Here is a 144,179-nt window from a genome sequence, read left to right on the forward strand (position 1 = left end):
GAGGATGTAGCGGTTGAGGATGTTATCCTAGAAGGGATTGTTGCTGAGAAGGATCCCGTGGAGGATCCTGACAAGAATGAATAAAGGACCATTGAGGAATTGATGACCATGGTTAGGGCGACTACCAGAGGTAGGATTGGCCGTTTACTACCGGAGGTTCGTTTAAGTTTGTAAAGATAGTAGCCCCTTTAACGCGGCTTACTCGTAAGACTGAGAAGTTCGAATGGACAGAGAAATGCGAGAACAACTTTTTAGAACTGAAGCAAAGATTGGTGACGGCCCCTATGTTGGCGTTGCTGGATGGAAAGGGAGATGTTGTGATGTGTAGTGACGCTTCGCATAAGGAATTAGGGTGCATCTTATACAGCACAGCAAGGTAATCGCGTACGCGTCAAGACAATTAAGGGAATATAAAATTTGATGTCCCCACCCATGAGCTTGGGCTCGTGGCAATAGTTTTTCCTTAAAGATTGGAGGCACTACTTTTATGGAGAGAAGTGCGAGATTTACACAAGCCATAAGTGCTCTAGTGCATTTTCACGCAGAAAGAGCTCAACATGCGCCAGAGGAGGTGGTTAGAGCTAATCAAGGATTACGAATATGAGATTCTTTATCATCCAGGGAAAGCCAAAATGTTGGCTAATGCTCTTAGTATAAAAGAGAGACTCAAGATGAAAATGTCTTTGGGAGAGTTGATAAGAGATTTTGAGAAAATGGAAATAGAAGTGAAGGTAACCGGAGCCGGTACCGAAAAGCTGTTTGAGATTGCAATACAACCCGAATTATTGGAAAAGATCATATTGTGCCAAGAAAAAGTGATGAATGAAGGCAGAGAGCCAACAAATAGAGAAGAGATTAATACCGAGAAAGATGATAAGGGAATAATGAGGTATTCCTACAGAATTTGGGTTCCAAACGTTCAAGAGCTTAAGGACGAGATCTTAGATAAAAGCCATAGTTCGAGGAATAAGATTTAGGGCAAACCCTGAATGTGATAGTCAGGGAGGTCGCCATCAAGAAAGAAAGAACCCATAACATAATGAAATGGAAAACAAGGATTTTAACGTATAAGATACCCTAATTATGGGAGAACGATGAAACATTTCATACTGAGAAAACAGAAGTCGAGCAAGATAGGGAGAACCGGGATGGTACTCTTATGGGGCAATTCATGGAACTGCCTAAACAAAAATTATACTTTTATTCCCAAACACCACCCTGAGGAAACAATACGGTGGGAAATTCTTTCAGGACCTTTAAGTCACTAAGCTCTCAGAGTTCCAAGGAACAAGCTGACCTAGCCGAGGCAAGATCCTGGCTAAAGGAAATAGAGGAATGATTTTATATTCTAAATGATTGATGAAGCGCAAAAGACTGTTCTTGTCACTTACCTTCCTAAGAGAGAGGCCACCCGCTAGTGAAAGGCGAAGAAAGACACGGGGCCAGAGGTTATAATAAACCGATTAAAGTTCAGTCAATTGTTTTCGGAAAAGTACTTCCCAAGGTTATAGAGATAGTGTAAAAGCTTTAGAGCCAGAACAAAGGCGGACAAGTATGATGAATCATGAATCTAGGTTGTGAAAGTCGTCAAGGTTCGTCTGAAGGACACGAATCCAGAATGAAGGGATGTTTGAAATCAATGCTTATGTGGTGTTGATTCATGAAATGGTTGTAATAGAAACGAAAATAAAAGACTGAAAGAGGGAAGGAGTATAAAGGGATATAAAGGAAATAGAGTTGAGAAGTGATAAGGGAGTTAGGTATGGGAAATCCTAAGAAACCCATGCAATAAATATAGAGAAGTGTGTCATCATCAGCGTGATGGTGACTGATCATGAGATAAATTCAAGGTTGAAGGCGTAAGCGATACGTATAATTAATCCCCTTTAAGTTGAGAGTATTCGATGAAACTTTGAGATAGACCGATGGATTAATAAGGAAACATAGATGAGCTGAGGAGACTGGATAACAAGATATTAGGAAAATGGGATGAAGGAAGTGACCTTCAAGAATGGGAAGTGTATGTAAGACCTGTGACTTGATGCCCGAAAAGGGAGACACCAAGTATAGAAGATATCTCAACATTGAGATGACTGTTGAGATAAACAACAAAAGTAAATGAGGATTTAGTAAAAAGAAGTTCACGTTGAACACGACCAATATCTTCCAGAACATCCCTGTTATCATTACCAAATCAGGCAAGAAAAGTGGATAACCGTTGTTATCTTTTGGAGGCCATATGGATTGACCTCATTTTGGATAAGGATATTATTATGAAATTAGGAATAAACTATCGAGGTGAGAATGGTTGAATAAGATACTCTATCAAAGATATATGACTTGATTTATCCATGGAAGAGTGTAAGTATCTTTTAAAGGTGGAATTAAGGATAAAACCCCGATAACTTGAGATGAACCCTAGGGAATGTATAAAGGTTGTCATTTCACCCTTAATAGGGACATTATGAGTTTGGGTAGTACGGAATGAAGGACTAAGGCAACAACAACCTTTAAAGATCATTGGAAAAATTTTTCAGAACTATATAGACAATGATTCTGGTATTAGTAAATGGTATCTTGATATGCCCTATACCTAGGGTGTACTTGATGAAGGATTTAAGGATAACCTTAGAGGTTTTACAAGGAGAAAGGTAGTATTCAAAGTTCCCAAGCATAGAAATTTTGATAAAGGAAATATGACGTAATTATAATAATGTCAGGTGGGGCATGTGTTGAACCATAAGAAAGTATAGATCGATCCAATGAGGGTCGATATTGGTGAAACCAAGAAGGACCCAAGATAAGAGACGTCCTAAGTATGATCGAGAGTCAGTCGTGGCAATGTTCACATCTAAAGACTAAGGCAATGACTTATGGAAAAATGGTGATTTTTTTTCTCACCAGCACTTAAGAAAAACATTTTCACATAAGCAGTGACTGAAATGAGGTAGAAAAATTTTGTTGGAGGTGGTTAAAATGACATTGATTGTAAGAAAATTTTACTATCAGGAAAGGCCAAAGAGGTGGCCGACACTTTAAGTGTAAGACGACAATTATACGTGCTCGTGCCAGAGGAATACAGTGATGATGGTTAAAGCCGTGAAGGTTGTATTATGGTGTGAAAGATTGACATTCCTTCTGATGATTGTGCGATACTCAACCGTAATAGTATTTTGGTAAAGATTTAATTCATATAATTGTCGTGAGCGGGCTATCTATCTTAGAAGGTCCTATCTTGAGAATAAGCCAGGACCATGTTTCAAAAAGGACTAAACAAACCTTTGAGTTAAGTCTTCTATTGAAGGCATATGATTAAGAATGGTATTAACCTGCTATTATTGCTTTGATTGAAACTCTTCTGCAATTTTATCCGCTTCATGTTATGTATGTACGTCAGGATCAGGAGTGTTCTTCATGAATCATGAATGGTGATTATGTTACCTCCTTAGAAGGATTCGATACGATATGTATGGACTCCGTATGGTTAGCTATTAAGACTTCATGGAAAATGAATGACTACAGTAGGTCAACGGTGGACCATAGTAATGCAGGAATGATTCTGCAAGTAATGAGCCGATTAATTACAACCGTGAGAGTTGTATTGGAATGGATGTTGAGATTGAGTACCACTAATCGGGTTGTGGTGATGTATAAGTTATCATTGATAGACTAATTAAGTCGATTATCTACCTATTGAATATTTATTCCTTCTTATGAATAGAGAACTGTATTACTATACGAGGAAGGTTACAGTGCAAGCATAGAATTCTAGTAACGATGATGTCTAGACTGAAATCCCAGATTCGATTTTGGATGTCGAGGGAGTTTCAAAGGTGATTGTGTATAAGCTCGAGCAAGAGCATGGGTCCATAGAATGATGGACGGAATAGCAAAAATATTTAGGCATGTAAAATATGATGCTATAATACTTGATGTTGATATATATACGTATATGTTTTGTTCTCCTATGACAAACCTCTATAGTTCAGAGGTAGATTCCAATCCAGATATTTTGCGGCAGTATATTTTATATATATACAATTCTCTTCAATTCGTTCTTTTCTCTCCTTTTCATTTCATATAAGCTGAAAAGAACAACCCCTCCGGAAGGGGAGGTATTTCCGAATGACTATCTATCTGTGTGATAGAAGTCTAGTTGGATTCCATCTATTGTTTAATTGCTTGTCAAGTACTAAAGGTTGGCCACCTTCTGTACTAACTATGCGATGTAACAAGTGTTCATGATCATAGTGATCTCTCAATAAATTCTTTTACTTCTATATGATGGATCAAGCTTTCGAAGATAGAAGCAGCTAGAAATGAAGTAGTATCAGTATGGTGGTATTCTGATTCTAACACGTTCGTGATACTAAGGTTGACGCAATTATTAAAAGGTTATAGAACGCTAGCGAGTAAAAGTATAGCCAAAATAGTATTATGAACGGAAGATAGTAACGCTTACGAACAAGAAAAGAAGGAGTATTGAGAAGCAAAAGCTGTAGAGCTAGATGATATAATGAGAGTCTGTGCAATAGACTTGAAAGAAATTGGAATGATCATTTATCGCGGATTGAGTTTTCATACGACAATAGATCATATGTCACTATCGAGATGTCACCTTATGAGATCCTTGAGGGAAGACAATGTCGATCTCCCTTATGTTAGGATGAAGTTGTAGAGCGCAAGATGCTCGAAGCAGTAGTAGTCCAAAGGACCAAGGATATAATAGATCTAATCAGAGGACGGCTGGTAGTAGCCCAAGATGGACATAAGAAGTATGCTGATTTGATAATGAAAGGAAAAGGAGTATGAAGTAGGGGACCTAGTGTTGTGAAAAGTATCCCTTTGGAAAGCCTTGGAAAGGATTGATGAGGTTCGGAAAGAAAGGAAAGCTAAGTCCACGATTTGTTGGACCCTTGGAGATAATAAGACGTATTGGGAAGTTAGCATATGAGCTACCCGTACCCCCGAACCTGTAGCAAGTTTATAACGTGTTCCACATATCAATGTTAAGGAAGAGTAATCCGGATGCTAGACAAATAGGGGCATATGAGCGCATAGACATGCAACCAAACGTAACCTATATGGAGCAACCGGGAAGGGTTATAGATCGGAAAGGAACAAGTGCTTAGGAGAAGGGTTATCAAACTAGTCAGAGTTTGGTGGTAGAATCACAATGTGGGAAAATTTAATTGAGAGTTAGAAAGTGCAATGCTAAGAGAGCATCCCTATTCATTTTCTATCAAATTCCGGGACAGAATCCTTTTAAAGAGGGGAGACTATAATAACCCCAATTTTTGAAATTTTTTGAAACCCTGATGAATAGTAACTTGTGTTGTCAATGCTGATTAAGAAAAATTATCAGACCACGATATATAGGAGTACTATTATGGAAAATCTAAGATCGTATTAGTATTCCATAGAGTAAATAAGTGTATGTAAAGATCGTCAGAATCCAAATCCGAACACTTTGATTTTTCCCGAAAATCCACCAGATACCGAAAGAATTAAAAGATTATAAAAGGATTATAAGAGAGGATCATAAAAGGAATATAAAATATTATAAAAGGTTTAGGGGAACCCAAGTAATGAGATCCCGGATATGATCCCTCAAACGGATAACGAGAATGAGAGTTAAGCGAACCGTAAAATAAATAAACGACCAAGGGACAAGCACATACAAGTAGAATGGGAAGGAAGCTTCCAAGAGAAGCTAAAACATGTGGTTTAAAGAGAAGGTGACATCATCACACCATGAGGATTGGACAAATGGCAAGATGATGAGGTAGGCAAGATGATACAAGCAATTTGCAAGTTATTTAACCAAGGATTGATATCAACCAAGAATTTTTATGCACAAAGATCAATAAAACAAAGCAAGCTTCTCCCCCCCCCCCATTTCATCTTCTTCACTTCGAATTTTTCATCAAAATAGTGGATTAGAAATTCAAAACACAAGCTATACTCCATGGAAAATTATAAGGTTTATTTCTTTGGATCCTATATTTCATAACTAAGAAGAGAAAGTAGTTTGAGTGCTTAAATTAAAGGTTTTCTATCTCAAACAAATCATTTTAGTGGAGGGTGAATAGTAACCAAGTTAGTTGTGTTTTGGTTTTCTTAGGTTCCATTGAAGATCCAAGCTTCCTAAGGCCATATAAGCACCCCTTGAAGCTTCTAAGTGAATCCCCACTCTCCAAGGAAGGTATAAAACCCTTGAACCCTTATAAATCAGTGGGTTTAATATGTTTTTAAGAATATTATGATAGTTGTGGGAGTATGCTAAGAATTGGTATGATTAGTGATATGATTTGGATGAGTTTATGCTTGGTCATTGCCATTAGTTAGTCAAGTTTATGCTTAATGATTAAAGTTATGGATCTTGAATGTTTGACCTAGAAATTGGTGTATTAGGTTAGGGTAAAATGTTGTTGGTTGAATGATCTTGTATTGGGGTTGAATGGTGGTGTAATGGTGTTGATTGGTGGTGGTTTGGTATTGAATTGATTCGGTAAAATTTGGGAATCGCTAATTTATAGTCGTCGTAATGCCCAATTTTCCTTAGACTGTTTTGTGCATGACGTTTGCACCCGAACACTCAATTCCATGAACTGACCATTACCATGCTTAGATAGTTTATGATTCAAACTTCATTTTGACATGTGGTTCTCTTGGTTCTGATGTACGGTTTAGGAGAAACGACCGTTCTAAGTAACGGCATTTCGCGAACGAACCTTTACCCCTCGCTTTACTTTGAGACCTTGTTTAAGGCCCTTAAAAGACTAATTGGATTACGAAACAATTATGTAAGGTGGGTTAGGCAGTTGGTAGAGTATTTGCGAAAGAGTTGCCTTAAAATTCATAACGGTTAATTTATTAAAATTACTGGAGCCGAGGGGATGCAAGCGATTAACGCAAATTGTTAAGTGTATAAGCGACCAAAAGTGACCGTAACGACCGTTAGGGTTTGAGTGAGTTTTGACTAGTTTCTTAAGCGACCGTGGTCTAATTCCGGATTATATTGTTGTTCATAGGTTACCGGATCCACTCTAAGCTTAAGTCTACCCCGGAACGCTCAGACAAGTTTTCTGCCCGTTATACTGTTGTTGTGATGTAAATATATTGATGCATTATCTTGAGATAAGTGCATGATTGTTATTAGCAAATCTTGCGATATATTGGAGCATGTTGATATGGTATATATGCATGCCTGTGTCATAATCTTGATATCTAATTGGTGATTCAAATGCTTATAAACTGCATAATACCTATGCTAGAGATAAGCAGTAGTTGCGTATACCCTTAGTATAGGGGACCCGAAGGTGAACATTTTCTAAATCAGGAGGCGATGTTCCCGAGTATATCATATATATATATTAATAGTTTTCAAAACTATAAATCGAATAATGTTTATTCGATAGTTTTATATTATAAATGAATATTATTTTGAATATTCATTCGAGGACTTATGACTCCGCTTATTTTATTTAATGAATATTATTTCGAATATTCATTCGAGGACTTATGACTCCGCTTATTTTATTAAATAATATTCTTTATTTTATTAAAGAATAATGTTTCGATATTTCAAATTTATTTTTGATTATTCAAATAAAGATCGTACTTTCGTATAAGTATATCTTTGGTTATTTATTATTCACTTCAAGTATGAGTTTTAAAACTTCTACTTCAATTATTTTATAAAGATTATCCTTTATATGAATATTATTTAAATAATAATATTCAGATAATTTCTAATATATCGGGACTGATTTATTTTATTAAATCAGCATTACTCCAAACATTCTTAAAAATGTTTTCGAGTCTTCAAAATAATTTTAAAAGTTAGAGCGGATCACAAAACTCGTTTTCAAATTTAAGATCTTCCTTTCAAAGGGGATTTAAATACTCGCTCAAAACCTAAGGGATCCGGCTCGGTGGTCTATTTTATACTCACAACGTGGTTGCTGTTTTGATAAAAGAATTGATTACTTACCCAACGTTCGGGAAGTAAGTCCATCTAATTGAGTCGGCATAAGCAACAGGCCGGGGTACGGTCTATCAAATTGTAAGTGGCTGGGTGGCAGTCCATCAATGCGTAAGAGGCCGGGTGGCGGTCCAGCACAAGATCCTAATACGGCCAGGGTGATGACCGGTGGGGGATTCATCCATCTACTAGTAGAAAAGGTTACTTAATTGGTATCTTTGCCTGATCAGCAAGATATCAGGTTTATGCCAAAGCTTTATTCTGTCCAAATTCATTGGATATAAAAACGCTGTTTATAATTTTCATAATAGAGGTTTTCAAAGAGTGTATGAGAGATATATATATAGGTGAATATATATCGGGACTTAATGAAGTATCTCGTAACTTCATTTCTTTCAAATGATATTTCAAAGATTGAATCTATTCAAGTCTTATCTTGTAGTCTCATCTATGTGATGAACTTTTGAAACTGATTATACCTTGAACGGCGGTAGTTCAAGTAGTATTCGGAAAAGATATAAGTATATTGGAGTATCTCGTAACTTCATCTTTTCAACTTATATCTTGTTAATGATTATCTTATGCATGACAAAGATTTTCAGAAAAACGTTGAGACAAGGTTAGATATATGAGATCACCTTGCAATGATATTTTTATACAGTTATGAACTGGAACCCTATACATATTATGCATGGAAGAGGATTTCCAAGATTTTGAAAAGTATATATACATATATACTGATTATTTTGCGACTTGGTAGCGTTAAGATATCAAACTTGGTTCATTTCTTCTTGACCAAGACTTTCATGAGTACTATGAGAATGCTCATATATTGTAAATTATTATACATATTATTTCGGTGGGCTTGTTGCTCACCCTTGATTTCTTCTTTTATCACACAACAACAGATAGACAAGATGAATAGGACCAAGCTCCCAATTTGTGAGCGGATAGGAAACGTTCCGCAGTTTCCTGTAGGCATTGATGTCGTTGCGGCTAAGGTAGGAACTACCAATAGGCTAGGATTTCAACTTTTGATGTATCAAACTTATGTATATTTATGAATTGTAATAATGGCAAAGAATATGTAAATTTATTCAGAAACCCCTTTTGAGGTGTAATGGCTTATAATTGTGGAATAAGATGACTTGTGTTATTTTTGGTATTCATCTCTGAGACTATAACTTGTGGTGTGTGTGTGTGTGTATATTGTGGGGTCACGGTACGTAGTAGTTGGTTGATTATTAATATTAAGTATCATTAAGGGAAATGGAACTCATGACAACCCGGATCCCCGACCCCGGTTTTAGGGGTGTTACAATGCCAATATTGGAATACCTCCCTATGAAGCTCTTAATGGACGCAAATGTCGATCACCAGTATATTGGGACGAAATCGGAGAACGTAATATACTTGGACCCGAGTTGGTACAACAGACCAAGGAAGTTGTTGAGGTTATTAAGAAAAAGCTAATTATATCACAAGATCGTCAAAGGAAATATGCAGACCATTCCAAAAAGGATATGGAATTCGAAGAAGGAAATTTAGTGTTACTGAAAGTGTCACCGTGGAAAGGATTATCGAGATTTGGAAAGAAAGGGAAGTTGAGCCCTAGATACGTCGGACCTTTTGAAATCTTAAAGCGTGTCGGCAAGGTAGCATACGAATTGGCGTTACCCCCGCACATGGAGCATATTCATAATGTTTTTCACGTATCGATGCTTAAGGGATATAATCCAGACTTTAGGCATGTAATTGAGTATGAGCCGATAGAACTTTAGGCAGATTTATCGTATGTAGAGAATCCAATAGAGATTTTAGATTAGAGAGAAAAGTGTTAGATATATTTGATAATGTCATGTCCAATGTGATTTGTGTTTAGTTTTCAGATCTTACCTAAACAGGACAAATCAGTACTTAACTGGAAATCAGTACTTATACTGAAGTCAGAACTTAAGTGGTCAGAACTTAAGTTATCAGGAGATATTTATCAGGAGATAATATCAGGACTTAAAGGAGACTTTCTGATAAGGAAGGTGACTGATTGAAAGGAAAGAAGATCAAGACAAACGCAAGAAGAGATATGCATGAAGAAGGAATTCTATGAAGAATAGAATACATGGAAAAAAAGATATCTGATTGATATATTTTAGGAAGCAGAATTATATTCCATATCAATTAGCGATTATCTTGTAACTGTGTAGTATATAAACACAGACATAGGGTTTACACTATAAGTGTTATCATTATCAAGAATAATATTCATTGTAACCCTAGCAGCTCTCGTGATATTTGTTCATCACTGAGAGAGGACAATTCCATATTGTAACAGAGTTTATTATATTGAATAAAGTTTATTTTCTGTTACTTGAGTTCTTTAATTCCATTTGATTTTTGATAAACACTGTATTCAACCCCCTTCTACAGTGTGTGTGACCTAACAAAAAGGTATTGAGAAATAAGGTTGTGAATCTAGTACGAGTATTGTGGAGAAACCCTAAGGTTGAAGAATCAACCTGGGAGTTAGAAAGTGATATGCAAGAAAAGTACCCTCAATTGTTTACTTAGGAGATTCTGAGGACAGAATCCTTTTAAGGGGGGAGGATGTAATATCCGGGACATGACGTGTAATTATCTTCATCAATAAATAATTTTTATGTGATTTTATGTGATTTTTGGTGAATTATTTGATGATTGGTGTGGTTATGTGGATGTTTATATGTGGTAAAGTCTAGGCATGTTAATTTTATTATGTCCAGAATAAAATATAGATAATTAAGGTATTTTTTTTGGTAATTTTTGAAGTATTATATGATTTTATATTGATTTATGAATTTATTAATTATTTTCTGATAATTATAGAATTATTTTATAAAGCCGGGAATCGTCCAACCCCAACAGTTTTTACGTTTTTACAACCCGAAACTCTTCTGAAAACTTATTCCTAACCTAATCTGGTAATTCTGGACATTTTCCATGTTTTGACTTTTTCGATCCGGATTACGGTTTGACCCGTGCGCGGCCTGACGCAATATTTTCGATACGCTAACCCTTTTCGATAACATTATCTTCGTACAAATCGTTTTATAAAAACTCGGTTTTGATAATTATCTGAAATAGGATAATGCTTATCCAAAACATGATAGTGCTTATCCAAAACAGGATAGTGCTTATCCAAAACAGGATAATGTTTATCCAAAACGATCGTATCTATAGTTACTTAGCGGAAAAGCAACATATTTATCAATCCAACACGATTCAGAACATACTAATATTCCATAAATATAAATAGCCCTTTTTTTAGTTCATTTCACTTGTATAATCATAATCAGACAGTACAAACCACTGAAAATCAGAGAAAACCCTAATAAAATACCGTGTTCTTGAAAATCAATCGCACAAACGAAGGTGTTATCGAACTCCGATTCGGGCGTGCAATATATCAAAACGAAGCTATCGAAAACCTCTTTCTGAATCCACCATCTATTTCTATGCAAGAATAAAGGTATTTTTCGTATTTTATTGTTTTATTTTGAATTTATTAAATATTAAATTATGAATTTTTGTTCTTGATATTTTTGATACGATTTGATGTTTCCATCGTGTAGATCTTTTCTTCCTGGTAATTTTGGTATAATATATGTCAAATTTGGAGTTCAATAACATGTTCAAATTGTTGTTTGATTCTCGAATTGAAGAACTAGGGTTTATGTGTTTGAATGTTCTTGATTGAAAATTAGGCATTTTTTGTTAGGGGTCATTAGATGAAATTGATTGCATGGTTGTGTAGATCGTGGAAAAATAAATCGATTGGTGTATTTGAAATTAACAAACGATTCCTAAGTTGTCTTAATCGAGCCTCGCCGGAAAATAAACCCAGGCGGCGGCGTGATTTTCCGGTTGCTTTTCTGGCTTGCTCGTTGATTTTATGGTGAATCCACTTGCATAATCATGTTCCTGGATGAAGGAACTTCATTCCCTATTACTTTGGTGCATTTATGGGCGGATAACAGGTCGCCCGAAAAGCTCATGGCCGGCGACGGAGGGGGAGATGACTGTAAAATTACAGTTTGATCCCCGGAACTTTTGCATATTCGCATATTTAGTATTTCAGTTGCAAAATCTTTCAAATGCCGGATTTCTGTTTAGTATATTTAAAAAATGATATTTTTATCATTTTAAAAATTAGAAAATTGTTTATTTAATTATTTTAAATTCAGAAAAATTATTTTAATTATTTATTTATTCAAAAGTAAATATGATTTATTTTATTAATTAATTTTAATTAGTTTTTATTTATTTTAATTAATCGATTAATTTAATATTAATTGATTGATTTATTTAATTAATTATTAATTAATTTAATAATTGGATTTAATTATTTAAAATTGATTTAAAAATCCTGAAAAATAGTTTCGAGCTTTAAAATATTATTTTAAATTATTTTCTAGCTTGATAATTATTATAAAATTATTTTAAATTCAAATTTGGTTGTTCGAAACCTATTATTTAATTATAAAATGATTCAGAGTCCAATTTTAATTCCGAAAAATGTTCAAAAATTCGTATTAAATACTTGGAAAATTATTTTGACCCTGAATCTTCTTTGAAAAATTACTTCGATCAAATATCTTACGTGCTATGTGCCCTATGTGACCTGATTGCTGTATAAAATGATTGTTTTTGCATTGTTTGATTATTTTTGCTGTAACTTTTAATCCGCACGTCGGATTTGGGTGAAACGAAGGGTAGATTGAAGCTTGTATCGAATAGAATGGGATGAGAAGTTGTGTTGATGAGTATATGTGATGTCTAACAGAGGAAGCAAGATATGGAGAGGGAAAGCAAGTGGTTAGTGAGTGGGAACCAATTGACAAGTGTTAGTAAAGTGAAAGTGAATTGATAAGGCAATTGTCCCTAAACTTTCTTGTAGTATAATTGAGAGTACTTTTGAACTCTTTTCATTATGTTACAATTATTTCCAATAGTTCTTATTCTATATTGTAGGTACTTTGAAGTACTTCACCCTAAACCCTGATTCTTATTGATCTTGAGCCGTGAGCCTGATTTCTTGGAAACATTGATTATTCAATTCTTGGATATGAACCCCACATATCCGATACTACTCCACAAATACAAATCTACCACATACTGATCCTTGATATGAGATTACTTATCAGATGAACCTTTATGCCTTGTATAACAGAAGGCCATTCCTTATAACCGTTACACCCTTGGTCTTCTACACTCTGATTCTTTCCCTGAATTGAAAGTCAATCTTCTTATTTTCCTTGTTATACCTTCAAGGTATTGTGAATCACCTTATGCTTCAAAATAAATGTTGTTTATGATTCAGTTTATTGAATTATATTGTTTATCATGTTATTATTATAGAATTGGATTTTTTTAAATATGGACCAGATTCGTGGTCATAATAGGCCAATGTGTGCCTTGGATCCAATATATAGAGCAAAGCTGGGAGCATTGCTCGGGGTTAGTGCGTGACTAATCAGCAACCTAACCTTGGTTTTTAAAATAAAAGTGAATATCCAATTCTAATCATTGCTTATCAGGAAACTTGATTCCCTATATCATTTCAATTGATCATTATTTAATTCTCAGTGTTGTCATTATGACTTGCTGAGCTACTTAGCTCACTCTTGTGAATCTGTTTATGTTCTTTTCCAGTTAAAAAGGAAATTGGTGATGGCGAGGATCCCCATTCGAGTGTGCCAGCTAGGTTTACAGGTTAAATTGGTATAAGCTAGTGGAAGTTGTGTGACTTGGTGTGTGCTAAAATTTGTAATAAAGTTTAATTTCAGATGTAAGATAAATAAATTTGGGATTTGGTACATTTGTAATAAATAAGATGGTGGCTTGTGGACATACTTTAAACTGTTGCGATCCGTGGATATGGTAACTAGGGTCATTGCATATATATAATTATATACATACACAGATTTAAATATGTTGTGTGTATGTGTTATGGACCCCAAACTTTTGACCCGGGTTTGGAGGGCGTCACAGGAATCTGGCTCCGTGATGTATTTTTATATTCGCAACAAGGTTGCTGTTTTGATAAAAGAGTTTTTGATTACTTGCCCAACACTCGGGAAGTAAAATTCTTGTTATAAATTTTAATTCATTAACAGGCATCTCCTTGGAAATATCAGTTAGTTTTCCTTTCCAACTAGATACAGCTTCTTGGCAGAGCCGTATCAACAAGTTTCTACATATGAAAAGGGGGAACGAGCATTACATTTCAGAGTCATGGATTTCATCTGAACTAGGAGTGGTGTAAGTGGTCGAGTGGCTCCGACCCATCCTTATTTATTAGCCCAAATGGCCCGGAAGTTCCGCTAAGACGGTCCATTCCTTAGGGGTCCAGTGTTCGATCGATAAGTAAATCCGACTGTTCTCCTCTACATGGAGAAAATTGTGGGGTTATACTACTGTGACTGATCATCGTAAGTGGTCTTCCTGGTGCGGCAAACTCCAATAATGAGTTCATCATCCAGTTTGGATATTTCTGTAGCACTACCTAGAGCACTATGATAGAAAGGCTATGGCTAAGCGACTGTTGAGTGTTGGCAGGGTTGAGTGTTCAAAATGATGTTTCCATCAATTAAAGTATCTCGTAACTTCATATTTTGTTAATGATGAAAGATTTAAGTTTCCTTGAGCGGATAAAAGGCCTCAAGAGTATTTGCGAAAATGAGTTATATACAAGTCTTAACTTGTAACTTCATCGATATATGATGAACTTTTGAAACTGATTATACCTTGAACGATGGTAGTTTAAGCAGTATTCGAAAAAGATATAAGTATATTGGAGTATCTTGTAACCTCATATTTTTAACTTATATCTTGTTAGATATATTTGTGATGTCATGTCTAATAATGATTTGTGTTTAGTTTTCATATCTTAACTAACAGGACAAATTAGGACATAACTAGAAATCAGTACTTATACTGAAGTCAGAACTTAAGATATCAGAACTCTAGTTACCAGAACTTAAGAAGATATTTATCAGGATATAATATCAGAAGTTAAGAAGACATTCAGATGAGGAAGACGACTGATTGAAGGAAAGAAGATTAAGGCAAACACAAGAAGAGATATGCATGGAGAAGAATTCTATGAAGAATAGAATACTTGGAAGAAAAGATAACTAGTTGATATATTTTAGGATGCAGACTTATGTTCGATATCAATTAAAAGTTTATCTTGTAACTGTGTGTCTATGTAAACACAGCATAGGGTTTACACTATAAGTGTTATCTTAATCAAGAATATTATTCATCATAACCCTAGAAGCTCTCGTGATATTTATTCATCACTGAGAGAGTACGGTTCCATTGTAATACTGTTTCATTAATAAGATTATTCTGTGTTTCATACTTGTGTTCTTAATTCGATTTGATTGTACTAAACAATGTATTCAACCCCCTTCTACAATGTGTGTGACCCAATATATCTAGTAAATGATTATCTTATGTATGACAAAGATTTTCAGAAAAATATTGAGACAAGGTTAGATATATGAGATTACCTTGCAAAGATATTTTTATACAGTTATAAACTGGAATTCTGTGTATATTATGAATGGCAGAGGATTTCAAATATTTTGAAAAGTATATATATATATACTGAATATTTTTCGACTTTGTTGCATTAAGATATCAAACTTGGTTCTTGTTTGCTTGACCAAGACTTTCATGAGTACTATGAGAATGCTCATACATTGTTAATTACTATACATTTTATTTTGGTGGGCTTGTAGCTCACCTTGCTTTCTTCTTTCATCATACAACAACAGCTAGACAAGATGAACAAGACCAAACTCCAAATTCATGAGCGGATAGGAAATGTTCCGCAGTTTCCTGTAGGTGTTAATACCGTTGTAGCTGAGGTATGAACTACTAATAGAATAGGCTTTCAACTTTTGATGTATCAGACTTATGTATATTTATGAATTGTAATAATGGAAAAGAATATGTAAATTTATTCAGAAACCCTTTGAGGTGTTATGAGCTATAATTGTGGAATAAAATGACTTGTGTTATTTTTGGTATTCATCTCTGAGACTATAACTTGTGGTGTGTGTGTATTGTGGGGTCACAGTACGCAGTAATTGGTTGTTTATTAAGATTAAGTGTTATAAGAGAAATGGAACTCGTGACACCCGGATCCCCGACCCCAGATTTGGGGGTATTACAATGGTACCTAGAGCTATCATGAAATTTTTAATGGAGCATGATAAACAGTATATCTATTATTAGCATGGTAATTAACATAAGCATCTCTATTAAAAGGTTGTTTCCTTCTAAATGCATTACCATTTATGTTATATTGTGTGTTTCTATTTTAAAACATAGTAGGTTGATGAGACCTTGATTGCCTTGGATTTTTATTCTCCATATTTTTATAAGGCATATGTTTATCATCTTTCTTGTATGATTCCTTGCGAATCCATACATGCTTCCCCTTAATTTTACCATTCTTGAATTTTCAATATTGAATGGTATGTCCCATTTTTTTGTAATAAGAACATTTATAAGATGGTAATTCGGGTGAAGTCTTAATTGGTGATACAAATCTCTGAGAATTTCTTTTAGGAGGAGAATTCTTATCATATCCTAAACCTTCATGATTATATGACGTTTTTGTATACACCATTTGATCCAACATCTTATTGGCTTTTCTAAATCTTTGAATGACTACTTCAAGATTTTCATTTTCTCTTTTTAAGGCATCAATCTTGTTGTTAAGGATTCTTTCTTGATCCTTAACTTGAGCTATTAGTTTCTAATTTTCTTCTTTTAACCTTAGAGCTTCAATTTTAAGCTCATTGGTTTCTAATAGCCCATTTTCTTTATCAAGATTGTCTTTATAAGATGCTTCTTTATCTTGAATATTTGATTCATTTAGAATCTTTAAGTTCAATAGATCAACGTGGAGTTTACAAATATTTTCATTCAATTGTATCTTTTCACGTTCCATCTCTTCGTCTTTGAGAATTAGTGAAATATTCATTATTTCAAGATTGAGTATATTTTCTTGAAGTTTATTTACCTCAATCTTGATGAGATGGTTTTGATCTTTTAGAGATATAATCTCATCCTCATCTTGAACTTTTGAGTCCATCATCTGGGTGTATTCTTTATTTTGAGTATGATGAATTTCCTCAATCTTCATCTTCTCGGACCATAGCAAGTGAAGCCTTTGTTCAATATCTTTATATCTATTTTTATAATTTACTAGCAGTTCAATTATGTCATGCTTATTCATATCTATGAGGGATAAGTTAGATTCATCTAATAAAGATTTAATTGAGATATAGTTAGATGTTAACTCTTGATTTGAAGTGGAGATTTCCGTTGCAGTTGTTTTATCTCCGAGAGCCATTAAGCATAAATTGACCACTTCTTCACTAGCTTCCGAAGTTTCTTCATCTTCACTTAGATCCCAACCATTTTCGTCCACAAGACTTCGTCCCTTTGAAAGTTTAGGATATTCTCTTTTATATTGATCGGGTTGTTAACACTCGAAACACACATCAATCTTATACTCATTTAAGTTGTGCATCTCTTTTATAGTTGTAACTTTAATTTTCCAACTAGGAGGTAAAGATTTGAACACTCTTCTATTCTTTTCATTTTGAGTATAATTCTTTCCAAGTTAAGATAGCTCATCGATAATACGAGTAAATCTTGTTTCCATATCAATGATATTTTCTCCTTCTTGGAGTTTAAAGTTCTCATATTCTTGGATCAATGTTTCCATCTAAGAATCCTTTATATTAGTGGTTCATTCGTTCTTTCATAGGTTACCACTAATTTGTTCCACATTTCTTGTGCCGACTTGCAATTATTTACTCTTTTGTATTCTTTTTCTACGAGTCCACTTGTGAGAACCATTTCCGCCTTGGTGGCTATATTTAGTTTGGATTATTCCTCTAGATTGTATTCACTAACCTTCTTTTCAATGATGATGTCATCGACGGTTTTGGTAGGAACGCGAACACCGTATTCGATAGCCATCCAAAATTTGATTCCTTCAGATCTAGCATAAATGCAAAACCTAGTTTTCCATGTTGCAAAGTTAGTGCCATCATATAGAGGAGGTCGTGAGCTTGATAGACCTTCACCACAACCAATGGGATTAATATACGCCATTCCGGATCACTTCTTATTGTGCATGTAAATCTGTAAATCACTTAACAAACACGTTAAAAAGCATCGCTCTGATACCAATTGTAAGGTCCCGTAAGAGGGCTATATTAAGCTCTAAGAGGGGGTTGAATAGCTTAATTATCAATTTCAAAAATATTATGGCATTTTAAAATAATTTATCCCTTTTAAAACTTTACCGAGTGGTTATGCAATTTATATGTGCGGAAAAATAAAGTGCAAGGAAAGAAAATACCACACGGTGATTTTATCCTGGTTCGTGATGGCGCAACCTCTAATAGATTCGCTCACCCCTACGTCCAGTCCCCGAGCTCCTCTCCTGGAATCATGATTTTACCTTATAATAAACTCGCTCCTTTAGTAGGCGGAGAAGCCTTTACATCCTAACAAGTATTTGTCTTGGTGCGTAACACCAGGGTTACCACCTCAAAATAAATATAATACCTACACAACTTATCTTAGTCAATAACTCCCTGATATTTCTTTAAAGTTAATGTAGAATCCTTTGTGTAGACTTGGCTTCCTTAGCCTTTGTCGGTCTTGGACCTTAGTGATCCGGTCTTGGGTCTTTCCTCTTCTTCACGATGCGAAGACTACTAACTCCCCGTCACCTCACGTCACTACACCTCACTAAAAAAATAATAAGATAATCCATAAAACAACAAGTATAAAGAAAGGTTTTTTTTGAACTAGTATGTTACAGTACTAGCCCACAAAATAGTATAATATTAAAATAAGAATATTAAAACTAAATAAGAATACTTGACTTAAGATAATAAATAGTAGTCCAAGTATATTTATAATTACTCCTTTATAGATTAAATGAATTTGTGGAGTAATATGAGAAGTCTTTTATATAAAGCACATATAGCTTATGACTTCTTGTGTATTCTTTTTATTTTGATTAAGTATTTATAGATCGAAGAATAGTTTAGTTACAATATCGGAATTGTAACTATCCTTTAAGCTCGTAGGCTGAAATATTTTAGTATACTTATGTTTTGACAATTATGTAATCAAAGTATACTTTTAAATTCAAGCACGCTTTATAAGATTTATGAGTCTTAGCCAAGATCCAAATAAATGAAGTGCAAATAATTGGCTTAAGATTGTGCTTTTGAAGTTTAGATGAATAATTACGAGTAGTCTACATATATATCAAATAATAACCCCACAGAATACTAAATATGTTAGAAGGATTTTATACGATATGTCTCGTAATTGTTTATATACATGATATGTGTTAGCCAAGATCCAGTTAAAGAGAGTGAAATTAATTGGCTAACTCGTGGATTCCATTCATCTTTAAAAATAACGGATAATTACGAAGTGTTTATAGATCGAGTTATAATCCCCCGAAACACTAAAGATGTTAGAATGGATTAAACTATACTTCATAATATTTTATGTGCATGATATTTGTTAGCCAAGATCCAATAAACAACGTGAAAGTAATTGGCTAACTCGTGAACTTAATCCGTTTTGATATTTGATAAATTACGAAGTGTTTATAAATCGATTTATAATCCCACGGAACAATAAAGATGTTAGAAGGGATTAAACGATACTTTGTAATATTTTATGTACACGAATAATTGTTAGCCAAGATCTAATTAAATAGCGTGAAATTAATTGGATAACTCATGAACTTGTGTCAAATATATCTCACCCTTGGAGATTAAGTAATTTTGTTTATAGATCTTCTTTTTGAAATGATTTTTTTGAAGATCAGGTACTTATTCGAATTCCGAGTTCGAATCTTAGTTATCTCTTCGCTTGAGAACTTTCTTTATAAGAGATCTCGTATTAGAGCTTAAGATGAAGTAGATAAGTTAAGTACAAAGCTCAAATAAAAAGAACTCAAATAAGAAGCTAAAATTTACCACTTTTGAGAAATGGTCGGAAAAGTTCGTCGGAAACATTCGTTGGAGGTTCGGCCGGATTTTGGAAATTTTGTCGAACTTGGGCAGCCCTTCGGGAGTCCGGGAAGTGGTAGTGGATGAGCTCACTTGGTGGGATGAAGCTTGGTTAGGTGAACCTAAGCTTTGGTTTCAAAAGCCTTGTATATATGTATATATATCTAAGAGATAGAAAGTTTTTGAGAAGAAGTATGTGTTTAAAATTTGAAATAGATGAAGAGAGATAATTCTTGGAAAAATCCCAGCAACTTTGTGGCTCTTTAGCTTGAATAAAATATGTTGGGGTGGGGGTTTATTTATAGGAGAAGTTGGGTGGATTGAATGGTGGAGATTTGAGGAAATGGATGGTGGATGATGTAAGTCATATGGATTGATGACATCGAAAGCAAAGTGTGTTGGTTGTGTTTCTTTTCAACTTGACATATGAGAGAAACAAGTTTATGCAGTTCAAAACTCAGCTGATGTTTGAATATAATAATATATTTTCCTTTTTCTCTTAATCTTTCTTTAGTCACTTAATTAAACATTAAACACCAATAATTATGACAACCTTAAAAACTCCTAAGTAAATACCATAAAAAATATGATAAATATCTAAATATTATAAAATGATGTATTGCAAGTTTTGGTCAATTTTGGTCAATGGTAACTAGGTCAAATGTGGTACTGCCTCGATTTTTGTACCTGGACAGAAATTCTCAAAATGTTGCGATAAATTTTATCATGCATAGAAAATACCATTTAAATTATCCATAACAAATTTTAAGTAATTCTAGTATGTGGAAGCATTTTATCTAAAATTAAAACTTTTATATCAACCTTTTCTTCCGAGTAAAAATACAGTTGGTCTTGAAATTAATTATATGGATATTTTGACCAAATTGTTTACATGTATACATACTCGAAATATATTTTTTGGATGATAGGAAATGTTTTTGAGTATTTTTGAATAATTTTCTCCGTAAAATGCTGATTTTACGAAACGAGAGAAAATTACTATAAGTATACATGAAATGGGTTATAAAATTGGATATTAATATTCCAACCATGAATATTAATAAACATTGAATAAGAACTCTTTTTATTGATGTGAGAATATACTTTAGAGCATAGAGTGAAATATTTTTGATATAGCATGAGACCTCTGAAGCATATTTCTGATATATTCCTTATTCGAGCTTGTTGCCATATTCTTGTTGCAACACAGATCTAAGAAATGTCATATCTTGATATTTCTTTATTGATAATATTTCAGTAGAGATATATTCCATAATAGATATAATTTTGGAAAACTGGAATATTTCTTTTATATTTATATATGTGATATGTTTGAAAGAAATGATTTTGCTAGTTTGACTTGTTGACTTTGGTTTTGATCAATTAAATTCATGTCCTAATGGAGAGGATCTACGTGTAATGAAATTTTATATTTAATCGTACAAATACCAAAATAAATAACATATCGAAGATATCCTTTCAACTAGGCTATCCTTAGACCGGCTTCAATGCTTGGGTCTTTCGACTGGAACCTACATAATCGAAATACCCTAATTTAGACAATCGATTATGATTCACATATGCTCACTATCAGATCTACCCATTCGATAACATAACATGACTCATACTTATATGCACTAACTCAATACATAAAACACATATGACTCATATACTTGAAATTTGGTTCGGTAGTTATTTTCAGAAAATATGAATAACCGTCATTTTGGGAAAATAGGGTCACCGAACTCTTTTGTAAAATATTTCACCATGATACGAAAATAGTTTTTGTAAAATATTTATAAATATTCAATTATATATCCGCTTGGTATTTCCGATAAATATAGAATGCGTTCCCTTATTTCCGAAATTAATTTCTCAGAAATCGGGTAACGTTTCCTCTATTTATCGGAATACTAGTCGATAACATACTCAGGTACAATTCGGGCCAATTCCGTAAACTTGGCCTCATATTCTGCTACGCTCCTTTCACCTTTCTTTAATTCTAAGAATTTAACCTCCACTGGTTCTGTAACCGGTCTAGAAAATACCTTCTTCACAATTCCTACTTTTCTCTTTTTACTTCATTTTCCCATGACAGTCAACTTTTATTCACTTTCTTTAAATAGGACTATCTAGCTACATAGGTTATTGATGAGATTCATTTCCATGGAATATCAGATGGAATTTTGAAATCAATGAATCAATTATAAAGGAAGGAAGGTGAAGAATAAGTAGATATGACTGAGAACAACCATATAAGTACATAAGATGGCAGTCTTAGTACCATATAGTTTACAACACATAATTACGTGGCTCCCACCTGACCTTTTGGAACAAATACAAATAGTCAAATCATATGCATTGTCTGCCTCAATTAACCGATAGAATTAATGAGGAAAAAATGGTGTTAAAATAGAGAGTTAGTGGGTAGAGAGGAGAATCTGAGTTATAATAAAATTAACGCAACCTTGGGCTTACTTACTTCGAGTTTCAATATTCTTACGGGAAAATAAGCAACTTATTAGGAAATATGCTAACTCTCAGAGAAACAAAATATAACTTAAAAAACCTTAATTTGCCTACAAGGGTTTAGGATACAACAACAGTACTAATCCACATACACAAAAAAACTTGGCGGTCGTAATAGCCGCCAACTAAACATCATAACATACTTACTAAATATAAACTACAAAGCTCTGAACTCTATAGGACACACACGTACGAGTTTCAACAACTAACAATCTCTGGGGACATTTTATAGCCACTGCCCCGATCACCCCGAGCTACCAAAGTCGGGTACTGCATCGCCCTGGCATCCGGACTGATAAAAGGTCCAAACAATCTAGCTCTGTGAATAGCTGACTGCGCATGGGCTCTCACCCTAGCCTGAATATTTGGGAAAGGTACAGTTATTCCATGAAAAGGACCAATAGGCACATGGTCTAAATGCACAGCTAATTCAGGACTCTGGTCCCTGATCAACTCCATGTTAACTTCCTGGTGTACATGAGAAGGAATAGGGAGGAAGTGCCCAAAACAGGAGCAGGGGGCACTGGAGGTCGGGGAAAAGTAGCCCTAGGTCCACAACCTGGTGGATAGTCTTGGACTGCAGATACTGGTCTATGGACCCACCGAGGTCACACAATCGGTCCAACAACATCACTAGGCATGAAATAAGTAGTAGGTGGGGGTGGCACTAGTGCCTCCTCAGCTATAATATCTAGATTCTGCTCAGAATCTGAGCTCTCGCGGTCAGACTCATCATCTCGGAAGGGAGAACTAGAAATCTCTATTGGACGCTGCCAATAATATATAGACAGGGAGACACAATAAAAGGTTAGGGTTGTTCTATCAAAACATCATTAGATTCCAGGGTCATCGCCTTCGAAACCCCCGGTTAGACTCTTAAACTCGCTCCTCTATAAGAGTTGTTTGACTCACACTTCTAAAAGCTTTTCTAAAGGTTTTGACTCTAGGCCTAACCTAATTTAGGGACTTAAACCTGTAGCTCTGATACCAACTGTGACGGCCTCAACCCCGGGGTTAACAGATGATGTCACGAACAACAATGAACCAATAATATAATACAACTAAACTCATAATATTACATATCACGACCCCCTTACCAAGATCTTTTCCAGTTTTAAGTATGAATTAGGCTACTCAACTATTACATCACCATTTATTTGAATAAGTCTGATACACATACATTTATAGCAACTCAACAGACCTAGCATATGGTCTGACATAACTACCTCATAGGATCCTGATAGAGGAGGAGCTGATGCTTTGCCTTGGCTACAGTTAATAATAGGTCTTCTAGCAGGCACTCGATCTCTAGGCATCTGAAATAGAGTGATACAAAGATATACAAAACAATGAGCCAACGAATGCCCGACAGTACACGATATACTCAAAAGTACTGAACCATGACAGATATGGTCTGTTAGATATATTTGAGATGTCATGTCTAATGTGTTTCATGTTTAGTTTTCAGATCTTAACAAACAGGAAATAAAAGTACATACTGGAATCAGTACTTATTGGAAGTCAGAACTTAAGGATATTAGAACTTAGGTTATCAGAAGATACATATCAGAAGATAGATATCAGAACTTAAGTACGGGAGGACTTACAGTTATGGAAGGAAGCTGATTTACAGGAAAGAAGATCGAGACTAAAACAAAAGAAGATATGCATGGAAAAAGTTAGAGGACTGAAAGACTTGTATAAGATATCTGATTGATATATTTTAGGAGAAAAAAATTTATTCCATATCAATTAGAAGTTATCTTGTAACTGTGTACTATATAAAAACAGACATAGGTTTACACTATATGTGTTATCATTATCGAGAAGATCGTACATTGTAACCTAGCAACTCTCGTGATATTTGTTCATCACTGATAGAGAACAGTTCTATTGTAACAGAGTTTATTATATTGAATATATCTGTTTACTGTTACTTGTGTTCGAAATCGATTTGATTGTATTAAACTATATTCAACCCCCTTTTACAGTGTTGTATGACCTAACAATTGGTATCGTAGTTAATTTGTTAACATACATACAGTAAAGATGCAAACAATCATGTCTGAAGAAGCAGAAAATCCAACCAAGCCCACCAAAACTGAAGAATAAAGCTTTCCTTAATGGCACCCTTACAAACGAGGTTTACATGATACAGCCACCTGGATTTGTGGATTCTCGATACCCAAATCATATATGTCATCTCATAAAGTCCATATATGGCCTTAGACAAGCCTCACAGACTTGGAATCAAGAGCTTCGCCAGTTTCTAACTAATTTTGGGTTTATAAATTCTATTGCAGATGCTTCACTGTTTGTTTATAATTATGCAGGCATTGTCATACATTTTCTGGTTTACGTGGATGACACACTCATTACTGGAAATAATCGTTCAGCCATCGCTGATTTTATACGGGTTCTCAACAACCATTTCTCTCTCAAAGATTTAGGAATACTAGAACTTTTTTTGGGTGTTGAATCATCCACACTCCTGATGGTCTTTTTCTGAGCCAACATAGACACATCTTTGATGTCTTATTAGCATACAAAATGGATGGTACAAAATCTATTTCTACCCCTCTAAGCACAACTGATAGCTTAGTCTTGTACGATGGATCACCTCCTGCAGATGCTACTTGCTTCTGAAAGATAGTAGGTGCCTTAAAATATTTGTTAGTTACAAGATCTGATGTATTATTTGCGGTTAATCGGCTTTCACAGTTTATGCATCGATCTTCCATTAAACACCTTCAAGCTCTAAAACTTGTTCTTCGTTATCTATAACAAACTATTCATCATGGTCTCTATCTTCTTCACAACCAACCTCTCACATTGATAGCCTTCAGTGACTCTGACTGGGGAGGTTGCAAAGAACTTGACAGATCAACCACAGGATATGCTTAGTATATTGGACCCAACATTATTTTATGGAAGTCAACCCGTCAAAAATCTGTGTCTCGCTCTTCTACCCAAGAGGAATATAAGGCTTTAGCTAATGCATCATCATATATTATGTGGGTACAACAACTTCTGCTTAAGCTTGGCGTCAAATCTTCTTCAATTCCTCACCTATTTTGTGACAATACAGGTGCTATATATCTTAGTGCCAACCCTGTGTTCCACTCAAGAATGAAGCACATTGCTCTGGACTATCACTTTGTCCGCGAACAAGTGCAGAACAATGCTCTTCGAGTTCATCATATCAACACCAAGGAGCAGACAACTGATATTATTACTAAACCCATCAGTAGACAACAACTTGAGTTTCTCAGGTCCAAGATTAGAGTTACAAATGGTACCTCCATTTTGCGGGGGCGTGTTAAGACAAGCATGAATTCAGACAATGTTACTGGCACCAGATAAATATCTCCAACAAATAGAAGTCCAGCTGAATACATACTCTCGGATAGTTGTATAAGATAACTATTGTTTAGTTCTAGAAGGTAAGTTTGAATGAATAGATAAATGATAGAAGTAGTTAACCGTTGAGTTAGGAAACAGACTATATCATAAACAAGATGAAGAGGTATATATATATGATATAAATATCTGATTTATAGAAGAAATTAAGCATCAAACTCCATTGTTTTTATATAAACAAGCACTTAACATTTGGGTTAAAAAAATATTCTTATAACAGTAGTGCTAATATTACTAAATGCAATGAATTTATTATAACAAGTCAAGAAAATTATAACCCTGAATAAAATATCAAGCCATCATAATAAATAAATTATAATACTACTCCCCTGGTTCGTGTTTTTTCTTTTACTTATTTTTTTGTATGTTGACAATGCACTACCGAATGTATTTATATACTTCTTGCAACTCATTCATCTTAAACTAAAATAGTTTATACATCTTGATATATACAAATGAAATATGCATAACATGTGATATTACTCCTTAGAACAAGTACATAAAACACAAATTGGATTTGATGATATATTTTTTTAATATAAAATAAAAAAACATAACATGCTCAAAAAATAATAACACCACCAAAAACATAAAATATCGAATCCAAATTAGCTTAAGTTAACTATATGGTAGGTTATATAAATCCTATTAAATATATTGATACTGAACGAACGTATAACCGATAACCAGATCTTCGGTAAGAATAGGAAGACAAGTAAAAGGATTTGATTCTGATGAAAAATTTTTTAATACTCGGAATCAATGAAAGAGAAAAGATAGACAAAGGTCAAATGTAGTTAAGTAACATAGAAATCCCACACCTAAAATGGTTCCATAATATCAAATATAAATACGAATGGAGTTCACAAGTAAGAGATGAGCAAAAGTAGTATAGACATACGTTGAATACGTATCAAACTAAAGTTACTTAATGAAATTTTAAATATAATACTATCCTAAGTTCTACCCAAACTCACAGGCCAACCTAAATAGATTTCCTACAAGAAAAAACCTAAGCTCTGATATATTTCTACAAACAGAGCACTAATATATTTCTAAAAAATAATAAAAAAGTCTAAAAATCTCCTAAATAATACCAAATCTCTAAACTGTCTAAACCAATAATATACATGATGAAACCTCTAAATAAATATTTAAGTCTAGATAATGATAAAGTCTAAATCCTAATAAATGAAATGGGGTAGCTTTCCATCACACAGTCCCATACCCCTTAAGCACCTGCTAGAAAAATAATATGACATGAGCCAAACGCCCAGTACAGATTTGGAATACAGCTTATAAAACATGAGATCAGAAATAAATAATTTGCAGTTTATAATAAGAAAATAATTTTAAAAATAAGTAAGGCAGAAGCAACGAGGGGTTAGGATATTTCATACCGAGATCAGAACATATACAAATACACGCATCATAGGGTACCTAATGTATGCAACAAAATGGATAACGTCTACGGCATATACAATGTCACCATAAATCAAATCACAAATCAAACTCTGGGTGCACCCACGTATCCTAAACAAATATAAAATGCGCAAAAGCACCTCCCAAGAGCTAATAGAAGGATACGCCGTGACCAATCACATTGTCACGGAAGTGTCATGTCACTGGTGCCGTAATGACATGGTTGTAGTACCCCTATATCACTCTATTGGTAAAATAAAAATCTTCTCACAAAATTTTAAAATCACATGAGACAAATAATTCAGATTTCTAAAACAGAGGGTGTCATAAATAATTCGCATAAACGGAATTTTAAAAATTGTCTTAAATAAATGAGCTGAGCCGAAATTTTTGTGTGTTGGGCGTGGACTCGACTCGTTTACTTCGTGCTCGGCTCGGACTCGGCTCAAACTCGGTAACTTGACTCCGCTCCTATAAAAATTATACGTATTATAAATAATAAAATTATTAACGATCACTTAAATGGTTTAATTGATACATTTTTTCATTATTTATTATTAATTTATTATTAATTGTTTATTTTTCTAAATTTAAGACTTAGTTTTCTCGTAAGTAAACTATCAAACTGTTATCATGATATATTCATCTTCGGTTCTTTATATTTCATAAATACTATTAAATAACCTATAATTTACATAAACCAAATTTAAGTCAAATGGAAAAATATAATTTTTTTTGACATTGTTATTACTAAAAGTAATGTACAATTTATAAAGTTACGAGTGTCTCAATGATTAAAAAAATTATTGAATATATTTTTAAAAATTATCTTGAAAAATAAAATGATATAGATTATGATATGGATGAAAAGTAATCTGGAATGACATAATTAATGTTGAATTAATTATGTCATAAAGTTGACTGGTCACACCCGTGACGTAACGGCCCAAAGTAGCTCGTTATGGTCACCACCCAATATGAATTTTGATAGTCCGAGCAGACTATGACGACCATGACCCAAAATAGGTCGTGTAACCCACTGTCTGAAATCAGCTACGTGATAGGCTCGCCAAGCAAGCCTGAGAATGAGGTCCATGATGACACCAACATCATATCCAATATAGAAATGGACTCCTCCTGGGAAGGATCTAGAATCCACCGTCCAGGAGAGTCCTACTTACCATCTAAGTAGGAGACTTATCTACCAAGTCTCTCTAGCCTAGTCTAACCCTGGACTCAACACCTCTATAAAGAGCTCTACCCCTCAACCTAGAACTATATTTTTGGATTCATTCTCTTTAACACAGAGATATGTAGGCATCTTGCGAGGACAACTAGTCCACCCCGCGAGAACAACCATTAAAGCTCGAAACTCAATAACCCTAGCATTAATTATAATCAAAACCCTAGTTTTTATTTTACAACTTTTGGCACCGTCTGTGGGAAGACAACAACAACCATGGTACTTACACGAAGCAAAAATAATAGTGGAACTGATGATCCCATCTCATCATAAATGGTCTCATCCTTGGTGGCGATACCCCCACACTCGACCTGGCACCACCATGAGATGAACTCCTATAGGGGCATCTAAGACTCAACCTCGAGGGACGAACCTTCCAATCCATGATCCGCCTCTAGGGACAAATCCCCCAGCTCCTCAAGAGACGAATCCTTAATTTCAACAACTACAGGCAATGATAAATCCTCAACCCATTGGGTAAGAGTACTCAACGATAGTGATTCCAGGGACTACCAACCTAACTTCCGGGATGTCTCTATACCTAGAGGTTGGAGGAAGTGGTCTCTACAATCAAGGTGAAGGACAAGGGACGACACCCCAATACATTCGTGGCTTGGTTCCTATCCCTGAGAATTGAGAATTCTATAGACCCTACTCTGCTAGAGACTCCGACTCATCGGATGAGGAAGTTTCTCCAATGAGGAGATGTTCTGGTAAGGAACCAATGTCGAGTGTCTATCAACAACCCAAGAGCACCCAAGGGATGATTCCCCAAGATGTATAAGAGAGGATTAGGGCTCTTGAGGTTGAGATCCAATGGTTGATGCGTGATCTGGAGATGCATCAGACACCGAGACCCCAACAAACAACAAGACCAAGGGATTTTCCTCCTGTCATAGACCTGGAGGGTCCAACACGAAGACAAAGGATTGCGACCCCAAGGGATGATCAAAGTGATTTGATGCCCCTAGGATATCCTGATGATCCAAATCCGCCATTCACTGAGGAGATAATGAATGCCCACATATCAAGGAAGTTTAAGATGATGACCATTAACGCATATGATGGTACTGGAGATCCAGCAAATCATGTCAGGACGTTCTCCAACGCCCTGTTACTATAGCCCCTGAACCAGTTTTGTAGGTTCCATAAGGATGTTGGTCAAGATACCAACGATTGCAGACAGTTGAAGGACGAGATTGAGTATCTCATCTAATGAGAAAAATGTGGAAGATTCGTCAAGGGGGATGAAGGCGGAGGCCAGAAAAGAGATGATGACCAAGGGGTAAAAATAGAGGTCAAAACTCCCAGCTCAGAGGGCCACTGATAAACATGATCTCCGGAGGGCCAACGACCGCTAAGTCAACAAAGAAATTTTGAAAGGCTTGTGCTAAATGGGTGATGAGTATAGTCGAAGACGCACACAAATGTGCGAAGACTGGGATGACACTTGGATTCGGCGACCCCGACCTTGACGGTTGAAATTCCCTCAGGATGAACCCCTGGTAATTACCTCGATAATTGAGATTTTTCCTGTGAAAAGGGTCCTGATTGACAATGGAGCTTCCATACACATTCTGTTTCATGACACGTTTCTAAGGATGAGGTACACTGACTCCCAACTGACCCTCAATGATGCATCCATCTACGGGTTTAATAAAGTAGAGTGTCAAGTAGAAGGAGTGACTTGACTTCCCGTGCCTATTGGAGAAGATCCCAGAAATGTAAAATCCGGGATATATCGTGTAATTATTTTTGCTAATAAATAATTATTATAGGTGTTCAGTATCTATTCTGTGAATTATTTGTTAAGTGTTAAATGTGTTGGGATGTTTAAAAATATTATTAATTGAGTATTTTAATTTTTATATGTCCAAAATAAAATATAGATAATTGTCATATCTTCCTAATTATTTTTATGTTGATTTATAAATTTATAAGAATCATATGAATTTCATAAAATCTTTTTCCGGGTATTTAAAATCTATTTTATAAAAACGGGAACCAACCGACGTCATCCGTGGTTACGTTTTTGGAACCCGAAACTCTTCCGAGAACTCCTTCTTAACCTAATGGTAATATTTTCGATCATATTCCATGTTTCGACTTTTTCGATCCGGTGTACGGTTTGTCCTGCGCGGGTCCCGGCGCAACATTTTCGATACAGTATTCGTCTCGGTAAATCAATAAAACTTATATTTTCGATAAATGGGAGCTTTTTATTAAAATATCCCAATTATCACCTCGTAGTACGTGTAACCAGGCGCTGAGACCAAGACCGCAGTACAAATTGTACTGATTCGGATAATTATCCCGAAAACCGATACCGTTTGGATCAGTTTTTACAAATAAATGTACCGTTTTATATCTGGAATGATCCAACGGGATACTAATTTTCCGTAATTATAAATAGCCTTTACCGTATTCTATTTCGTATCAAAAATCATTTGCAGTCAGTAATTATATAAATTTCCAGAGAAAATTCATATATTCATAAACCTTTATGAGAATCAAACCAACAATCGGAGGTGTTACCGGAGTCCGTTTGAAAAGCTCGAGTACTCAAAATGAAGGTCTTGAGGTGGTCTATCAGATTCTGTGTTCCAAATCACTGCAGAAATCAAGGTTTAATTTCTGAAAAATTATTTATTTTCGAATTAATTTTATTAAAGGTATGAATTTTTGTTCGGATGATTGTTTGTATGATTTGAGGCTTGCATGTTGTAGAACTTGTTTTCCTGATGATTTTCATATGTCATACGTCTGATTTGGAGTTCAATAACATGCTCAAAAGTTGGTTTAATTCTCGAATTTTAAAATTAGGGTTTATAACCCGTATGAATGTTTTCAATTGAAATTTGGGGATTTTTTATTTAGGGGTTATTAGTTGTTGATTTATAGTGGATTATCTTCCTTATAAAATTTGCAATCGATTGGTATATAGCTCGTTAACAGAGGATTAGTGAATCGAAGGGAGTTGTGTTTTGTAGATTTTCGATGTTCGCCGGAAACCGACAATGTTCTTGGTCATTTTCCAGCAAGAACATGGATGATTGATGTGTTTTGATTGCATGAATAAGTTCCTGGTGATGTGTAGATCGTATCTGGAGGTGTTGGTGGGGTGAGGACGCCGGGATCGTCTTCTCCGACGAGACAAAACTTTTCCGGCGACCCCCCCTGTATAATTACAGTTTAATACCTTATCTTTTGGGGAAGAAACAGTTAGGTCACTGAGGTTTCCAGAACTTGCAAATTTTGGATTCCTGTTTTAAAAATATTCAAAAATCATATTTCCTATTTATTTTTATTATAAAAATTCGATTTTAATTTCCGAAAATTCCAAAAATTATTAATTTAATTCCAAAAATTATATTTAATTCAAAAATAAATCTGAATTAATAAGTTAATTAATTTTAGTTAATTTTTAATTGATTAATTAGTCAATTAATTCAAAAATTAATTGATTAATTTATCTAATTAATTATTAATTGATTTTAATTAATTATTTAATTAGATTTAATTATTTAAAAAATGATTTAAAAATTCCGAAAAATAGTTTCGAGCTTTAAAATATTATTTTAAATTATTTTCAAGGCTCGATAATTATTATAAAATTGTTTTGAAGCCAGAATTGGCCAACCGGACCCTGTTTACTACTTCGAAATTGATTCAACGATCTGCTTTAGTTCCGAAAAATGTTTTAAAAATCATCTTAAATATCCAAAAGCTTGTTTATGACCCGAGACTTCTTTATAAATATTATATCATTGATTATGTGATGTGTTATGTGCTATATGTGACATGATTGGTTAACTATCGGTCTATGTATTCGATGTTACTTGTTTATTGCGTAACTTTCAATCCGTTAATCAGATTTGGGTGAAACGAAGGGTAGATAGAAGTATGTATCGAATAGAATTGTGCGAGTTGAATATTGATAGATGTTTATGATATATGAGCAGAAGAGGCAAGGCGTAGGAAAGGGAAACAGGTAGTCGAGGAGTAAGATAGTGGTGATTGAAAGCGAGTGCAGTATAGTAAGCTAGTACCAGGCAAATGTTCTGAACTTTCTCGAGATATTGTAGTAATTGATAGTCCTGTTTTATATTGCAAGTGCTTTAAAGCACTGAACCCTAAACCCTGGTTCCAGTTATTGATCTTGAGCCATAAACCTTATTCTTTCTAAACCATTGATTGTTGTGCACCCAGATACGATACTGCTCCACAAATACATACAAACTAAATATCAAACACTGAATCAGATTGCTTACACACTCAAACCATTGTATCCTATACTTTTTAAGGCCAAATCCTTGAAACATTATTTCCTTTGCTATCCAATTCTTTCATTACCTAGCATCCATGCTTTGAAACTGCCATATTGATCCCTATGCAGATTGAAACCATTTTCATTATTGAACATCCAGTGTTGTTAATGATGTTGTTTATTGTTTATTACTGCTTATTTTGTTATTATGTTAGAATTGGATTGTTTTTATAAAATTGTGGACCAGATTCGTGGTCAGACCATATAATGGTCAAGTTAGGCCAATGTGTGTCTTGGATCCAGTAGTTAGAGCAGTGCTGTGTGCTTTGCTCGGGGTTAGTGCGTGACTGATCAGCAGCCTAACCTTGGTTTTTAAAATGAAAGTATAATATCCAATTCTAAATCATAATTCATTGTTCACTTGATACGTAACCATTTTCACCTGATTATCATTATTCTCAGTTTTGTCATTGTGACTTGCTGAGGTAGTTAGCTCATTTGTGCGATGTTGTTTATGTTCTTTTCCAGTTAAGAAGGAACAGGTTGGTAATGAGGATCCCTAGTCCAACGCGAGAGCTAGGGGTTCAGGTTGATCGAGCTAAGCTAGTAGGCTTCTTTTGGGATAATTTGAGTTTGTAAAAGTTTGTAATAATGTTTAATACTCAATGTTGAGTTGGAATAGTTGGGCTTTGAACGGTTTGTAATATAAGAGTGTGTTTGGATTGTGTGCATACTTTAACCTGTTGCGGTTCGTGGTAGTTGGTAAAGTAGGGTCACTGCATATTATTATTATCTTTCTCATTATTATAAGCAGGTTATTAATAAGGTGTGTGTGTGTGGACCCCAAACTTCTGACCCGGGTTTGGAGGGTGCCACAGGTTTGGTATCAGAGCTACAGGTTATAAGTCACTGACACAAGCCTAGATTGACGGGAATGGGTAGAGGGTTAGGATTAGAAGTAAGGAATAGAAAGATAGAACGTCGAGAGGTTGAGTGCTAGGTATAACAGCTATTAGTATGATTCACGTCGTGGATCAAGATTCTTATATTGCGATATGATTTCAGATAGCAGCGATGGCCGACTCTTTTATCCCCGTATCAGCGGATCACTCAGAGCCTTCAGTTGGAGTACCATCTTCAGATCCACGTCCCGTTGTTCCACCAGTGTTGGCTATTTTACCTCCACCCGTGTTGCAGCCCATACCACTGTAGGCTATTCCACCCCCAGGCATGAGGCCACCTATCAGAGGACCCCCACCTGCTGATTCAGGGTTTACTGGTCATTCAGTTACAGGAGTACCTTTCTAGTTCTCTTCTTATCCTGTCCCATATCATCAGTTTGAGGCCTGCCTTATGGAGCAGCGATTCCTACAGGGTCAGATTCAGGAGTTACTACATATCATGCGTACTAGAGAGGTTGGGAGTGGTGAGAGGCGACTTAGAGAGAGGGTTCAAGTGTTTCGTAGAGCAGCTGTTGTGAGGATTGATGAGGCTACACATGAGGACATCACCCCTGATTTCCTAGTGGAGGGGTTCTAGAGGAGCTTGAAAAGATTGGAGGTCCAGATTTGCCATGAGTCAGAGATCCAGAGACAGAGATGCTGAGCAGTGTTATTATGGCTATGTATTATGTACAGTAGTGTGTAGTGTGTATCAGTAGACTTTTGGGTTGTATTTATAGACTAGCTATGCAGACTAGTGAGTAGATTGTTGTACCCTTTTGCTTTCACTTCCGAAGCGTCTTTACGCTTGTACTACCCAAAACTTTTGATCTATATATATATATCAGTACCTTTTTCCGTTCCAGCACTGTCATTTACTTTACTGCACCGGTTTTATTTTACCTTATTTATTGCACCAGTTATACCCCTATGATACCATGTACCCTGTTTTCCATAACTGTTTATATTCTGTAAAGAAGAATGCAATTTACTTAGTTCAACTGTTACAACCATTTTCAAAAAGAGATATTTCTGTTTTACAAAACTTTTCTTTTATGCAAAGAATTTGATTTAAAAGCTAAATAAGTTGTTTGATTCTTTACAGAAATATGCCTCCCAGAAGAAATACCCGCACCAACACCCAGAATGAAGAAACCAACACCAACAATAATAACAACCAAGATGATACAAACCAGAATGCAAACCCAGGACCTATAGACCCCGCAATAGCCCAGATTCTTCAAATCTTTGCCCAACAAACAGTTCACCTTGCACAACAACAACAAAGACAGACCAATCCCCAGGTAACTTTCAAAACTTTTCAGGCAGTACACCCACCAGAATTCAAGGGTTCCTTAGAACCGATCGAAGCAAATGTTTGGTTAAAGAAGATTGAGAAGGCATTTGCCTGAGTAAAAGTAAAGGACGAACATAAGGTTGAGTTTGCAAGTTACTATTTGAAGAATGAGGCCACCTATTGGTGGGAGATGGTGAAGACATTGGAAGGTACAAATGTTATTACTTGGGAGAGGTTTAAAGAATTGTTTTTAGAAAAGTATTTTCCTCAGTTTGTCCAAGATCAGATGGAGTTGAAGTTTTTAGAACGAAAGCAAGGAAATATGTCGGTGACAGATTATGAGAGTAAGTTTGAGGAATTGTCAAGGTATGTGCCGTCGTATGTGGATACTGATAGGAAGAAGGTTAAAAGATTTCAACAAGGTTTGAAACCATGGATCGGAGGGAAGGTAGCCATTTTTGAATTGGATACATATGCAGGAATTGTACAGAAGACTATGATCGCAGAGACAGAGAGTGAGATGTCACAAAAGGACAAAGAAAGCAAGAAAAGAAAATTTGAAGGGAATGAAGGTCAGTCACAACCGGGGAAGTTTCCAAATTTTAAGAAGGGCAAGTTTCAGCCAGGATGAAATTTTAATTTCAAGAGAGAAAATGCAGGCGACGGAAGCCAGGGCAACCGTCCAGTTAATGCGAATCAACCGAATCAGTTGAGGTTAACTTTTCCAGATTGTCAGGTATGTGGAAAGAAACATGGAGGAGTTTGTAATAAGTTGAATGTAGTTTGTTTTAAGTGCAATCAGAAAGGGCACTATTCAAGGGAGTGCCGAAATCAGCCAGCAAGAGAGCCGCAAATAAGGAACAGCCTATCCGGAATCCAGCAGTGAAGGTTCCAGCCATTGGATTTACATGCTTTAAATATGGGAAGCCAGGACATATAGCCAGGAATTGCAAGACACCAGCCCCAGTCAGTAATGCATTAAGGATCATGGGATCTACTCCAGCAGTGAATGAGACTCCAAGGGCTAGAGTTTTTGACATGTTTGTGAAGGATGCTATCCAGGATATGGATGTCGTGGCAGGTACGCTTAATGTGAATTCTTTATGTGCCAAAGTGTTAATAGATTCGGGAGCAACTCGATCGTTTGTTTCACAAGACCTTGTTAGTAAGTTAAATTGTTCAATTAAGTATTTAAATGAAATAATGACTGTGGAATTAGCAAATCAGGAACGTGTATCTCTTAATCAAGTTTGTGGGAATTGTGAGATTGAGATTTCTGGTATTAAGTTTTTTGTAGATTTGATACCATTTAAGTTAGGAGAATTTGACGTTATCTTAGGAATGGATTGGTTATCTAAGCACGATGCCCAAATAGATTGTCGAAATAAGAAGGTAATGGTGAAGACGCCAGATGAAAGAATAGTAACGTTCAAGGGCCAGAAGCAGGTAAAGAAATTCTTAATGATGATTCAAGCCAAGAAGTTACTACGGAAAGGATGTGAGCATTTCGTGGCATATGTGATTGACAGAAGTCAGGAGCCAGCAAGACTTGAAGATATTCCAGTAGTGAATGAATTTCCAGACGTGTTTCCCGATGAGTTACCAGGACTTTCTCCAGATAGAGAAATTGAGTTTGTAATCGACTTGGCACCTGGAACAGAACCAGTATCCAAGGCCCCGTATAGAATGACGCCCGTTGAGATGAAAGAACTAGCGAAGAAATTGCAAGAGCTGTTAGAAAAAGGAGTAATCAGACCTAGTGTATCCCTGTGGGGAGCCCCGGTTTTATTTGTCAAGAAGAAAGATGGAAGCATAAGACTGTGCATCGACTATAGAAAGCTCAACAAGCTTATAATCAAGAACAAGTATCTGTTACCCAGAATTGATGATCTATTTGACCAATTGAAGGGAGCCAAGTTTTTCTCCAAGATTGACTTAAGATCGAGATATCATCAACTGAAGATTAAGCCAGAAGATATACCGAAGACAGCTTTCAGAACAAGGTATGGATATTACAAATTTTTAGTGATGTCTTTTTGATTGACCAATGCCCCGACAGCGTTCATGGACCTGATGAATAGAATCTTCAAGGAATACTTGGACAAGTTCGTTATTGTATTTATAGAGATATTTTGATTTATTCAAGGACGGGGGAGGATCATGCGGAACATTTGAAAATAGCTTTGGAGATTTTAAGGAAAAAGAAGTTATATGCTAAATTCTCGAAGTGTGAGTTTTGGTTACAGGAGGTTCAGTTCTTAGGAAATATAGTCAGTAATGAAGGGATCAAAGTGGACCAAGCAAAGATTGAGGCCATTACAAATTAGGAAAGACCGAGAACACCCACCGAGGTAAGAAGTTTCTTGGGATTAGCAGGATATTATCGTCGATTCGTTTAAAAATTTTCAAGGATTGCAACACCATTGACAAAGCTTACACGAAAGAATGAAAAGTTTATATGGAACGACAAGTGCGAAGGAAGTTTTCAGGAATTGAAGCAACGATTAATCACGGCACTTGTTTTATCACTTCCAGACGATCAAGGGAATTTCGTAATTTATAGCAATACTTCTCATAAGGGACTAGGATGTGTTCTGATACAACACGATAAAGTGATTACGTATGCGTCAAGGCAATTGAAACCACACAAATAAAAATATCCTACTCATGATTTGGAGCTAGCAGCCATAGTTTTTGCTTCGAAGATTTGGAGACATTATCTGTATGGAGAAAAGTGTGAGATTTACACGGATCACAAAAGTTTGAAGTACATATTTACACAGAAGGAGCTTAATATGAGGCAAAGGAGATGGTTAGAATTGATCAAGGATTACGACTGCTCGATTAATTATCATCCCGGTAAAGCAAACATTGTAGCAGACGCGTTGAGTCGGAAAGAAAAGTTAAATGTATTATCAATACCCGAAGAGATATATAAGGAATTTCAGAAATTGAAATTGGAGATTAAAGTTTACAAGTCTGATGAAGCAAAAGTGTACAATAAGACTTTTCAGCCGGAGTTGCTAAGGAAAATAAAAAAGTGTCAGGAAGATGAATTTCCAGACGTGTTTCCCGATGAGTTACCAGGACTTTCTCCAGATAGAGAAATTGAGTTTGTAATCGACTTGGCACCTGGAACAGAACCAGTATCCAAGGCCCCGTATAGAATGACGCCCGTTGAGATGAAAGAACTAGCGAAGAAATTGCAAGAGCTGTTAGAAAAAGGAGTAATCAGACCTAGTGTATCCCTGTGGGGAGCCCCGGTTTTATTTGTCAAGAAGAAAGATGGAAGCATAAGACTGTGCATCGACTATAGAAAGCTCAACAAGCTTATAATCAAGAACAAGTATCTGTTACCCAGAATTGATGATCTATTTGACCAATTGAAGGGAGCCAAGTTTTTCTCCAAGATTGACTTAAGATCGGGATATCATCAACTGAAGATTAAGCCAGAAGATATACCGAAGACAGCTTTCAGAACAAGGTATGGATATTACGAATTTTTAGTGATGTCTTTTTGATTGACCAATGCCCCGACAGCGTTCATGGACCTGATGAATATAATCTTCAAGGAATACTTGGACAAGTTCGTTATTGTATTTATAGAGATATTTTGATTTATTCAAGGACGGGGGAGGATCATGCGGAACATTTGAAAATAGCTTTGGAGATTTTAAGGAAAAAGAAGTTATATGCTAAATTCTCGAAGTGTGAGTTTTGGTTACAGGAGGTTCAGTTCTTAGGAAATATAGTCAGTAATGAAGGGATCAAAGTGGACCAAGCAAAGATTGAGGCCATTACAAATTAGGAAAGACCGAGAACACCCACCGAGGTAAGAAGTTTCTTGGGATTAGCAGGATATTATCGTCGATTCGTTTAAAAATTTTCAAGGATTGCAACACCATTGACAAAGCTTACACGAAAGAATGAAAAGTTTATATGGAACGACAAGTGCGAAGGAAGTTTTCAGGAATTGAAGCAACGATTAATCACGGCACTTGTTTTATCACTTCCAGACGATCAAGGGAATTTCGTAATTTATAGCAATACTTCTCATAAGGGACTAGGATGTGTTCTGATACAACACGATAAAGTGATTACGTATGCGTCAAGGCAATTGAAACCACACAAATAAAAATATCCTACTCATGATTTGGAGCTAGCAGCCATAGTTTTTGCTTCGAAGATTTGGAGACATTATCTGTATGGAGAAAAGTGTGAGATTTACACGGATCACAAAAGTTTGAAGTACATATTTACACAGAAGGAGCTTAATATGAGGCAAAGGAGATGGTTAGAATTGATCAAGGATTACGACTGCTCGATTAATTATCATCCCGGTAAAGCAAACATTGTAGCAGACGCGTTGAGTCGGAAAGAAAAGTTAAATGTATTATCAATACCCGAAGAGATATATAAGGAATTTCAGAAATTGAAATTGGAGATTAAAGTTTACAAGTCTGATGAAGCAAAAGTGTACAATATGACTTTTCAGCCGGAGTTGCTAAGGAAAATAAAAAAGTGTCAGGAAGATGTAATGGATCAAGATATAAATCATTTGGTAGGTGAGGAATTGTGCACGCAGAAGGATGATCAAGGTATTCTTAGGTTTTTTTCAAGAATTTGGATTCCCCGGGTGACGGAACTGAAAAATGAAATTTTACAGGAAGCACATAATTCAAGGTATTCAATCCATCCAGGAAGTACCAAAATGTACAGAGATTTAAAGGAGAATTATTGGTGGCCAGACATGAAGAGGGAAATTGCGGAATGGGTTAGCAGATGTTATACATGTCAGAGAGTTAAAGCAGAGCATCAGAGACCAAGTGGATTACTACAGCCATTGGAGATTCCAGAGTGGAAGTGGGAACATATTGCCATGGATTTCATCGTTGAATTACCAAGGACAAGGGCTAATCATGATACCATTTGGGTTATAGTGGATAGACTTACCAATTTAGCTCATTTTCTGCCTATAAATGAAAGATTTTCGCTCGACAAGTTGGTCCATATGTACCCGAAGGAAATTGTAGTTCGTCACGGAGTCCCGGTGTCTATCATATCTGATCGAGATCCAAGATTTAATTCAAGATTTTGGAAAAGTTTTCAAGAATGTTTGGGAACAAGACTGAATATGAGTACAGCTTACCACCCACAGACGGACGACCAAAGTGAAAGAACGATCCAGACAATCGAGGACATGTTACGTGTTTGTGCTATTGATTTCAAAGGAAGTTGGGACGAGCATTTACCTCTGGTAGAGCTTGCTTATAACAACAGTTATCACGCCAGTATTGGGATGCCACCCTATGAAGCCCTTTATGGACGCAAATGCAGATCTCCAGTATATTGGGATAAAATAGGAGAACGCAAAATACTTGGACCTGAACTAGTACAGCAGACAAATGAAGTGGTTGGAATTATCCAGAAGAGATTGATAGCCGCACAGGACCGTCAAAGGAAATATGCAGACCAGTCAAGGAAAGACATGGAATTCAAAGAAAGAAGCTTGGTATTACTGAAAGTATCACCGTGGAAGGGATTAACGAGATTTGGAAAGAAAGGAAAGTTGAGCCCAAGATATGTCGGACCTTTTGAGATTCTAAAGCGTGTTGGCAAAGTAGCTTACAAATTGGCGTTACCTCCGCACATGGAGCATATTCAAAATGTTTTTCACGTATAAATGCTTAAGAAGTATAATCCGGATTCCAGGCATGTAATTGAATATGAGCCAATAGAGCTTCAGGCAGATTTGTCATATGTAGAGAGTCCGATAGAGATTCTAGAGGAAAGAGAGAAGGTACTGAGGAATAAAGTGGTAAAGCTAGTAAGAGTGTTATGGAGAAACCCAAAGGTTGAAGAGTCAACCTAGGAGTTAGAAAGTGATTTGAGAGAAAAGTATCCTCGTTTGTTTTCTTAGGAGATTCTGAGGATAGAATCCTTTTAAGGAGGGAAGGATGTAATATCTGGGATATCGTGTAATTATTTTTGCTAATAAATAATTACTATAGGTGTTCAGTATCTATTCTGTGAATTATTTGTTAAGTGTTAAATATGTTGGGATGTTTAAAAATATTATTAATTAAGTATTTTAATTTTTATATGTCCAAAATAAAATATAGATAATTGTCATATCTTCCTAATTATTTTTCTGTTGATTTATAAATTTATAAGAATCATATGAATTTCATAAAATCTTTTTCCGGGTATTTAAAATCTATTTTATAAAAACGGGAACCAACCAACGTCATCCGTGGTTACGTTTTTGGAACCCGAAACTCTTCCGAGAACTCCTTCTTAACCTAATTGTAATATTCCGATCATATTCCATGTTTCGACTTTTTCGATCCGGCGTACTGTTTGTCCTGTGCGGGTACCGACGCAACATTTTCGATACAATATTCGTCTCGGTAAATTAATAAAACTCATATTTTCGATAAATGGGAGCTTTTTATTAAACTATCCCAATTATCACCTCGTAGTACGTGTAACCAGGTGCTGAGACCAAGACCGCAGTACAAATTGTACTGATTTGGATAATTATCCCGAAAACCGATACCGTTTGGATCAGTTTTTACAAATAAACGTATCGTTTTATATCCGCAATGATCCAACGGGATACTAATTTTCCGTAATTATAAATAGCCTTTACCGTATTCTATTTCGTATCAAAAATCATTTGCAGTCAGCAATTATATAAATTTCCAGAGAAAATTCATATATTCATAAACCTTTCTGAGAATCAAACCAACAATCGGAGGTGTTACCGGAGTCCGTTTGAAAAGCTCGAGTACTCAAAACGAAGGTCTTGAGGTGTTCTATCAGATCCTGTTTTCCAAATCACTGCAAAAATCAAGGTTTAATTTCTGAAAAATTATTTATTTTTGAATTAATTTTATTAAAGGTATGAATTTTTGTTCGGATGATTGTTTGTATGATTTGATGCTTGCATGTTGTAGAGCTTGTTTTCCTGATGATTTTCATATGTCATACGTCTGATTTGGAGTTCAATAACATGCTCAAAAGTGGGTTTAATTCTGGAATTTTAAAATTAGGGTTTATAACGCGTATGAATGTTTTCAATTGAAATTTGGGGGTTTTTAATTTAGGGGTTATTAGCTGTTGATTTATAGTGGATTATATTCCTTATAAAATTTGCAATTGATTGGTATATAGCTCGTTAACAGAGGATTAGTGAATCGAAGGGAGTTGTGTTTTGAAGATTTCGATGTTCGCCAGAAACCGGCAATGTTCTTGGTCATTTTCCGGCCAGAACAGGGATGATTGATGTGTTTTGATTGCATGAATAAGTTCCTGGTGATGTGTAGATCGTATCTGGAGATGTTGGTGGGGTGAGGACGCCGGGATCGTCTTCTCCGGCGAGACAGAACTTTTCCGGCAACCCCCCCTTAAAATTACAGTTTAATACCTTATTTCTGTTTTAAAAATATTCAAAAATCATATTTCCTATTTATTTTAAATTATTTTCAAGGCTCGATAATTATTATAAAATTGTTTTGAAGCCAGAATTGGCCAACCGAACCTTGTTTACTACTTCGAAATTGATTCAACGATCTGTTTTAGTTCCGAAAAATGTTTTAAAAATCATCTTAAATATCCAAAAGCTTGTTTATGACCCGAGACTTCTTTATAAACATTATATCATTGATTATGTGATGTGTTATGTGCTATATGTGACATGATTGGTTAACTGTCGGTCTATGTATTCGATGTTACTTGTTTATTGCGTAACTTTCAATCCGTTAATCGGATTTGGGTGAAATGAAGGGTAGATAGAAGTATGTATCGAATAGAATTGTGCGAGTTGAATATTGATAGATTCTTATGATATGTGAGCAGAAGAGGCAAGGCGTAGGAAAGGGAAACAGGTAGTCGAGGAGTAAGACAGTGGTGATTGAAAGCGAGTGCAGTATAGTAAGCTAGTACCAGGCAAGTGTTCTGAACTTTCTCGAGATATTGTAGTAATTGATAGTCCTATTTTATATTGCAAGTGCTTTAAAGCACTGAACCCTAAACCCTGGTTCCAGTTATTGATCTTGAGCCATAAACCTTATTCTTTCTAAACCATTGATTGTTGTGCACCCGGATACGATACTGCTCCACAAATACATACAAACTAAATATCAAACACTGAATCAGATTGCTTACACACTCAAACCATTGTATCCTATACTTTGAAAGGCCAAATCTTTGAAACATTATTTCCTTTGCTATCCAATTCTTTCATTACCTAGCATCAATGCTTTGAAACTGCCATATTGATCCCTGTGCAGATTGAAACCATTTTTATTATTGAACGTCCAATATTGTTAATGATGTTGTTTATTGTTTATTACTGCTTATTCTGTTATTATGTTAGAATTGGATTGTTTTTATAAAATTGTGGACCAAATTCGTGGTCAGACCATATAATGGTCAATTTAGGCCAATGTGTGTCTTGGATCCAGTAGTTAGAGCAGTGCTGTGTGCTTTGCTCGGGGTTAGTGCGTGACTGATCAGCAGCCTAACCTTGGTTTTTAAAATGAAAGTATAATATCCAATTCTAAATCATAATTCATTGTTCACTTGATATCATAACCATTTTCACCTGGTGATCATTATTCTCAGTTTTGTCATTGTGACTTGCTGAGCTAGTTAGCTCATTTGTGCGATGTTGTTTATGTTCTTTTCCAGTTAAGAAGGAACATATTGGTAACGAGGATCCCCAGTCCAGCGCGAGAGCTAGGGGTTCAGGTTGATCGAGCTAAGCTAGTAGGCTTCTTTTTGGATAATTTGAGTTTGTAAAAGTTTGTAATAATGTTTAATACTCAATTTTGAGTTGGAATAGTTGGGATTTGAACGGTTTGTAATATAAGTGTGTGTTTGGCTTGTGTCCATACTTTAACCTGTTGCGGTCCGTGGTAGTTGGTAAAGTAGGGTCACTGCATATTATTATTATCTTTATCATTGTTATAAGCAGGTTATTAATAAGGTGTGTGTGTTTTAGACTTTGATAAGGTCACCTATATTATAGCATCATTGAGGAAACTCTCGAGGGACCAGTTGATAAAGTTCCTACAAGAGAACAATAATGTGTTCTCTTGGACAATGGTCGACATGCCTTGGATCGACCTCAACCTTATAACTCACAACCTGAATATCGATCTGACTCGAAAGTATGTGCAACAGAAGAAGAGAACCTATGCCTAGATAGGATGGAAGCCATTAAGTAGGAGGTAGAGAAACTCCTTGAAGCTAGATTTATCGAGGAAGTATAATTCCCCCGAATGGTTGGCTAACTTGTAATGGTCAAGAAAGCCAATGGAAAGTGGAGGATGTGCATCAACTTTACTGACCTCAAAGATACATGTCCTAAGGACATTCTACCCTCTACCGAGGATTGACACCCTAATCGATACTTCTGTTGGGCACGAGATGCTAAGCTTCATGAATGGCTTCAGCGGTTACAATAAAATTCAAATGCACAAGGATGACATCTTCAAGGTATATTTCATTACTGACTTTGGTGTCTTTTTCTATCTTGTTATGGATTTTGGACTAAAGAATGCAGGAACCACCTATCAAAGACTGATGAATAAAGATATTCGCTCATATGATCAGAAAAATCTTGGAGGTCTATGTCGATGACATGTTAGTCAAAAGTATAGACAAGGCCGATCATATTAATCACCTTAGAGAGGCATTCGAAGTGCTGAGGCCCCATAAGATGATGTTAAACCCTGCTAACTGTGCCTTCGGCGTTGGTTCTGGAAAGTTTTTGGGTCACATGGTCTCGAAGAGAGGAATAGAGGCAAACCTAAACAAAATTAAAAGCCATTCTAGACATGGAGTCACCTCATTCCATAAAAGACATTCAAAAATTGACGGGGAGAATTGCGGCCTTGGGGAGGTTCATCTCGACGTCAGGAGACAAATGTCTACCCTTTTTCAAAACTTTGAAGAAGCTGAAGAATTTTGAGTGGACTACTGAAAGCCAAGAGGCCTTTGAACAACTGAAGAAGTACATGAGTAAAGCTCCGTTGTTGGCCAAACCAAGTCCAGAGGACATCCTTTACCTGTACCTTGCGGTCTCTAAGCACGCTATGAGTGTCGTTTTGTTAAAGGATGTTAGGTCACACAACACTGTAGAAGGGGGTTGAATACAATGTTTATATAATCAAATCGATTTAACGCAAGTATGTAACAAAGATCAAGTATATTGAATAAACTCTGTTACAATAAGAACTGTTGTTCTCTCTCAGTGATGAACAAATATCACTAAGAGCTGCTAGGTTACAATGCATAATCTTCTCGATAATGATAACACATATAGTGTAAACCCTAAGTCTGTGTTTATATAGTACACAGTTACAAGATAACTTCTAATTGATATGGAATATAATTATGTCTCCTAAAATATATCAGTCAGATATCTTCTACAAGTCTTCCAGTCTTCTAACTCTTTCCATGCATATTTTCTTTTGTTTTAGTCTCGATCTTCTACTATAAATCAGCTTCCTTCCTTAACTATAAGTCTTCCCACACTTAAGTTCTGATATAACCTTAAGTTCTGATATTAAGTTCTGACTTCCAGTAAGTCCTGATTTCAGTAAGTCCTGATATGTCCTATTTGTTAAGATCTGAAAACTAAACATGAATCATATTAGACATGACATCTCAAATATATCTAACAGTCTCCCCTAACCTGTAAATTATGCAAAATATACAAGTTATTAGATTTGATGATGTCAAAAACATTTAAGTACAAATACAATAAGAGTTTAACTAGATAACTAACTACAACTTACAGTCCTTATAGCTTTTACCAATCTCACTGAGTCAATCTGAATCCATAATGATTCTTGACAAAGCTTGATATCCGTTTTTCTTCCTTACTCCTCAGGACTTGAGACATTGTAGCTTTAACTTGCTTCATCTCTTCATCTTGAATCCCAATCTGGTAGATTGTAGTCCTTAAAGCTGAGATATGGTTTCTTTCTAAACCGTCATTCAGTCTTATTACCCTAGGATGAGAAGAATCTTCATTGTAGCATAGACATTTCCCTTTCAGAATCACTTCAAGCTTAGCACAATTCTTGTTCATTGGAATCTCACTTCCATCATCTTCAACAATACTAGGAATGAATTCTATAACTCTTGAACCAGAAATTCTTGTTTATCTCTGATGGTCTTCAATATGAAGTTTGACCATCTCCTGGTAATATCAGACTTTACCTCTAAAAGGTAATGAAACAATTGAAGTTCTTTCAGTGATTTGTTCAGCACATCTGATTCTGACATCTGATATGTCCTTCCATCTTCAAGAAATAGAATACGATTTTCATTGACATTGTGCTTGTCATGAGCATCCAGTACCACTTGAATAGGGATAACCTTATCAAGGTGTTTCTATGTAACATCTTCAAGAGGTCTGTCAGTCAATAGAAATGGATCTTTAGTAGCAACTTCAACTCCTGTCTTGATCTTTGCTGTATCGAAACCTAGTCCATCCCTGTCTCTTGGTTCTCTAGCATTTAACCCAATAGTCATGAAGGTAGACATCAATTGGCTTTCCTTTGGATCTGATGGTTTGACATTTTTCCACAAAAGTTTCTTTTTATCAGCTACTTCCATTTTGTCTAAATCAACTTGAGTACTGTCAGAGGTTGATGTCTTGATGATTTTATCAGAACTTGCTGTTTCTGTTATAGCTTGCCGTTCTTCACTCTTCTAAAAAACTTGAGCCTTGTCATAGGTTGTCTTCCATTCTTTATAAATCTTCCTTCTCTTCAGAGTTTGAACATCTACATCTTCAGCAAGAGTATCATCAGTAACTTGAACCATTTTACACACTGGTTTCATCAGAATTTGAGGAATTTTCATCTCTAGTGGCATGATTGGTTCATCAACTTTTCCTTTCCCTTTGTCTTTGGGATTAATATCATATTGTGATCTTGTTTTGTGCTTTGATGCCTCAGTATTTGACTTCCCCTTGAACACAATGCCTTTTACCTTAGGCCTTGGAGGTTTCTTTGCAACGGAAACTTTTGGCTTTAGATTTATCTTTTCAGCTTTAAATCTAGCTTCTTCCTCCTTGAGATTTTCTAAATCCATTCCTGGATTATGCTTCAGAAATAATCTTCTAGCAATTTCCTCATCAAGTGTCTGAATCTTGGGATCTTTGTAGTATACAGTACTCTTCTTTCCCTCGAGCTTCAGAGTTTGCATAAACTTTTGAGAATCTTGACTTCCACCTTGTATCAAAGCATCAGGCTTTGTAATTAGACTTTGCTCATCAGAACTTGGTATCAGATTCTGAGTTTCAGTATTTGCTATCAGATTTTGAGTTTGAGCAGCTTCAGAACTTGTCTTCTTTGAATAGAAGATTTGCTTACATCATTAATTACTTTCCTTGAAGTATGTAACCAAGATCAAGTATATTGAATAAACTCTGTTACAATAAGAACTGTTGTTCTCTCTCAATGATGAACAAATATCACTAAGAGTTTCTAGGTTACAATGTATAATTTTCTCGATAATGATAACACATATAGTGTAAACCCTAAGTCTGTGTTTATATGGTACACAGTTACAAGATAACTTCTAATTGATATGGAATATAATTATGTCTCCTAAAATATATCAATCAGATATCTTCTACAAGTCTTCCAGTCTTCTAACTCTTTCCATGCATATCTTCTTTTGTTTTAGTCTCGATCCTTTACTTTGAACTTGACCTCTACACTTTCTAGGGTTTCCCTGGTTATCAGCTTCATCATCTTTCTTCCTCTGTATTTGATCATTAGAGCATTTGGACTTAACTATCTTCTCCCCTTTTTTTGCATCATCTGATAGTAGGAGTGAGAGAAGAAGTTCCACTGAAGATTGTATCTCATTTAATTAAGCCTGTTGAGAAGCTTGATTAGCCAGGACATCAGAGAATTGGGCCTGTTGCTTCTCTTGAGCTTTCTCAATTGCTTCTACTTTCTCAAGTGTAGGTCTGATAATCCTTGTCTTGTCAAGCTTGATTTGCATATCTAGCTTGTTAAATGATTCTTGTAGTGTATCAGCCTTTACTTGAGTTTGAGAGTGAAGACCTTGAAGGTTCTTGGTAGATAGAGCAGTGATCTTGATTTATGTCTTTATATCAGAATTTATCACAAGCTCATCAGCTTTAGCAATGTACTCTGTCAGAACTTTAGAGCTTGTAATGAAATCAGAATCATTCCACTTCTTGGTCCACTCTATTCCTCTATGAGTTTCATCCCAAGGTACAGGAGCATCATGTTCAACAAATTTCTTGACCAATGCTTCCTTTCCAAGCACAGGAGATGGAGTATGTACAGAAACACTGTCTCCAGAGCTTGAAGAAGACTCATTATCCTCTGATAACACAACAGTGTGTGAGGCTATAGGAGTTTCTGATTCAACTTCATCTAAAGGTTCTTGATCCAGAATTGGTGTAGATGGTATCTCAGCATCAACATTTAAGATTAGAGAATTATCAGTAGATGGCTGAGCTGCTGTAGGAGCTTCCAAATAAAGAATAGTAGGAATGTGCAGCCTATTGATGTCAATTTCAGGACTTAATCTTGAAGCCTCAACTGTAACATCTTCATGAAGAGGAGATACAGGAGGTGTAACCACTATATCATTAGCACTGTCTTTGGCTTTAGCTGGAGGTGGCAGAGATTCAATCACAATTAGATTGGAGATTAGAGATTCCTGATCCCCTTCCTCAGCTTCCTCAATAGTATCTTCTAATGGAGGCTTATCCATGTGCCTTTTAGCTCTCATTTTCTTTAATCTTCTTGCTAGTGAAGGAGTTGCCTTATCATCAGAACTTAAAGTTCTTTTACTTTTTAAAGTATCAGAACTTTAAGCTTCATTAGTCACAGGTTCTGATGCTTTAACACGTGCTTACTCTTCACTATCAGATTCATCCCTGAGAATGATCTTCCTTCTCTTTTGTGGAGGTTGAGGAACAGACTTTGTCGTTTTGGGCCTGACAGGTGAAGGTCTGATGGTAGGTGATGATGGTTGTTGTTGTGAAGGTTGTGTTGGTTTGAAGTATGTTCTGATGGTAGGTTGTGGTTTTGGTTCAGAAGTTTGAGGTGATTGTGTAGTGGTGGTAGGTACTGATGGTTGAGGATGAAATGGTTGAATATCAGGATATAGAGTAGTGTATGTGGCTGGGTCAGAGTTTACTAAAAACTATTTTACAGATGTAGGAATTTGGAGGGGTCCCAAAATAGTTTTCTTATTATCAGTAGATAATAAGTCAGTAAAGGATCTCTTAGAAAGTTTAAATGGGGAAATCAACTCACTTGCTAATTGGGGTGCATCAGGGTTACAAAAGCTGTAAATAATTGACAGAATCTAGCAAAATATACAGTATTTCTATCTTCAGTCATCCTATTCCCTATGATTCCTAGTACAGCAGTAGCAAAATCAAAATGAGATTGAGTAATCAGAGCATACCCAATTTGCTGACTGAGGATAGGTATTGCATCAAAGTTTGAACACTTGTTTGCAAAGGTTCTTGTGATGCAATCAAAGAAGAAACTCCACTCCCTCCTGATGTGGGGTCTCTTTAGTTGTCCAAGATTTACCAAAGTTTGCTCATAGCCCAGATTGGCCATTAGCTGTTGAAGAGCTGGCTCCTCAACTATTGAAAAAATGCAGTTGTCTGGCAGATGAAGTGTTGTTGAACTGTGGCCAAAGTCACCACATGGGCATCCTCCCCTGTTGTAAATACAATACTTGGAGACCCATTGGCACCACCATCATCATACACTCCTGACCTCTAGAACTCCAGCACTTGAGTTCCTGGGAATGAGTCTGGTTGGGTCAGTGCATAGCCTATTTCACTTCGAGATAAAAAGTCTTGGATGAAGTGAAGTTCTGATGGAGCTTCATCCTTAGAGAGAATCGCAGGATAGTTGTTAGGAAAAAACTTAGCTCCATTGAAAATAATATCCTTTGGTGCCATTTCTATTAAAAATCAAGTGAGAAAAAAAGTGTTAACAAGGTGTTTGATAAAATGCCTGTATGAAAAAAGCTGTTATTCCTAATGATCTAATAATGAGATTTACAGAAGGGGGGTTGAATGTAAATCTCAAAACTTTTTCAAGTTTTGAGCAGTTTCAAAGGCTATGTGTTCAAGATAAACAAGTGTGTGAATTGCTTTAAGCTAATACAGACAGATATATATTCAAGCGCTAATGTAAAGAACACAACAGACCTTAAAAACTTTTCTGGTGGATTGTTGTTCCACCAGAGATGGTATTTCAGAAAATCTATGATTCAAGAAGTTGATCACAGCTGCGTCCTAGTACAAACTAGATAATTTTTCTCTCAAGATTTTTCTAAACAGCTCTGGAAAAATTCTTATCTAATTAGTAGCTGCTACTTGGTTTATATATCACCAAGTGTACAAGTGAAGACAAAGATAAAAAGTACAATAATAAAATAAGTTCTCCACTTGTTTCTTCTCCATTTTTACTCCAGTGCATTGTTGACTATTGCCTCTTTATACTAGAGTAGAACGGCTGCTTTTTCTGATGTTCCTGAAATAGGCTACCACATCTCAGTTGTCTCTGTCAACCCATGTGCCTCTGTTTGTAGGTACAACTACCACTTATCAACTGCTATTTAACAGAACATCTGTTGAAGCCTTCATCCGTTGATGGCTTTATCCGTTGATGTGTTAACAGTTGAAGCTCTATCCGTTGATGCACTCATCCGTTGAAAGATGTTATCCGTTGAAGCTTTAGAGACATCCGTTGAAGCTTTGTTTCTCATCCGTTGAAGGTCTTTAAGTTATCCGTTGACACCATTTCATTTATACAAAATTACAAGGCATGAAATACTTACAATTGGCCTTCCTATCTGGCATATCCTCTAGTAGTCAACATGACTTATAATTTCCCTCAACATTTAAGAATTTATATCTCAAATTCAGAGACTGAAATGTGCTACAACACTAGACTTATTTCTAAGTAAAGCTACACCATCAACGGATAGCCAAAATGGTCTTATCCGTTGAGGCTACAAACACTAGATTTGTACTTAAGTGTTTTGTTAAACATATCATCAAACTAATGCACATATATTCCTAACAATCTCCCCCTATTTATGTCTATAAGAATTGTAGACATAAATTCAAGGTTAACTTGATGATAACAAAACACTTAACAAATATATGAACTGAAACTAAGTAGAAATTCAAAAGTGCTGCAAAAGTGTATGTACTAGAAGGTAATTGAAGATTTGCAGTATTTCCAAGGATGCTCCTCTAGCCTGAGCAAATCATCTTTTTCTTCTTTGATCCCTGGTTTTCTTTCCTAGCCCTTTGTCATTTTCCTCAATTTGGAGTTGGAGTTGTCTGAAGAATTCAGCTTCATCTTCATCACTGATATCCAACTTAGATTGCATTTCTTTGAGAGATTCATTGCTGGCAATCTTGAGTTGGTCTTCAAGTCTGAAAAATCTTCTGACTCCTTTATCATCTCTGAATTCCATCAACCAATGAGGTGATTTGTGAATTATAGTTCCCCTTTCTTGAATGAGTAAGGTTCTGGGCAAGGCATTGGGCTCCCTCCAAGTTTTCCTTATGTTGGCAATCTTGTTGAGAATTTCAGTCTTGGCAATCCTGGTAAAGCCATAATACTTTTGTATGGCTGAAAAGACTCTGATCAAGGTAGAGTAGCCTTCATTCAGAATCCTGTAGAGAGGCCATGTTCTTTCCCCAGCTCCTCTGTATCTGAACACCAATCTCTCTGGTAGCTGTCTGTAAGCAGCAATTCCCCTTACATCCTCCAGCTCATCCAGATAGAGTTCAATGTCTGAAATTTCTTTTATGTCACAGATGTGAACATAATCATCTTTAGAAATGGGTGGCTTAGGGTTAGGTTTATGTTTTCGAGTGAATTTCTTAGAGTTTAGGGGAGGTGTAGATTTGGATTTTCTTTTCTGTTTCTTTGGTAGTGGAAGAGTGGTTAAAAAGGTAGGCAAATTGATGGTGTCCCAATCAATAGGTTCCTCTTTTGGGATGATTGGTTCACCATGGATGTTTATAGTGGGATCAGTAACAAAGGGTTCAGGTATGGAAGGTAGAGATTTAGTTTCTTCAGTGTTGCCTTCACTCCTTCTATGTGCCTTGGCCTTTCTTCTGTTTCCCTTCTGCCATTCCTCTTTTTCCTCCATACTTTCACCAAATATACTCCCAAAAACCTCATCTAAGTTTGCAATCTTGTCTTCACCCCTGACTTCAATTCCTTTCTCATTTTCAACTAGACTTGACTTTAGCTTTTGTTCAAGCTTTGCTTGTGCTCTTTTGTCAGCCTTGAGTTTTTCAGCTTCTTTCTTTAACCTTTTGGTTTCTTCCCTCTTGGCTATTGAGAATTTGGGATGTCCTTGCATCACACATATGCTCTTTCCTTCTCTAAAGATAATAGCCATGTTTCTCCTTACTGCCTCATCCATGATCTCCTTGTGTTTTATGATGCTAGTACCCAAAACTTTGTCTTCATCAGGCTTTGGAAGAGGAAAGTCCACTTCTTTCATCTGAGCAAAGTCTAGAGGGTTCTTTGTGGAGTCCTTGCTGGATCTAGTGTTGGGCTTGAGAACCATAGGTTTTAGATTCTTGAAAGAAGTCTCTCCAACCTTATTTCTCCTTTCTGGCTTGTGCTCCATATTGATTGGTTCAACCTTTGTGCTATATTTCACAGATATTGATTTATCTTGTGTAGAACCAAACAGCTGTTGCATCCTTTCATCAATTCTCCTTCTTTGCTCTTTCACTTGAATTTCAGCTGCTGCTAGCTGGATTAAATCAATTCCATCAGGCTTTCCTTTGATTTGAATGATTGGAGAAGTAGTGATGGCAGGAACTAGCACTTTAGATATTTGGATTTTTGTAGATGGCTCTCCTCCCCTTCCCTTTTACTCTCCCCCTTTTTGTTATCATCAAGGAGAGGGGTCAAGCCCTGTGCTTTTGCCAGCTGCATAAGTAGATTTGTTTGAGATTGTTGGTTGTAAAGAATGGTGGCCACAGAATCTTCAATAACTTGAACTCTGTCTTCCAATTTGGCCAGCCTCTTTGCAGTATGTGATTCCTTTTTCAATCTCAACAAAATGTCCTGCATTGTACCATAGGGCATGACTGAATCCAATTTTTCAGAATTGTAGGATTTGAAGTCAGCAATATCCTTTCTGAGTTCATCCACACTCAGATTCTGTCTTACTTGCTGCAACTTCATGAGATGCAGTGAGTCCAAGGGAGCTGTAAGGATAGCCTTTGTACCAGCATGAGAAGTTTTCTGAATGGCCTGTTTGATAGTACTGATTTGTTTGACTAAGGAGACATTGAATTGCCCTGTTGTAGACTCCTTTGTGAAGGCCCATTCAGGTAGATTTGGAATAGAACTAGGGCCTTCATCTCCCCCTAAGTTCATGCTTCCATCAGAAGAAACAAAGTCATCATCATCAGAATTTACTCCAAATTCTTCAAATGACTCACCAGCTGTTGAAGGCATCTTGTTAATAGCAGCTTTGTCCCTTTGAAGAGATGCTGTTGTATGTACTAGATGTAGTGTCTTTTCTGCCTCCACATTGCCCTGTGCAGCCAATAATTGATAGGCTGAAACAGGATGAGTAAAAGTGTCAGCATCCAAGGAAATGTTATCAATAACAGCTTTGTAATGTTGCTAAAATTGTCTTTCCTTTTCAGCATCATTCACAATCATTGACTCACTAGCAATGGCTGGATCCATCCTTATTTCTGCTGTACCTGCCTTTCTCTCATTTTCTCTATGTTCTTGCATCAGGGGCTCCCCCTGGCTCACACAACTCACTCCCTCACCTTCACCTACTAAGGTGGTACTCCTCTCACTTACTTTTGCCATGCTGGAAAAAATAGCATGCATGTTTGAGCTCTCAATCTCTCCTTTTGCCTGGGAGCAACCCAGCCTCTCACTCAAATTGTCACTCCCTTCCCTCAGTCCTAGAAGTGATTGTACAGTAATCAAGTCTTCTACACTTGGAATTGTTTCAGTTGTGTGTGTAGAGACTATCAACGGATGAGGAATAGTCGTTGAAGGTGAAACTGATGGTATCAACGGATAACTGCTGTTAAGCTTATCCGTTGAAGAACAACCACTTGTCAACAAATGAGTGATATCCGTTGAAGAAGGAAAAGAAGTAGAAATTGAAAGTGATATAACTGTTGAATCTGTGTGGATTAATTTGAGTTTTGGTGACACAGATCCTTCAATTACATCTGAAAGAATTTGCGGGTGATCCAACAAATCATCTAAAAGATGATGATCACCTGTATTTGAGTGGGGCTCCTCCCTTAGTTGTAAAGAGGGAGAATCAGGAATTGATGGGAATAACATATCCACATCCAGAGATGGTGAAGAAGTGTGTGGTGATTGATGTGTGTTAATTGTGAGAGAATGGGGCTGTGACTCCACATTTGTTGGAGCCACATCAAACTGAGTTTGAGAAGGCATAGATACAGATGGATGTATCTGTGCAGTGTGTGCACCCTGTGTAGAAGATTGGGTTCTTGCTCTCTTTCTTCTAATAAAGGCTTTTGTTGGTGAGTGTTTGGCTTTAGTGTCCCTCCCTCGTTTGTTCTGTGTTCCTGGTTGGGAACTATTTTCAATAGTTACATCCTTTTGGGAGGATGCAGCTAGGGATATGCTAGTAACCCTTTCAACCACCACAGCTTTTTGAGAAACTGTGGCTTGGCTAGCTTGGGAAGCACTTAACTCTCCTTCCTTATCCTGGGGGTTTCTTTGATGTTCACCCCTCCCCTCACCACTCACACCCTGTTCACTCCCTTCAAGGTTAATGGTAGATGTTACAACTGTTGTCTTTTAAGAAACAACAGAGGTAGTTTTCTTTGTCTTTGATTTTGAAAGTTTAGTTTTGGTGACCTTGGTAGGAATCTGTTGGGGCATTGTCACAGATTCCATGGCCACACTAGAAGATAAAGAAATAGAGGGGTTGGAAGAAGTAGGAGTTGGAGAAGCAATTACCTCACTTACCTGAGGTGCATTCATGATTGGTAAATATACCAATGGCACACTGCTGTTGAGATCCATTCTCAATAAATCTGTAAGAACTCTTTTCTCTTGTGCCCAACACTTGAGTTTATTATTCTCATTGGTTATGACCAAACCTTCAGCAACATGGTTAGCCAATAACATAAAGAATCTAGCATAATAGATGTTATTAGATCTATTAGCTTTGTTACCTAATCTAGTACCCAATTCTAGCATAACATAGTTGCTAAAATTAAAATACCTATCAGAAACAAGCATATAGAGCATATTAACAAGAGATGAAGTTATGGCATCAAAATTGCTAATTTTCCCAGAGAAAACCTTGATAAAGGCATCCCCAAGAAAACTCCATTCTTTCCTAAGGCCTTTTCTTTTAATACTCCCTAAACTAGCAGAGTTAAGAGAATAACCTATGGAATCTAACATGCTGGATACATCATTTTCAGTGTGTGGTGTCATGGCATTGTTATCAGGTAATTTAAAACATGCTAGTAAATCATCATAGTTAACACAGTGATTTTTACCTTTGAGAGTGAAGGAGATAGTCATATCTATTGAGTTGAACTCAGCAGTTGTCCAAATCTCCTCAACTACTTCACAGTAAATCGTTGGGGCTTCCAGCATTGCATAGCTAAGTTTACAGTTTTTGATGAAGTCCATCATTTTGTGATAATCGGAGTGGGCTTCATTCTTTTCTACCAAAGCTATGAAATTGTTCTTCTCATAGATGAATCCGGATTGAGACATAATCTTTACTACTGGTGCCATTGTTGTGAGTAGAATTTGCAGAGAATAACTTGAAGGTTTTGCAGAGAGAAAATGGTAAAAGCTTTGAAATTTCAAGAAAGCGTAAAGTAAAAAAAAATGAAAAATCAGAAGGGCTTATATACTTTCTCAAATTAAAAAGCATAAATAAGAGATTAAACAATAAATATATGTAAGTGAATTTCATCCGTTTAAGAATAAACTGTAAGTATTCTAAAAACTACCTTTAAAACAAATACATACATCTATATGTATGAGTATCAACGGTTAAGACAATAGAATCAACGACTGTGAAACACCTGAATCGACTGATGTGATATTTCAACGGATAAGGTAAACTGTCATCCGTTGAAGAGCACTTCAGTTTTATCCGTTGACGGATAAAAATTCTAGAAATGTATCTGACTTTCAACGGATAATGATCATGCGTTGACAGAACAATTTTGACTTTCAACGGATAGGGAATATCCGTTGATGGAATAATCTGTGTTAAAAATCAAATTTGTTCTTTTAGCTAATACATTTCAGGCTTCAACTCAAATTGCAATAAGGATATGAATTTTAAGAGTAATTAAGCATACCTAGCTCACTTACCAATCTTGTGAATGTTGATTCATCAAGTGGCTTGGTAAATATGTCTGCAATTTGTTGTTCACTTGGAACAAAATGAAGTTCCACTGTACCTTTCATCACATGTTCCCTAATGAAGTGGTACTTGATATCAATGTGCTTGGTTCTTGAGTGCTGCACTGGATTTTCAGTAATGGCAATGGCACTTGTGTTGTCACAAAATATTGGAATTTTGTCAACAGTCATACCATAGTCAAATAAGTGGTTCCTCATCCATAGTATTTGTGCACAACAACTACCAGCTGCAATGTACTCAGCTTCAGCTGTTGATGTGGAAACAGAATTCTGCTTCTTGCAGAACCATGATACAAGCTTGTGCCCTAGAAATTGACAGGTGCCTGTTGTGCTTTTCCTGTCTATTTTGCAACCTGCATAATCTGCATCTGAGTAGCCAATTAGATCAAAACCAGACTCTCTAGGGTACCAAATTCCTAGATTTGGAGTCCCCTTGAGATATCTGAAAATTCTTTTAATGGCCACTAAGTGAGATTCTTTAGGGTCAGCTTGAAATCTAGCACAGAGACATGTAGAAAACATTATATCAGGTCTACTTGCAGTTAAATATAAAAGTGAGCCAACCATGCCTCTATAACTTGTAATATCCACAGACTTTTCAGCCTTGTTTAATTCAAGCTTAGTGGCAGTGGCCATGGGAGTTTTTACAGGTGAACAATCCATTAAGTCAAACTTCTTTAAAAGATCATAAATATATTTAGTTTGACTAATGAAAATTCCACTACTAACTTGTTTTACTTGTAACCCAAGAAAGTAAGTTAGCTCTCCCATCATGCTCATTTCATATTTACTTTGCATTAATTTAGCAAACTTTTTACAAAGCTTATCATCTGTAGATCCAAATATAATATCATCTACATAAATTTGTACAAGTATCTTAGAGCCATTAACATTTCTAAAGAAGAGAGTTTTGTCAACAGTACCTCTTGTGAAATGATTATCTAGAAGGAACTTTGACAAAGTCTCATACCAGGCTCTAGGTGCTTGCTTTAGTCCATAGAGTGCTTTCAACAGATAATACACATGGTCTGGAAAATTTTGATCTTCAAAACCTGGAGGTTGGCTTACATAAACTTCTTCCTCCAATTCCCCATTTAGAAATGCACTCTTGACATCCATCTGATAGACTTTGAAATTGGCATTAGCTGCATAGGCTAGAAAGATTCTGATGGCTTCAAGTCTTGCAACTAGAGCAAATGTTTCATCAAAATCTATTCCCTCTTGTTGAGAATAGCCTTTAGCAACCAATCTGGCTTTATTCCTTATGACAATGCCATTTTCATCCATCTTGTTTCTGAATACCCATTTTGTGTCAATGGAACTCTTGTTCTTTGGCTTGGGTACCAGCTTCCAAACTTTGTTTCTCTCAAATTGGTTCAGCTCTTCCTGCATAGCTAATATCCAATCTGGATCCATTAAGGCTTCTTCCACTTTCTTAGGTTCCTCCTGAGATAGAAAACTACTATACAGACATTCATTTTGAGTAGCTTTTCTTGTTTGCACTTTAGATGATGCATCACCAATGATCAGTTCAAAGGGATGATTCTTGGTCCATTTCCTTTGAGGTGGAGGATGTTCTCTAGATGAGGTGGCCTCTGTATTGTCGTGATGTGAGACAGAGTGTTGATCAGTTGAAACTCCCCCTGAGTTGTTGGTCCTTTGCAGGAAACTTGGAGTTCTATCAACTGATGATGTAAATCGATTATCCGTTGATGAACTATGATCAACGGATGCTTCATCATGTACTTAACGGATGATGCACTATGTCTTTCAACGGATACTGCATTGCCTCTTTCAACGGATGCAGAATTCTGTGCATTATCCAAGGGCATATCTTGAATCCCTTTTGAAGTGTCATCTCCATCAATCTCCTCTTCACTATCATCATAATATATCTCAATGTTGTCAAATTTGAGTCTTTCATGGTGTCCCTCATCTGTTAGTCCATCAATCTTTTTATCATCAAACACAATATGCACAGATTCCATAACAATGTTGGTTCTTAGATTGTAGACCCTATAAGATTTTCCAGCTGAGTAACCAACAAATATCCCTTCATCAGCCTTGGCATCAAACTTCCCTTTATGGTCAGATTGATTTCTCAGTATAAAGCATTTACATCCAAAGACATGAAGAAAGTTTAGAGTTGGTTTTCTTCTCTTGAACAACTGATAAGGAGTCATGCCTTTAGCTTGATTGATCAAAGAAATATTCTGAGTGTAGCAGGCACAATTAACAGCTTCAGCCCAGAAATATGTTGGTAACTTTGATTCTTCAAGCATTGTTCTAGCAGCCTCAATTAAAGATCTGTTCTTTCTTTCAACTACCCCATTTTTCTGAGGTGTTCTTGGAGCTGAGAACTCATGCATGATTCCATTTTCTTCACAGAACAGCCTCATTGTCAAATTCTTGAACTCAGTTCCATTGTCACTCCTGATATTTCTAACCTTCAAGTCAGGATGATTATTGACTTGCCTGATGTGATTGATAATGATTTCACTTGCTTCATCCTTTGATCCAAGAAAATAGACCCATGAAAACTTTGAGAAATCATCTACAATCTCCAAGCAATATCTTTTTCTCGCAATTGACAATACATTGACTGGTCCAAACAAATCCATATGTAGCAGCTGTAATGGTTCATCAATTGTTGTTTCAAGCTTCTTTTTGAATGATGCTTTCCTTTGTTTGCCTTTCTGACAAGCATCACACAAACCATCCCTTGAGAATTCAACAAGAGGAATTCCTCTACCTAAGTCCTTTTTGACTAGATCATTCATTGTCTTGAAATTCAAATGAGATAGCTTCTTGTGCCATAGCCAACTTTCAGCTGAACTTGCTTTGCTGAAGAGACAAGTAATAGATTCTGCATCTGTAGAGTTGAAGTCAGCTAAGTACACATTTCCTTTTCTAACTCCAGTTAGAACCACTTTGTTGTCTTTCTTACTGGTGACAACACAGGCTTCTGAATTGAAGGAAATTGTATTCCCTCTATCACATAGTTGACTGATGCTCAGTAAGTTGTGCTTGAGACCATCAACTAATGCAACTTCATCAATTATGACATTCCTTGTTGAAATCAAGCCATATCCCATAGTAAACCCTTTGCTGTCATCTCCAAAGGTTATGCTAGGGCCAGCTCTCTCGTTAAACTCTGTGAGCAGGGAGAAATCTCCTGTCATGTGTCTTGAACAGCCACTGTCCAAGTACCATAGATTTCTTCTTTTTCCCTGCATACCATAAAATCAATTAAGTTGATTTTGGTACCCAAGTTTCCTTGGGTCCATTCTTGTTAGCCTTTCTCCTAGACTTCATTCCTCCTGCATCTTTAGACTTAGGTAACTTTGAGTCAACCTTGATCTTAGATGTAGTTGGTTGAGGTGTAGGGTTAGTCACAGAATCATTTAGCACGTTTGGAATTTGATAAGGCATGGATTGTGCAAGCATGTTATTCTATATTGGCATATTGTATGGCAATTGAGGCATACTAAATGCAGCAAGATAAGGATTGTTAAAATATGGCATGTTTGCAAAATGTGCATAAGGATTCTGTTGAGACATAACAGGCATAGCATGCAGAGGTGATGCAGACATATTAGGCATGGAAGAGGGCACATGTATGGGAGTTTTCTTAATAGATTTGCAATTAGCAGATAGATGATTAACACTACTACAATGCACACAGCTTTTTCTAGGAGCATACTTATCAGGTGTGTAATTGTTATGTTTGTTAACCCCTACCTTCCCATTTCTATTAGATTTCCTTTTAGTTTCCTTTTTATCCTCAACCACTTTGAGCCTATTCTTTAACTGTTATAAGGTCATGTGTCCTATATTCACCTTACTGAAATCTTTGGATGTGCTTGCTTCTTCTTTGACAAAGTTCTTGGAAGTTGAACCAAACTTTTTGTTGAGTTTCTTTAGATTTTCACTTTTAGAAACATCTGCCTGTTTTAATTGATGAACCTTCAACGAATGCTCCTTTTCTTCCTTCAATGGATAATTTTCATCATCCGTTGATTCCACATCCGTTGACAGCCCATCAATTAATTCCATTTTCTTTTTGTTTTTATCCCAGGCAGTCTCACAAAATGATTCAATTTCTTGGACCTTGACAATTTGAGCACTAACATCCCTAGATGTCTTCCAGGCTTTAATCACCTCTTGCTCTCTCTCTAATTGATTAGAAAGTATTTCTACTTTCTTAACAGATTCAGCTAGTTCATTTTCAACAGATATACAATGTAGCTTAGTTTTCTCTAGGTCAATCAACTTATCTTCTAACACAGCATTTCTATTACTTAAAAACAGATTTTTCTCTTTAATCCTACTATTTTCTTTAGCAAGAGATTTAAGAGACACACGGAAATGATACAATTCAGTAGACATGTCATTAAAAGCATCATTGCACTCTTCTTTAGTAAGCTGTGTTAAATCAGTAGTGATTACCTGGTTGCTTGATGAACTAACTTCATTTTCCTCAGAATCAGCCATGAGAGCCAAGTTGACATATTCCACATCTTCATCCTCTTCTTCTCCATCAGCTGCCCAGTCTTTTTCTTGAGTAATGAAAGCCCTCTCCTTTCGCTTGAGCAGATCAAAATATTTCTTTTTGTAATCTACTTGGTCAAATTTCTTCTTTTCAGAAGTTGGCTTTCTGCACTCACTTGCAAAGTGTCCACTTATACCACAATTGAAACACTTGAACTTGGATTTGTCCACCATGTTCTTATGAGGTTTAGTGGCTCTAGTGTTTTTCCTAAATTTCATCTTTGCAAATCTCCTGGACAGAAATGCAAGATGCTCATCAATACCATCAGAGTCATCTTGGCTGGAGTTGTCTTCATTCTTAGCAACTTGCTCCTTACCCTTGCTTGATTCTGATTTGCTTGTGCCATCTTTGGAGTTTGATGTAGATCTCACAGTTTCTTGTTTGCATTCTTTCTCATTTTCAGCTACCAAGGAAACTGAACCTCCTTTCTTTCTTCCCTTCTCCAATACCTCATCCTGTTCCAGCTCTAGTTCATAAGTCTTCAAGATTCCATATAATCTTTCAAGAGTGAAGTCCTTATAATCTTGAGAGTTTCTCAAGGAGACAGTCATGGGTTTCCATTCCTTTGGCAAGGATCTTAAAAATTTAAGATTTGAATCCTTCACCTGGTACACTCTACCATACAGCTTCAGTCCATTCAACAGCTTTTGGAATCTATTGAATGTGTCATTTAAAGATTCATTTTCTTCAAAATGAAAATACTCATACTGTTGAATGAGAAGCTGCATTTTGTTTTCTTTTACTTCTTCTGTACCTTCACACAGTAGCTGAACTGTGTCCCAAACCTCTTTGGCAGTTGTGCAATTTATCACATTATCAAACATATCCTCGTCAAGACTATTAAACAAAATGTTCATAGCCTTCTTATCCTTGTGGACTTCTTCTGTGTCTTCCATTGTCCATTCTGCTCTAGGTTTTGGAATGGATTGACCAACAGCAATTGTGGCCGTAGCAACTGTGGCTACTTTGTGGGGAATGTGAGGACCATTCTCAATGCAGTTTACATAACCTTCATCTTGGGAGAGTAGATGAAGGTGCATTTTCACCTTCCAATGGTGATAACTGTCTTTGTCAAGAACTGGGATTTTTACTCCAATATCCTTCTTACTCATCTTTGTTAGTTTCCAAGATCTTTAAACTCTTTGTGTGTCAAGAGCTTGCTCTGATACCAATTGTTATTCCTAATGAACTAACAATGAGATTTACAGAAGGGGGGTTGAATGTAAATCTCAAATTTTTTTCAAGTTTTGAGCAGTTTCAAAGGCTATGTGTTCAAGATAAACAAGTGTGTGAATTGCTTTAAGCTAATACAGACAGATATATATTCAAGCACTAATGTAAAGAACACAACAGACCTTAAAAACTTTTCTGGTGGATTGTTGTTCCACCAGAGATGGTATTTCAGAAAATCTGTGATTCAAGAAGTTGATCACAGCTGCGTCCTAGTACAAACTAGATAATTTTTCTCTCAAGATTTTTCTAAACAGCTCTGGAAAAATTCTTATCTAATTACTAGCTGCTACTTGGTTTATATATCACCAAGTGTACAAGTGAAGACAAAGATAAAAAGTACAATAATAAAATAAGTTCTCCACTTGTTTCTTCTCCATTTTTACTCCAGTGCATTGTTGACTATTGCCTCTTTATACTAGAGTAGAACGGCTGCTTTTTCTGATGTTCCTGAAATAGGCTACCACATCTCAGTTGTCTCTGTCAACCCATGTGCCTCTGTTTGTAGGTACAACTACCACTTGTCAACTGCTATTTAACAGAACATCCGGTGAAGCCTTCATCCGTTGATGGCTTTATCCGTTGATGTGTTAGCAGTTGAAGCTCTATCCGTTGATGCACTCATCCGTTGAAGGATGTTATCCGTTGAAGCTTTAGAGACATCCGTTGAAGCTTTGTTTCTCATCCGTTGAAGGTCTTTAAGTTATCCGTTGACACCATTTCATTTATACAAAATTACAAGGCATGAAATACTTACAATTGGCCTTCCTATCTGCATATCCTCTAGTAGTCAACATGACTTATAATTTCCCTCAACATTTAAGAATTTATATCTCAAATTCAGAGACTGAAATGTGCTACAACACTAGACTTATTTCTAAGTAAAGCTACACCATCAACGGATAGCCAAAATGGTCTTATCCGTTGAGGCTACAAACACTAGATTTCTACTTAAGTGTTTTGTTAAACATATCATCAAACTAATGCACATATATTCCTAACAAAAGCTTAAGAGAATATTAGTGGGTGAGAAAAAATAAGAGAGATAAGAGAATGAGAGAAGTAGGTAAAAGATTGTAAGATCTTTTAACTTTCTTATTTATATAACCCACGTGAAGTATGGAAGACAGTTTACACCTAACAATATGTGAACAATTAATAGTTAAAGCAGGAGTTAGTGGGCACGGGAAATAAGTAATAATTACTGTGCACATGCAGTTTTTCAAGACAAACACATTTACCACTAACCCAAATGATAATGACTGTTTTTATCTCACCTAATTATATTCTGATAAAATATGATCGTTTCAGTATTTTCAACAAATAAGTTAAGTAAATAAATAAGGCCACGTAAGCATCAGAGTTTCCATCAGGATTTAATATCAGAACTTAACTTCTATTAGATTTTAACAGTCATTAGAACATGGCTTCTTTACTCAAAAATTGAATGTCTGTTGTTGTGATTCTTCATACAAATACTGACTTGTTTCTTTAGAGTTTAATCATGAGAACTTCCATCAGAACTTGTCCTCAGAATTTATGCATATGACACTTAACTGTTTATCTGAAACAACTTGATCACCACAGTAATTTTCATCATTCATATGGAGTGATAGTGTATGTATTAGCAAAATATCAGATAAAGATTAAAGTCTGATAAACTTCAGAACATCTTAGAAATAAGCCATAACTAAGAAAAGTGCTTAAAATCTGTCATTAACAATGAAGTCTACTATTAGAATGAATTTATGCAAAAGTTCAACTCAACTGTTTGTGCTCATTTTATGCATCTTTTGTCATTCTTTTTCACAGTGGCTTCTCAGTGTAAGTGAGTCACAACTTCTATCAGAATTTATGCTATTATCAGTGTATTTCTCCAGTAATCAGAGAATGTGAAAAGTCACCAAGAAATATTTATTTGCTTTTCTAATGCATATAACTTAATACCAGCAATGCATTTGGGTCTTCCCTTCCACATATTTACTCTAGATCTCAAAGGAGTACCTGACTTCAATTTCTTTTCTTTTCTTTTCTTTTGATAAGTGAGGCTTATCAAGCATGTGGTTCATCCTTAAGATTTACTGACATAAGAATTTGACAGATAAGAAGCAAGAATCTAGTTTGTGACTTAGTAATAAGATACACAAAGTAAAGTTGACTAAGCTCTAAATCAAAAATTTGCTTGTGTTAATAAATTTCCACATAAACAACTAATTTAAATATGGGATTTCCAGTATGTTAAAGACTACTAGGTCAGCATCTAGCACAGTTATCCTCATTGGATTGAATAGTCACAGAACATTCAAAACACTATCAGAGTTTATAGAATCACATCAGATAACAATCAGTATTTAATATATTAACAGTTTAAGCATAGATTACATGAAGATAAGACAATCTGTAAACACTGATCATAAAGTCTGATGCATGAGAACAAAAACTAAGCAGATTTAGAGAGAGAACCCGAAACCATTCCAAGTTTATTTACCCGTTTTGTAAAAGTAGCTTCACATAGTGGTTTTGTGAAGATATCTGCTAGTTGTTGATCTGTTTGAACAAAATGTAATTCCACTGTACCTTCCACCACATGTTCCCTTATGAAATGGTACTTAATACTGATGTGTAATTTCATTGAGTGTTTAACTGGATTACCTGTCATAGAAATAGCACTTTGATTATCACAGTAAATAGGTATTTTATAAAATTCTAACCCATAGTCCAGTAACTAATTCTTCATCCAAAGAATCTGTGCACAACAGCTTTCTGCAGCAATATATTATGCTTCTGCAGTTGATATGGGAATTGATTTTTGTTTCTTGCTAAACCAAGAAACTAATCTGCCTCCAAGAAATTGGTAGCTTCCACTAGTGCTTTTCCAGTCTATTTTGCATCCTGCAAAATCTGCATCTCAGTAACCTATTAGCTTAAAATCTGATTCTTTAGGATACCACAATCCTAGATCAGCTGCACCCTTGAGGTATTTGAAAATTCTTTTCACAACTATTATATGAGGTTCTCTTGGATAAGCTTGAAATCTTGCGCAAAGACAGGTAACATACATGATATCAGGTCTACTTGTAATTAAATATAGCAAAGAGCCAATCATACCTCTGTAGTTAGTAATATCTACTGGTGAACCAGTATCATTATCTAACTTGGTTACAGTGGCCATGAGAGTGGATGCAGTTGAACAGTCTTGCATTCCAAATTTCTTCAGTAAATTTCTGGTGTACTTGGATTGACAGATAAAAGTACCTTCTTCATTTTGCTTGACTTGAAGTCCCAGAAAATAACTAAGTTCTCCCATCATACTCATTTGATATCTTGACTACATTAGCTTTGCAAATCTTTCTCAGAGCTTGGCATTTGTAGAACCAAATATGATATCGTCAACATATATCTGTACCAAAAGTAAGTCCTTTCCATGGTTGAGGTAGAACAGTGTTTTATCAATTGTACCTCTGTGAAATCCACTTTCTAGAAGGAATTGAGCTAAAGTCTCATACCATGCTCTTGGAGCCTGCTTAAGGCCATAAAGTGCTTTTTCTAATCTGTAGACATGATTTGGAAATTTTGAGTCTTCAAATCCTGGAGGTTGTTCAACATATACCTCTTCTTCCAATTCTCCATTGAGAAAATCACTTTTCACATCCATTTGAAAGACTTTAAACTTTTTGCGAGCAGCATAAGCCAAAAAGATTCTTATGGCTTCCAATCTAGCAACTGGTGCAAATGTTTCATCATAATCAATACCCTCCTATTGAGAGTAGCCTTTAGCAACCAACCTTGCTTTGTTCCTTGTTATTATGCCATCACTGTCAGTTTTGTTTCTGAAAACCCATTTTGTACCAACAATTGATCTGTTCTTTGGTCTTGGCACTAGGGTCCAGACTTTATTTCTTTCAAATTCATATAACTCTTCCTGCATTGCTTGCACCCAATCAGCATCTTGAAGAGCTTTTTCCACTTTCTTTGGTTCAGTCTGAGATAGAAAAGAATGATAGAGACATTCATTTGATGTTGCAGTTCTAGTTCTGACACATGCTTCAGGATCTCCAATAATTAAGTCAGGTGTATGTGATTTTGTCCACTTCCTTACAGATGGAAGTTGTTCTCTAGAACTGGTTCCTTCCCCATGATCCATGATATCTCCATCAGCATTTTATGATGCCCCCCCTGTAGTTATGCTCTCTGAAACTTCAGAATTTGAGTTGGATCCATCAGGATTTGAAGTATCAGAGTTTCCAGAATTATCATAACTTGGCTCATCAGAACTTGATCAATCAGAACTAGAAGAGCCATTGACAAGTTCCGATGCTTCTTGAGAGTCTTGAGTTGTGGTAGTATCTTCATCTTGCTCCCCCTGTACAGGTGCATCTTCCCTTGGAGTTGTTACCATAGTTTCAATGACATTAGAACTTAACCCATCAGAACTTACAAGATCAGAGTTTAAGTCATCAGAATTTACAGAATCAGAATATAAATCTTCATTTTCAAATCTCAGCTGATCATGATCATTGAAATCTTCAACTCCAGTAATCTTCTTATCATGAAAAGATACATTGATAGATTCCATGACAACCCCTGTTCTTAAATTGTAGACTCTGAAGGCTTTTATGGAAAGTGGATATCCAACAAAAATTCCTTCATCAGCTTTTAGATCAAAATTTTGACATCTGTTCAGGATGAGTCTTAAGAACAAAACATTAACAACCAAATACATGAAAGTATTTCAGATTTAGCTTTTTTTTCACCATCTCATATGGTATTTTTCCATGTTTGTTTATGAGTGTAGCATTCTGTGCAAAACAAGCAGTCTGCACAACTTCAGCCCAAAAGTAGGTTGTTAGCTTTGTTTCATCATGCATAGTTTGTGCAGCTTCAATGAGAGTCTTGTCTTTCTATCTACAACTCCATTTTGCTGTGGAGTTCTAGGTGCAGAAAATTCCTGTTTGATTCCATGCTCTTTGCAGAACTCTTCCATGATTGAATTCTTGAACTCAGTGCCATTATCACTTCTTATAATTTTAACAGAATCTTTGACCAATTTATCCAGCTGTTTGACATGATCAGTTAGAGTAGATGCAGTTTCATTCTTCTTATGCAGGAAATACACCCAAGTATATCTTGTGAACTCATCCACTATAACCATAGCATATTTCTTCTTTACAATAGACATGACATTGACTGGACCAAATAGATCAACATGCAGTAGATGATAAGACTCAAGAATTGAGAATTCAGTTTTGCTCTTGAATGAAGATTTTCTTTGTTTTGCCTTTTGACATGAATCACAAAGGCCATCAGGAGCAAATACTGATTTTGGCAGTCCTCTCACAAGATCTTTCTTTACTAGCTCATTTATGTTGTTGAAGTTTAAGTGAGAGAGTCTTTTATGCCGATCCAGCTTTCTTCAATTGATGCTCTACTCAACAGATAGATTACAGAACCATCAGAACTTGTTGAAAGTCTGGCTTCATAAATATTACCATGCCTGTAACCTTTCAGAACCACTTTTCCTATAGAATTGCTTACAAATTCACAGTGTTCTTCAAAGAAATCCACATGATAACCTCTGTCACAGATTTGACTCACACTTAGAAAATTGTGTTTAAGTCCTGAGACAAGAGCTACTAATTCAATGATGACATTCCTAAGATTCATATTTCCATATCCCAGAGTTTTTACCATGTTGCCATCTCCATAAGAAACTCCTGGGCCAGCTTTCTCCACAAAGTCTGATAGCAGGGCTTTATTTCCAGTCATATGTCCTGAACATCCACTGTCCAAAACTAGGATGTTTTTCCTGTTGCCCTGCAATCACAAAGACCACTATTGGTTAGTTTTAAGGACCCAGACTTGCTTGGATCCTTTGGCCTTTTTAGGTTGATTATCATTTGCAGCGGATTTAATTTCAGAGTTTATGCTAACATGCTTTTTATCAGAATTTATATCAGACTTTGCATCAGACTTTACACTAGAAGGAATAATACTAACTTTATTCAAAGAAGGTTTTATATGATAATAATCATAGTACAAACTATGATATTCCTTACAAGTATAAATGGAATGCCATAAACTACCACAATGAAAACAAGGATTTTGTGGTTTAAACCTAACAGACTGACTCTTAATTCCTGATCTAGGAGGTAAAGAGTTTATATCTTTATTTTTTCTACAAAAAGAAGCAAGATGGTTAGAGTTCCACAGTTATAACATTTCTTTCTAGGAGCATTAGGAACATGCATATAATTATTGCTTTTATTCACACCTTCCTTTCCATTCCTATTTTTCCTAGCTTTCTTTACCTTGTTGACATTCCTAAGCTCTTTCAGCTTATGCTTAAGCTGCTTCTTTGTCATTAAGCCTATGTTTACTTCAGCTGTCTTTTCCTGTTTTATTTTGTCAGAAGTTAATTCCTCTTTAACTTCTGATTTCTCATTATCAGACTTTACAGTTACAAATTTAACAGGTTTTAACTTTGGCTTTTGCTTAACAACAGGCTTAATTTCTACAGTTCCTTTATCATTCTTATCCTCTCCATAACCTAAGCCTTCTTTCCAATTTTCACTACTTAGCAAATTTTGAGTTGTTCTGCCAGAGTTAGTCCAAGTTCTGATAATCTCTCTTTCCTTTTCTAAGTCAGCTTTTACAGATTCATTCAATTTTAACACTTCATCTCTAACATATAAAGCATCATCTTTTTCTTTCTTAATTTGATGAAGAAAAACTAACTCCTTTTCTAAATAATCATTTCTCTTTTTATAAGCTAGATTTTCAGATGTTAATCTTTCACATGTTATAGTCTAATCTCTATAACTAATGAACATGGTTTTAAGATACAATCTTAACTCAGTAATATCATCAGTATGAAAGGCATAAGTTGTTTGAGGTACCTTCAATTCAGCAGTTTCAGGGCTGCTGTCAGCATTTGCCATCAGGGAATAGTTCACCTCATGTTCAGAATCTGAAGTGTCTGTCCAGCTTTTCTTCTTTGTGACAAGTGTCTTGCCTTTGTCACTTTTTCCTTTCTTGCAGTCAGGAGATATGTGGCCTCTTTCACCACAATTATAGAATTTGACATTTGAGTTATCTCCTCTTTCAGACTTTCCTTTACCTTCAGACTTTTTGAATCCTTTCTTATCAGAATTTCCACTTTTCCTGGAAAACTTCTTGCCTTTTCTTAATTTCCTGTAGGCTATCTTTGTGATACCCTTCACCATAAGAGCATACAATTTCATCATCTCTTCATCAGCATCTATTTCAGGTAAACTTTCAGTTTTTGAATCATCATCATCAGAATATGATGACTCTGAATCAGACTTTATGATAAGAGCCTTTCCTTTGCCCCTCTTTGAGGTAACAACTCTAGGAGATTCCTCCTCAGCTTTAAGAGCAACTGTCCTTGACTTTCTTCCATGCCTATTGCTCCTTTGATCCATCTCAAGTTCATGAGTCTTGAGCATACCATAAATTTCATAAAGAGTAGTTTCACTTAAGGTCATAGTTGCCTCTTATGGTAGTAGACTTCAAATCCCAATTTTCAGGAAGAGCTAAAAGGAATTTTTAATTTGAATCTTCAAGATCATATTCCTTGTCCACCAGTGATAGATCATTCAAGAGTTTGGCAAACCTGTCTTATAAATCAGTTAATGACTCATCAGCTTTTGAGTCAAAGTGCACATACTCTTGAGTGAGTATAGTCCTCCTTTTCTTCTTGATTGTATCAGTTCCCTGGAATCTTGTCTCCAAAGCATCCCATATCTCCTTTGTATTTTTGTAATTAATTACCCTGTTTGACATGACATTATCAATGGCACTATGCATCAAATGCCTTACCCTTGCATCCTTGGAAACAGATGAGGTACAGCTGTGTACTCACCTTTCTCCATTGGTATGGTCTTTGCTGGTTGATCAGCAACTACAACAGAGGGCTTGGTAGGCTTATGTGGTCCTTCATTAATTTTGTCAAGGTATTCAGGATCTGTAGCTTCCAGAAACATAGCCATCTTCAATTTCCATATGGGATACTCAGAAGGTCTCAGTATGGGAACCCTAATAGTCTCATATCGACTGTGGGTTTGAGTCTTTTGAGTTTCTTCAGTTTTGGTGGGCTTGGTTGGAGTTTGTGCTTCTTCAGACATGATTGTTTGGATCTTAACTGTATGTGTGTTAACATATAAGCTCTGATACCAATTGTTAGGTCACACAACACTGTAGAAGGGGGTTGAATACAGTGTTTATACAATCAAATCGATTTAACACAAGTATATAACAAAGATCAAGTATATTCAATAAACTCTGTGATAATAAGAACTGTTGTTCTCTCTCAGTGATGAACAAATATCACGAAGAGCTGCTAGGTTACATTGTATAATCTTCTCGATAATGATAACACATATAGTGTAAACCCTAAGTCTGTGTTTATATAGTACACAGTTACAAGATAACTTCTAATTGATATGGAATATAATTTTGTCTCTTAAAATATATCAATCAGATATCTTCTACAAGTCTTCCAGTCTTCTAACTCTTTCCATGCATATCTTATTTTGTTTTAGTCTCGATCTTCTATTGTAAATCAGCTTCCTTCCTTAACTGTAAGTCTTCCCGCACTTAAGTTCTGATATTAAGTTCTGACTTCCAGTAAGTCCAGATTTCAGTAAGTCCTGAAATGTCCTGTTTGTTAAGATCTGAAAACTAAACATGAATCATATTAGACATGACATCTCAAATATATCTAAAAAAGGAAGAACAAAAGGTTCAAAAGCATGTCTACTATGTAAGCAAAGTGCTCCACGGAGCCGAGTTGAACTACTACACCACTAAAAAGTTTGCACTCGCCCTCATAACAGCCTCTGAGAAGCTATGACCATACTTCCAGGCACACAAAGTAGAAGTCCTGACGGACCAACCCTTGAGAAGCATCCTTCACAGCCCTAAAATGAGTGGAAGGCTCATCAAATAAGTAATTGAGTTGGCACAATTTAATATCAAGTACAAGACTCAGACAACCATCAAGGTTTAGGCATTAGCAGACTTTGTGGTCGAATACACCATTAACGACTAAGAAGTCGGGGGACAAGAGATAGTAACCCCAGAAGGAGAAAAGGATATTGGGTTCTCCATTGTGACAGAGCGTCTAAAACAAAATCTAGTGGTGCAGGCCTAGTCTTTCTAAGCATTGAAGGGTTCATGATCAAATATGTTTTGAAATTGGACATCCCAACTACAAACAACGAAGCAGAGTATGAGGCTTTGTGTAATAACCCAAATTTTCGGGACTTTGTAAAATGATGAATGAATAGTAATCTCGATGCTCAAGGAAAAACTTTTAAGCCCACACTATATTAGGGTATGTAAATTAAGTTTCCGAGTTGATATTATGGTTATACGTACCAAATGAGTGTATGTAAAAGTCGTTGGTTCTCAAAGAAAACAAATATTTTAAAACGACCTTAATTTATGAACTATCGAGGAATACGAGAATCATATTGCGATCAAGGATTTAAAATCCGACGACTAAAACCCAAGTACAAGATTACAGAACATATTTATCTATTGGTGAAAAATTAACCAAAACATCAAAGTAGCAAGCAAGCACCCAAGCATTCCCCCCCCCCCCCCCCAAGAACCTCCCATTCTGATATTTTAAGATTAAAGAAGAAACCAAAATTCAAAGTTCATGTTCAAGCCATGGAAAAATCCTACAGTTAATTCTCAAGCTTCCATATTATCAAAATAAGGTAAGATAAATCTTTCACCCCATTCCTTTGAGTTTTTTCTAGGTAAATAAAATGATAAAGATGATGATGAATAGTTCCAAATAGTAACTTCAAGTTATTTTGTTGATTTCTTGGTTGGTTAAGGATATTTAAACTCATCCAAGGAATTATCAAGGATCATACATTCAAGAGAGACCTTCCAAGAACCCAAAAAAGATATAAAACCTTCTTTCAAACTTCGTTTATTAATGAAATTTTCAAGAAAACAATGGATCTTGTATATAGGATAAAGTTGTAGATTTATTATGTTGGTTTGGTTGTTGTGGATGAATTGGTCGATAAGGATGATGTTGATGAACACAAAACCTTGAGGTCTTGAGATGAATACGTAGTAAATCGATTAATTATTGAGTATCAAGTTATTGGTAATGTAGTAATGTTAAAATGAAACCATGGATCGTAGCGTTACGAAATTGTAATGTCCGATTCGCGATGACTTAGTTTTCTGCAGAATTATAGAATATGTAAACCATATTTTCTTGAAAAATAAGACTTTTAAATGATAGATCTCATCGTAAGGATCGTTTAGGCATCTTGATTTGACTTACGGTTCAAAAGTTAGGTCCGTTTTAGTAAATGCGATTTACGCGATAAAAACTAATACAAATTATTAACTTTGGAGAGTATAAATGACCAAATTAAAATTATTCATATGTCATGAAAATTTAACAGAGATTGGGATATGGAGTAAATAAACTGCCATAAAGTTGAAGTGAAAATGATAATTTTTTTATTTTATAAAAATGTCGGAGCAGAGGTCGCGCGAGTAGAATTCCCTAGTAGTCGTGAGGGGAGCTGACTTATAAAATGAATAAGTAAAATGAATGATAAAGATTGAGAATCTAAATTGAGGTTAATGACTATTCATGCTTTAATAAAATGACAAGAGTAGTATAACTTACAAAACGTTACATATTTAACAAACGACGCTATGTACGATTAAGAACTAACGGAACGATAATGTTTTATTTATAGATTACTGGACAGACTCGAGAGCACCCTCCACCTCGAAACCCCCAGACAAGTTTACAAACTCTACTTAAGATTTCTATTGTGATGTGATCTTGAATTACTATATTTAGGCATGATGCCATGATTATCATGAATTTCAATTATGAAGTATTATAAGATGATATTGATTGTGATAAAGTATGTATCGTATTATATGTTAACCCTACCGAGTAGCGTGGTATATATATTGTAGACCGAGAGTCCGTTAGTATAAATTGTTGAAAAACACGGAAGTATCCCGGAGATGTTTGGGAAGAATAAAGTATGTATCTATTTATTGTTAAAGTAAATACTCCAAGGGACACGATGCCCTTATGATTTATTAAATACCTAAAACTTCTATTAAAACGGTTTCCAAAGATCATATTCCCTCAACTTATATTATTTATTTGACCTTTTCATATTATTTCAAATATTCATTTAAAATAAGAAGAATTCTTAGATGATTACTTATTAGTAATTTTAAACATTAATATTTATTAAAGAATTAATTAATTTATTTAAACATAAATCAATTGAGTAATATTATTTCAAATATTCATTTAATGATGAATTATTCAAGAATTAATTATTTATTAATTAGTATTTAATTATTAAATATTTATTTAAGGATTTTATCTGATTAAAAATCATAAAACATATTTTGCAATATTTTCTGAATTTCAGAATATTGTCGTAATACTTTTAAATCGTCGAAAAATATTATCTCAATATATTTTAAATGATTTTACGACAATGTTAGAAGAAACTCCCCCTTAAATAATATCTGTTGACAACGGTCAACTCACATTTATTACAGTTGTTTTCCAAAATTCTCGGAAGTACATATATATAAATATCTAAGATGAGTTGTGCCTATCAACAAGAAAAATGCAATGGGAACTCCAATATAGTTCGAGTTCCAAGTATCTAATATGATTCTTTAAAAGGACTGGGAGGGGTAGAATCTAGTACTTCAGGTACTAGGGACATTACCCAAGGTACCACAGGCGAAGGTACTATGTGTACTCAAGAACTTGTGAAGTGTGTGTATACCCAAAATGAGACACATAGCTCGAATGCGGCCAGGGTGATAATCAGGATAGAAAGGTGTCGTCCTTCTAATAGTAGAAAAGAATTACAAATTTTCTGATATATGAATGATCATCGTATAACGGTGACTCCAATGAATGTCCTATTCTTCCAATTGGAATTGATATACAATACCGTAATCCAAGCCTAGGTGTCAGGTTTACTAGGAAGGTATTCGCAGAATAAATGAGTCAATAAAAGGCATTGTTTCGAAAAAAACTGTGTATCACCTGGAAAACTACTTTTGAACAAATATATATCCTTACAAGGGATAATATAATTTCTTTAACAGTCTTTTCATACTTTTGATTATTATGCTGGGAAATACAGCTCATCTTTGATTTCTTTAAAATATTACAACGCAATATTTAACCGGGATGCCGAACAGAAATTTGACAGCCAAGAAGCGCGTTGGAAATGCGCAGCTTTTCCGTAGGTTGTTTGGGGCGATGCCACATGTAGAATATATGAGCTGGTTCAGTTTTCAGTTATTTTTAGTTCGACTCATATATAAGTATGACTTATGTAAGATATAATGAACAAACGTATATTTAGCCACTGATCTAACCTTAAATAAAGGTTACATCTGTGGCATGACTTAATTACTTCTGGGTTGTATTAACTATCACTTTGTGGATCTAAAAACTCTAGTAATGCTATTGTTTTCATTTCCAAGATAGTAGCCTGTGATTGTGTTTATAGTAATTGTGGGGTCGAAAATGCGTGAGTTAATTATATTATTGTAAAAGATAAGTGTTGAAACAAGATTCAAGATGGCGTGACTTCTAAATTTCTGACCCTGAATTTGGGGGCGTCACACTTTGATAGCCTGGTTAGGCTTAGCTAGAGCTGTGAAGGCCAAGAGTCTTAAAATTTGTGGAGACTCAAGGCTCGTTGTCGCCGAAGTCAATGGGGAGTTTGAAGCCAAAGATGATTCCATGGATAAATACCTAAGGGTCATGAAAGGAATACTAACTCAGTTTGATGAATGGTATGCAGAACATGTTCCGAGAGAGGAGAACACTACTGCCGACGCCCTTTCTAAGTTCTCCTCATCTAAAATCGAGAACTATCCAAGAAGTATCTACTTCCAAGTCCTGAGGACCCCAAAAATTCATGTCATAAACTTGATAGAACCAGTTGGCCTAACTAGCTGCTGGATTGATCCCATCAAGAACCACCTTGAGACAGGTTAGCTCCATGACGATGCCCAAGAGGCATGCAAGTTGTCAGTGAGAGCGTTGAGGTACTCTGTGTTAGAAGGCCTTCTGTACAAAAGGTCTTTCGTGAACCTGGGCTTTCTCTTTGGCTTTATCACAAACAGGCGCTTTCCCTCTAGAGCCAGAATGGATTGAGCTAGAGTCGGAGTGTGGAGGAGCCATGATTGACCCTGAGTCAGTTATCTGAGCGACCATAGTTGTGTCAGATGATGCCCAAGGACTAGGGAAGTCTTTTGGATGAAAACGTTGGGATAAACACCATGGACCTTAGTAATGGCCGAATTTCAACCAAGTGATATGTTCACCACATACATCTCATCATCATGCTGATCCATCAGCTAAAGGAAATCATCTGTCTGATTTTAGAGATTAACCATCATATCCCACTCCATCTTCTTCCTCCTCGCGAGGCTATCATACTGCTTTTGGAGCTCATCAATTCTCAGCCACCACAACTCTTAACTCCCACTTATTGGAATCTTTCTCCCACTTGTTTTTCGCTTTATCTAAGGCAATGTTATGTCCCATCAGATTGTGCCCTTGAGGAGATAAGGCGTTGAAGTAAGCATTGGCCTGAAAGGGAGTAGGCAAGCACCAAGGAGTTAGTGAAGCCGACCAAACCAATCAGAGTAAGCTTAAGAAGAACCCAAAAATAGACTAGAAAACTTTAAATGTGCTAAAAGAATTTAGCATACCTAATACAAGGCATGAGCCCCCAACATGTCCGCCACCAGAAGCTTGTCAAGGGTGTGACCTCGATCAGGTCGGGAGTAGTGATAGCACATCTAGACCAGTCTAGGATGAGCTGTGGACTCCCGATCACAGAGTCTTGGCCCCACCAACTGGGCTCAATAGGAGTCTTACAGTTCCCATCAGAACTCTTGACCCTCTTCTTTCCTCTAGAGGGCTCCTTTAAGAAAGCGGGAACCTTAGGAGGAAGATGGCTTATTTTTTTAGCAGCTTGATTGATCATTCTCTGTGTGGGCTTGATCCCCTTTTTGGCAGCCTCTGCGTCCAAGGCATCTGTAGCTAATACAAAATAAGAAAAACATTGGTATGAGAACAAACTTCTTCAAGATTGAAGAATTAATAATTCAAATACTCTCAAGTAAAAGACCGCCACGTCCAGCTTCGACTAGTGCTCTCTTGGTCACAACGTGTCAAAGGTGAGCCCGACCCTTGTCACTAATAAGAGCATCTTGGGCATAACACTCGGGAATAGTAAGTTTTAAAATATGATCGGGATGATCAACTACCTTGACAAAGCTAGGCACAAAGATATCTCCCCAGTCATCGTCTTCTAGTTCAATAATAGAAATTTCTTGTTCTAACCATGATAAGAGTCAGGAATGGAAAGTGAGTTAACAATGTTGTCTACTTCGGTTCTATGATTGATTTGAACCTACCCATCCCTCACCAAGGGAGAGTTCTTGAGCAAGAAAATACTCCTAAAGATTGTGGTGCTTAAGGGAATTGTCAACTAATGGCATCTCACTATAAACACAATAATCAAAGCCCATGCACTTAGGTAGAGTTGGCAAGGATGAGCTCTTATCACTGAAAGCATCTCTATGATAAAGGATGAAAGAGAAACCTTAGTCCCGCAAGGATAGAGCTCTTGAATACACATAATTGAGTAGGACTCCTATTACAAGTTTGGTCGTTATCACGAGCCATACGAACTTTCATCACTCAAGGGAACCTATATGTTTGTTTGATGTGCCTGAACTACTTCTTCTTGAAATCACTAAAATGGCTAAAAGCATCAAAATGGACACTGGCTGGGAACTCCTCGGCCGAGTCTTGGAATATATTTTATGAACTAGCAGCTGATGAACAAGGTTTCAATAACATAGAATAGTTTAGTAGCATACCTTTGTGTAACTTTGCTTTTTCTCGACGAGCGAGCATGTCAAACACAGAGGTAGAAGGATCATTGTTCCCACTGTCATTCCCGCCGTTGCCATTATAAGAAGGGCTGCTGTGTCCCTCAGACATCTTCACGAAGAGCTTGAGTAAATCTTGAAAAACATGAAGAAGATAGAACTAGAGAGAATTTGAGAAATTAGGAAATGAGAAGTGAATAAAAATAAATTCTTCTCCCTCCTTTTATAAGAAAAAGGGCACCTGTTAAAGCAGGTCACCACTTAGGCTGGTTCGCGTTTGTAGGTTGTTTTCAGGTTAAATGCCTACAAACGACTAAAACTACACGAAGAAAATAGGAAAAATGTTCAACTAATGAATAAAAGCTTCGTCAGGGCAGAATATAAGGGAGCAATAGCTGAATCCACATGGTGTTATGGATTAAAAACTTAGAGTGTATTTATTTCTAGGGTTCGTGAGTTTGAGGCTCAATTTGACTACTCTTGTGTTTTGTGACTCGATCTGCCTTAAAAAGATGGCTATGTACCTTGTTGTATGCCAAGGATCAAGTCAAAAACGTAATTCTGATTTGTGGGGTGAGACCCCTTATATAGGCATGGAATGCCTTGGAATTAGATTAGGGATATGAGACTTGGTGCAGGTTTAGAGTGGATTTGGAGTCCTATAATGCAGGAAATTGAATCCTTATCCTATGAGATTCCTTGGAGGCCAATCTCCAAAGAATTGTGTCCTTATTTGGACTTTACCTATCGGCTGATTTTTCCCAGAATAATTAATTACAAGCTTTATAATGGGCTTTATTGTTGGTCCAACCTGGGTATAGTTAATGTGATATTAATTGTGCAACAAGGATGTATTTCCCCCCTATCATTTGCCCCCCAACTTCGGGGAAATTTTCAGAGATTTCGCGGAAGTTATGTTCATTTAATCCCTTACAGGGTATCATTTTCTGCGTAAAATGTGGAGCGACCTATATATTTATAATGATTTTCCTTGTACGTGGCTTCAGAGTACTTTTGGAACTTCCCTATTATTTTCCTTACCTTATTCCTATTTTTAGGAATTTTCAGGTATTTTTCCTTAATTTCTAGAATTTTCCTTAATTTACAGGAATTTTGCTCTAATTTCTAGAATTTTCCTTAATATACAGGAACTTTCCCTTAAATTTTGGGATTTTCCCTTATTTTCGAAAATACTTACAATTTTTCTGAAATTTTCTTGAATTTTTCTGGAATTTTTTTATGAATTTCTTATTTTTATGAATTTTCCAAAAAAAATTCCTTTTTTCCTTTTCTCTCTTTTTTAGACCTTCGACCAGAAATCCCCTTCGACCAGTTGTTCCTTTTAGACCTTCGACCAGAAATCCCCAGAAATTCCTTTTACAGACCAATTGTTTTCTGATCGTGACCATTTTAGTAAGGACGCATTTCGGTAAGAATCCCGACTGAATTCAGTCAGGATCTTGGCTTGACTTGCAATCCTGATCGAATTATGCCTCATAAAATCCTGGCCGTGGTTATTTCGATCAAAAACATTTTCGGTCAGAATCCTGACCGAATTTCGGCCAGGATCTTGGCTGGACTTTCAATCATGATCGAATTACCCTCTATAAAATCCTGGTCATGACCATTTTGATTAGAAAAATTTTCGATCCTGACCGAATTTCGGTCAGGATTTTTGTGTGACTACTGATCTTGACCGAACTATGTCCCTATATTTCCTGGTCGTGATGTTTTGGAGCAGAAGCTTTTTCGGTCAGGATCCTGACCGAATTAGTTTAGGATTTATTTAAATTCTATTTCAATCCTAATTTGGGCTTTTCTAATTTCTAGTAGGACCTATTTGGGCCAGTCAAATTGGTCCTTTGGAATAAACCTTTCCCAACTGGGCCTGTTGATTTGGGCCTTTCCCAACTGGGCCTATTGATTTTAGCCTTTTATAGATTGGGCCTTCCAGTCTGGGCTTTTTTGGACTGAGCCACTAGATTTGGGCCTTCATGCATTATCCAGCTGTATCTAGGAACATCCAGGATGTTCTGGACTGTAATTTTATAATTACTTGCTATTTATTTTAATTCCTTTGGAACACTATGGAATCTCGTGAAATTTTGGCCCAAGAGTTTGGGCTGGGCTTTTGACCGGTTATAACCGGTTTATATCCTTTTTCACCGGCCCATTTACTGGCTGGGAGTGTTATATATATGTGGGAGGGAGTGTGATCATTTCATACTTCACTTCTCACTCTCCACATTCTACACTCCTCACTCTCCTCTCTACATCTTAAAATTCTGATGGTGATAAACTTTTCCGTCCAAGTTTCAAGGCAAGGCCCCCTTCTTTTTCTCCCATTCCAGTTTAAAGCTTTACTCCAACCTATATTAATGGCATACAAGAGCTCAGAAAGGGCACTAAAGATTGCTTCAGGGGAGATGAATACCCGTCTAATGCTCACTTAGATTCTTTTGATTATTATAATAAATGGTATAATACAGCTAGTATCGACCTCCTTAACACTACTTATAACATTCGTCCCCCCTAAAAATAATTCATGTTGAAGGTGGTGATCGTACATGCCACTGAAATTGAGATACCCTCTTTGTTTATAAGGATGCCCTTTATGCTGGGCTTAGGTTTCCCTTCCATGAATTTATTCCTAGATTATTAGATTATTTGGAAATTAATCCTTGCCAACTTCCCCCAAATGCCTGGATGAACATCCTTTGTTTCATGGTCTTATGCCTTAGGCATGGTTTCCCTCTTTCGGTAGCTATTTTTAGGAAAATATTTCAATGCTATAACAGTGCCCAATCCACTTGTGGCTGGGTTTACATTAAGAAGAGGCCCAAATTCCCATATATTTTCAACAGTGCCTCTATCCCCGATAACAACCAGAACTGAGAAGTAGTTTTGTTGGTTTAAAATGGGAGAATGGTGATTAGGGCACTCTTTTTCGATCTTCCTTCGGCAAAGTTAACGATGAAAGCCCCAAAACCATTCGCCAAACAGAGGAGGAGGATATTATATATAAAGAGATTATTAAAGATGAGGGTCAGACTACCAGTTGGACTCTACTGGAGGAGTTCTCCCTGATTCATGTGGGACTTTCTTCGGTCACTCAGAAGGGTATTTCTCACTCTCTTCAAAGCTCCTTTTTTTGACGTTATTAACATAACTTATTTTTGTTTCCATTTCTTTTTCAGCGGCTTAGGAGATTAATAATGTTGTCGTGCCGGTTGTTAAAGAAACTGCCAGGATGAAGAATGCTCGGCTTGTAGGTTTTGACACTCATGGTAAAATCACAAAACCCAGCTTTTTGAAGAAGTATTAAGAGCCCATGATGGAGGTCTCTTCAGGGGATACTGAAACCCCTGCCACTCCTGCTCCTATTCCTACGGGTGCATTTCAGCCTCTATGGGGTTTTTGCCATGGGGATACCGTGGTTGGGTCCATGAAGCATGCTTGAGATTGGTCCTATCATTCCATTACTCCTAAGGACTTCACTGATGTTGTGGCTGGTCAGGACTTGGAGTGTGTGAAACTTATGGGAGCCCAGTTCATTGCCTAAGTATGTTCTTGGCTTTCTAATTTACATCTCCTTTTTCCTTCTTTAAAACATAAAGCTTGTTGTGCCTTCACTTATGTTTTCTTTTCTTATTTTAGACCAACGGTCACTTCCAAGTGGCCATGAGGCATGCCGAGTCTTGGAAGAAGGCTTCGGAGAAATCCGACAGAGCCTTGAGGAGGCAGAAGGTCAAATATACAGCCTTAGAGATGAAGATGAAGCACAAAGAGGAGGAACTTTCTGAGGCCAGTGCTGAGTTGGTGAAACTTAAAGCTGAGAAGGACATGATTATTGATGCTTATTTGGACACGAATGAGTTTAATCAGAGCATGAGGATTCAGGATGATTCCTTTTTTCCATGGTTTTTTAAGACTGGTTGGGACAAGGCCCTTGAGACCGTTAATGAGGCTTGTCTTGACATTACCTGATGGACTACGTGTGCCCTGATGATGAGACCTTACTACAGAGGTTCCATACCTGTGTAGTTGTCTCAGATGATATTCCTTAGGATCAACTCCTTCTTCCTCCATAATCATCTTCTAGACGTGCTATAGCGGACCTTAGCACTTCTTCCTCCAAGATCGGTACTACTGAGACATCGAGTGAGAGTGGAGAGGATGATATGGATGCAGAGGACACTTCTATCCCTTAGAGTTCTTATTGGCCCTGCGTGGCTTTGTTATTTATGATCAAGACATGTAATAGTCTCTTTATTTATCAAACTCTATGTTTTTATATTGGGATTCATGAACTTAGTTTATTTATTACAACTTTGTTTGTTGTGTAAACTTAATACCGTATATCGGAAACTTTATAAATTATAAGAACTCTTGGGATTCATCCCTTACATAAGTCTTGGTAAAACTAAAATTTGAAAATAATAGTCTTATAAAACATAAAATCCTAAGCAAGCAAAGCTTCAAGGTGCTTTTCAACCTATTTTCCACATTGACAAATGAACATCTTTCCCATCAGACTTATACATAATAGACTTTTAGGTTTTGAGTGTGCCAAGTCCTTGGGACTTCAAAACCGTCCATAGTTTCCAGCTTGTAGGATCCTCTTCCTTGAACACTCTTGATCTTGTATTGTCCTTCCCAATTTGGGGCGAGTTTTCCCTTCTGCCCTACACCAGAAGCTTCCACCTTCCTTAGAACCAAATCACCTTATTTGAAGAACCTCTCTTTCAATCTTAAGTTGTAGTAGAAAGAATCTTTTTTTGATGTTCCATTATTTTTGCATGTGCCTTATCTCGTACTTCATCAATCAAATCCATAGATAGCCTTTGCCCTTCCTAATTTTCTTCAGCATTGTATGCTTGGATTCTGGAAGACGAGTGCGATATTTCTATAGGAACGACTGCCTCTGCCCCATATGCTAACATGAAGGGAGTTGCTCCTGTAGTGACTCTACAAGTAGTCTTGTAATCCCAAAGTATTGGAAGTATTTCATCCACCCAATTATTTTTGGATTTTTCAACCCTCTTCTTCAGCCCATCTAGAATAATGCGATTCGCCACTTCTGCTTGTACATTGGCTTGTGGATGATCCATGGAGGTAAATCTTAACTCAATCTCGTTTTCATCATAGTATTTTTTGAACTCTTCATTATTGAATTGTGTTCCATTATCGGTGAATAGAATACGAGGGATTCCATATCTGCACATGATGTTTTCCCACATGAATTGCGCAACTTGCTTGGTTGTGATCTTAGCTAGAGGTTTAGCTTCAATCTACTTAGTGAAATAGTCTATAGCTACAATCAGAAACTTCCTTTGTGTTGTAGCCAAGGGAAAAGGTCCAAGTATATCCATTCCCCACATAGCGAAGGGAATTGAAGAATTAATGGAAGTTAACATTTTGGGGGGTTGTCGAATGACCAGTGCATGTTTCTGAAAATGATCACACTTTTTCACATATTCTTTGGCATCAGCCATCATTTCCGGCCAATAAAAGTCTAGACGGGTTATCCTGTGTGCCAGAGCCCTACCCTCCAAGTGTTGCCCATAAATACCTTCGTGTACTTCTTCGAGAGCCAAACGCGCCTCATCAAGCCTGAGACATCTTAAGTAAGGAACCACATCAGATCTTTTGTACAAAATTCTATCAATCAAGTAATACCTTAGTGCTCACACGGCTAGATTTTGTGCTTCAATCACATCATTCGGGAACCAACTAGTTTGAATATAGGCCTTAATCAGATCTATCCATGATGTCCCCAGCCCTGTAGGGGCAACAAGCTTAACATCAATGTTTCGAAACCAAAGTTTCATGTTCGGTTTTGAATTAGAGACGTTCAAAATGCTGAATCGACATCTATTTTCAAATTACGGAAGTACACACTTCCTGAACTTTTTTCTATCTCTGATGAGGCGAACTTAGATAATGCATTTACCTTAGCATTTTCCTCTCTTGGAATGTGTTAAATATGGTATTCATCGAACTGAGTCATCATGGCCCATCACTAGGGGCATATACCTTGCCATGGTTTCATCCCTTGCTTCAAACTCCCTTTTGATGTGGGGTATAATAAGCTTCGAATCCCCACATACTTTCAAGTTCTTGACCTTCAATGTCCCTGCTAGGCCAAGGCCAGCTATCAGAGCTTCATACTCAGCTTCATTATCTGTGGTTGGGAAGTCTAACTTCATAGCATATTCAATCAAGAATCCATCTGGGCTTTGTAAAACTACCCCTACTCCACTTCAATTTGTTTTTGATGCTCCATCAAAATAGAGAACCCAAAATTTCTTTTCCTTATTCTGTCTTCCTTCATTATCCTCTCTAAACTGAGGCTCAATATCTTTCTGCCCCCTGACTTCTTGGTTAGGGATGGTACATTCAACCATGAAGTCATCCAAGGCCTGGGCTTTTATTTCCTTTTGAGGCTTATACTTTATGTCAAATTCTCCCAGCTCAATGGCCCATTTAGTTAACCTTCCACCGGGTTTAGGACTGTGAATGATGCCTCTCAAGGGCTGATTCATTAGTACATCAATCTTATGAGCTTGGAACTAAGGACGCAACTTTTTTGAGGCCATCACCAGGGCTAAAACAAACTTTTCAATAGTCGAATATTTGAACTCAGCTCCATGCTAAATTTTACTGACATAATATATAGGTTTCTGGACTTTAAGTTTCTCCTTAACTAATACGGCGCTGAAGGAAATTTTTGAAACGGCCAGATATAAGTACAAAGTTTCATTCAGGACTGGTTTGGCCAACAACGAAGCTTGAACCATGTACTTCCTTAATCCTTCGAATGCCTCTTGACTTTCCTCGGTCCATATGAAATCTTTTACTTTCTTCAAATCTTTAAAGAATGGAAAACATTTGTCTTCAAATTTGGAGATAAATCATCCTAAGGCAGCAACCCTTTCAGTGAGCTATTTGAACATCTTTGACAGTCTTTGGAGCCTCCATTTACAAAATGGCCTTTATCTTATCGGGATTCGCCGCGATTCCCCTCTTGGAGATTATCAATCCCAAGAATTTTCCTGATCCCACTCCGAAAGCACACTTTGCAAGATTTTACATCATTTTTTGGTACCTCGGGATCTCAAAGGCTTCCCTAAAATGGGTTATGTGGCCAGTCTTCACAAGACTCTTGAATAACATGTCATCTATATATACTTCCATTATTTTCCCAATAAGTTCTTTAAAAATTTTATTTACCAACCTTTGATAAGTAGCTCCTACATTCTTGAGACCAAACGTCATGATAAGATAACAAAAAACACCAAAGTCAGTGATGAATGATACCTTGGGGATGTCATCCTTATGCACCTTGATCTAATTGTATCCACTGAATCCATTCATAAAGCTCAGCATTTTGTAACCAGCGGTCGCATCTATCAATGTATCTATCCTTGGAAATGGGAAATAATCCTTCGGGCATGCATCATTTAGATCAGTGAATTCCATGCACATTCTCCACTTCCCACTAGCCTTCCTCACCATTACAGGATTTTCTAACTATTCCGGAAACTGTATCTCTTCAATGAAACCAGCCTCTATGAGCTTCTCCACTTCTTGCTTGATTGCCTCCTGCCTCTTAGGGGAAAAACTCCTTTTCTTTTGCTTCATGGTCTTTCGATTTAGATCTACGTTCAGTTTTTGTGTGATCAATTACGGGTCTATTCCAGGCATATCATCTGCTGACCATGCAAATATATCACCATTTTCTTGTAAAAACCTCACCAACTTCCCTCTAAGAGGTTCCTTCAGTGATGCTCCAATGACTGTATCCTCTAAGGGGATCGAAATCAAGTCTTCTCATCATTCTCATGAATATCCAGATCTTCAATAGGCAAAACCTGCCCCGAACACTATCTTCCCTAACACAAGCCACGTAACAACTCCTTGCCATCTTCTGATCTCCTCTCTCTTCCCTAATCCCATTTCTGGTAGGAAACTTCATTACCAAATGGTAAAAGGAAGGGACAAATTTAAAAGCATGTATTCCTGTTCTTCCTATTATTGCATTGTAAGTTGACCCAGCCTTTACCACTCCAAAGTCCAATATCTGTGTTGCTTGTCTTGGTTCCTGACCTCTAGTCTGAGGTAACTTAATAATCCCTTCCACGGGGCACTCGAACCCTGCAAAACCATATATTGGCATATCAGTTGGGGTTAATTGAGAATTATTATAAGCCATCCTTATAAAGGCATCATGGAGTAAGATGTCCACCGAGGCTCCATTATCTACAAGGACCCTCTTCACTGGGCTGTTCCCTATTATCGGTATTATAACCAAGGGATCATCATGAGGAAATTTGACACCCTCTAAGTCAAAATCATCAAATGTCATCGTTGCTCATGTCCTAGCCCTCTTTGAGGCTTCTTCAACAATATGCATGACTTCTCTAGTATAAGCTTTCCTGGAGTTTTTAGATGAACCAGCAGCACTTGGTCCTCCAAAAATTTTATTTATTATTTGCCCTTGAGGTAGAGGTCCCCCAAAGATTGTGTTTATCACTGGCCCTCGGGGTTCTAGGTTTCTCCTTTGATCATCTTGATCCTTTCTACGATCATCAAAGTTCCTTCTTCCATTATTATTCCTATCTCCTCCATCTCCAATATATTTTCCCAGCCTTTCTTTCCGAATAAGGATTTCAATTTCATCCTTCAGTTGTCGGTACTCATCAGTGTCATGACCAACATCCTTATGGAATCTACAATATTTGCTTTTATCTAGCTTAGCAGGATCAACCTTCAAGGGTTTGGGCCAATGAACATCCCTATATTTCTCGATTTCCATTAAGATATGGCTTCTAGGGTCGTTCAACTCAGCACATTCAGTGAACTTTAGTCCAGGTCCTCCCTTTTTTTGGAGTTGAATCAGCGTCTTTCTCAGTTCGAGGATACTTGTACTTGGCATTGTATTCTAGTCCAGTATTCCGCTTCTTGCCACCAGCCGGCTCGTTATTCACCACCATCTTCCTCATCTTTCCACCACTTTAATATACTTCCCGACCCCATCTTGAAGTTGTAACATGCTTTCAGGGGGCGCTTGGCTAAGGACATGTTGAAAAACTCATCTATGGTTCCTTGTTGCAGCGCTATCATAGCTACCTTGTCATCGAGGTACGGAACTTTCAAAGCTTCCTTTATTAAATTGTTCATATAGTCTCTCAATGACTCCTTTGCTCCTTGCACAATGCTTATGAGAGATGCTGAACTTTTCTCATGGACTCTTCCACTAGAACTTCTTGATAAAATCTTGACTTAGATCTCTAAAGGACCTAATTGAATTTGAAGGCATATGAATGTACCACCTTTGAGCCATTCCCGATAGGGTTTGAGGGAAGGCCCGACACTTAATGGCATCGTTCACAGGCTACAACAACAGTGCGATAAAGAATGTCCTGACATGATTAGCGGGATCTCCATTACCATCATATGCTTTGATGATGGGAATTTTAAACTTCCTTGAGATGTGGGCATTCATTATTTCTTCAGTGGATGGTGGAGTGGGATCATTAGGATCTCCTAGGGGAAGAAGATCACTTGGATCAGCCCTTGGGACAACAGCTCTTCTTGGTATTGGACCATCCAAGTCTATGTTTGGAGGAGGATCTCTCCGCCTAGGAGGAAGTGGGGGTCTTGTGGTCAGGTGCGCCTTCAGGTCGTGCTTCAGCCTTTGGATCTCAGCTTCATGAGCCCTGATACTCTCCTGCACTTCTTTTGAATTCATCCCTCGGGTGCTCCTGGGATGCTGATTATCATAAGACATTAGTTATTTACCAGCACGCCTCTTTCCTGGAGCCACATCATTGTTATGGATTAAAAACTAATATATATAATTGCTGTATTTATTACTAAGGAACGTGAGCTTCGAGGCTCGATTTGACTGCTCTTGAGCTTCGTGACTCGATCCGCCTTACAAGATGCCTACGTACCTTGCTGTATGTCAAGGATCAAGTCAAAAAACGTAGTTCTGATCTCTGGGGTGAGGCCACTTATATAGATGCGGGAGTCCTTGAATTGGACTTGGTATAGGAGACTTGGAGGTCAGGTCTCTGAATTAGGATAGACTTAGGAGTCCTAGGAAGTAGGAAGCTGATCCCTTATCCTATGAGGTTCCTTGGAGGCCAATCTACAAGGATTTACATCCCAACTAGGACTTATCTTAATAGCTGTTTTTCTCCCTTATTAAATAATTACGAAATTAATTAATAATCAGGGTTTTGGGCCTTCTTTGTTCCATCAGGCCTGATCTGGTCCATCAGGCCTGATCAATGTCGTAACCTTTCTGGTCTGAATATCATACATCTTCTTATTGGGCCTAGCAGCCCACATCTTGTACAATCAATGTAATATTTAATTATACAATCAGGATTTATCTATCCCTATCATTTGCCCCCCAACTTTTGGGAAACATTGATTAGGTTTCGCCGAAGTTAAGTCAATTCATTCCCTTACATGGTTTCGTTTTTGTGTAAAGTGTGGAGCGACCTACACGTTTACAATGATTTTTCCTTTATTCCTTTTATTCATGAATTATCTTAATTTCCAGGAATTTTTCCTTTAATTCTGGGATTTTTCCCTAATTTTCTGGATTTTTCCCTTAATTTTCTGGATTTTTCCCTTAATTTCTGGGATTTATCCTTAATTTTCTGGATTTTCCCCTTATTTCTGAAAACACCAACATTTTTTAGAAAATATTTTAAGGAATTTCCTTATTTTTCTGTAATTTTCCGCAATTTTCTGGCTTAAAATCAATCAGGATGTATACCAAATCGATCAGGATTCCTGATCAATTTCGATCAGGATCCTGATCGCACTATCTCAGAAAGTAACACTCTGGTCGATTGAATCTTCGATCAGGATCTATGCAGAATCGATCAGGATTCCTGATCGATTTTGGTCAGGAATCTGATTGAACCAGCCCTCAAAGTAACATTCTAGTCGATGGTATTTTCGACCAGGATCCATGCAGAATCGATCAGGATTCCTGATCGATTTCGATCAGGATTCTGATCGAACTATCATTCAAAGTGACACTCTAGTCGATTGAATCTTTGACCAGGATCTGTGCAGAATCGATCAGGATTCCTGATCGATTTCGACCAGGATTCTGATCGAACTAAATGAACTTCAACCCTCCTGATCGAATAAAATATCGATCAGGATTTTCTCTTTTGTCGATCAGGATTCTGATCGAACTGAGTGGATTTCTACCCTTTTGATCGAATGAAATATCGATCAGGATTTTTCCTTTTGTCAATCAGGACTCTGATCGAACTAAGTGGATTTCTACCCTTTTGATCGAATGAAATATGATCAGGATCTTCTCTTTTGTCGATCAGGACTCTGATCGAACTAAGTGGATTTCTACCCTTTTGATCGACTGAAATATCGATCAGGATTCCTTTTTTGTGTCGATCAGGACTCTGGTCGAATCATTTTAAGATTCTGGTCAATTTTTGACCCTTCATTTTCCATTGGAGCTTCTAGATTATTCCTGACACTTCTTGTAAATGGGCTTTTTAAGTTGGGCCTGGCTACATGGGCCTAAAAATGCCTCGTTTTCCGAGGTTTTCGCTTATATAAGTGAAGTGTGAAGTGAGAATGCTCACTTCACTCCTCATTTCTCAAACTTCCTCTCAAAATTCTCTCTAGAGTTCTCTATTTAAGAAGGCGATTTCCGTCGACTTCAGCCACCGCAGCCCCACCTTTCTCAAGTTTTTTCTAGGTTTCAAGCATTCAACCGAAGCATATCAATGGCGGATCGTGACTTGGCTCGTTTGGGGAAGATAAATGTTTCTAAGAGAGGTAGAAACATTCAAATTCAATCTCTGTATACTTCCTTAATTGATATGATTAACTCTAGAGGTGATGAATATCCCTCTTTATTTGAGTTAGATTCGTATAACCACGGTAACACCTTTCATGAGTTAGATGGTAGAATCGAGTACATGAACACCATGTATAGACTTCCACCCTACCTTAGGATTACTCCAGCCGCCCCTGGGGATATGACATGTAACTGGGAGGGGGATACCCTATTTATTTATCGAGGAGCCCTGACCGCGGGTCTTAGGTTCCCATTCCATGAATTTATTCCTCGTTTACTTGCTGATGTACAAATCAACCCTTGTCAACTCCCTCATAACGCCTGGAGGAACATTATCTGTTTTATGGTCCTTTGTCTTAGAAACAATTTTCCTCTTTCCGTAGCTGTCTTTAGGAAAGTTTTCCAATTCTATAATAGCTCCATGAGTCAACCGGGCTGGGTTTTAATTCGTCAACGGCCCAAAATCCCCCATATATTTGATAGTAATTCTATAGTTGAGAACAACCCCAAATGGACGGATGAGTTTGTTAGGCTGACCTGGGCTGGGGGTGATTGGGCCACACTCTTTCGTAGGCCCTTTTGCAAAGTGTCATATGGGAGTCCAGGTAGCATCAGGTTAACTGATGAGGAGGAGGTGGCCTATCAAGCCTTAATTTCAGATGATGGGAAAACAGACACGTGGACCCTTTTAGAAGAGTTTTCCTTGAAGAAAGTTGGTCTCTCTCAGGCCAGTGATAAGGGTAAATTTATAACTGCGTAGCTATTTTTCCTTCCCTTTAATTGTAACTTTTTTATCTTCTGCAATTTAATATTCCTTCTATTTTCTTTTTCAGCTTGTGAGGCTATTAATAACGTCAACAGGCCCAAGGAAGGGGAATCTGGCCGCCAGAAGAGGGCCAAGCTAAACAGGGACCCAAGGAGCAAGCCTGATGCTCCTGCTTTCCTTAAGCCCCATGTCCTGGTGGTCGAGCTGGGGGACAATATGGATCCTCCATTTAAGGCACATTCCTTCATGCCTAACTGGGGCTTCAGGAGGAGTAATACGGTGGTTGGATCCACCAAACATGCTAAGGATTGGTCGTACCATTCCATCACTCCCCGTGATTTCACTGACATTGTTACGGGGAGTGATATCGAGACTATTGAGCTTCTGGGTTCTCAGGCCCAAGCTGCGGTAACTTTCTACTTTTTTTTCTTTGAATTCCAACTTTCTCGTATTTCAATGAACTTGTGTTAACTCATGTTTTTTTTTTGCAGAGTAACACCTATTTCCAGGAGGCCCTCCATTAGGCTAGGTCCTGGAAGGGTAACTCTGATGAGTTTGAGAAGGAGATGAAGAAATGGGAGGAGGGAGCCAATGTCCTGGAGAAGAAGCTGGACACGAAGAAAGAGGAGCTGGCTAAGGCTCATTCCGAGCTGGTGAAACTTAGGAGCGATAAGGAAAAGCTCATCGATGACTACATGGATTCTGAAAAGTTTAAGAATCTCATGGAGATTCATGATGAGGGTCTTTATTCCCTACAGTTTACTCAGGGATGGGATGCGGCCGTAAAGGTGGTTTCTGAGAGGCATCCGGGCTTAGTCGACCCTAAGGACTTTATAAGTCCTGAGCAGGCTGAGACGGAGGACAGCATAGATGCCCTCTTCAACTCCCCTCATCCAGATGATCGCATCTTGGATCCTAACACTACTTCTCCTCCCGCTTCTCCTGCGAAGGATGCCGAGGGTGCTGATAAGGAGCAAGGGAATAAAGGCTCCCGCATGGAGGAGTAGTTTTTTATTTTGTATTTTTATCCTTAACTTATGTTTGAACTTCGTTTATATCAGAACTTGTTACCCTTCGGGGTTATTTCATATGCTGCTTTTCTTATTCGCATCTTTCTCCTTTATCTTTCCAATACTTAATATGCATTTAACCTTGAACTAATTGAACCTTTGAATTGTGCAACGTGCACTCTTACAAAAGAATCCTTGAAGTCTTCCTTTTTTCAATGATCAAAGCATGATTTTTTGTTAAAACCATACAAGGTATTATCACAACTTAAACATCCATAGGTTGAAATAATTTCAAACTTATTAATATGAAGTCTAGTTTTCCAAAACTTTACATAGTATGGGTTCGACCATTATCAATAATGACTCGACAATGTAAATTCTACCGGAATATAAAATCCTACGCAAGCAAAGCTTCAAGGTGCTTTTCAACCTACTCGTCATCCTGACAAGTGAGAATCGTATTCAGTTACCCTACACATAGTAAACCTTCAGGTTTTGTGCATGCCAAGTTCTTGGGACTTCAAAACCATCCATTGTCTCCAGCTTGTAGGTTCCTCTACCTTGAACACTCTTGACTTTGTACGGCCCTTCCCAATTCGGGGAAAGCTTCCCTTTCTGTCCTACACCAGAAGCTTCTATCTTCCTCAAGACTAGGTCACCTTGTTTGAAAAACCTTTCTTTAACCCTTAGGTTGTAGTAGAATGAAGCCTTTTTCTGATATTCTACTATCTTTGCATACGCCTCATCTCGCACTTCATCAATTAAGTCCAGAGCCAACCTTTGTCCTTCCTCATTTTCCTCAGTATTGAAAGCTTGAATCCTCGGGGAGGAATGTGATATCTCCACGGGAACAACTGCTTCTGCCCCATATGCCAACATGAAGGGAGTTGCTCCAGTCGTGACTCTACAGGTAGTCCGATAGGCCCATAATATTGGAAGTATCTCATCCACCCAATTATACCTTGATTTCTCGATCCTCTTCTTTAGTCCATCCAGGATTATTCGATTTGCTACCTCCGCTTGCCCATTGGCTTGCGGGTGAGCCACAGAGGTGAACCGTAACTCAATTTCATTTTATTCACAGTACTTCTTGAATTCTTCGTTATTGAATTGTGTTCCGTTGTCGGTGACTAGGATACGGGGAATTCTATACCGGCACATAATATTTTCCCACAGGAATTGTGCAACCTGCTTAGTTGTGATCTTGGCCAAGGGTTTGGCTTCAATCCACTTGGTGAAATAATCAATGGCTACAATCAGAAACTTCCTTTGTGCCGTGGCCATGGGGAAAGGCCCCAGAATGTCCATTCCCCACATAGCAAAGGAAATGGGTGAGTTACTAGAGATCAGCATCTCGGGGGGTTGTCTAACAATAGGTGCATGCTTCTGACAGCGATCACACTTTTTCACATATTCTTTGGCATCAACCATCATTTCTGGCCAATAGAAGCCTAAACGAGTTATCTTATGAGCCAAGGCCCTGCCCCCCAAGTGTTGCCCACAAATACCTTCATGCACTTCTTCAAGAGCCAAGCGTGCCTCATCGGGCCTGAGACACCTTAAGTAAGGAACCACGAAAGATCTTTTGTACAGAATCCCATCTATCAAAGAGTACCTTAGTGCCCAAACAGTTAACTTCTGTGCTTTAGTCGCATCGTTTGGCAACCAACCGGTTTGAATGTGGGCCATAATAGGATCTATCCATGACGTCCTCAGGCCTATAGGAGCTACAAGCTTAACATCTATGCTTCGTGTCTTCAAAACACGGAAGTACACACTTCCTGAACTTTCTTCTATCTCGGATGAAGCAAACTTCGATAATGTATCTGCCTTAGCATTTTCCTCCCTTGGAATGTGCTCAACATGACACTCATCGAATTGGGTCATCACAACCCTTACTAGACGGACATACTTAGCCATCGTATCATCCCTTGCCTCAAATTTTCCCTTTACCTGGGATATGATCAGCTTCGAGTCTCCATGGACCTTTAAGTTTTTGACTCTAATCGTTCCACCTAGGCCGAGACCAGCTATCAGAGCTTCATATTCTGCCTCATTATTTATGGTTGGGAAGTCTAGCTTCATGGCATACTCAATTAAGAACCCATCAGGGCTTTGTAAACCAATCCTGCTCCACTGGAGTTTGTTTTTGATGCTCCATCAAAATAGAGAACCCAATATTCTTTCTCCTTATCATCCTTCTCTTTGTTCCCATTATCGACTTCCTTGTCTTGAGGTATGGTATCTTCCTGCCCCCGGACTTCCTGGTTGGCTATGGTACATTCTACCACGAAGTCAGCTAATGCCTGGGCTTTTATCGCTGTCCGTGGCTTGTACTTAGTGTCAAATTCTCCCAGCTCTATTTCCCACTTAATCAATCTCCCACTTGCCTTGGGACTGTGAATGATATTTCTCAGGGGCTGATTTGTTAGCACCTCAATCTAATGAGCCTGAAAGTAAGGACGCAGCTTTCTCGAAGCCATTACCAAGGCTAGAGCAAATTTCTCAATAGTTGAATAATTCAACTCAGCACCATGCAGAATTTTGCTGACATAGTATACGGGTTTTTGGATTTTCAATTCCTCCTTAACCAACACAGCGCTCAAAGCACTTTCTAAAACGGCTAAGTACAAGAATAAAACTTCATTCCAAGCTGGCTTGGCCAACAACGGGGCCTGGGCCATATACTTCTTTAACTCTTCGAATGCCTTCTGGTTTTCCTCATTCCATACAAAGTCCTTAATGTTCTTTAGTGACTTGAAGAATGACAAGCACTTGTCTCCTGACTTGGAGATGAATCGTCCTAGCGCAGCAACCCTTCCTGTGAGTTTCTGAACATCCTTGATGGTTTTTGGTGGTTCCATGTCCATGATTGCCTTTATTTTATCGGGGTTAGCCTCTATCCTGCTCTTGGAGACCATCAATCCCAAAAAATTTCCAGATCCTACTCCGAAAGCACATTTTGTTGGATTTAACATCATCTTGTGGTACCTCAGGACCTCAAAAGCTTTCTTCAAATGGGTTATATGATCCTTAAAAATTTTATTTACCAACCTTTGATAGGTGGCTCCTGTATTCTTGAGACCAAATGCCATAACAAGATAACAATAAACACCAAAGTCAGTGATGAATGATACCTTTGGAATGTCATCCTTATGCATCTTAATCTGATTGTATCTGCTAAATCCATCCATGAAGCTCAGCATCTCATGCCCAGCAGTGGCATCAATCAAAGTATCAATTCTTGGCAATGGAAAACAGTCTTTAGGGCACATATCATTCAGATCAGTGAAGTCTATACACATCCTCTATTTTCTATTGGCCTTCTTCACCATTACAGGGTTTTCTAACCATTTCGGAAATTGAATCTCCTCAATGAACCCAGCCTCTAAGAGCTTTTCTACTTCTTGTTTTATAGCCTCTTGTTTTTCCGGGGCAAAGTTTCTTTTCTTTTGTTTTACTGTCTTCCGACTTGGGTCCACGTTTAACTTTTGAGTAATCAGCTCCGGTCTATGCCTGGCATATCAGCTCCTGACAATGCAAACACGTCACTATTTTCTTGCAAAAATCTCACCAACTTCCCTCTAAGGGGCTCCTCTAATGTGGCTCCAATGAATTTCATCCTCTCACGATTCTCGGGGTCTAAAGGAATCGAAACCAAGTCTTCTACTGGCTTTCCTCTCTTCTCATCATTTTCTCGGACATCCATATCTTCAATAGGAAGAACCTGCCCCCCAACTCCATCTACCCTTAAAGAGGCCACATAACAGCTTCTAGCCATTTTTTGATCTCCTCTCTCTTCTCCAATCCCGTTCCGGGTGGGAAACTTCATGACTGAATGGTAGGAAGAAGGGACTGCCTTTAAGGCATGTATCCCTGTTCTTCCCATGATAGAATTATAGGTTGAACTAGCTTTTACCACCACAAAGTCCAACATCTGCGTTGCTTGCCTTGGTTCCGTACCTATGATGGTTGGCAACTTGATTATCTCTTCCACAGGACATTCTACTCCTGCAAATCCGTATATCGGCATGTCGGTTCGTGTCAACTGGGAGTCGTTATACCCCATACTTAGAAAGGTGTCATGGAGCAAGATATCCACTGAAGCACCATTATCCATAAGGACCCTTTTGACCGGGCTATTTCCTATTACCGGTGTTATGACCAGCGGGTCGTCATGAGGAAACTTCACACCCTCTAGGTCAGAATCATCAAAAGCCAATGTTACTTCTGTCCTGGCCCTCTTCGGGGCTTCTCCAACAATATGCATAACCTCTCTAGTATATGTTTTTCTGGAGTTTTTGGATAATCCAGCAGCAGTTGGACCCCCAAAGATCGGTTTATCATAGGCCCTCGAGGTCACGACCCTCCATAAATTGTGTTTATAACTGGTCCTCTAGGCTGGGGGTTTTGCCTCTGATCGTCTTGGTTCCTCCTACGATCTTCAAAGTTCTTCCTTCCATTACTATTCCTGTCCCCTCCTTCTCCAGTGTATTTGTTCAATCTTTATTTTCGAACGAGGAACTCAATTTCATCTTTCAGCTGCCTACACTCATCGGTGTTGTGACCAACATCTTTATGAAATCTGCAATACTTGCTCTTGTCTAGCTTGGCAGGATCAGCCTTCAGGGGCTTAGGCCAACGAATATCTCGATCTTTCTCGATTTCCAACAAGATCTGGCTTCTAGGAGCATTCAGCTTAGCATATTCGGTGAACTTTTGCCCAGGTCCTCCCTTCTTGGAGGTTGAATCAGGGTTTTGCTTGGTTCTAGGATACTTGTCCTTAGCGATATACTCCAGATCAGTCTTCCGCTTCTTGCCTACAGCGGGCTCATTACTCACTACGGTCTTCCTCATACTTTCTTCGACTTTGATATACTTCCCTGCCCTCTCCTGGAGCTGCAACATGCTTTCAGGGGGGCGTTTGGCCAAGGACATCTTAAAGAACTCATCCCTAGTTCCTTGTTGCAGTGCTATCATGGCTACCTTATCATCAAGGTCTGGGACTTTTAAAGCCTCCTTTGTGAAATGATTCAGGTAATCTCTCAATGATTCCTTTGTTCCCTGCACAATGCTCATAAGAGATGCGAAACTTTTCTCATGAACTCTCCCACTGATGAATTGCTTAATAAAAGCCTGACTTAACTCTCTGAACGACCCAATAGAGTTTGGGGGCAAGCGACTATACCACCTTTGAGCAATACCCGACAGGGTTTGAGGGAAAGCCTGACACTTTATAGCATCATTCACGGGTTGCAAAACCATTGCATTAGAGAATGTTCTAACATGATTAGCGGGATCTCCCGTGCCATCATAAGATTTGATAGTTGGCATCTTGAACTTCCTTGAGATATGGGTATTCATTATTCCTTCAGTGAAGGGTGGAGTAGGATCATCAGGATCTCCAAGGGGAAGAAGATTGCTTGGATCAGCCCTTGGGACAACAACCCTTCTCTGCACCGGACCGTCCAGGTCTATGATGGGAGGAGGATTTCTCCCTCTAGGAGGTGCTTGTGGTTTGGTGGCCTGGTGCGCATCCAAGTCGCGCCTCAGCCTTTGAATCTCAGCCTCATGAGCCCTGATCCTTTACTGCACTTTTTGGGGATTCGCCCCTTGGGTGCTTTGAGGGCGTCGGCTTCCATCAGCCATCGGCTCTTTGCCAGCACGCCTCCTTCTTGGGGCTACTTCATCATCCAAAGATTCGGAGTCTCTCTCAGTGTAAGGACCAGAAAATTCCCGATCCTCGGGGATAGGAGCCAAACCTCGTATGTAGGGGGTGATTGCCCTCGTGCTTCACTTCGCCCAGCATGTCCGCTTCCTCCAACTTCGGGGTAAAGGGGCAGCCCATAAGGGGGGTTAGTAGTAACAACAATTAAATATTCATACCCGACGGGTCAAGAATTCATAGGTACATGTACTCGTTGAACTTGAGGATTCGTACCTTGAATAGCCGGGGGAATCATCCCTTGTGGTTGAGTTGCCCCTATCTGGGCTTCCCCTTGAGCAGATGCATAAGTTGAGTGAGGGGGTATCTCCACGGTTGACGAAATCACCTGGGTTGTTCCTGACGGTGTTCCTTCCTCCAGAGCTCTAATTGTTCTCCATGTTCTTGACATGGTTGTTGTTGTGCTTTCCCACAGACGGCGCCAAATGTTATGGATTAAAAACTAATATATATAATTGTTATATTTATTACTAAGGAACGTGAGCTTCGAGGCTCGATTTGACTGCTCTTGTATTTCATGACTCGATCTGCCTTACAAGATGCCTACGTACCTTGCTGTATGTCAAGGATCAAGTCAAAAAACGTAGTTCTGATCTATGGGGTGAGGCCCCTTATATAGATGCGGGAGTCCTTGAATCGGACTTGGTATAGGAGACTTGGTGGTCAGGTCTCTGAATTAGGATAGACTTGGCATTGTATTCTAGTCCAGTATTCCGCTTCTTGCCACCAGCGGGCTCGTTATTCACCACCATCTTCCTCATACTTTCCACCACCTTAATATACTTCCCGACCCTATCTTGAAGCTGTAACATGCTTTCAGGGGGCGCTTGGCTAAGGACATGTTGAAAAACTCATCTATGGTTCCTTGTTGTAGCGCTATCATAGCTACTTTGTCATCGAGGTACGGAACTTTCAAAGCTTCCTTTATTAAATTGTTCCGATAGTCTCTCAATGACTCCTTTGCTCCTTGCACAATGCTTATGAGAGATGCTGAACTTTTCTCATGGACTCTTCCACTAGAACTTCTTGATAAAATCTTGACTTAGATCTCTAAAGGACCTAATTGAATTTGAAGGCATATGAATGTACCACCTTTGAGCCATTCCCGATAGGGTTTGAGGGAAGGCCCGACACTTAATGGCATCGTTCACAGGCTACAACAACAGTGCGTTAGAGAATGTCCTGACATGATTAGCGGGATCTCCATTACCATCATATGCTTTGATGGTGGGAATTTTAAACTTCCTTGAGATGTGGGCATTCATTATTTCTTCAGTGGATGGTGGAGTGGGATCATTAGGATCTCCTAGGGGAAGAAGATCACTTGGATCAGCCCTTGGGACAACAACTCTTCTTGGTATTGGACCATCCAAGTCTATGTTTGGAGGAGGATCTCTCTGCCTAGGAGGAAGTGGGGGTCTTGTGGTCAGGTGCGCCTTCAGGTCGTGCTTCAGCCTTTGGATCTCAGCTTCATGAGCCCTGATACTCTCCTACACTTCTTTTGAATTCATCCCTCGGGTGCTCCTGGGATGCTGATTATCATAAGACAATAGTTATTTACCAGCACGTCTCTTTCCTGGAGCCACATCATTGTTATGGATTAAAAACTAATATATATAATTGCTGTATTTATTACTAAGGAACGTGAGCTTCAAGGCTCGATTTGACTGCTCTTGAGCTTCGTGACTCGATCCGCCTTACAAGATGCCTACGTACCTTGCTGTATGTCAAGGACCAAGTCAAAAAACGTAGTTCTGATCTCTAGGGTGAGGCCCCTTATATAGATGCGGGAGTCCTTGAATTGGACTTGGTATAGGAGACTTGGAGGTTAGGTCTCTGAATTAGGATAGACTTAGGAGTCCTAGGAAGTAGGAAGCTGATCCCTTATCCTATGAGGTTCCTTGGAGGCCAATCTACAAGGATTTACATCCCCACTAGGACTTATCTTAATAGCTATTTTTCTCCCTTATTAATTAATTATGAAATTAGTTAATAATCAGGGTTTTGGGCCTTCTTTGTTCCATCAGGCCTGATCTGGTCCATCAGGCCTGATCAATGTGGTAACCTTTCCGGTCTGAATATCATACATCTTCTTATTGGGCCTAGCAGCCCACACCTTGTATAATCAATGTAATATTTAATTATACAATCAGGATTTATTTATCCCTATCAATCATCATTCGAAGATTAAGAGTCTCTTTCAGTATAAGGTCGAGAGAATTCTTGATCCTCCAGAATAGGATCCAAAACACATATATAGTGGGGCGTCTGCCCTTGTGCTTCACTCCGGTTGGAGTGCCCACTCCCTCCAAACTTAGGGTATAAGGGAATCCCTTAAGGGGGTTGGTGGTCACAATTATTAAATACTCATACCCAACGGGTCGAGTATCTAAAGGTGCTTGTAACTGCTGAAATTGGGGTTTGTCCCTTGAAGAGTCAGGGTATTCGTCCCTTGAGGCTGTGCCTCGGTTGCTCCCACCAGAGTTCCTCCTTGGATGGAGGCATAGGTTGAATGCGGGGATATCTCCACCACTGACGAAATTGGTTGAGTTGTCCCAGCCAGTGTTCCTTCACGGGCATTGCTTCTGCTCCTTGTGTTTACCATGGTTGTTGTTATGTTTTCCCCACAGACGATGCCAAATGTTATGGATTAAAAACTTAGGATGTATTTATTGCTAGGTTTCAATACTTCGAGCCTCGATTTGACTGCTCTTGTGTTTCATGACTCGATCTGCTTTAACAAGATGCCTATATACCTTGCTATATGCCAAGGATCAAGTCAAAAACGTAGTTCTAATTTGTGGAGTGAGACCCCTTATATACGCATGGAATACCTTAGAATTAGATTAGGGTTAGCAGACTTGGTGGACAAGTCTCAGGTTTAGAGTGGACTTTTGGATCCTATAATGCAGGAAATTGAATCCTTATCCTATGAGATTCTTTGGAGGCCAATCTCCTAGGAATTGTACCCTTATTTGGACTTTACCTATCTCCTGATTTATTGTTGGTCCAACCCGGGTATAATTGATGTGTTATTAATTGCGGAACCAAGGTTTATTTTTCCCCTATGACACAGAGACAGTCTTGAGCACGCTTAATTAAATTTAAGATCAAAGGTTATTCTCTAATTAGGAATAACAACGCCAATCTCCCTAATAAAGCAAATGAATTAGGAAACATGGAAATGAATTTCCATGAAAACTAACTTTAAACATTTGAAGGCTTTTGTGGCGCCCCAAAATCCGGGGTCGGGAATCTCGGAAGCCACACCATCTAAACCACTATAAACCATATACGTCACACCATAATATATAAATACTCACACTTTATGACCCCACACTTATCTCATACACACACACACACTTACAGGTTATTATCTTGGAAACGAACCATTTATTACTGGAGTAGATTAAACCACAAAGTAATAATTATTACAACCCAAAAGTAATTACGTCTTACCGGGGAATAACCTTTAAGTAAGGCTAGTCCGTCGGCCAAATATGTGTTTCTTATTTATTACCTTACATAAGTCATACTTATAAATAAGTCGAACTAGAAACAACTGAAAACCAACCCAGCTTATTCGGACTACCTACGGTACAACACGAAATAATCTACAGAACAGCTAGCCATTTCCTACCCATTTCCTGACTGTGGTTCTCATGGTAGGCTTCTTGATTCACTGTTGTGTTGTGTTATTTAAAAGAAAGCAAGAGTGAGCTATAATGCCCAACATAATAATGTACAGTATGAAAATGACTGTATGATAAACTTATGTAAAACATCATATATGATAATTACATTTTATTCAAAAATAGTTTCCCTTTGTGATACATACCTTTTACAAAAAAAATCATTTAGTGGATTTTATTAACCTACGAGGACCTTAATAGCAAACCCATCACCTAGGCTTGGGTTACGGTATTGCATCACAATTCCAATTGGAAGAATAGGACAATCCTTGGAGCCACCACATATGATGATCAGTCATACTACGATAAAAGTAAGCTTTTCTACTAGTAGAAGGATGACACCTTCGTATCCCCGTTATCACCCTTGCCGTATACGGGCTATGTGACCTCATTTCAGGTATACACACACTTCACAGGTCCTTAGGTACATGTTGTACCGTCTTCTATGGTACCAGTATTCTATCCAATACATGATGTACTTGGATCCTACCCCTCCCTTATCCTTCAGGAGATCCTATCCTATCCCGAGAACTCGAACCACATCGAAGTTCCCCCAAGTGTTTTGCTTGTTGATAGGCGTAGCTTTACTTCATATATATATATACGTACTTCCGAAAGTTTTTGGAGGAAGTACTAAGGATGTGAGTTGACCGTTGTCAACAGATAATTAAATAAGGGGGAGTTTCTCTTCGAAACTATATCCAAAATATAAAAATAAGTCGAGATAATATTCTTCGACGATCTGAAATTATTCGAATGATTTTCCGAAAATCAGAAAGTATTTTAAATCAGGTTCTCTGATTTTAAATCATAAATAAACCCTTTAATAAATAATAATTAATTAAATGATAATTGATAAATAATTAAACCTCGAATGAGTTTACTCTTTAAAAGAATATTTAAAATAATATTCCTCAACTAGTTTATGTCTACGCAATTAATAATATTTAATGTTTAATTGGGTTTGAAATAAATAATCGTTGGAGTATACTTCTCCCATAATAAAGAAATAGGTATATGATATTTATTATTCGAATAATAAAATATAGTTGAGGGCATATGATCATTAGGAAATCTTTTTAATAAAAGTTCGAGGTATTTTAATATTTCGTAAGTGGACGTTGAGTCCCTTTAAAACGTACTATTATGGACTTGTAATTGTCCTATAATATCACCGGAATGATTCCCGGGTTTTCATCTTAAAATCCCGACCGACTCTCTGTCTTATAATTATACATCACGCTTAAGCGGAATTAAATATTTTACGATATATACTTATCGTACAACATCGCTACATTATGCGAAAAATTCAATTATTGTGTATCATGGCAAGCATGGTATTTATGAAATTATAATAAAACAATCCTTTCACAACACAACAGTAAAATAGAGTTGGGTTCGTAAACTTTCCTGGGTATCTCGAGGTGGAGGATGCTCTAGGTTCCGCTCGGAAATCTATAATCATGAACACAATTCATTTTGTTAGGTCCCGTTCTAATTTACGGCTACCCGCACTCATGCAGTAATTATTATGCACCCTCTAAATATACATTACCCTTATTATTCCTTTAAGTCCTTATTCACATCATGGTTGCTTCCTTTTTCAAAATATCTTAAGTTCATTTTCATTTTCGTCGTCGGCTCCGCTTATGGATTCTACGGTTTCTAATTGCGCGGTCTCGGCTCCGATATTTTTATAAAATTGAAAAATCATTATTCTTACTTGAAATTTTTATGGTAGTTAGAAAACTCAATATGATACTCTCTATAAAAATTTCATGATTTATGAACTTTCTTAAGTCGATCCTTTATATTTTCAAAGTTCGTAATTCGTAAATAAAGTCGGATCAAAGATTTTTACCTTTCTTGAAAGCTTGAGATGTGTTCTTGATGATGGTGAAGTCTTGGGAGTGCTTTGTATGGTTTTTAGAACCTAAAACCACCATTGAAATCAAGAAACCAAAGAAGAGTTAATATTCATACTATTCATTAGCAACTTTCTTGATTTTATTTCACCCATCAAACCTTAATAAAAAGAGATCAAAGATTTATCTTACCTTAGTTTGGTTGTTAGGAAGCTTGATAATTAATGGAAGGATTTAACCATGGCTAGAACTTGAGGTTTTGATTTTGAATTCCTTGGTTTGATGAAGAAGGCCGAATGGGGCTTAAAGAGAGAGGGAGTGTTTTTATGCTTGTTCCTTGGTTGCTTCTAGGAAATGATGTTGGTGATATCTTATATTGATTTGATATTCTCCTAGTTTAGAATCCTAGGTTTATTCCTGTTGACAAATCCATGGACGAATCTACCAGCTTGTGATAGATTACAAGCTAGGCCACTTGCTTAGCTTCCTTAGCTTACTATTCCATTAGCCTTGGTTGTTCATCCTATCTCTAGATCACTATTTGATAAAGTAACCATGGTTACTTTCTTACCATGGTTAGTTAGTGCATCGCATTTATTTAATTGTTTACGCGTTCGCTCGGTCGCTTAAACGTTTTCGTTAATACTTACTCGTAAATGGTTCGCGACGTAATTCCTTTCGTATTTATTCCTTATGTTTTGAATTATCATACTTGGGTATAAATCCGTAGGGTTTTATATTCGTAATTATATTATGATTCCCTTAATCCTCGATGATTCGTAAATATGGTCGTTTTTCAAAGTTCGTTTTCTTCGAAAACTAATAGCGTTTACATACACTTATTTGGTACGTATAATCATAATATCAACTACGAAACTCATTTTCTCATGCACTACAGAGTGTGGGCTCAAAATTTTTTCCCGTCCGTCAGGGTTACTATTCATTAAACGTTTTACAAGGTCTCAAAAATTCGTGTTATTACAGTCTTCCCCTCTAAGAAGGATTCCGTCCCGGAATAAATTAGAAAATAAGTGGGGGTATCTATTCCTCATTGCATTTTCAAGTTCCCAAGTTGACTCTTTGACATTTTGGTTCCTCCATAAGATTCTAACCAGCTTCACAGTCTTGTTCCTCAACACTTGTTCTTTTTGGTCCATTATCCTTATTGGCTGCTCGATGTAGGTAAGGTCTGGTTGTAAATCTACCTGCTCATATTCTATTACATGTCGTGCATCTACATGGTACTTCCTTAACATGGACACATGGAACACATTGTGCACTTGTTGTAGATTAGGAGGCAAGGCGAGCTCGTAAGCTAGAGGTTCTATTCTCCTCAAAATTTCAAAAGGTCCTATTATCTTCTGTTCTCCAACTTCATCCCAATATAGGGGAGAGCGACATCTCCATCCATAAAGAGCTTCGTACGGAGGCATTCCTATGCTAGCGTGATAGCCATTATTGTAAGCAATTTCGATCAGGGGTAAGTGATTATTCTAATTTCCTTTAAAATCAATCGCACATACTCGCAGCATATCTTCTAGGGTCTGAATAGTCCTTTCGCTTTGTCCATCAGTCTGGGGGTGGTAAGTGGTACTCATGTTTAGTCTGGTGTCTACACATTCTTGGAAGCTTCTCTAAAATCGGGAATTAAACCTTGGGTCTATATCTGACACTATGGCTACAAGAACGCCGTGTCTCACTACAATTTTTTTCAAGTAAATATCACCAACTTGTCTATGGTGTACCTTTCATTGATTGGTAGGAAGTGTGCGGACTTGGTCAATCTATCTATGATAACCCATATGGTGTCGTGATTGGTCATTATCCTTGGTAGGCCTGTCACAAAATCCATGGCTATATGCTCCCATTTCCATTCCGTAATTTCCAGGGGCCGTAATAGTCCACTAGGTCGCTGATGATCAGCCTTCACTCTCTGGAATGTCAAGCACTTACTGACCCACTCTGCTACTTCTCTCCTCATGTTAGGCCACCAATAGTATTCCTTAAGGTCACGGTACATTTCCGTACTTCCCCGGTGGATTGAATATCTGGAGTTATGCCCTTCGTGCATCAGCTCATCCTTTAACTCTTGCACATTTGGAATCCAAATTCGGGACGCATACCTCATGATCCCTTTCTCATCTTTCTCGCATCTCACTTCCTCTCTGGTCAATTTCCCTCTTTCTTCGCTCATCTTCTTTTCCTGACATACTCGTATCTTTTCAGTCAGTTCCGGCACTAGCTTAATCTCAACTAATCCTTCCGTTCCTTTACCCGGATGATACAAAATTTCACAGTGTCATAGTCCTTAATCAACTCTAACCATCTCCTCTGTCTCATGTTCAGTTCCTTCTAGGTGAAAAATACATTTGAGGCTTTTATGGTCCGTGAAGATCTCGCATTTCTCACTGTATAGGTAGTGTGTCCAAATCTTCAGGGCAAACACTATGGCTGCTAATTCTAGATCATGCGTCGGGTATCTGCTCTCATACTCCTTCAATTGTCGAGAGGCATACGCTATAAATTTGCCGTGCTGCATAAGCACACATCCTAATCCCTTAAGCGATGCGCCGTTGTATATCATAAACTCTCCCTTTCTATCGGGAAGAGCGAGCACTGGTGCTGACACCAGTTTCCTTGTCAGTTCTTGAAAACTTTCCTCACATTTCTCTGTCTATACAAACTTTTCTATCTTCCGGGTAAGTCTAGTCAGTGGACCAGCTATCTTAGCAAAGTCTTGCACGAATCTTCGGTAATATCCTGCTAAACCTACAAAACTCCTAATCTCTGTTGGGGTAGTTGGTCTTTCCCAGTTGGATACCGCCTCTATTTTGGCGGGGTCAACTAAGATTCCTTTGCTACTCACCACATGTCCTAAGACCTGAACTTCCCTTAACCAAAACTCGCACTTCGAGAACTTGGCATATAATTTCTTGTTCCTCAAGATTTCTAAGACTATCCTTAAATGTTCTGCATGTTCTTGCTCTATCTTTGTGTAGATTAGAATATCATCTATAAAAACTATCACACATATATTTAGGTACTTTTTGAACACTCTGTTCATCAAATCCATAAAGGCTGCGGGTGCATTGGTTAGCCCAAACGACATGACTAAGAACTCATAGTATCCATACCTAGTACGAAAAGTAGTCTTCGGTATATCCTCAGGTTTGATTTTTAACTGGTGATATCCTGTCCACAAATTTATTTTGGAAAAATGTACAGCTCTCTTGAGTTGGTCGAACAGGTCATCAATCCTGGGGAGAGAGTACCTATTCTTAATAGTCAGCTTATTCAGCTCTCGATAGTCTATGCATAATCTCATACTGCCGTCTTTTTTCTTTAGAACATTACTGGCGCTCCCCATAGCGACATACTGGGTCTTATCAGTCCATTATCTAATAACTCTTGTAGTTGAGAAGTTAGTTCCTTCATCTCAACTGGGGCTAGCCTATATGGGGCCTTGGATACTGGTGTCGTTCCTGGTGTTATGTCTATAGCAAATTCTATTTCCCTATTAGGTGGCAACCCTGGTAAGTTCTCTGGAAACACACCCTCGAATTCGTTCACTTCGGGTATGTCCTGTATATTAGGGACTTCCTTCTTGGTATCTACCACATAAGCCAAATAGGCCTTGTTACCTTTCCTTAATAATCTTTTTGCCTGTAGCATGGTCAGAAATTTCTGCATTTGTCGTTGACCTTTAGACACTACTTCTTTTCCATTTTGCACTCTTATCTTTACCCTCTTTCATTCACAATTTATTTGCGCTCCATTACTAGATAACCAATCCATTCCTAAGATTACATCAAATTCTCCTAACGCAAATTGGATTAGGTAAACCTCGAAGACCTTCCCTTCTAATTTCAACTTGCACTTAGGGTGTACTTGATTCACTTGTAATATCTCACGTAAGGGTATGGCGTTAAGTTTTAACATTTTAGCAAAATCTTGAGATATAAATGACTTGGTTGCTCCAGAATCAAATAGGACATTTGCATGTTCGAAATTTAACAAAAGGGTACCTGCTATCATGTCAATATTTCGGACAACATCCTCAATGGTCATGTTGAAGGTCCCAGCAGCTGGGGGTCGGGTGGATGCAACTCTGCTCATCCCTCATGTACCCTACATTCCTACATTAGAAACATATCTTTGTTGTATTGGGGACAGTTGTTGGCAAGGTGTCCGGGTTGGTAGCACATGTAACATTTCAGAGGGACTCTCGCCTGGGTGCACACTCCAAGGTGTCTTTTTCCACATGTCTGACATTTTGGTATTGGGGCATGGGGTTGGCTATAAAATGTTGCCCTGGATTGTCCGCCGCCCTGCCCAACACTCTCACTTGTGGCATTTCTGAATCCGGGGCCTCGCGTAGGTTGGGACACCACTCCCCTGACGAACCTGCTTGGAAGGCTCCTATTCTCGATTCCTACTCCTCCTCATCCGCCTTGGTTTCCTATCTTTCTCTTCCTATTTTCCTTTTCCTTCACAATCTGCTCACTGCCAGCTTCAACAATCAAGGCTTTCTGCACTAAGGTGGCATCATCTGTCAGCTCTAGTACCGCCACTCGGTTTTGGATCCACTGTTTCAGACCAAGCTGAAACCTTCGCGCTTTCTTCTCTTCGGTATTCAGAAATTCAGGCACAAATCGTGATAGCTCAGTAAACTTGGCCTCATACTCTGCCACAGTCATCCTATCCTGTTTCAACTCCAGAAACTTAATCTCCATATGGGTTTCCATAAACCTAGGGAAATACTTGTCTAAGAACAGTCGGGTAAACCTATCCCACTGAATCACAACATCAGTCTCTAGGTTTCATTTGGACTCCCACTGGTGATTAGCTTCTCCTTTCAGCATGTAAGAAGCGAAAATGGTCTTGTGCCATTCCTCTACACCTAGTATCTCGAAGGACTTTTCTATCTCTTTGAGCTAGGCCCATGCCTCAACGGGTCGGCAGATCCTAGAAACTCTGGGGGTTTGAGAGATTTGAAGGCCCTAAAGGCAGTCGCTGCAGTATGTTGGGCAGCATGTGGCTGTGGTGGAATAGGTTATTGGTTCAGATTTTCTCTTAACAGTTCCATAAATTCCTTCATGGGGTTCCCTCCCTGATGGGTATCCTCAACCTCTTCTTCTACATATTCTTCCTCATCATATTCATTATAGTCTAGGTCCTCTTCATTTTCTTCATTCACTATAGGGTCAGGTTCATTCCGTTGTTGGTTAACAGATTCTGCGGGCTGTGCCCGGGTTCCTCTTCTACGGGGTGGCATTGTTCTGATAAGGAAAATTTGTCAATATAGTTGCAATGTTTTACAATTGGATTAATTTATTCATATGCGAGCATTTATTTACTATTTATCATGTTTTTAATAGGTGGAATAATATGGAAATCCATTTCTAAATAACTTCTAGATATATATACATAGGGTCTCCCACTTATATATAGGGAACAAAACGACTAGCCGAGTTCATACATGCCTGATTATAATACATTATTACTTATCCTGAAAATCTGAAATGCAAATACATAAGCCGTATATCCTAAAGGGCTAGGAACGCTATCTACTACTAGCCATCCTATCAAAATTGGTGACAAGTCACCCAGCCTTCTTTAAGGTCCATAAATAGTCACTAGTTCCTCAGTCACTATCACTATGCGTGAGGTCACTCACCCTCCTCATCGCTCCTGCCAACATCAGCTCTGCATCAACTACCGGGACGTATCCTCCAATCGCCGTCATCCTCATCTGAACCCGGGTACGGAGCTCGATCCCTTCAATCTCCCTACGGGCTATGGCTGGGGAAGCAGCTCTGAAATCCCCTGGGTATCCTAGTCGGATGGTTCTCTCAGCTGTCAGTGCCTGACGTAACTCCGCAATGCGGGCAGATACCGCAGTGATCTCAGCGTTAAGCTGAGCCACCATCCAGTCGTGTACAACTATATGTATGGTCGCCGGGGGTGGTAGAGGTGAGTCTGGGTCGCTAGAGGATATGTCATAAGCCTCGTAGACCTGTGCATATATCCCATCCTCCTTATCATCATCAGTATAGAGCGAAGGGCTCTACATCCCTGGGGGTGGTGTAGGAGAGCCAATAGTCGGGTGAGGGTACATCTCTACATCCTTCCAGCCTACGCCATCTCCCTGGGTCATCTCAACGTCATTAGCTATGGGGATAGGAAGGTCAGTCTCCTCCTCTGGGACATCCTCAGTAGGGTCATCATCTGAGTTATCAATGAGTGGGTCATCTGGCTCGGGAGTAGGGTCATGCTCAGGAACCATAACATCATCAACAGGGTCAATCTCCCTCATAGGCTCCACTGGTACCTGACACAATAGACAAGGTGTTACTAACTTAGAGTCAGAATTCCCTTGAGGGTAAAACTGTCAAGACTACCCGTGTAGCCCGACGACGAACTCGACTTGAGCTCTAATTGATTATTTTATTATTCCTATATCTATGTATTTTATATCCTATCGTTTCCAAGATTTGATTGTTACAACCGACATTTTCGTGTAATACAATTTGTAAATTTGGTGCAATTTTAAAACCGAATGCCAATATATTCAACTATTGTATGCTTGTGTGAATGAGAATTTCTGCTATTTTTGATTTATAAGAAATATTTTAAACCTTGAATAAATTTCTTTTTTAAAAGTTATTTTGTTCACAAATTTCAAAAGTGGTTTTATAAAATTTCTAAAAATCCAAGTTATTTTATGGTATAAATTTTATAATTTTTGAACTTGTATTTTATTTAATAAAAATAATTCTTTATAAATTTTAGTTGTCATAATTAGAAAATTACATGGTTGCCCTTGCATGCAAATCCTTTTCTATTCAATTTAAAGGGCTAAAGAGACAATTCCAACCCCACTAACTCTTATTTTACTAGCCAAATTCCTTTTTTGCCCTTGCATGCAAAATGACCAAGTATAATTGGAAGGTTAGTCTTGTCAATTCTCATTCTCACTCACATTTTGTCAAATCAGAAACCATAAAACAAACAAATGGCATGATCATTCACTCCACTCACACCACACTTTCTCCTCCCTCCCTCCTCCCTCTCTCACTCTCGGCCCTTCTCTCTCTCACTCTCGGGTTTTAGCCGAGAATTTCACCTTCCCCATTTTCTTCATTTCTCATTAAGCTCTCACCTTCTATACAAGTAAATAGTACTTCCCATATCATGATCACATATATTTCAACGAGTTTTGAGTAAAAAGTTTAAGTTTTAAGGTTGCATGTCAAGGTTTTAGTTGAAACTCAAAGTACAACCTTGATTCTTATGGATTTAAGGTTGTTTTTTAGAGGACTAAAAGGAATGGTGAAGTGCCAAGTCTTGAGAAGGAAACTCTTGATGTTGAATATCCATTTCCCTTCCATTTCATTCGGCCATGACCTTAAGGGAGCCGAATGAATGGTCTTTGAGATCATTCTTGTTGCTTTGTTCAATCTTTGTATATTTAAGTGATAATGGCATGAATCTTGTAGTAAAAATTTGATGAAACTCTTTGCATGCTAAGTGATCATCTAGATATATCTTATTCTAGGCGTGCATGTCAATTTCATGGTGAAATATATTTAGAAAATATGTTGCTTTGGTTGGTAAAACTCGAAGACATGCATGCATGTAGATTTCTCTTAGAATGTTATAAGATTTTGATCATTTGGAAAGATTTTATTAGTAAGCTTTAATTTCAGTAGGAATAAGGTGTTAATATTGATTAGTGTTCCTTGATGCATGGTAATAATTCAGGTATATTTTATAAAAAAAACATAACTTGTTATTTTCAAAAACTTGATGATTTGTGAGTTGTGAAATGTGGTTTCTTTTGTTTTGTCATGATTGCACCTTAGGTAAGGATGATCTCCATCAAGATTATTTTGAGTATAAGAGAGTTAGTTCAGTAGATCACCATGTTTAAGTCTTGGTTTGGGTATTGGGGCGTTGGTGGTTGAGTTTGTCAAGTCAAAACCTTGGAGAAAGGAAAGTTATAGTTTTTGCAGAAAATCAGTTTAGTACCCTGAGGTTTAGAGTGAGTTTTGACAAAGTCATTGATGTGCACTTTGAGGCCCAATCCACCAGAAGTTAGTATTGGGAGTATATAAAAGGTTTTAGGTGTTGGTTGGAGGTTTGCATGTCATTTGGTTAGGTGCACAAGTAGAATAACAAAACCTGTCCAGCAGGGGACAGTTTTGTTGCAACTTAGAAATAGGGAGATTTAGCCATGTCTTGGGTAGGCCCTCATTAGGACCTGTTGGGCCTTAGTTAGAGGGAGTGGCAGAGAAGTTTTTCCAACCATAGTTCATAGGATATGAGTTAGAACCATGTGTCACAAGTTAATTGAAGTCAGGGCGTTTTCTGCCCAGAAAAACAGGGGAACCATGGACTTTAAGCTTAGGCCCAAGAAGGCCCAAGCCAGGCCTTTGAGACACATCAAGTTTGGGAGATGCCCTAAGGTCAGGAGAGTATTGTGTAAAAGGTTTGAAGGAAAACCTATAGTTTAAGGGTGTCTAATGCACTCAAGAAATCATAGATGTCATTCTGAAATTTGCACCAGTGAGCACCTTCACTTATCACATAGTTTTAGAACACGTAGGAGTGAGATTTAGGTTGACCATCATAGTTGTAAGATAGTATAAGGTCAGTAGAGAAAAAGGCCCAAGTGAGGGTCAATAGGTCTAGGATAGTTTAGTAAAGACACACCGAGTTAGGAAGCCAAAATTTGAAGACTTTGTCTAGTTTAGCGACCAAGTGACTTAAGTTGTGAGTCGAGATCATCCAAGCCTAGAGTATATTTTGTGCAAGTATATTTTGAAGGTAAATATAAATTAAGTGCATATAGGCCTAAGTGCCATTTGTGTTTAAATTACGGGATGTGAATAGGTTAAGTTGGTGAGAATATATTATAACGAGGATTATTATTATTTATGTAGGATCTCGAGACGAGGGAAAACTTGCCATAAAGGTCGGGTGAAGCTTCCAGTTGCTCCTACCAGTCAGACCAGACTAGCCTTTCTCAAGGCAAGTGATCCAACTTGTCTTTCGTATTCACTATAAATAGTTCATATATATATCGATGCAACTATCCTGAGTCATTTTGATATATTTAAATCAAGCGTATCTTATGTTTATCCTTGAATCATATAAAAATGCCATGAACCCTCGAGTACTTATTGCAAAGTAGTTTAAAAGTCTTATCATGATAGTATATTAAAGTAATTTTGAATGCCATGATAAAAGAAAGGGTAGTTATAACTCTTGGTTGATTCTCTTGATTAACATGTTGATGATTCCTAAGTATTGATATCTCATCCTGATACTTGAACCCCTATAGAACCTTACCTAGAACCCTGAAAGCCAGATATTTATCAAAGTGATTCCTCATTGATTGATATCCCTCTTTCTTATCTTAAAGCTTGAAAATTCTGATATAACCCGAGTTAAAGATCATTTCTTCATACCTTAACACCCTTAGTATTCATGAAGCTTATCTTCTTGAGGATCCAGCACTTGTGCCTTGACGAGAAACCATTGCTTTAAGCCCAGTTTGGCATTACCCCTACATAATATCCAATAGCCTCACTAAATTTTCTTGTCCAAGTTTTATATATGAAAACCTTTCCGTTACCCTAATGGAGTAAAGTTTAGTGGATCATGGCCCTGAGATTTAGTACCATATTTCCCGTGTTTCGAGTTGGTCTATAATCCCTTGATAAAAATGCTTACTGTTAAAAGAGATTTTGTTATAATTCGGCATCAGTTTTTGAAATAAATAAAATGTGGGTTTTCAGTCCGAAAGGGGGATAAATGTTTTCTTTGAATAGTGGATCTGGACTGAGACGCGAGTCCTTTCCACACTTATATTAGGCTTAAAAGTTGCCTAGGGATTTCCATTAATGTTCTAGAACCCAGCGAGGTTCGGGATTACTTCGCGGCTGATCACCGGCTGTAATTCGTAGCGTCATAAAATGATTTTGATTAAGATATGGTTTTCAAATTGTTTTGATACAAGCAAAATGATGCCATCACCCAAAGTTTTATCTCTCGTTATCATTGGTTATGTCTTTCCATTGTCATTTTTTAATGTATATCTTGATTTATGTTTTGTATCGTACTGTTTAGCACTTGTTGAGCATTTGGCTCACTCCTTGCTTTACCCTGATATTACAACTAGCAGTTATGGTTAGATTCAAGCAGACCGCCCGTAAGACCTGTGATGCTGATGCTTATGTTCGAGCTCAGGTAGAATAAGAGTTAGTAGTTTCGTGTGAGGACTCGATATTTAAAATCAGCTGTAATAGATGGTAGTGTTGGGCTGTTCCAAACCCTAAACTGTAAGATCTTGGATTTGGTTATGTTAATTTATTTTTAAATAATGTAATAGTTATATTTAATTTTGCTGGTTAAGTTGGGGGTGTGACAGGTTTTGGTATCAGAGCTACGGTTTAGAGTCCCTCGACAGCCCAAATAGGTTATAGGGTATATATATAGGCTATAGATAATACGTGAGAGAGTAGGTTAAGTAAGTTTATTATTAATACTCCTCTTATTGGTTGTCAGCAAAGGGCGTATTCCTCGACACCCTCTGGGTCGGACGACACTATTGCTTTCTCCGTGTATGCTGAGTTGAGGCGCGAGTTTGACATGCTTCAGGGAAAGTACGACCGACTGATAGACCGACTGAAGAACGTGTACCCGGACAGCCGACACTACGAAGGGAAGCCCAAGGAGCAGATGACTGCGAGACTTGAGACCTTGGTTCAGTACGTCAACACTAAGCTTGAGGAGATGCCAGCGCACCGGGACCGCACCAGCCAGTATGTCATTCAGATGGTGGCGGATGAGCTCTAGAGCATTGTGAAGACGCTTCGAGAGGAAAAGACTACCAAGCCCCGTTCAGATGAAGTGGAGCCTTAGTTCTTTCCATTTACCTTTTCATGTTGTTGTACTATCAGACTCTGTAGAATTCCCAGTTGTTTCCGTTATTTCCTTTAAATAAGCCTGTTGTTCCTACAATCAGACTTTGTCCTAATCCTATGTATTGTGACCTTTAAATTTCAATAATCATGCTCTATTGTTCCATTTGCTCTCAACTATTATTTTACGTTTTTATATGCATCGCCATATCTGCTTAACTTGAAACTTGACCTCATAAGTAAACAAGAAGGCCATGCGATACCCTCAAATTATTTTATCATTCATATATGTTTTGACATAACTCTTATTTCAGGATCATGCTTCCCAAAAAGAAGAACCCAACAACCACATCTACTACGAACCCAAATATTCTTCGAATACTGGAAGCTTTGCAACAACAAACCAATGCTATAGCTCAACAACAACTAACTCTTCAACAACGAATTAAAAACCAAGATAACCATGAACCACACTAACCACCTGAACCACCAGTACCACCTAGACAAGTTGTCACTTTCAAGGCTTTTCAAAATGTGAATCCACCTGCATTCCATGATACCACTGATCCAGTAATAGCTAACACATGGATTAAGGAAATGGAAAGGGCTTTTGAGTTCGTATAGTTAGGAGACGATCAGAAGACGTCGTACGCTACTTACTTCTTGAAGGGCGAAGTCATGTATTGGTGGGAATCAGTAAAAGCTATGGAAGAAACCCATCAAGTTTCTTGGGAGAGATTTAAGAAGTTATTTCTGGACAAGTATTACCCTAAGTACATGCAGAATCGGATGGAGCTTAAATTTTTGGAGTTGAAGCAAGGGAACATGATGGTACTGGAGTATGAGAAGAAGTTCACTGAGTTGTCAAGGTTTGTGACAAAGTATACCAGCACCGAAGAGGAAAAAGTGAAGAAGTTTCAACAAGGATTGGAGCCTTGGATCAGAGATAGAGTAGCTATGTTTGAGCTTGAAACTTATGTGGGAGTAGTACAGAAAGCTGCTCTGATTGAGAATAATGGGATGCAGTCAAGGAAGGAAAGGGATAACAAGAAGAGGAAGGTTCCATTGTATGGAGAAAAGTCTGAAGTCGGAAGTTCACAAGATCGGAATGTAAAGAGGATCAGATTCCATAAGGGCGGAAATTTTCAAAAGAAGGGAAATTTGGGCAAAAGGAAAGAATCAAAGGGGAACAACCAGGCAAGCCAAAGCCAAGTTGGAGAAAACAGGTTCCAGAGACCCGAATGCAAGCACTGTAGAAGAAGGCACCCTGGAGTGTGCAATAAACTGAGCATGACCTGCTATAGGTGTAACCAGAAGGGACATTTGGCGAATGAGTGCAAGATGCCGAAGCCAGGAGTTACGTGTTACAAGTGTGGGAAGACTAGACACATAGCTAGGGAGTGCAAGGCAACCGGACCAGTCAAAGCTTTAATGAACGTGGCAAGTACCAGTGCGAGCGTGCCAGCTGAGGTATTGACATTACCTCCACCACCTACATCAACCCTGCAAGCAACATCAAGGACATTTGATCTGAAGATGAAGGATGCTGTTCACAATTCTGAGGTGATAGCAGGTACACTTTTACTCAATAATGTCAAAGCTAATGTATTGATTGATTCGGGAGCAACAAGATCTTTCATATCAGAAACTTTTGTTGATAAGCTTCAATTTGATAAAATGATTATGAGCGGGGTAGTAAATGTGGTAATTGCGAACAAAGAGAAGATTCCTGTGAATCAATTCTGTCCGAAGTGTGAGATTGATATTTCGGGATATAAGTTTTCAGCCGACTTGATACTCTTCAAGTTGGGGGAGTTTGATATAATTTTAGGAATGGATTGGTTAGGAGAGAATAACGCTCAGATTAATTGTAAGACCAAGAAAGTGTATTTAAAGACGAAGAGTGGAGAGAAGGTAGTATTTAAGGGGCAGAGGCAAGAACAACTATTTCTTACAATCGTTCAGGCTAAGAAGCAACTTAGAAAAGGTTGTGAGTCGTTCCTAGCTTATGTAGTGGATTCAGAAAAAGGCAGTCCCAGCATAGAAGATATACCTGTAGTTAACGAGTTTCCCGATGTGTTTCCAGACGAACTACTAGGCTTACCACCAGATCGACAAATCGAGTTCGAGATCAACCTTGCTCCAGGCACGGAACCAGTTTCAAAGGCCCCATATAGGATGGCACCCGCAGAAATAAAAGAGTTGGCGAGCCAGTTACAAGAATTGTTGGATAAAGGAGTGATACGGCCAAGTACGTCGCCATGGGGAGCACCTGTTCTGTTTGTAAAGAAGAAAGATAGGAGTATGCGGCTATGCATAGATTATCGGGAGTTGAATAAGGTAACGATCAAGAACCGCTACCCGCTACCAAGAATAGATGACCTTTTTAACCAGCTGAAGGGAGCAAAATGCTTTTCAAAGATCGACTTGAGATCGGGATACTGTCAATTAAAGATCAAAGAAGAAGATATTCCCAAGACAGCATTTAGGACTAGATATGGGCATTAGGAATTCCTAGTAATGCCCTTTGGATTGACCAACGCCCCGGCCGCATTTATGGATCTGATAAATCGAGTATTTAAGAAGTATTTGGACAAGTTTGTAGTGGTATTCATTGATGACATCCTTATTTATTCTAAATCGGAAGAAGAACATAAGCAGCATCTCTGGATAGCATTGGAGATACTTCGTCAAGAGAAGTTGTATGCCAAGTTTACCATGTTAGGAATATGTGTATTAGTTTGATGATAAGTTCAGCAAAACACTTAAGTAGAAATCTAGTGTTTGTAGCCTCAACGGATAAGACCATCTTGGCTATCCGTTGAAGGAGTAGCCTTACTTAGCAATAAGTTTGGTATTGTAGCACATCTCACTCTCTGGTTTCAAGCTGTAATTCTTAGATGTTGTTAGGAGATAATCAGTCATGTTGACTACTAATGGATGTACAAGTAGGAGGGCTAATTGTAAATATTTCATGCCTTGTAATTTTGTATAAGTGAAGAAGTATCAACTGATATTGAAGACCTTCAACGGATAAGAAACTAAACTTCAACGGATGTCTCTAAAGCTTCAACGGATGCACTGCTAGAGCATCAACGGATAAAGCCATCAACGGATGAAAGCTTCAACGGATGCACTGCTAGAGCATCAACGGATAAAGCCATCAACGGATGAAAGCTTCAACGGATGCTCAGTCTCATAGCAGTTGATAGTGACAGTTAACAAAGCTGACAGAGGCACATGGATTGACAGAGATGCGGTAGCCTATTTCAGGAACAGCAGAAAAAGCAGCCATTTTTAGTCTGGTTCAAAATGGAAAGTCAACAGATAATTCCATATTACACTGGATAAAAATGGAACAGAAGCAAGTGGAGAACTATTGTCTTTTTGTACTTTATCTTTGTCTTCACTTGTAAACTTGGTGATATATAAACCAAGTAGAAGCTAGTAATTAGATATGAATTTTCCTAGAGCTGTTTAGAAATATCAAGAGAGAAAATCATCTAGTTTGTACTAGGAAGCAGCTGTGATTTAATTTTGAATCACAGATTTTCAGAAATAACACATCTCTGGTGGAACAACAAATCCACTAGAAAAGTTTTAAGCTCTTTGTGCTCATTTCATTTGTGTTTAAATATATATCTTTCTGCATCAGCTCCAAGAAATTTACACACATTTGATCACTCAAACACTTAGTCTTACAAACTGCTCAAAACTTGAAAAAGTTTTGAGATTTACATTCAACCCCCCTTCTGTAAATCTCATTGTTAGCCCACTGGGAATAACAATTGGTATCAGAGCAAGCTCTTAACATACAGAGAGTTTAAAGATCTATTTTGCTGACATCATGAGTAAGAAGGATATTGGTATAAAGATTCCAATCCTGGAAAGAGATAACTATCATCACTGGAAGGTGAAGATGCATTTACATCTTCTCTCTCAAGATGAAAGCTACATCAACTGCATTGAGAATGGTCCTCACATCCCACACAAGGCGGCCACAGCTGCTACTGCTACAGTTGTTGTTGGACAGTCTATTCCCAAGCCAAAGGCAGAATGGACTGTTGAAGATATTGAAGAGGTCCACAAGGACAAGAAAGCCATGAACATTTTGTTTAATGGCCTGGATCAAGATATGTTTGACAATGTCATCAATAGCCAAACTGCTAAGGAAATTTGGGATACTGTGCAGCTTATCTGTGAAGGCACGGAGCAAGTTAGAGAAAACAAAATGCAGCTTCTCATTCAACAATATGAATATTTCCACTTTGAAGAAGGAGAATCATTGAATGATACATTCAACAGATTTCAGAAACTATTGAATGGATTAAAGCTGTATGGGAGAATGTACCAAGTCAAGGACTCCAATCTAAAATTTCTAAGGTCTCTACCAAAGGAATGGAAGCTTATGACTGTTTCTCTAAGAAATTCTCAAGATTATAAGGACTTCACACTTGAAAGATTATATGGAATTTTGAAGACTTATGAACTTGAGATGGAGCAAGATGAGCTGTTGGAAAAGGGAAAGAGAAAAGGAGGATCAGTTGCACTTGTAGCTGACAGTGAAAAAGTTGAAGCCAGAAATGAGGAAAAGACAATGCCAAGTCTCAAAATTGGCACATGCAAATCAGAATCAAGCAAGGGTAAAGAGCAAGTTGCTGAGGATGAAGACAATTCCAGTCAGGATGAATCTGATGATATTGATGAACATCTGGCCTTTCTGTCCAGGAGGTTTGCAAAGATGAAGTTCAGGAAAAACACAAAGTTCACTAAGCCAAACAAAAACATGGTGGACAAATCAAAGTTCAAATGTTACAACTGTGGCATTAGTGGACACTTTGCAAGTGAGTGTAGGAAGCCAAATTCTGAGAAAAAGAAATTTGAGCAAGTTGATTACAAAAGGAAGTATTTTGATTTGCTCAAACAAAAGGAAAGAGCTTTTCTCACTCAAGATGATTGGGCAGCAGATGGGGTAAATGAAGATGATGATATGGAATATGTCAAGCTAGCCCTGATGGCTAATTCTGATGAAATTGAAACTAGTTCATCAAGCAACCAGGTAATTACTACTGATCTCTCTCAGCTTTCTAAACATGAATGCAATGAAGCCATAAATGATATGTCCAATGAATTATATCATTTGCGTGTTTCTCTTAAATCACTAGCTAAAGAAAACACTATGATCAAAGAAAATAATGTGTTTTTAAGTGATAGGAATGCTGTGTTAGAGAGTCAGGTAATTGAGCTTGAAAAGATTAAACTTAAATGCTTGACTGTCGAGAGTGAACTAGAAGAAGCTGTTAAGAAAGTAGAAATTCTTTCTAAACAATTAGAAAGTGAGCAAGAGGTAATCAAGGCCTGGAAAACATCTAGGGATGTTGGTGTTCAAATTGCCAAGGTTCAGGGAATTGAATCATTCTGTGAGGATGCCTGGAAGAAAAACAAAAAGAAGTTAGAATTAATTGATGGATTGTCAACGGATGTGGAATCAACGGATGATGAAAGTTATCCGTTGAAGGAAGAAAAGGAGCATCTGTTGAAGGCTCATCAATTAAAACAGGCAAGTTCTTTTAAAAATAAAAAGAATGATTCAACTCTCAAGAACTTTGTCAGAGAAGGAGCAAGTACATCCAGAGATGTCAGTAAGGTGAATATAGGACACATGACTTTAGATTAGTTGAAAGATAGGCTTAAGTTGGTTGAGGATAAGAAGGAAACTAAAAGAAAATCTAAAAGAAATGGGAAGGTAGGGATTAATAAACATAACAATTACACACCTGATAGGTATGCTCCTAGAAAAAGCTGTGTACATTGTAAAAGTGTTAATCACCTATCTGATAATTGCAAATATGTTAAAAATGCTCCCATGCCTTCAAATCCCTCCATGCCTAACATGTCTATGTCACCTCTGCATGCTATGCCTGTTATGTCTCACCAGAATCCCCATGCACATTTTGCAAACATACCATACATTAACAATCCTTACTTTACTGCATTTAGTATGCCTCAAATGCCATACAATATGCCTATGTGGAATAACATGTTTGCACAACCTATGCCTTATCAAATTCAATCAAATGTGTTAAATGATTCCGTGACTAACCCTACACTTCAACCAACCACATCAGAGACCAAGGTTGACCCAAAGTTACCTAAGTCAAAAGATGCAGGAGGAATGAAGTCTAGGAAAGAGACTAACAAGGCTGGACCCAAGGAAACTTGGGTACCAAAATCAACTTGATTGATTTTGTTGTGTGCAGGGACAAAGAAGGAATCTATGGTACTTGGACAGTGGTTGTTCAAGACACATGATAAGAGATTTCACCCTGCTCACAGAATTTAAGGAGAGAGCTGGCCCTAGCATAACCTTTGGAGATGACAGCAAAGGATTAACTATGGGATATGGCTTGATTTCAAAAGAAAATGTCATCATTGATGAAGTTGCATTGGTTGATGGTCTCAAACACAATTTATTGAGCATCAGTCAACTATGTGACAGAGGGAATACTGTTTCCTTCAATTCTGAAGCCTGTATTGTCACAAGTAAAAAGGACAATAAAGTGGTTCTAACTGGAGTTAGAAAAGGAAATGTGTACTTAGCTGATTTCAACTCTACAGATGTAGAATCCATTACTTGTCTTCTCAGCAAAGCAAGTCCAGTTGAAAGTTGGCTATGGCATAAGAAGCTGTCCCATTTGAATTTCAAAACAATGAATGATCTGGTCAAAAAGGACTTAGTTAGAGGAATGCCTCTAGTGGAATTCACAAGGGATGGACTGTGTGATGCTTGTCAGAAAGGAAAGCAAAAGAAAGTATCATTCAGTAAGAAGCTTGAATCTGCAATTGATGAACCACTGCAACTTCTACACATGGATCTCTTTGGACCAGTCAATGTATTGTCAATTTCAAGGAAAAGATACTGCCTAGTGATTGTAGATGATTTCTCAAAGTTTTCATGGGTTTATTTTCTTGGATCAAAGGATGTAGCTAGTGAAATCATCATCAATCATATCAAGCAAGTCAACAATCATCCTGATTTCAAAGTAAGGAATATTAGGAGTGACAATGGAACTGAGTTCAAGAATTCAACCGTGAAGATGTTCTGTGGAGTAAATGGGATCATGCATGAGTTCTCAGCTCCAAGAACTCCACAACAAAATGGTGTGGTGGAAAGGAAGAATAGATCACTAATTGAAGCTGCAAGGACAATGCTTGAGGAGTCAAAGCTCCCAACTTATTTTTGGGCTGAGGTTGTTAATTGTGCATGTTACACTCAGAATATTTCTCTAATCAATCAAGCAGAATGCATGACTCCCTATCAATTATTCAAGAGAAGAAAACCAACTTTAAACTTTCTACATGTCTTTGGTTGCAAATGTTACATCTTAAGGAATCAATCTGATCACAAAGGAAAGTTTGATGCAAAGGCTAATGAAGGAATATTTGTTGGTTATTCTGCTGGAAAATCATATAGGGTCTACAATCTAAGAACCAACATTGTCATAGAATCTGTACATGTTGTGTTTGATGATAAAAAGATTGATGGACTAACTGATGAGGGACATCATGAAGGACTCAAATTTAACAATATTGAGATATATTGTGATGATAGTGAAGATGAGAATGATGAAGAAGACATCTCAAAAAGAAACCAGAGTCTGTCTTTGGATAATGCACAGAATGCTGCATCCCTTGAAAGTCAAAATTCAGCTTCCGTTGAAAGAAGCAATGCAGCATCCGTTGAAGGACAAAGTGCATCATCCGTTGAAGTTCATAACGAAGCATCCATTGATCACAGTCTGTCAACGGATAATCACTTCACCTCATCAGTTGATAGAACTCCCATTTCCTTTCAAAGGATCAGCAACTCAGGGGGAGTTTCAACAAATCAACATTCTATCTCACATCATGACAATACTGAGGCAACCTCATTAAGGGCTAATCTACCACCTCAAAGGAAATGGACCAAGAATCACCCTTTTGAACTGATCATTGGAAATGCTACATCAAAAGTACAAACTAGAAGGGCTACTCAAGATGAATGTCTGTATAGTAGCTTTCTATCACAGGAGGAACCTAAGAGAGTGGAAGAAGCTCTATTGGATCCAGATTGGATTTTAGCAATGCAAGAGGAGCTAAACCAATTTGAGAGGAACAAAGTATGGAAGCTGGTACCCAAGCCAAAGAACAAGAATTCTATTGACACAAAATGGGTATTCAGAAACAAGATGGATGAAAATGGCATTGTCATAAGGAATAAAGCCAGATTGGTTGCCAAAGGCTATTCTCAACAAGAGGGAATAGATTTTGATGAAACATTTGCTCCAGTTGCAAGACTTGAAGCCATCAGAATCTTTCTAGCCTATGCAGCTAATGCCAATTTCAAAGTCTATCAGATGGATGTCAAGAGTGCATTTCTAAATGGGGAATTGGAGGAAGAAGTTTATGTAACCCAAACTCCTGGTTTTGAAGATCCAAATTTTCCAGACAATGTGTATTATTTGTTGAAAGCACTCTATGGACTAAAGCAAGCACCTAGAGCCTGGTATGAGACTTTATCAAAGTTCCTTCTAGATAATCACTTCACAAGAGGTACTATTGACAAAACTCTCTTCTTTAGAAATGTTAATGGCTCTAAGATACTTGTACAAATTTATGTAGATGATATTATATTTGGATCTACAGATGATAAACTTTGTAAAAAGTTTGCTAAATTAATGCAAAGTAAATATGAAATGAGCATGATGGGAGAGCTAACTTACTTTCTTGGTTTACAAGTTAAACAAGTTAGTGGTGGAATTTTCATTAGTCAAACTAAATATATTTATGATCTTTTAAAGAAGTTTGACTTAATGGATTGTTCACCTGCAAAAACTCCCATGGCCACTGCCACCAAGCTTGAATTAAACAAGGCTGAAAAGTCTGTGGATATTACAAGTTATAGAGGCATGGTTGGCTCACTTTTATATTTAACTGCCAGTAGACCTGATATTATGTTTTCTACATGTCTCTGTGCTAGATTTCAAGCTGACCCTAAAGAATCTCACTTGGTGGCTATTAAAAAATATCTCAAAGGGACTCCAAATCTACGAATTTGGTACCCTAGAGAGTCTGGTTTTGATCTAATTGGCTACTCAGATGCAGATTATGCAGGTTACAAATTAGACAGGAAAAGCACAACAGGCACCTGTCAATTTCTAGGAAACAAGCTTGTATCATGGTTCAGCAAGAAGCAGAATTATGTTTCCACATCAACAGCTGAAGCTGAATACATTGCAGCTGGTAGTTGCTGTGCACAAATACTGTGGATGAGGAATCAGTTATTTGACAATGGTATAACTGTTGACAAAATTCCAATATTTTGTGACAACACAAGTGCCATTGCCATTACTGAAAATCCAGTGCAGCACTCAAGAACCAAGCACATTGATATCAAGTAACACTTCATTAGGGAACATGTGATGAAAGGTACAGTGGAACTTTATTTTGTTCCAAGTGAAAAGCAGATTGCAGACATATTTACCAAGCCACTTGATGAATCAACATTCACAAGATTAGTAAGTGAGTTAGGTATGCTTAACTATTCATAATCTATGTCATCTATGTAATCTGTCTTGTAGCCTGAAATGAATTTGCTGCAAGAACAAAGTTGGCTTTAATCAAGGCTTATCCTATCAACGGATATTCCCTATCCGTTGAAAGCCAAAATTGTTCTATCAACGGATATTCATTATCCGTTGAAAGACAAATACATTTCTGGTAATTTTATCCTTCAACGGATAAAATAGTGTTGTTCATCAACGGATAACTATTTACCTTATCCGTTGATGTGTCCCGTTAGTGAGTCATAGCCGTTGATTCTTTTACTCAACCGTTGATACAGATATACAGTGTTGTATGTATTTGTATTTACGGTAGTTTTCAGAATTTCTATAGTTTCTTTTATTCCTGAACGACTTTCACTTACTTAAAAGTATCATTTAATTGTTTTAATTTATGTTTTAATTCAAGAAAGTATAAAAGCCCAATTGAATTCTTATTTTCACTTTACGCTTTCTTGCAATTATCATTCTCTTTCTCTCTCAATTCTCAAGTTCTTCTCTGCAACCTCTACTCACAAAAATGGCACCAGTAGTCAAAATTATGTCTCAAACAGGATTTGTTTATGAAAAGAATAATTTCATAGTCTTGGTTGAAAAGAAGGAAGCCCATTCTGATTATCACAAGATGATGGACTTCATCAAGAACTGCAAACTGAGCTATGCAATGCTGGAAGCCCCAACCATCTACTGTGAAGTGATTGAGGAGATTTGGACAACTGCAGAGTTCAACTCCACAGATATGACCATTGCCTTCTCTCTCAAAGGTAAGGACTATTGCATTAATTGTGATGATTTACAATCTTGCTTTAAGTTGCCTGAGAATAATACCATGACACCACACACTGATAAAGATGTCTCTGCTATGCTAGATTCCATAGGCTATGCTTTTGATTCTACTAGTTTAGGTAGTATTAGAAGGAAAGGCCTTAGGAAAGAATGGAGTTTTCTTGGAGATGCCTTTATTAAGGTTTTCTCTGGGAAGATTAGTAATTTTGATGCTATCACTTCATCTCTTGTTAATATGCTCTATATGCTAGTTTCTCATAGGTACTTTAATTTTAGCAACTGTGTTATGCTAGAATTAGGTTCCAGATTAGGTAACAAAGCTAATACACCACATAACATCTACTTTGCTAGATTCTTTATGTTATTGGCTAACCATGTTGCTGAAGGTTTGGTTATATCCAATGAGAATAATAAACTCAAATGCTGGGCACAAGAGAAAAGGGTCCTTGCAGACCTTTTGAGAATGAACCTCAACAGCCAGGTGCCATTGGTATACTTGCCAATCATGAATGCACCACAGGTAAGTGAGGTAAATGTTTCTATAACTCCTACCATTTCCAACCCCAATGTTTCTTTGCCTTCTAGTGTGGCTATGGAACCTGTGTCATTGTCCAAACAGGCTCCTACCAAAGCCACCAAATCTAAAATCTCCAAAGTCAAGTCAAAGAAACCTACCTCTGTTGTTTCTCAAAAGACAACAGTTGTAACAACTACCAAAAACCCTGAAGAGAGTGAACAGGGTGTGAGTGGTGAGGGGAGGGGTGAACATCAAAAAGTCCCCCAGGATAAGGTGGGAGAGGTAAGTGGTACCCATTCTAGCCAAGCCACAGTCTCTCAAAAGACTGTAGTGGTTCAAAAGGAGTCCAACACATCCCTAGTTGCATCCTCCCAAAAGGATGTAACTATTGAAAATAGTCCCCACCCAGGGACACAGCACAAAAGAGGGAGGGACACTGAAGCTAAACATTCAACAATTCAAGCCTTTTCAAGGAAGAAGAAGGCCAAAACCCTAGTTTCCACACAAAGGGCACACACAGCACAAATACACCCACCAGTATCTATGCCTTCTCAAATTCAGCTTGATGTGATTCCAGCAAATGTGGAATCACAGCCCCATTCTCTCAATGTAGACACACACCATTCCTCAAACTCTCCTACTCCCTCTCTGGATGTGGATATGATATTCACATCAATTCCTGATTCTCCCTCATTAAAACTCAGGGAGGAGCCCCATTCAAAACCTGGTGATCATCATCTTTTAGATGATTTGTTGGATCATCAGCCAATTCTTTCAGATGTAGTTGCAGAATCTGTGTCACCTCACTTAAAATCAATCCACACAAATTCAACAATTATATCACTTTCTATCTCTACATCATTTCCTTCTTCAACGGATATCTCTCATCCGTTGACAAGTGGTTGTTCTTCAACGGATAAGCTTAACAGCAGTTATTCGTTGATACCATCAGTTTCCACTTCAACGGATACTCCCTATCCGTTGATGGCCTCTACACACTTAACAGAAACAACTCCAACTGTAGAGGACATGGCAACTGTACAATCACTGTTAGGCTTGAGGGAAGGGAGTGATTTCTTGAGTGAGAGGCTGGGTTGCTCCCAGGCAAAAGGAGAGGTTGAGAGTCACCAAATGCATGCTATTTCTTCCAGCATGGCAAAAGAAAGTGAGAGGAGTGCCACCTTAGAAGGTGAAGCTGAGGGTGTCAGGGTGTGTGTGAGCCAGGGGGAGCCCCTGATGCAAGAAAAGAGAGAAATTGAGAGAAAGGCAGGTACAGAAGCTATAAGGGTGGATCCAGCCATTGCTAGTGAGTTAATGAAAGTGGATGATGCAGATAAGGGAAGACAATTTCAGCAACACTACAAAGTTGTCATTGATAACATTTCCTTAGATGCTGACACTTTTACTCACCCTGTTTCAGCCTATCAATTATTGGCTGCACAGGGCAATGTGGAGGCAAAACAGACACTACACATTGTACACACTTCAGAATCTCTTCTAAGAGACAAAGCTGCTGTCAACAGGTTGCCTTCTCAAGCTGGTGAGCCATCTGAAGAATTTGGAGTAAATTCTAATGATGATGACTCTAATTCTTTGAATGAGAGCATGAACTTAGGGGGAGTAGCAGGCCCAAGTTCTGTTCCTAATCTTCCTGCATGGGCATGGACCAAACCATCAACACCAGGAGAGTTTGGTGTCACTTTGGTCAAACAAGTCATGACAATTCAGCAAGCCATTCAGGAGACTCAGGATGCTGGCACCAAGGCAATTCTTCAAGCTCATCTGGAATCTCTGCATCTCTTGCAGTTGCAGCATTACCAGCACAATCTAAGTGTGGATGAGCTCAAGCTGGACATTGCTGATCTGAAATCCTACAATGCTGAGAAATTGGATTCAGTTATACCCTATGGTACTATGCAAGATATGTTGGGGAGACTAAGGAAGGCCTCTGATGCTGATAAGAGGTTGGCCAGATTGGAAGATAGGGTTCAAATAATTGAAGACTCTATGGTCACCATTCTTCAGAATCAACAAACTCAAACAAATCTCCTCATGCAGCTGGCACAAGCACAAGGCTTGACCCCTACCCTTGATGATAACAAAAAGGGGGAGAATAAAGGGGAAGGGGAAGGAGAGCCATCTACAACAGTTCAGATTTCTCAAGTGCTAGTTCCTGTCATCACAACTTCTCCACCAATCCAAGTCAAAGGAAAGCTAGATGGAATTGATCTAATCCAGATAGCAGCAGCTGAATTGCAAGTCAAAGAGCAAAGGAAGAAGATTGATGAAAATATGCAACTAATATTTGGTTCTACAACTTCTCAATCACAATCTGTGAAGCATATTACAAAAGTGGAATCAATTATTATGGAACTCAAGCCAGTAGGGAGGCATAAGGATGGAGAAACTTCTTCCAAAGATCTGCAACCTATGGTTCTCAAGCCCAACAACAGATCCAATAAGGACTCTACAAAGAATCCTCTAAAAGAGGTGGATTTTCCTCTTCCAAAAGCAGATGAGGACAAGCTTTTAGGAAGGAGTATTGCATATCTCAAAGAGACCATGGATAAGGCTGTAAGGAGAAACATGGCTATTATTTTCAGAGAGGGAAAGAGCATATGTGTGATGCAAGGACATCCCAAATTCTCAATAGCCAAGAAGGAAGAAACCAAAAGGTTGAAGGAAGAAGCCAAACAGCTAAAGGCTGACAAAAGAGCACAAGCAAAGCTTGAAAAACAGCTAGAGTCAAGTCAGGCTGAAGATCAGAATGTAATTGAAGACAAAGGTGAAGATGAAGCTATGGGGGACATGGTTGGTACTGAGATGGAGGAAAGAAGTAAGGAAGAATGGCAGAAAGGGAAAAGAAAGAAGGTCAATGCAAAGAGAAAGAAGGTAGATAAGACTGAAGAAACCCAATCAATATCCAAACTACTACCCTCCATTCCTGAACCCATTGTACCTGACCCCTTCATGAACATTCATGGTGAAACAATCATTCCCAAGGAGGAACCAATTGATTGGGACACCATCAAGTTGCCCACCTTCCTAACCTCTTCTCCATCATCAAAGAAGCAGAAAAGAAGAATCAAATCAACACCCTCTAAAGCCTCAATCAAATTCATACAGAAGCCTAAGTCCAAACCTCAAAACTCTAAAGATGATTATGTTCACATCTGTGACATAAAAGAATTTTCAGACATTAAACTCTATCTGGATGAGCTGGAGGATGTAAGGGGAATAGCTGCCTACAGACAGCTACCAGAAAGACTAGTGTTCAAATACAAAGGAGCTGGGGAGAGAACATGGCCTCTTTACAGAATTCTGAATGAAGGCTACACTACCTTGATTAGAGTCTACTCAGCCATACATAAGGATTTTGGCTTTACCAGAACAACCAGGACTGAGATTCTCAACAAGATTGCCAACATAAGGAAAACTTGGAGGGAGCCCAATGTTTTTCCTAGAACTTTACTCATTCCAGAGAGAGGTATTACAATTCATAAATCACCTCATTGGTTGATGGAGTTCAGAGACAACAAAGGAGTCAGAAGATTTTTCAGAATTGAAGATCAGCTAAAGATTGCCAGTAATGAAACTCTCAAGGATATGCAATCTAAGTTAGATATCAATGAAGAAGATGAAGCTGAATTCTACAGACAACTTCAACTTTAAATGGAGGAAAATGACAGGAGGCTAGGAAAGAAAACCAGGGATCAAAGGAAAAGAAAGTAATTTGCTCAAGCTAAAGGAGCACCCTTGGAAACAATGTATTTCTTCAATTTCATCTCAGCATATACACTTTTGCAGCACTTTTGAATTTCTGCTTAGTTACAGTTTATATATTTGTTAAGTGTTTTGTTATCATCAAGCTAAACCCAAATTTACGCCTACAGTTCTAGTAGACATAAATAGGGGGAGATTGTTAGGAATATGTGTATTAGTTTGATGATAAGTTCAGCAAAACACTTAAGTAGAAATCTAGTGTTTGTAGCCTCAACGGATAAGACCATCTTGGCTATCCGTTGAAGGAGTAGCCTTACTTAGCAATAAGTTTGGTATTGTAGCACATCTCACTCTCTGGTTTCAAGCTGTAATTCTTAGATGTTGTTAGGAGATAATCAGTCATGTTGACTACTAATGGATGTACAAGTAGGAGGGCTAATTGTAAATATTTCATGCCTTGTAATTTTGTATAAGTGAAGAAGTATCAACTGATATTGAAGACCTTCAACGGATAAGAAACTAAACTTCAACGGATGTCTCTAAAGCTTCAACGGATGCACTGCTAGAGCATCAATGGATAAAGCCATCAACGGATGAAAGCTTCAACGGATGCACTGCTAGAGCATCAACGGATAAAGCCATCAACGGATGAAAGCTTCAACGGATGCTCAGTCTCATAGCAGTTGATAGTGACAGTTAACAAAGCTGACAGAGGCACATGGATTGACAGAGATGTGGTAGCTTATTTTAGGAACAGCAGAAAAAGCAGCCGTTTTTAGTCTGGTTCAAAATGGAAAGTCAACAGATAATTCCATATTACACTGGATAAAAATGGAACACAAGCAAGTGGAGAACTATTGTCTTATTGTACTTTATCTTTGTCTTCACTTGTAAACTTGGTGATATATAAACCAAGTAGAAGCTAGTAATTAGATATGAATTTTCCTAGAGCTGTTTAGAAATATCAAGAGAGAAAATCATCTAGTTTGTACTAGGAAGCAGCTGAGATTTAATTTTGAATCACAGATTTTCTGAAATAACACATCTCTGGTGGAACAACAAATCCACCAGAAAAGTTTTAAGCTCTTTGTGCTCATTTCATTTGTGTTTAAATATATATCTGTTTGTATCAGCTCCAAGCAATTTACACACATTTGATCACTCAAACACTTAGTCTTACAAACTGCTCAAAACTTGAAAAAGTTTTGAGATTTACATTCAACCCCCCTTCTGTAAATCTCATTGTTAGTCCACTGGGAATAACATACCAAATGTGAGTTTTGGTTAAAGGAAGTTCAATTTTTGGGGCATGTCATTGGAAATGAAGGAGTTAAAGTGGATCCGACAAAGATTGAGGCAGTTATGAGTTGGGAGAGGCCAAAGACTCCTACGGAAGTGTGAAGTTTTCTAGGATTGGCAGGATACTATAGAAGGTTTGTTAAGGATTTTTCGAAAATCGCCAAGCCGTTGACCAAGTTAACCAGGAAGAATCAAAAGTTTGAATGGAGTGCAGAGTGTGAGGATAACTTTCAAGAGTTAATGCAAAGATTGGTAACAGCTCCGGTATTAGTGCTTCCAGATGACCAAGGAAACTTTATGATATTCAGCGACGCTTCACATAAGGGTTTGGGCTGTGTGTTAATGCAACATAGTAAGGTGATTGCGTATGCGTCAAGACAATTGAAACCGCATGAGTTGAAGTACCCGACGCATGACTTGGAACTAGCCGCCATAGTGATCACACTTAAGATTTGGAGACATTACCTCTACGAAGAAAAGTGTGAAATCTACACAGATCATAAGAGTTTAAAGTACATTTTCACTCAGAAGGAGCTCAATATGAGGCAAAGGAGATGGCTGGAATTGATCAAGGACTATGACTGCTCAATAAATTACCATCCTGGAAAGCCGAATGTTGTGGCCGATGCTCTAAGTAGGAAATAGAGACTGAATATGTTGACAACACCAAAGGAATTATCTGAAGAAATCAAGAGATTTGAACTGGAACTTTGTGATTGTGGAAAAGTTGAAGAAGTTTGTCGTACAATGACTTTTCAGCCAACACTAGTGGAAAAGATAAAGAAATGTCAAGAAGAAGTAATGGAGAAAGAGAAGAATCAGTTAACTGGAGAGGAGATTAATACTCAAAGGGATGAGCAAGGGATACTAAGGTTTTCTTCCAGAATTTGGATTCCTCATGTACCTGAATTAAAGAATGAGATCCTACACGAAGCCCATAATTCGAAATTTTCAATCCACCCGGGAAGCACCAAGATGTATCGGGACTTAAAAACAGAACTTTTGGTGGCCAAATATGAAGCGAGACGTGGCAGAATGGGTTGCAAAGTGTTATACTTGTCAGAAGGTGAAGGCAGAACATCAACGACCAAACGGATTAATTCAGCCCCCTAAAGATTCCAGAATGGAAATTGGAAAATATTGCTATGGACTTTATAGTAGGACTACCGCGAACGAAATCCGGGCATGACGCGATATGAGTTATAGTTGATCGTCTTACGAAGTCAGCGCATTTCCTTCCAATTAACGAGAAGTCATCACTGGACAAATTGGTTCATCTGTATGTGCGCGAAATCGTACTAAGGCATGGAGTACCCGTATCAATAGTTTCAGACAGAGATCCCCGATTTAACTCGAGATTCTGGAAGCAATTTCAAGAATGTCTTGGCACGAAGTTGAATATGAGCATGGCGTACCACCCGCAGACTGATGGTCAGAGCGAAAGGATAATTCAAACAATCGAAGACATGTTGCGCAGTTGTGCAATCGATTTTGCAGGAAGTTGGGACAACCACTTGCCGTTGATTGAATTCTCTTACAACAATATCTATCATTCCAGTATTGGCATGCCACCATACAAAGCTTTGTATGGGCGAAAATGTAGATCACCAACAAGTTGGGATAAAGTAGGAGAAGGAAGGATTCTCGGCTCAGAATTGGTACAATAGTTGCATGACATAGTCAAGTTAATTCAGAAAAGGTTGCTTGCTGCTCAAGATAGACAGAGGAAGTATGCGGATCCAGCGTGTAAGGATGTTCGATTCCAAATTGGCGAAGCTGTTTTGTTGAAGGTGTCACCTAAAAAAGGGTTGTCTAGATTTGGCAAGAAAGGGAAGTTAGCACCTAGATATATAGGTCATTTTGAAATTTTGAGTCAAGTGGGGAAGGTGGCCTACGAGTTGGCCTTACCACCTCAGTATTAGCATGTGCATAATGTGTTCCATATGTCGTTGCTTAAGAAGTATAATCTTGACGCTAGCCATATGATAGAATATGAACCTGTAGAAATTCAGGCAGACCTGTCATTTGTGGAGCTACCTGTCAAAATACTCGACTGGCAAGAGAAGAGTCTTAGGAATAAGACAGTAAAGTTAGTAAAAGTACTTTGGAGAAACCCTAAGGTCGAAGAATCGACTTGGGAGTTAGAGTCTGATATGCATTCCCGGTATCCTCATCCGTTCTCTTAGATTCTGGGGACAGAATCCTTTAAGGGGGAGAGGATGTTACAACCGGCATTTTCGTGTAATACTATTTGTAAATTTGGTACAATTTTAAAACCGAATGCCAATATATTCAACTATTGGATGCTTGTGTGAATGAGAATTTCTGCGTCTTAAATTTGTGTTATGTGGTATATGATTTTTCAAAGCAAAAGTTTATTTATTTCTTTTATTTTTGATTTATAAGGAATATTTTAAACCTTGAATAAATTTCTTTTTTAAAAGTTATTTTGTTCACAAATTTCAAAAGTGGTTTTATAAAATTTCTAAAAATCCAAGTTATTTTATGGTATAAATTTTATAATTTTTGAACTTGTATTTTATTTTATAAAAATAAATCTTTATAAATTTTAGTTGTCATAATTAGCAAATTACATTGTTTCCCTTGCATGCAAATCCTTTTCTATTCAATTTAAAGGGCTAAAGAGACAATTCCAACCCCACTAACTCTTATTTTACTAGCCAAATTCCTTCTTTGCCCTTGCATGAAAAATGATCCAAGTATAATTGGAAGGTTAGTCTTGTCAATTCTCATTCCCACTCACATTTTGTCAAATCAAAAACCATAAAACAAGCAAATGGCATGATCATTCACTCCACTCACACCACACTTTCTCCTCCCTCCCTCCTCCCTCTCTCACTCTCGGCCCTTTTCTCTCTCACTCTCGGGTTTTAGCCGAGAATTTCCCCCTCCCCATTTTCTTCATTCCTCATTAGGCTCTCACCTTCTATACAAGTAAATACTACTTCCCATATCATGATCACATATATTTCAAGGAGTTTTGAGTAAAAAGTTTAAGTTTTAAGGTTGCATGTCAAGGTTTTAGTTGAAACTCAAAGTTCAACCTTGATTCTTATGGATTTAAGGTTGTTTTTGAGAGGACTACAAGGAATGGTGAAGGAAACTCTTGATGTTGAATGGCCATTTCCCTTCCATTTCATTCGTCCATGGCCTTAAGGGAGCCGAATGAATGGTCTTTGAGATCATTCTTGTTGCTTTGTTGAATCTTTATATGTTTATGTGATAATGGCATGAATCTTGTAGTGAAAATTTGATGAAACTCTTTGCATGCTAAGTGATCATCTAGATATAGCTTATGCTAGGCTTGCATGTCAATTTCATGGTGAAATATATTTAGAAAACATGTTGCTTTGGTTGGTAAAACTCGAAGACATGCATGCATGTGGATTTCTCTTAGAATGTTATAAGATTTTGATCATTTGGAAAGATTTTGTTAGTAAGCTTTAATTTCAGTAGGAATAAGGTGTTAATATTGATTAGTGTTCCTTGATGCATGGTAATAATTCGGGTATATTTTATAAAAAACATAACTTGTTATTTTCAAAAACTTGATGATTTGTGAGTTGTGAAATGTGGTTTCTTTTGTTTTGCCATGATTGCACCTTAGGTAAGGATGATCTCCACCAAGATTATTTTGAGTATAAGGGAGTTAGTTCAGTAGATCACCATGTTTAAGTCTTGGTTTGGGTATTGGGTTGTTGGTGGTTAAGTTTGTCAAGTCAAAACCTTGGAGAAAGGAGAGTTATAGTTTCTGCAGAAAATCAGTTTAGTACCCTGAGGTTTAGAGTGAGTTTTGACCGTCATTTATGTGAAATTTGAGGCCAAAGCCACCAGAAGTTAGTATTGGGAGTATATAAAAGGTTTTAGGTGTTGGTTGGAGGTTTGCATGTCGTTTGGTTAGGTGCACAAGTAGAATAACAAAATATGTCCAGCAGGGGACAGTTTTGTTGCAACTTAGAAATAGGGAGATTTGACCATGTCATGGGTAGGCCCTCATTAGGCCCTGTTAGGCCTTAGTTATAGGGAGTGTCAGAGAAGTTTTTCCAACCATAGTTCATAGGATATGAGTTAGAACTATGTGTCACAAGTTAATTCAAGTCAGGGCATTTTCAGCCCAGAAAAACAGGGGAACCATGGACTTTAAGCTTAGGCCCAAGCCAGGCCTTTGAGCCACATCAAGTTTGGGAGATGCCCTAAGGTCAGGAGAGTCTTGTGTAAAAGTTTTGAAGGAAAACCTATAATTTAAGGGTGTCTAATGCACTCAAGAAACCATAGATTTCATTCTGAAATTTGCACCAGTGAGCACCTTCACTTATCACATAGTTTTAGAACACTTAGGAGTGAGATTTAGGTTGACCACCATAGTTGAAAGATAGTATAAGGTCATTAGAGCAAAAGGCCCAAGTGAGGGTCAATAGGTCTAGGATAGTTTAGTAAAGACACACCGAGTTAGGAAGCCAAAATTTGAAGATTTTGTCTAGTTTAGCGACCAAGTGACTTAAGTTGTGAGTCGAGATCATCCAAGCCTAGTGTTGCATTATGGTGTATATGGTAATATTTGGTATTAAAATATGATATGTGAGTATATGTGGCTTTGTGTGCAAGTATATTTTGAAGGTGAATACAAATTAAGTGCATATAGGCCTAAGTGCCATTTATGTTTAAATTACGGGATGTGAATAGGTTAAGTTGGTGAGAATATATTATAACGAGGATTATTATTATTTATGTAGGATCTCTAGACAAGGGAAAACTTGCCATAAAGGTCGAGTGAAGCTTCCAGTTGCTCCTACCAGTCAGACCAGACCAGCCTTTCTCAAGGCAAGTGATTCAACTTGTCTTTCGTATTCACTGTAAATAGTTTATATATATCGATGCAACTATCCTGAGTCATTTTGATATATTTAAATCAAGCGTATCTTATGTTTATCCTTGAATCATATAAAAATGCCATGAACCCTCGAGTACGTATTGCAAAGTAGTTCAAAAGTCTTATCATGATAGTATATTAAAGTAATTTTGAATGCCATGATAAAAGAAAGGGTAGTTATAACTCTTGGTTGATTCTCTTGATTAACATGCTGATGATTCCTAAGTATTGATATCTCATCCTGATACTTGAACCCCTATAGAACCTTACCTTGAACCCTGAAAGCCAGATATTTATCAAAGTGATTCCTCATTGATTGATACCCCTCTTTCTTATCTTAAAGCTTGACAATTCTGATATAACCTGAGTTAAAGATCATTTCTTCATACCTTAACACCCTTAGTATTCATGAAGCTTATCTTCTTGATGATCCAGCACTTGTGCCTTGACGAGAAACCATTGTTTTAAGCCCAGTTTGGCATTACCCCTACATAATATCCAATAGCCTCACTAAATTTTCTTGTCCAAGTTTTATATATGAAAACCTTTCCGTTACCCTAATGGAGTAAAGTTTAGTGGATCATGGCCCTGAGATTTAGTACCATATTTCCCGTGTTTCGAGTTGGTCTATAATCCCTTGATAAAAATGCTCACTGTTAAAAGAGATTTTGTTATAATTCGGCATCAGTTTTTGAAATAAATAAAATGTGGGTTTTCAGTCCCAAAGGGGGATAAATGTTTTCTTTGAATAGTGGATCTGGACTGAGACGCGAGTCCTTTCCACACTTATATTAGGCTTAAAAGTTGCTTAGGGATTCCCATTAATGTTCTAGAACCCAGCGAGGTTCGGGATTACTTCGCGACTGATCACCGGCTGTAATCCGTAGCGTCATAAAATGATTTTGATTAAGATATGGTTTTGAAATTGTTTTGATACAAGCAAAATGATGCCATCACCCAAAGTTTTATCTCTCGTTATCAATGGTTATGTCTTTCCATTGTCATTCTTTAATGTATATCTCGATTTATGTTTTGTATCGTACTGTTTAGCACTTGTTGAGCATTTGGCTCACTCCTTACTTTACCCTGATATTACAGCTAGCAGCTATAGTTAGATTCAAGCAGACCGCCCGTAAGACCTGTGATGCTGATGCTTATGTTCGAGCTCAGGTAGAATAAGAGTTAGTAGTTTTGTGTGAGGACTCGATATTTAAAATCAGCTGTAATAGATGGTAGTGTTGGGTTTTTCCAAACCCTAAACTGTAAGATCTTGGATTTGGTTATGTTCATTTATTTTTAAATAATGTAATAGTTATATTTAATTTTGCTGGTTAAGTTGGGGGTGTGACATTGATAACCTAAGGCTCTGATACCAATTCTGTGGCGCCCCAAAATCTGGGGTCGGGAATCTCGGAGGCCACGCCATCTAAACCTCAATAAACCACATATGTCACACCATAATATATAAATACTCACACTTTACGATCCCACACTTATCTCTCTCACACACACACTTACAGGTTATTGTCTTGGAAATGAACCATTCATTACTGGAGTAGATTAAACCGCAAAGTGATAATTATTACAACCCAAAAGTAATTACGTCTTACCGGGGAATAACCTTTTAAGTAAGGCTAGTCCGTCGGCCAAATATGCGTTTCTTATTTATTACCTTACATAAGATATACTTATAAATAAGCCGAACTAGAAACAACTGAAAACCACCCAGCTTATTCGGACTACCTACGGTACAACACCAAATAATCTACGGAACAGCTGGCCATTTCCTACCCGTTTCCTGACTGTGGTTCTCATGGTAGGCATCTTGATTCACTGTTGTGTTGTGTCATTTAAAAGAAAGCAAGAATGAGCTATAATGCCCAGCATAATAATGTACAGTATGAAAATGATTGTATGATAAACTTACGTAAAACATCATATATGATAATTACATTTTATTCGAAAATATTTTCCCTTGGTGATACAAAGCTTTTACAAAACCAATCCTTTAGTGGATTTTATTAACCTACGAATACCTTAATAGCAAACCCAACACCTAGGCTTGGGTTACGGTATTACATCACAATTCCAATTGGAAGAATAGGACATTCGTTGGAGCCACCGCATACGATGATTAGTCGTACTACGATAAAATAACCTTTTCTACTAGTAGAAGAAGGACACCTTCGTATCCCGGTTATCACCCTTGCCGCATCTAGGCTATGTGTCCTCATTTCGGGTATACACATACTTCGCAGGTCCTTAGGTACATGTTGTACCATCTCCTACAGTACCAGTAGTCTATCCAATACACGAAGTACTTGTATCCTACCCCTCCCTTGTCTTTCACGAGATCATATCATATCCCAAGAACTCGAACCACATCGAAGTTCCCCCAAGCATTTTGCTTGTTGATAGGCGTAGCTTTACTTCATATATATATATATGTACTTCCGAAGTTTTCGAAGGAAGGACTAAGGATGTGAGTTGACCGTTGTCAACAGATAATTAAATATGGGGGGAGTTTCTCTTTGAAACTATATTCAAAATATAAAAATAAGTCGAGATAATATTCTCCGACGATCTGAAATTATTTGAATGATTTTACGAAAATCAGAAAGTATTTTAAATCAGGTTCTCTGATTTTAAATCATAAATAAACCCTTTAATAAATAATAATTAATTAAATGAGAATCGATAAATAATTAAACCTCGAATGAGTTTACTCTTTAAAAGAATATTTAAAATAATATTCCTCAACTAGTTTAGTTCTACACAATTAATAATCTTTAATGTTTAATCAAGTTTGAAATAAATAATCGTTGGAGTATAATTCTCCCATAATAAATGGATAGGTATATGATATTTATTATTCGAACAATAAAATATAGTTGAGGGCATATGATCATTAGGAAATCGTTTTAATAAAAGTTCGAGGTATTTTAATGTTTCGTAAGTGGACGTTGAGTCCCTTTAAAACGTACTATTATGGACTTGTAATCGTCCTATAATATCACCGGAATGATTCCCGGGTTTTCATCTTAAAATCGCGATCGACTCTCGGTCTTATAATTATACATCACGCTTAAAGCGGAATTAAATATTTTACGATATATACTTATCGTACAACATCACTACATTATGAGAAAAATTCAATTATTGCGTATCATGGCAAGCATGGTATTTATGCAATGATAATAAAACTATCCTTTCACAACACAAAAGTAAAATGGAGTTGGGTTCGTAAACTTGCCTGGGTATCGCGAGGTGGAGGATGCTCTAGGTTCCGCTCGAAAATCTATAATCATGAACACAATTCATTTCGTTATGTCCCGTTCTAATTTACGGCTACCCGCACTCATGCGCTAATTATTATGCACCCTATCAACTTACATTACCCTTATTATTCCTTTAGGTCCTTATTCACATCATGGTCGCTTCCTTTTTCAAAGTATCTTAAGTTCGTTTTCATTTTCGTCGTCGGCTCCGCTTATGGACTCTACGATTTCTAATCACGTGGTCTCGGCTCTGATATTTTTATAAAATTGAAAAATCATTATTCTTACTTGAAATTTTTATGGAAGTTAGGAAACTCAATATACTACTCTCTGTAAAAATTTCATGATTTATGAGCCTTCTGAAGTCGATCCTTTATATTTTCAAAGTTTGTAATTTGTAGTAGTTTTTGTCGCGTAAATTACTTTTAGTAAAACGGCCATAACTTTTGATCCGTAAATCGGAATCAAGCGATTCAAGCGCCTAAACGATCCTTATAACATTATCTGTCATAAAAAAGGGTAAATTTTCAAGAAACTATAGTTTAAATCTTCGGGACTTCCTGCAGAAACTTAAAGTTACGTTTTGTTCGTTTTAGCGAGATTACGTTTACGATCGGAGTTTCGTTTACGCCTTAAATCTTTATACTACCACCAAAAATCATCATATCATCATCAACACACTAACTCCTCTCAAGAACATCATGTTCTTGAGGCAACAAAAATCAACCTTAAATCTACTTAACTAAACATCAAGATCTCAATAATATCACCACTAAAACTATGTTTACAACTACATACTAAAAGGATCTTGAAATTGAATCTTAAATAAATTTGAGTCAAAGATTTTTACCTTTATTGAAAGTTTGAGATGTGTTCTTGATGATGGTGAAGTCTCGGGAGTGCTTGGTATGGTTTTTGGAACCTAAAATTACCATTCAAATCAAGAAACCAAAGAAGAGTTACTATTCATACTATTCATTAACAACTTTCTTAATTTTATTTCACCCATCAAACCTTAATAAAAAGAGATCAAAGATTTATCTTACATTATTTTGGTTGTTAGGAAGCTTGAGAATTAATGGGAGGATTTAACCATGACTAGAACTTGAGGTTTTGATTTTGAATTCCTTTGTTTGATGAAGAAGGCCGAATGGGGCTTAAAGAGAGAGGGAGTATTTATGCTTGTTCCTTGGTTGCTTCTAGGAAATGATGTTGGTGATATCTTATATTGATTTGATATTCTTCTAGTTTAGAATCCTAGGTTTATTCTTGTTGCCAAATCCATGGACAAATCTACTAGCTTGTGGTAGATTACAAGCTAGGCCACTTGCTTAGCTTCCTTAGCTTACTATTCTATTAGCCTTGGTTGATCATCCTATCTCTAGCTCACTATTTGATAAAGTAACAATGGTTACTTTCTTACCATGGTTAGTTAGTGCGTTGCATTTATTTAATTGTTTACGCGTTCGCTCGGTCGCTTAAATGTTTTTCGTTAATACTTCCTCATAAATGGTTCGCGACATAATTCCTTTCGTATTTATTCCTTATGTTTTGAATTATCATACTTGGGTATAAATCTATAGGGTTGTATATTCGTAATTATATTATGATTCCCGTAATCCTCGATGATTCGTAAATATGGTCGTTTTTCAAAGTTCGTTTTCTTCGGAAACTAATAGCGTTTACATACACTTATATGGTACGTATAATCATAATATCAACTCCGAAACTCATTTTCTCATGCACTACATAGTGTGGGCTCAAAAGTTGTTCCCGTTCGTCAGGGTTACTATTCATTAAACGTTTTACAAGGTCTCAAAAATTTGAGTTATTACAGCTTTTCACATGTGGTAGTCACCTCAAGCGCTCTCGGAAGAGTGGACTCGGAAAAGTAAGATTATATTTGAAGGCTTTTCAGTTGTGGTAGTCACCCCGTAACCTCTCAGAAGAGTGGACTCGGAAGAGTAAGATTACATTTGAAGGCTTTTCAGCCATGGTGGTCACCTCGAGCGCTCTCGAAAGAGTGGACTCAGAGCAGTAAGATTATATTTGAAGGCTTTTCAGCCATGGTTATCACCCCGTACACTCTTGGAGGAGTGAACTCGGAAGAATAGGATGACGTTTGAAGGATTTTCAGTCGTATAAGAGCATCACAACCAAGCCAAAGCTTTAGTCAAGTACCCTTGGCCGAGTAGGATCTAGAGGAGTCTCCCGACCGAGTAGGAGATAACCACCCAACAAAAAGTATAGATAATTTTTGAAAACCCAGCCGAGGAGGCCATGATCACACCCCTCAGCCGAGTTGGGCGCATGAAGCATCCCCTAGGCCGAGTGCCCTTGGTCGAGTATGCTCCATAAAAGCCCCTCGTCCATCGTTTCCTAGACGACGATAAAAAATTTCAGTCGAGGAGACCACATCCACTCCCCCCATCCGAGTGGGGGGAATGGTGGCCACCCCCGTCGGAGTGAAGTGAGCCGAGTGGGCTCTAGAGGAGTCCCTCGGCCACCGTCACCTAGACGATGAAGAAAAAAGGGCCGAGTACGCTCCATGGGAACCCCCGGTCCTCTATCGCTAAGACAGTGGAAAATCAGCTCCCCAGTCGCGACTACGAACCAAAATTTTGGTCCACCATGGCAAACACGAACAAATTGTTTTTATGATTTTCGCCAAAAAATCAAAATTTTCAGATTTACTAATTAGCCCTAATTAGTGCCATTTAGCCTTGATTAAGGAAAATTAGCATAATATAGCTTATAATAAGCCTATATTAAAGATAATTAGCAACTTACACTCAATAATTAACCCCGATTAGGGCCGATTGGCCACGTTTATGGCCAACTAAAATACTTTAGCTAAAAGTTAGGTTGCGATGAGCCTAAGTAAAAGCTTTTATCTTGAAATTAGCCCCGATTAGGGCCGATTAGCCGCATTTTAGGTCAATTAGCCCCGATTAGGGTGTGTTAGTGGCTTTTACCTTATAAATAACCTTGACGAAGGTTAAAAGGTGATTAAAATCTTGATATATAGCCCCAATTAGGGAAATTTAGCGTTAAACGCTATTCAATTACCCTCGTAAAGGCCTCAAAAAGTGAAATATCACTTAATAATGAATAATTCATTGTGAAATGTGAATGTGTAGGTCGCTCCACACTTCACAATATGACCGAACTCAAGAACGGAGGAAACTACCTCCGAGTCACGATTAGACCTCTATAACTTCCACAAAAATTCAAGAAGTTTTTCCGGAAGTTGGGGGCAAATGATATGGATGAAAAATAATCCGTAAAAACATAATTAATGTTAAATTAATTGTGTCCTAAAGTTGAATGATCAAAATCGTGATGCCACGGCTCAAATTAGGTCATCACAGTCACGAGTCTGAGCAGACTGTGACAATAACAACCCAAAGTGGGTCGTGTAGCCCATGACCCAAAATTAGCTACGTGATAGGCCCGCCGAGCAGGCATGAGAATGAGGTCCATGATGAAATGAACATCGTGTCGAATATGGAAATGGACTCCTCCTAGGATGGATCCAGAATCCACTGTCTAGGAGAGTCCTACTTACCATCTAAGTAGGAGACTTGTCCATCACCTATATAAAGAGCTCTACCCCTCAACCTAAAACTATATTTTTTGCCTGATTCTCTACAACATATAGATAAGTAGGCATCTTACAAGGATAGGTAATCCCCACCGTGAGAACAACCATTAAAGGTTGAAGCTCAACAACCCTAGCTTTAATTGTAATTACAATTGTGACGCCCTTAAATCCGGGGTCAAGGATTTAGGAGGCCACGCCATCCTGAATCATGTTTAAACACTTATCTTTGCACAATATTATAAATACCCATGCATCTAAGACCCCACACTTATTAATACACAATCACATACATGGTATTCTCTTAGAAATGAACAATGTATTACCGGAGTTACTAAATCCATAAGGTGATAGTTCTTACAGACCAAAATTAATTATGTCTTACCACGGGTGTAACCTTTACTTAAGGTTAGACCGACGACCAAATATATGTTTCCTAATAACTACCTTACAGAAGTCATACTTGTATATAAGCTAGACTAAAAATAACTAAAAACTAATCCAGCTCATACGATCTACCTATGGCACTGCTCCAAATAACCTACAGAAAAGCTGGCCATTTCCTACTTGCTTCTGGGCTGTTAGCTTTATAACCGGTATCTTGGTTCACTATTGTGTTGTGTCATTTTAAGAAAACAAGTGTGAGCTATATTGCCGAGCATAATAACTGACAGTATGAAAAGACCGTACAAGAACTTATATTAATCCGTATATGGATATATTTTTAGTTAAGATAGTTTTCTTGGTGATACACACCTCTTTTCAAGACAATACTGTTGATTGACTTATTAGTCTACAAATAATTTATCAAGGGGGAGTTTCTTTTGACACTATAGTCAAAATATTTAAAATACGTCAAGATAATATTTTTCGAAGATCTGGAAGTATTAGAATGATTTGCTAAAACTCATAAAATATTTAAAAATAGGTTTTATGATTTTAAAATCATATGAATTATTAAATATATATTTAATAATTAAATAATAATTATTAAATAAATAAAACTCGAATAATTTAAATTTTAAGAAAATATTTGGAATAATTTTCCTCAACTATTTTATGTTTAAGAAGTGAAATTAATCTTTCATAAATAATAATAATAATTAAATTTAAAATAAAATAATCATCGAAGAATACTTCTCCTTTTTAAATGAATATCTGATATAATATTCATTGTTCGAGTAATTAAATATAGTTGAGGGAATACAATCTTTGGAAATTGTTTTAAATAAATTCTAGGTATTTAATACTCTGCAATAGGACATCGAGTCCCTTGAAATAAAACAATCACAAACATTAATCGTCTGAATCTCCAGGATGATTTCCGGGTTTTAATTATTACAAGCCAACCAACTCTCAGTCTATAAATTATACATCACGCTACTCACTAGCATTAATATATTCTACAATATATGCATTATAATTTCAATCAATATCGGTACGTAAAAGCTCGTAATTTTCTATCATGGCAAACATGACATTTATACGAAATGCAGTAAATCAAATCCCCATAATACAACATTATATGGAGTTGGGTTTGTAAACTTTACTGGGTGTATTGAAGTGGATGGCGCTCGCGAGTTTGTCCGATAATCAAAAACCAAGACGTTATTGTTTCATTAGTCTTTAATCGTATTTATCGTTGTTTGTTAAATATGCAATATTTATAATCGCATAACATGAATCGCTCTACTCTCGTTGTTTTAATAAAGTATGAGTATTCTTTAACTTCATTTTCATTTCACAATCCTTTTTGTCCATTATTCTCATTTTCTTTTACCACTCGGCTCCTCTCGCGATTCTTAAGAAATTCTACTCGCACGACCTCTGTTCCGACATTTTTATAAAATTGAAAAATTAATATATTCACTTGAAATTTTTATGGAAGATTTTATACTCCATTTTTTACTCTATGTCAATTTTCATGATTTTAGAATAATTTTAAGTCAATCATTTATACTTCCAAAGTTCGTAATTCGTAGCAATTTTTGTCGCGTAAATTATTTTCAATAAAACGGACCTAACTTTTGAACCGTAAATCGAAATCAAGTGATTCAAGTGCGTAAATGATCCTTAAAAAACACTCTATCCTTATAAAGTCTTATTTTTCAAGCAAACATAGTTTATACATTATGTAACTTTGCAGAAAACTTCAATACGTGATTCAGACATTATAACGACATTACTTTAACAATCGGTATTTCATTTTAACTTAAATCACTAATCAGCGACCAAAAATAGTCAATAAAACATCTTAAATACTTATTCAAATCAATAACATCAAGTTATTGAGGCCATAATATTAATCTTATCATCCAATATACTAATACTTCTTAAATCATCAAAACAACCACTAAAATTATCCTTATATTTAAGATCCTTGAGTTTCTTGAAAAAAAAAGCTTAAACAAAGTTTGGATGAAGGTTTAAACCTTTCTTGGTAGCTTGGGAGGTTCCTTTCTTGATGGATGATACTTGGTGAGTCCTCGGTGTGCTTAAAAAACCTAAATCTTTCCCAGAAATTCAAGAAAACACTAAAAGTTACTATTTGACACTATTCGTCATCACTTTCCTTATTTTATTTAACCATGAAAAACTCAAGAAAATGTTATGAAATATTTATCTTACCTTAGTCCATGCTTCTCACTATTCACTACATCACCTCATTATTTGCATTACTATTTGATTAGCATTCTCTAAGTGTATATTAGGTTAATTGATTTGTATGCCTTGCATTGGAAGTTGCATGGGCTTGATGCATTTATTTATTTGTTTATGTATTCACTTGATGGCTTGTTCGTTATCGTGATAAATCCTTGTAAGCGATTTGCGGGATAATCCTTTTCTTATAACTCCTTTATGCTTTGTCTCTTGTACTTGGGTTTTATTCATAGGATTCCAAATTCATGATTCCAACATGATTCTGGTATTCCTTGGTAGTTCGTAAGATAAGGTCGTTTTACAAAATTGATTTTTTTAAAAAATGAACGACTTTTACATACACTCAATTGATACGAATAATAACAATATTGACTCATAAACTCAATTTACCTTACATGATATAGTGTGGGCTTAAAAAGTTTTCCCCGATCATCAGGGTTAGTATTCATCGATTATTTTACAAAGTCCCAAAAATTCGGGTTACTACAGTCTTCCCCTTTAAAAGGATTCCATTTTGGAATC

The sequence above is a fragment of the Apium graveolens genome, chromosome 5 (assembly GCF_009905375.1).
Source record: "Apium graveolens cultivar Ventura chromosome 5, ASM990537v1, whole genome shotgun sequence".
Classification (NCBI taxonomy): Eukaryota; Viridiplantae; Streptophyta; class Magnoliopsida; order Apiales; family Apiaceae; genus Apium; species Apium graveolens.